At 32.4% G+C, this 141,719-nt stretch overlaps 15 protein-coding genes, 1 long non-coding RNA gene and 1 pseudogene across 36 annotated transcripts in view; 5 read left to right on the forward strand and 12 right to left on the reverse strand.

Annotated features, from left to right (window-relative positions):
- Nucleotides 1-6,484: 6,484 nt before the first annotated feature.
- Nucleotides 6,485-9,045, forward strand: LOC107644042 (xyloglucan endotransglucosylase protein 1-like). Its single transcript, XM_016347821.3, has 3 exons — nucleotides 6,485-7,072; nucleotides 7,807-8,000; nucleotides 8,278-9,045. Exons 1-3 carry the CDS (start codon nucleotides 6,797-6,799, stop codon nucleotides 8,681-8,683), a joined length of 876 nt encoding a protein of 291 aa, XP_016203307.1. The 5' UTR covers nucleotides 6,485-6,796; the 3' UTR covers nucleotides 8,684-9,045.
- A 260-nt stretch (nucleotides 9,046-9,305) lies between these two features.
- On the reverse strand, nucleotides 9,306-10,409 carry LOC107644050 (peroxisomal and mitochondrial division factor 2-like). Its single transcript, XM_016347834.2, has one exon. The coding sequence runs from the start codon at nucleotides 10,201-10,203 to the stop codon at nucleotides 9,520-9,522; it is 684 nt and encodes a 227-aa protein (XP_016203320.2). The 5' UTR covers nucleotides 10,204-10,409; the 3' UTR covers nucleotides 9,306-9,519.
- Nucleotides 10,410-12,051: 1,642 nt separating this feature from the next.
- Nucleotides 12,052-13,093, reverse strand: LOC107633902 (SKP1-like protein 1B pseudogene; annotated as a pseudogene). Its single transcript, XR_015902153.1, has one exon. The product of XR_015902153.1 is annotated as an SKP1-like protein 1B pseudogene (transcript).
- Nucleotides 13,094-13,701: 608 nt separating this feature from the next.
- Nucleotides 13,702-18,866, reverse strand: LOC107633758 (mitogen-activated protein kinase 20). 2 transcript variants are annotated; one of them, XM_016337388.3, is made up of 10 exons: nucleotides 18,200-18,866; nucleotides 16,864-17,272; nucleotides 16,563-16,690; nucleotides 16,364-16,423; nucleotides 15,890-16,039; nucleotides 15,629-15,784; nucleotides 15,320-15,531; nucleotides 15,136-15,234; nucleotides 14,713-14,870; nucleotides 13,702-14,621 (listed from the first exon to the last, which is right to left on the reverse strand). In XM_016337388.3, exons 1-10 carry the CDS (start codon nucleotides 18,221-18,223, stop codon nucleotides 14,179-14,181), a joined length of 1,839 nt encoding a protein of 612 aa, XP_016192874.1. In that variant the 5' UTR covers nucleotides 18,224-18,866; the 3' UTR covers nucleotides 13,702-14,178. The 2 variants fall into 2 exon arrangements, with proteins under 2 accessions (XP_016192874.1, XP_016192923.1); XM_016337437.3 differs by having other exon boundaries at nucleotides 18,150-18,819.
- An 11,381-nt stretch (nucleotides 18,867-30,247) lies between these two features.
- On the forward strand, nucleotides 30,248-37,219 carry LOC107633989 (protein MEI2-like 2). Of its 3 annotated transcripts, none has more exons than XM_016337597.3 (13): nucleotides 30,248-30,662; nucleotides 31,980-32,038; nucleotides 32,260-32,403; nucleotides 32,502-32,968; nucleotides 33,461-33,619; nucleotides 33,704-33,820; nucleotides 33,928-34,079; nucleotides 34,514-34,605; nucleotides 34,714-35,638; nucleotides 35,738-35,822; nucleotides 35,905-35,973; nucleotides 36,231-36,410; nucleotides 36,614-37,219. In XM_016337597.3, exons 2-13 carry the CDS (start codon nucleotides 31,993-31,995, stop codon nucleotides 36,728-36,730), a joined length of 2,553 nt encoding a protein of 850 aa, XP_016193083.1. In that variant the 5' UTR covers nucleotides 30,248-30,662; nucleotides 31,980-31,992; the 3' UTR covers nucleotides 36,731-37,219. The 3 variants fall into 3 exon arrangements, with proteins under 3 accessions (XP_016193083.1, XP_088356915.1, XP_020963753.1); XM_088500789.1 differs by having other exon boundaries at nucleotides 30,289-30,662; nucleotides 31,984-32,038; XM_021108094.2 differs by lacking the exon at nucleotides 30,248-30,662 and adding an exon at nucleotides 31,565-31,890.
- On the reverse strand, nucleotides 37,186-38,747 carry LOC148575534 (uncharacterized). The gene is made up of 2 exons (XM_088500790.1): nucleotides 37,629-38,747; nucleotides 37,186-37,525 (listed from the first exon to the last, which is right to left on the reverse strand). Exon 1 carries the CDS (start codon nucleotides 38,610-38,612, stop codon nucleotides 37,629-37,631), a length of 984 nt encoding a protein of 327 aa, XP_088356916.1. The 5' UTR covers nucleotides 38,613-38,747; the 3' UTR covers nucleotides 37,186-37,525.
- Nucleotides 38,748-40,711: 1,964 nt separating this feature from the next.
- Nucleotides 40,712-43,884, reverse strand: LOC107634076 (ribose-phosphate pyrophosphokinase 4). The gene is made up of 7 exons (XM_016337687.3): nucleotides 43,580-43,884; nucleotides 42,349-42,664; nucleotides 41,850-41,945; nucleotides 41,692-41,760; nucleotides 41,483-41,611; nucleotides 41,173-41,269; nucleotides 40,712-41,067 (listed from the first exon to the last, which is right to left on the reverse strand). Exons 1-7 carry the CDS (start codon nucleotides 43,714-43,716, stop codon nucleotides 40,934-40,936), a joined length of 978 nt encoding a protein of 325 aa, XP_016193173.1. The 5' UTR covers nucleotides 43,717-43,884; the 3' UTR covers nucleotides 40,712-40,933.
- Nucleotides 43,885-46,681: 2,797 nt separating this feature from the next.
- LOC107644066 (FAD-binding protein) lies at nucleotides 46,682-52,282 on the reverse strand. 3 transcript variants are annotated; one of them, XM_088500796.1, is made up of 9 exons: nucleotides 52,200-52,282; nucleotides 52,039-52,093; nucleotides 49,891-49,968; nucleotides 49,042-49,109; nucleotides 48,793-48,933; nucleotides 48,223-48,264; nucleotides 47,880-48,019; nucleotides 47,379-47,516; nucleotides 46,682-47,011 (listed from the first exon to the last, which is right to left on the reverse strand). In XM_088500796.1, the coding sequence occupies exons 3-9, from the start codon at nucleotides 49,965-49,967 to the stop codon at nucleotides 46,883-46,885; spliced, it is 735 nt and encodes a 244-aa protein (XP_088356922.1). In that variant the 5' UTR covers nucleotide 49,968; nucleotides 52,039-52,093; nucleotides 52,200-52,282; the 3' UTR covers nucleotides 46,682-46,882. The 3 variants fall into 3 exon arrangements, with proteins under 3 accessions (XP_088356922.1, XP_088356920.1, XP_088356921.1); XM_088500794.1 differs by having other exon boundaries at nucleotides 47,379-47,531; XM_088500795.1 differs by lacking the exons at nucleotides 52,039-52,093; nucleotides 52,200-52,282 and adding an exon at nucleotides 51,228-51,365 and having other exon boundaries at nucleotides 47,379-47,531.
- LOC148575535 (Nucleic acid-binding, OB-fold-like protein) lies at nucleotides 50,933-52,285 on the reverse strand. 2 transcript variants are annotated; one of them, XM_088500798.1, is made up of 3 exons: nucleotides 52,200-52,285; nucleotides 52,039-52,093; nucleotides 50,933-51,547 (listed from the first exon to the last, which is right to left on the reverse strand). In XM_088500798.1, exon 3 carries the CDS (start codon nucleotides 51,496-51,498, stop codon nucleotides 51,073-51,075), a length of 426 nt encoding a protein of 141 aa, XP_088356924.1. In that variant the 5' UTR covers nucleotides 51,499-51,547; nucleotides 52,039-52,093; nucleotides 52,200-52,285; the 3' UTR covers nucleotides 50,933-51,072. The 2 variants fall into 2 exon arrangements, with proteins under 2 accessions (XP_088356924.1, XP_088356923.1); XM_088500797.1 differs by having other exon boundaries at nucleotides 50,933-51,538; nucleotides 52,200-52,283.
- Nucleotides 52,286-52,437: 152 nt separating this feature from the next.
- Nucleotides 52,438-56,088, forward strand: LOC107634370 (uncharacterized). Of its 2 annotated transcripts, XM_021107739.2 has the most exons (10): nucleotides 52,438-52,500; nucleotides 52,884-52,994; nucleotides 53,158-53,399; nucleotides 53,732-53,849; nucleotides 54,114-54,194; nucleotides 54,282-54,405; nucleotides 54,504-54,880; nucleotides 55,000-55,130; nucleotides 55,493-55,579; nucleotides 55,750-56,088. In XM_021107739.2, exons 2-10 carry the CDS (start codon nucleotides 52,959-52,961, stop codon nucleotides 55,862-55,864), a joined length of 1,311 nt encoding a protein of 436 aa, XP_020963398.1. In that variant the 5' UTR covers nucleotides 52,438-52,500; nucleotides 52,884-52,958; the 3' UTR covers nucleotides 55,865-56,088. The 2 variants fall into 2 exon arrangements, with proteins under 2 accessions (XP_020963398.1, XP_088356917.1); XM_088500791.1 differs by lacking the exon at nucleotides 52,438-52,500 and having other exon boundaries at nucleotides 52,823-52,994.
- Nucleotides 56,089-56,536: 448 nt separating this feature from the next.
- Nucleotides 56,537-59,418, reverse strand: EMB93 (Mitochondrial transcription termination factor family protein). 9 transcript variants are annotated; one of them, XR_015902155.1, is made up of 5 exons: nucleotides 59,087-59,346; nucleotides 58,339-58,451; nucleotides 58,221-58,254; nucleotides 56,985-58,141; nucleotides 56,537-56,905 (listed from the first exon to the last, which is right to left on the reverse strand). XR_015902155.1 is itself a non-coding variant. In XM_088500792.1 (4 exons), the coding sequence occupies exon 4, from the start codon at nucleotides 57,973-57,975 to the stop codon at nucleotides 57,052-57,054; it is 924 nt and encodes a 307-aa protein (XP_088356918.1). In that variant the 5' UTR covers nucleotides 57,976-58,141; nucleotides 58,221-58,254; nucleotides 58,339-58,451; nucleotides 59,087-59,346; the 3' UTR covers nucleotides 56,537-57,051. The 9 variants fall into 9 exon arrangements, 5 of the variants coding, with proteins under 5 accessions (XP_088356918.1, XP_016193461.1, XP_020963452.1 ...); XR_001619025.3 differs by lacking the exon at nucleotides 58,221-58,254 and having other exon boundaries at nucleotides 59,087-59,418; XR_015902154.1 differs by having other exon boundaries at nucleotides 58,221-58,451.
- A 1,438-nt stretch (nucleotides 59,419-60,856) lies between these two features.
- LOC107634691 (DNA topoisomerase 6 subunit B) lies at nucleotides 60,857-66,423 on the reverse strand. Of its 2 annotated transcripts, XM_016338149.3 has the most exons (19): nucleotides 65,877-66,423; nucleotides 65,720-65,772; nucleotides 65,516-65,613; nucleotides 65,339-65,444; nucleotides 65,009-65,146; nucleotides 64,755-64,806; nucleotides 64,577-64,641; nucleotides 64,316-64,422; nucleotides 64,141-64,243; nucleotides 63,882-63,967; nucleotides 63,603-63,799; nucleotides 63,402-63,517; nucleotides 63,202-63,287; nucleotides 62,849-62,921; nucleotides 62,350-62,441; nucleotides 62,072-62,210; nucleotides 61,900-61,994; nucleotides 61,609-61,789; nucleotides 60,857-61,169 (listed from the first exon to the last, which is right to left on the reverse strand). In XM_016338149.3, the coding sequence occupies exons 1-19, from the start codon at nucleotides 65,959-65,961 to the stop codon at nucleotides 61,023-61,025; spliced, it is 2,019 nt and encodes a 672-aa protein (XP_016193635.1). In that variant the 5' UTR covers nucleotides 65,962-66,423; the 3' UTR covers nucleotides 60,857-61,022. The 2 variants fall into 2 exon arrangements, with proteins under 2 accessions (XP_016193635.1, XP_088356925.1); XM_088500799.1 differs by lacking the exon at nucleotides 65,516-65,613 and having other exon boundaries at nucleotides 65,877-66,350.
- Nucleotides 66,424-67,436: 1,013 nt separating this feature from the next.
- On the reverse strand, nucleotides 67,437-74,508 carry LOC107634798 (uncharacterized). The gene is made up of 11 exons (XM_016338248.3): nucleotides 74,097-74,508; nucleotides 73,544-73,587; nucleotides 73,335-73,458; nucleotides 73,135-73,228; nucleotides 71,636-72,180; nucleotides 70,376-70,649; nucleotides 70,031-70,292; nucleotides 69,678-69,797; nucleotides 69,364-69,480; nucleotides 68,337-68,765; nucleotides 67,437-67,891 (listed from the first exon to the last, which is right to left on the reverse strand). The coding sequence occupies exons 1-11, from the start codon at nucleotides 74,281-74,283 to the stop codon at nucleotides 67,640-67,642; spliced, it is 2,448 nt and encodes an 815-aa protein (XP_016193734.1). The 5' UTR covers nucleotides 74,284-74,508; the 3' UTR covers nucleotides 67,437-67,639.
- Nucleotides 74,509-79,677: 5,169 nt separating this feature from the next.
- Nucleotides 79,678-83,890, reverse strand: LOC107634921 (putative receptor-like protein kinase At2g42960). Of its 4 annotated transcripts, none has more exons than XR_015902158.1 (9): nucleotides 83,381-83,890; nucleotides 82,213-82,942; nucleotides 82,016-82,120; nucleotides 81,787-81,909; nucleotides 81,214-81,384; nucleotides 81,014-81,143; nucleotides 80,710-80,919; nucleotides 80,013-80,210; nucleotides 79,678-79,903 (listed from the first exon to the last, which is right to left on the reverse strand). XR_015902158.1 is itself a non-coding variant. In XM_016338292.3 (8 exons), exons 2-8 carry the CDS (start codon nucleotides 82,869-82,871, stop codon nucleotides 80,082-80,084), a joined length of 1,527 nt encoding a protein of 508 aa, XP_016193778.1. In that variant the 5' UTR covers nucleotides 82,872-82,942; nucleotides 83,381-83,785; the 3' UTR covers nucleotides 79,678-80,081. The 4 variants fall into 4 exon arrangements, 2 of the variants coding, with proteins under 2 accessions (XP_016193778.1, XP_016193852.1); XR_015902157.1 differs by having other exon boundaries at nucleotides 79,678-79,922; nucleotides 79,996-80,210; nucleotides 83,381-83,790; XM_016338292.3 differs by having other exon boundaries at nucleotides 79,678-80,210; nucleotides 83,381-83,785.
- Nucleotides 83,891-87,995: 4,105 nt separating this feature from the next.
- Nucleotides 87,996-90,464, reverse strand: LOC107635062 (uncharacterized). Its single transcript, XM_088500800.1, has 3 exons — nucleotides 90,311-90,464; nucleotides 89,734-89,809; nucleotides 87,996-88,745 (listed from the first exon to the last, which is right to left on the reverse strand). The coding sequence occupies exons 2-3, from the start codon at nucleotides 89,760-89,762 to the stop codon at nucleotides 88,235-88,237; spliced, it is 540 nt and encodes a 179-aa protein (XP_088356926.1). The 5' UTR covers nucleotides 89,763-89,809; nucleotides 90,311-90,464; the 3' UTR covers nucleotides 87,996-88,234.
- A 24,773-nt stretch (nucleotides 90,465-115,237) lies between these two features.
- On the forward strand, nucleotides 115,238-127,454 carry LOC148575536 (uncharacterized). Its single transcript, XR_015902672.1, has 2 exons — nucleotides 115,238-115,564; nucleotides 127,200-127,454. It is a non-coding gene; the product is annotated as an uncharacterized LOC148575536 (long non-coding RNA).
- Nucleotides 127,455-140,560: 13,106 nt separating this feature from the next.
- Nucleotides 140,561-141,719, forward strand: part of LOC148575537 (uncharacterized) — a 1,851-nt gene continuing 692 nt past the window's right edge. Inside the window, exons 1-2 of the mRNA XM_088502337.1 lie at nucleotides 140,561-141,328; nucleotides 141,695-141,719. The exon at nucleotides 141,695-141,719 is cut by the window's right edge and continues 692 nt beyond it. Coding sequence (XP_088358463.1) covers nucleotides 140,561-141,328; nucleotides 141,695-141,719 — 793 coding nt within the window. The remainder of the gene's footprint in view (nucleotides 141,329-141,694) is intronic.

Consider the following 141,719-nt stretch of genomic DNA (forward strand, 5'->3'; position numbering starts at 1 on the left):
TATATTACGTTCATAGACACCCTTAAAAAAAAGTCTTTATTGATATTAAACAGTATAAAGACAGTTTTATCTTCTTCCATGTCTCAATATTATTTTGTATGTATTTAGCATTCAATAAAATTAGACATCTAAATATATTTTGAATCAACTATGATGTGAGCTTCATTTAAGGGTTTATTGTTGGTCAATGGGTTGCTTTATGCATAAGACGGGATTCGAACCCCGACACTTAATTAAGCGGACGAGTGAACTGACCACTCGATCAACTCAAGTTGATTCTTTTTCTTCCTCTTTTATTATCTTCTTTTTTGCGCTTTTTTTTTCAATGTCGTGGTCGTAGTTGCTGCCACCTTTTTTTTTCTTCTTCTCTTTTTTTTCTCATTTTTCTTTATTATTGTCTTTTTCTTATTTTTTATCCTTTTCCTTTTCTATATATTTTTAGTAAAAATATTGAGGATATAAATTTTAATATACAATATAAAAATTTTAGTGCATAAAAAAATTAGTGCACAATATAAATAAATTTATATATTATATTAAATAAATTTTTATGCTAAAGAAGTCTAGAAATTAAATAAAAAATTACATAATAGACATGCATTTTTGTTTTTGTTGAATTATACCAATCTAGTTGAATTTTAGTTAAAAAATGTTTGTACATATAAGGTCAAAGTAAGTATTTATGTCTTAGACTTTCACATGATTTAAAATCTATAACAGATTTAGCTTGCCAATAGAATACCACCCAACCCCACCGAAATAAATAAATAAATAAATAATTAAATAAATAAATAAATAAAAACAAACAAGTTAAACAAAACCAGATTGGCTTTCCTATATATAGCTAGCCAGTTCCAAACTTCCTATAAATTATGTTGATGCATGCATGGGCTGTCACTAATAATTGTCTTCTCTGTGAGAAGCAACAAACCAGCTCACACCCAATCTTTTTTCTATCAAACCAAACTTATCCATCATTTTAAATTCCTCATATTTAAACTTTATAATCATCCAAATAAAGTGGTAAAAAAAATCACCCATATATTTTAAGAAAACAAAAAGTACTCTATGTTCATGTATATATATTAAAATATATTTTTTATCCGTAAAATTTATTAAAAATTTTAAAAATATTTTTAGATTTTATTTTATTTTAATTTTATTTTAAAAATTTTTTATTTATATCAAATATTTTTATTGGCTAATTTTTTTAAAAAAATTTAAAATCAATTCAGCAACAATTTTATAAGAACAACCATTAATACAAATAAACCAAAAATAATTATCATATATTATTGTTGGATTAGTTTTAATTTTTTTTTTTAAATTTCCTGTATGTCAGTCATATATTTAATGTAAATTAAAAATTTTTAAGATAAAATTAAAATAAAATAAAAATTAAGAATATTTATAAAATTTTTGTCAAATTTTAAAAAGAATAATATATATATTGAAAAATATAAAAAAATAATAATAATTGAGTCCAACGGATGCCTAGCTAATAAAAGATGAGTCAATGGAAGGTTTGAATTTGATAGGGATTGAATAGATTACTAAGAGTGGCACCAAAGTTCCAACTCGTATTTACTTCTCACCCCAACATTTTTGTGCAATCTCACCTAATATCTGCAATTCTCATTTATTTCCGAATAACAACTCAATCACTTCTTATTTGTGATTTCTGAAGACAAATTCATTCTTCTGTGTCAAGTATTCACACTAGATCACACCCCTTCTTTCATTACGTAAAAGGAAAGAAAAAATTTCTAAATTAGCTTGAAAGACAACGAAAACTTTGATAAAAAATTTATTTTTTTTATTCTTAATTTTTACTTCTGTAAAATTAATTAGTCCTTAATATTTTTTTGTATTAATAATAGAATAAAATTATATAGTATATTAAACTTTTGATTTATTCGGTAAAAATCAATTAGAATTGATATTTTTTTTGAATCTCATTTTTTAGGGATAATGGTTAGGGTTGATTAGTTTTTTTATTTTACTTTTTCGTTGTTTTCTTTTTCAAATACATTGATTGAATTTATTGTGTAAAACTAAAAAATATTAATAATTTTTAAATTATTTTTATTTATAAAAATTAAATAAAGGATATATTAGTAATTAACGATCACATAAGCATATTCTAAAGAGAGATTATTGACAAAAAGACTAATTAGTCTTATAAAATTAAATATCAAGGACTGAAATAAATATTTTTTTTATTGGAAGCCTCATAGAGTTATAGTCTTTCAAAAAAATTATCAAAAAAATTATCAGAGAGACTGAAATAGATATTCACTCTTAAATTTATATGAAGGTTTTGCTAAAAAAAATCAATTAAAGTTCTAAATTATCATCTTTATTCTAAATAAAATTGATTTTTTTATTGTTTTGATATTTTCAAAAATTAAATATACATTTAAATTCTTACTTTTTTAAGAACTAAGAGGATAATTACAAAAATAACTTAGGACTCCTAATTTACTAATAATTGTCTTAATGATATTCTCAAAATTATTACCAAATTTAAAAACATCGGTTAAGAGAGTAAACTAAAAAAGAAAAGTTTTATTTTTTTCTTGTTTACCAAATATATAAAAAATACTTAAAAATTAACTTTTTTTTTTCCATTTACATTTTCTATTAAGAGTACTTGTTAGAAAAGTAAAAGCTTTTGAAACTTCACTACATTACTAATACTATTATTCCATCCATTCTCGAATACTAATTATCTAGTTTTGAGTTTTTACACAAATAACAAAATAGTTAAATGTGCTGGAAATCTTGAATTATATTATAAAAATTAATTAAAAAGTAAATTACATAATTGCTCTTAATATCATCAATAATTATTCTGTTTAATTATTTTACTGTTTTTTTTCTCTTTCATCCTATCCCTTAATTTAGAGCTATGACTATAAAATACAAATAACAATGCTAGATTGGTTTTCTAATTAATGGACCTTTATTTGTGGAAGAAAAAAATTCTAGAAAGTAGACACTTATTTAAGAAAGGAGGAAACAGCATTTTAGTTTCATTTGGACATAAATATATAGATAAAAATAATTATAAAACAATTGTGAATATAATGTGTTAATAATATTCTATATTGCGTATATATTTAAATGATAATATATTTATTTATATAGTGCATAAATAAATAAAATAAAAAATTTACATATAAATTAAAGATTTTTAAAGTGTTTTTATTTTATAAATTTTTATATGTACAATTTTTATGTAATATATTGTATAATTTATTTAATTGATTTCGTTAAAAATTAAGAGGAGGAAACAGAAGTTCTTAAAGTTTTATAATAAGCACCAACTATTAGTAATTTAATATAATCGAGTATTGAAACTAATTCATTCCAAATTGAAAATAATAGTAAGTAATCCATTTGGCACTTGAATAGCTAATAATAAGCATACAATGCCTCCTTAATAGTTAATATATATTTAATTATCTCTTGCAGCTTAATATCTATCATAATAGAAACTTAACATATATATACACTTTGATTAATTCCTTTTTGATAGAAGAAGTTTTAATGGTACTCTTGAGAGAAATATGAGAAGTTTTAGTTGCTAGAGTTACCAAATCTCATTTATTATTTTATTAAATATTTATTGCCAAAAGACAACACCCATCTATAATTATCGTTTTAAAATGTTATTCCCACACCATCTATAGTCCTTAATAAAATTTGAAGCAATTTGATAATTCAATATTATATTTAATGGTTTATTCAAAATCATCTTTAATAATAATAAACGCATGTCCGTGTGTGAAAATTTTTTTTAACGGTATCTCTCAATCCGACAGGTTAAGAACGAATAGAAAATTTATGGATTTATTTAGGAGTGACACACAGAAAAACCTGTTCCGCTTTATCCCACCCTGCCAAAAGTCTGCCATCTGATGGGCTATCCCGCCCTACCTAGTAAGGCGGTCCTGAATTCCTCTCTCGCTCCTCCTAACGGCGGGACAGCGGGTGGCCCGCTAAATCTTTTTTTTTAAATAAATTATTAATATTAAACAATATATATAATTTCATAACCATTTCAATAAATTTATAATTTCTAAAGACATAAAAAAGTTATAATTTCTAATTTCACAATCATTAAAGTCTTTATAACCATAAATATGTAATAAATATAACTATAAATCAAATTTTTTGAAACAAAATAATAAAACCAACATTGTCCAAAGCAAAACAAAACATGGTGCAAAATATATGATTACGGAAATGTTTGGTAACCAAAGAAAATCAGCCAAAAATAGACATGTTTTAATTAAACATCTTCATGTTTGTAATCAATCAAACATAAAACATGAACATATTTAATTATCATCTTCATCCTCTTGTTGATCAATAACATCATAAAAATTTTTAAAAAAAGTCATGACAAAAAAAAAAAAATTTGCCCCGCCCCGCTGAAGCCCACGAGATTAGGCGGTTCGTGTTAGACGGACTTTTTAAGTTTGATGGTCTCAAATTTTTAGTGCAGTTCGCCTTTTCTTGGCGGGTTACGCGAGCCGACCCTGCGAGTTTTGATTCGTTTGCCATCCCTAGATTTGTCGCTAACCAATGGATTGTTAGATACATAAGACAGAATTCGAATTTTAACACTTTTTTTTTTGGACATAATCTCAACACTTATTTAAACATATTAATGAACTAACCACTAAAGTAATCTAACTAATTGGTTCATGTTTCTGTGTGTATAATTGTGTATCTATATAGAAATATTTATTGGGCCCAACATGCAAAAGCTAAAGTTTGAGATCCAAACATGGCAACTCTACTACAATCCATAGGCCTACGAGAACAGCAAAATGTTTCACTGTCTCTTAATTTTGGAGACAAATTGGACAAATAGGGTCTTTATTTACTCTTTACTCTTTACTGAGCCAATTATACTCTCTAGCTCTATAGCTAAATTTTCAATTTCAACAATTTTAAACTTTATGTTCCTTATTAGATAACAGAACCATTAATAAATTTAAGGTAAGTTCTATAATGCCTTTGTTATGGTACTTAAATTGCTTAACTTTTTAAAAAAAAATAAAATAAAATATTTAAAATAAAAAGTAAATCATGTAAAATTTATTAAATATTATTTGTTTATTTTTTTTAGTAACTTAGATACAAAGTGATAAATACCATAGCATTTACCTAAGTTTAATATGTACATATTTAACAAAAAGTACGGAGTCAACATCACTCCATCGAACTAATTTGAAAATCAACCAATAATTAGAAAAAAAAATTTAATAAAAAATTCAAAACTCAGATAAAAAGAACATTATTTGAAAATTAAACAAAATAAATTAATTTAAGATATAAAATTTTAGATTTAAAATTGAAAGTTTAGAATTTAAAATTTAAAATTTAGGTTAGCAAAAATAAAAAGTAATTGGTCAACTCAGAGAGTATAATAAAAACTTTGCAGTTGACCAGGATAGTATTAATTTAAGGTATAAAATTTTAGATTTAAAATAAAAAATTTAAAAGTTTAAAATTTAAAATTTAGGTTAGCAAAAATAAAAAGTAATTGGTCAACTCAGAGAGTATAATAAATACTTTGCAGTTGACTAGGATAGTGGTGGCTGAAATTATAATGTTTGGAGGTAGGAAAAAGAAATTAAAAAATAATTAAAAATAAAATTAAATGAGTGTGTTTGTTTAGTTGTGGCCCAATAATTATTTTTCAGCTGAAGTCAACTTCTTAATGGGTTTAATTACTAAAATAAAAAAATGTTTTATCTATTTTTATATGGTAATTTTATGCTAAGTTGACATGTCACAGACAGTTTGATGCATCTATCAACCTATATAGGATTCTCACACACCACACTTTGGCTAATTGTTGTCACTTTAATATTGTTACCAATGGTGATTTTGAAAAATAAATAAAAAAATGAACTAAATTAAATGTTAATACGGAATATTTGTAAAATAAAAAAATGGTGAAAATTCAGGTACAGTCGACGTTGATAGTTGAGAGCCGTTAGATGAAAATTTAGTCAAATTAGTCAAATCATCTAACGACTCTCAATTATCAACTTCACGTGAAGTTGACTGCACTTGAGTTTTCAACTAAAAAAATAATGTATTCTCGTTGAAACAGCAAGCTCATGTTTTTCCAGTGGTACAACTATTAGGAAAAATTTCAAGTGTACTAGAAACACCGGTGTTCCAGTTATTTAAACAGTTGATTTTAATTAATATATATTATATATTTTTTATAATTCAGATCAACGGTTAAAATAATTAGAACATCGGTGTTTCTGATGCACCTAAAATTTTTCCCAACTATTAAACGGTTTCTTAACATAGAATTTCTCTTAATATATGCATGTGCATGTATACCTAATTATTAGGTATAAGGAAGACAAAATTATTCTTATTTATTACAAAAAAATATAATCATAGTTTAGCATTTTTCTATTTAAGGAAGTACCTAATTTTGAGGTTTGACTCTTTGTCCAACGTCAAAATGTCAAGAGACACCACCAACTATCTTCATATCCCTCTCATCATCTTTCTCAAACAAAACAAAAAGAACCAACATTTTTTTTCAATTTTTCAAATTGTTGTTTGCAACTGCAATTGCAACAGCAACATTGCGGTTGTATTCGACAGATTAGACACCTTCATTTGCAACAATTTGTCACACCCAAATGTTTTAATTTCGTACAAACTTTTTATATAAATTAATCATTAATAATTCCCCTAATAATCAATTTCCCAAAAACAAAAAGGAAAAATTGAATTAATAATTAAAAAAATGGCTCCTTCATGGGGTGGTTCATATTTTCTCCTTCTTTGTATGTTGTTAGGGTTCAGCACAATTGCATATGGTGGGAATTTCAACACTGATTTTGACCTTCTATTTGGAGATGATAGGGTTAAGATTTCTGATGGTGGACAAAGCATGTCTCTCTCAATGGATAAATATTCTGGTTCTGGGGTTGCTACCAAGGATCAATTCTTGTTTGGAAGATTTGACATGAAGATCAAGCTTGTTGGAGGAAACTCTGCAGGAACTGTTACTGCATTTTATGTATGTATTTCTTTCTTTTCATTAACTCCTAATTTAATTACCTTCATATTTATATAAAGGTTTAACTAATTAAAGTGATGGTTTCTGTAGTTTTATCAATTTTGTAAATAAATTCATATATTTTAAAAATTTATAATTAAGCTTTCATATTTTACAAAAATTTGTGATTAGGTTCTTGTCCCATACAAAAATATTTATTTTTAAGCATAATTTTGTAAGAATTTGATTGAAAAAGTTATACAAAATAAGGATATACTCACAAATAAAAGTAATTTACAATTATATATAATTAGTGGCGAAAGGAAATTGAAAAATCAGTGTACGAAAAAAAGGATGAATGTTTCCTTAGAAGAGATCATATGGTGATTTTTTTTTTCTAATGGACAAGTTTGATACAAAATTTTACATATGAAATTTACACTACTCTATTTTTATCCCTAACTAATATAAATGGATATGTTACGTTTATATTAAAATCAATAACTAGTATAAAATATATGTTAGAATATAAAATACACATAGAAAATTAACTAAATAATACATGTATTTATATATAAATATATGGTAACTGATTTTAGGGTATAAATATAATTTTTGAATATAAATATACTCGAAGCGTGTAGCACATCAACATATATAGCCTCAAGATTCTTGATGAATTATGTGTAGCATTACTATATGTTAGTTTTGATTATTTGACATGTAATGTCGATGTTGATGGTGCGTGCATGCAGCTAAGCTCTCAAGGAGATCACCATGATGAGGTTGATCTTGAGTTCTTGGGGAACTTAACCGGAGATCCATATATGCTATCAACAAATGTGTTTGCAAATGGTGTTGGGGGTCGTGAGGTTCAATACTATCTTTGGTTTGATCCAACAGCAGATTATCACACCTATTCCATTGATTGGAGCCCTACCCGCATAATGTAAGCTAATTACACGGTGAAAACTCAAGTACAGTTAACTTTATGTGAAGTTAATAGCTAAAAGCCGTTTGATGCTAATTTAATCAAACCTGTCAAATCATTTAACTATTCTCAACTATCAACTTCATATTAAATTAAGTGCATATGAGTTTATACCTAACTAAACACTATACATTAATTTCCATTCATGCAACTTCATCTTCTAATAATATAAACATTTGTGGATTAGTTCATACAATAATATATATCTTGTTTTGTGGTGTATTTGGGATTGCAGAATCTGGGTGGACGACACTCCAATCAGAGTGATAAACAACAAAGAAATAATCGGTGTTCCATTCCCAACAAAGCAACCAATGAGACTGTACACAACACTCTGGAATGGGGATGCATGGGCAACAAGGTGGGGCCAAGTGAAGATTGACTTGTCACAAGCACCATTTATAGCAAGGTTCAAGAACTACAATGGCACTGCTTGTGTTCCAAAGAAAGGTATAGCAGATTGCAAGGGTTTTGGTGCTTCAATGAAGAAAGGTATTGACAATGAAAACAAGAAAAAGTTGAAGCAAGTTAACTCAAAGTGGGTTGTTTATCACTATTGCCGTGATTTGAGGCGTTATGCTCATGGATTACCCTTTGAATGCCGTAGGGACAACATGGCACACAGTGATAATAATCAATAAATAATAAGGGAAATGGGATTTTTGGGGAATCAATTTATTACTTTCTTAGCCTACTAAATCCTTTATTTGGTGTTTGAGGGATATATATATACGGTGGATACTCCCATGATGACATCTTCACATGAAGATAGCATTGTGAATCATTAGATGATTTGATAAAGTTGACTAAATATTTTTGATTAATCATCTAAGGATTCACAATATCATCTTCATATAAAGATGTCATTATGTGAGTATTCCCCTATATATATTATACTTATATCATTAAAAGAGGATCATATTCGATTTTACTCTTTTAAATTGTATTGTTGTACCATGTTTTATACTTAAAATATAGTATATTTAGTTCCAAAAATTATAATATTTTTCAATCATGTTACGTATATACAAAAAATCAACTACCAATCGTACTCTATCAGGTACTTCAAGAAGAAAATTGTATGTTCTATAATTCTATTACCACTTCAGTAATCATACTATATAAATGTATGTAGTACAAGAAGTTAAAAAGCTCACTCCATTATCACTTGACACTAATTGCAAGAAGATGACCAAAAAGGAAAAATAACAACTAATACTACAAAATTGAAGTGTGGAATGCTACATGAAACAAAACCAGCACTTTTCTCTTTTATGTATAAGCACATCTAAGCACTTTTCTTTAACACTAGTTGAGTTCTACAATTCATTTTGAAGAGTAAATCAGTTCACTATGTAATAAAAGAATGAATATAAGAATGTTTCTCATTTTTCAAAGGATTGAACGTAAACATTTTCTTACTTTGAGAGCTCGTTGAAATTCTTGAATTTGATCAAATCACATGCAACCATGCATTTCATCTTCTAGATTTGTGTCTTCCAAACCAAAAATAGATCATAGCAGCCACAGCAGCACTAATAGCTCCTGCTAACCCTAATCCCTTCACCACCACCGGCCACGGCGGCAACTCCAACTCCTCCTCTTCGCCGCCACATCGAGAACCTCTGCGGCCATCGAGCCCTGCCACTCCTATCACTCTCTCTGCCTCCCTAACCCTCTCTCTCAAACCAATCGCAACCCACTCCATGCACCTTGCTCTCTCCTCGCAATTCCTCAACGCCTTCTCCAATTTCTCGATCTTCTCCGTTAGGATCCCAATTTCCCCCAATTTCTCATCGATTTTCTCCATCAGCGATTGTTCAACCCTAAATCTCTTGCTTCTCTCTTTGATCTCATTTATCTCTGTGACTATGAGCTTCCGCTCCAGCTCCCTCGCCTTCATCTCACTCCGCGCGTTCTCTTGCTTCAACGCCTTCCTTTCTCTCTCTAGAACCTCAGCCAGAGTTTTTCTCTCTTCTAGAAGCTTCCGCAGCTCCGCTATGGCTTCCGACTCCGCCTCATCCTGAACCTCGTCCTCTATAATCTCCGCCACCTCCGGCACCGATTCCAAGGTCAAGTCCGACATGGAATGGTGGCGGCGAAGCGTCATTGCCCTCGCCACCTTCGCCACCGCCGCAATCTCCGGCTCCGCCTCCATCATCTTAGCATCGTCGATCTCGTCCTATCTTATTGATGCGTTTTTCTCGATCGATCACGATTTTCCCGAATTCTTCAACTGATGCAAACGAACGGATTCTGCTGCGGCGGCGCGAAGGAGCGCTCTTACGATCGAAAAGTGATATATCAGAGATCGGAAAAAAAAAACGCGGCGTTTGGTTGCCGAGAAAATCAAAAAGAAAAAAAAATGACGGAGGAAACTGTAATGTTTAAGTTCTTGACTTTTTATTTTTTCGAGTATTAAAAATTGCGAATTTTTTATTTTCGATACATAAAAAGATAACAATTCACAAAAAAAAAAGAGGAAAATATATATATATATATATTTTTTGATATGCTACTCTCTGTATATTTTGATAAGCATGAAAAAGAAACAATTGTAAGTTGTTGTATCTTCAATTTCTTTTTAATCAGACATATTATTTATATTTTTTTATTTAACTATCATATACTTTAATAATATATTTTAAGAGTATAATAAAAAAATACTTTTTGTTTTTTATAAGTTCAATACATTGAAAATATAAAAATAATTTTTAATAAACTATTTCTTTTTTATATACGTTAACAAAATATTTGTATTCATTTTTTAAAAAATTTTAGTGCAGTCAACTTTACGTGAAATTGATAATTAAAAATCGTTAAATGATTTAATTGATTTGATTAAATTTTTATCTAACGCCTCTTAGTTAAAATTGACTGCACTTAAATTTCTGTCTTTATTTTTTGTCTATACGAAACACACAGCATTTCAATATAAATTAAAGCTAAATTAAAATGAGACCCGCGATACGCAGGGCGATAAATTAATAATAGTATATAATAAATATTAAAAATTATTATATTTTGTAGAATTAAATTAAATATGTGTAAATTATAGTTAAATTTAAAAGATATTTTATTTACAATAATTTGTAGTACAACAGATTTGGATGTTGAAGTCGTATAAAATGACATTTTTATTTAGTGGTTTGATTTTGGTATTTGTTTTATTTTGGATATTAAACTTCTAGATGTGTCTTGAATTTGTATGGTTTTCTTTCTCCTTAATCTCTTCATAGGTATGAAATCTTCGTCTGATGTTATTAATATTGGTGAAATTGGTTTATAATCAATGAATAATTTAAATTAGAAATAAAAAAATATCTTAAATAAGTAATTTTTTTAGAGTATTACCTGTTTTATTTATTGTAATGAGTGTTGAGATTCAATATTTTTTGTTAGAACAGATCTTCTGGCAATAGTGTATTGTTAATTTTTTTTTTTAAAATTAAAATCATTTACTTTGACTTTAAATATAAATGTGAGATTGTACAAATTTTTCAATTAAGATAGTATTTCAATGTTATTACTTTTTTGGAGTGTTATTAGATTTGAAGTAGTTGTGTTCAAAATTTTTTTTGTTTACATTTATTAAAAATAATATAAAAATTGTTGTAGCATTTTAATTACATTTATTAAAAATAGAACAATAAATAGTATATTAAAAAAAATATAATTTTAACGATATTAAAATACATTTATATATAAAATATTATAAAATAATACAAAAGTATAAAAAAACAAAAATAATTAAAGTATTCTTTCGTAAATTTAATTTATGATAAAAATAAAATTATTAAAAAATAAGAAAAGAAAAGAAGAAGAATATTATATTTTGTAATTTTTTTTTTAAACATTAAAATATGGTAACCAGAAACAAATCATTCCTCCACCATAATCAAATACTTACAATTTCAAGATCCAAATAAGAGGGAAAATAAGATAAACCGTAAAAGTAAAACTAGCAACTATAGCATAAATGGAACCACAGGGCACCCAATCTCAGAAGCTATGCATGCAGCAGGAGAAGCAGCAGATCATCATCATTCAAACGCCCACTGGTTTTCGCGGCGGACCTCCTCCTCCTCCTCCGGCGTGAAGTCATTCTTGATATTGAATGTCTTGCGAATCTCCTCCGGAGTCTTGCCCTTGATCATGTCTGCCACTGTCTGGCAAGTAAGGTCCAAGAGGCTCTTGATGTTCAAGTAGTTTGCAGCCAGAATGAGATCGAAGAGCGTGGCCTGATCGACCTTAACGAATTCAGCATCCCACATCTTGAGATCCTCCTCGGATGGCTTCTCCTCGGAAGCAGCAGCATCGACGTGCTTCTTGCAATACTCAATCACCTTCGCAAGGATCTTGCTGGTGACGTTTGGAAGAGGAATTCCACTGTCAGCGCAATCGTCTTCGATCATGTGCTTGATCGTCTGCGATTCGAGAGCCACTGCCTCGTCAACCTCAAACGCCTCGCCATCGGAACTTTTCAAAGTGATCTTCTTCGTTGACGCCATTTATTATCGATTGAAGAAGAAAAGAGAGATTCTTTGCTGAATTAGATATACACGAAGAAGAAAGAGGGCTAAAATCCTAACCCTAATTTCGTTGTCCTTTTTCCCCTTCCTTTTTTTCTTCTAATTGAATTGTATATCGCAAGTAAAATTAAATATATATAGAGCATTAATTTAATAAAGATAAAAGTAAAAAAAATAAGATAAGAATAATTAAAAATAAGATAAGATAAAATAATAAAGACTAAAATTGTAACTAAATTTATGTATTCTGTTGGGTTGAATTTGTGGGCCACGAGATTTTTTTATTATTGTCATGGACTAAGGTAGAAGAATAGTTTAAAAATACAATAAATATGTTTGTTTTGTATTTTTTCATCTAATATAATCATTTCTAAGCAAATAAATTTTTCTTCATTTGTGGGAGTTAATGTTTTTCATAGACAAACTATGTGAACTTTGATAAACTAATTGTCTATTTTTTGGTGATATTGTCCAAAGAATAATGCTCAAATTTGAGATGTGTAGTTCGAAAATAAATTTCTTGTACTAAATTTAATGTTATCTAAAGGAATAGTGACAAGAGACTTATATAAATAATTCATATAATATGAAATTTAAATATTTATAACGTAAAATTTATTATGATTAATAATATTATTATAACATTTGTAATAATGAGTTATTTATATAAATTAATAAATTAATTATTGTGATTATAAATTTATTATATTGTTTATAACGGTAAGATATAATAAATATAAGAATATGAATTTAATGTCTTTTTTAATTTCTTTTGTATTTTTTTTTGTTGATTTGACAAAAACTTATTGATTGATTCTAAAATTTTGTCAAATAAACAATGTTAGTGACATAACATTACTAAAAGGAGCATAATATCTTAAAAATAATATGGATAAACTTATCTATCTATTTTTATATATTAATTTTTATATATTAAGAATAGATAGATTCTGTTTAGAACATTGGTTTGAAATTCCAAATGTATTCATAATTTACCAATACAAGTTACTTTGACAATGAATCAATTTGATGTGTTAAGTTCATAGAACTTCATTAATCTTCCGGAGATCGACACATCCAAGAGATTTAAGTATCACTTGAAATCAACAGCACTCCAAGGAGGCAAATAAGAAGAAAGGGAAATAGAATGGTATGGATTAACTTGCAAGATTAGGATTCTGTTTCATGGTTACAGTTTGTTGACAATTGTAACCAAAGTTTACAACTTTTAACCACAGAATGCTGGCTCTTCATAGGGAAAGCATTGCCTCATTATGGCCCTTACCTTCCCTCATATTATACAAACCACAAGAGACCAAGCATTTTTTTCCGCGGATGCGAATACGATTCCTTTAAAGACTGTATAGTTTCTCCCTAAGGACGTATTTCTGAGTTGGATTTCTGAAGCAAAAGAATGGAACGGTTCCATTTCTTTCTCTCTAGAACCCCAACTCAGAAACACCCTTAAAGTGAGAAAATAAGAATATATCCACCTTAAAGTTAAGTCTTCTCACTTCAGAGATTCAGTTCAGTTTAGAGGGGGAACTTTTCTTTTTGCTCTACAAGGGATTGCTCTTGCCATATTTTGAAATCTTACTTAGAAGTTAGAACATTCTTGTCATACCATACTGAACAGGTCCAACTTTTCTATGAGCAGTGGCTCCAGCTGCAGCACTAATCCCACCATATTGAGCCTTAGATTGCAGCAAATTTGTTTCTATAGCTATTTGATCATCTTGTTCTAGCTTGTTCACTCCCACACGCGTCATGAAAAATGGGTTCTTGTCGATATTGATTGCTATATCCGGCGCTATCTTGGCATTAACTCCACATTGTTGACCATGTGTTGTTGCCTGCAAAGGAACGCCCTTATCGGCTTCTGTTGCCGGTCGATTACTGGTGCTAGAACTATGGTAATAGTATGCTGTGGGAACAGGTTGAGAAGGAACCACAGAACCTCTTACTAATGTTCTTGGATCATAAGAATCCTTGACAACACTCGCATACTCGTACGGTCCAACCGGCCCAACAACTTTACCAGGTTTTGCTGAAAATATAAATGCAGGTATAACTTATTACAAATCATGCATGTAAAACTATAAACTTACTTAAGAGGAACAATGATAACAAATCTATACCTAGTGGAATTCTTTGGGCACCTGGCATCGGCCGTGGCACTGTAATTTCTGTATCTCTTGAGCTCTTGTTATAGTCTTCAGCTGTTTGCCGGTTTTTTGAGGAAGCAATACTCGTCTGCTCTTTGGTGGGTGCAATGTTTGAATGTATAATTGTTGACCTGTCAATAATATCAGAGCATGATGAAGTGAAAATCTGACTATGCCTCCTTGTTGATGTTAAACATTCATAATCATAACATGTATGCAAACAAAGACAATGCTGCGGTGAACCGAAGACAATGTTGGTTTATGATGCACTAGGTTAGTTAGTGATTATAATTCTGCAAGATTCAATTTTATATATGGTTACCACAACTACAATGGCAATGCATAAAATGCCTAACAAACGCAAATGAGAAATTTGCAACTATAGATTAGAATTACCTTGGAAGAGAAACATGCTTTCTATCAAGTGGCACTGCTGGTCCATTTTTACCATTTTCCTCTAAATGAGCAAACTGCTTCCGGAATTGATCAACGGCACTGTACAGAAATTGTAAAAACTATCAAGAGAGGAAAAGAGAAAAGATGGCGAAAACAGTTGAAATGCTATGAAGAAACTAGAAACCTTGGATAAAGAAAATTAGTTCTCTCTGTTCCATTCATGTAGTCTTTCAATAATTGTGGATGATACTCTAGAATCTCACGGAAAATTAGCTCACGAATTTCCTCCTTCGTGACTCTTCGCCTTTCGAATTCGAACTCCATTTTCGTGATTGGCTGGCAGGACGGTTCTCTCTCAACTTTAGCCAGTCCCTTGAAGTAAGGATCAGCCAATGCCTGAAGACACCAAAAACCATTATATATCTCAAGAAAGAAGGTCAAGATTGCTATACAGATTGCTATACATGATCTACAATGTCACAATGTCACAAACCTCTGCAGCAGTAGGTCGGTCTTTCGGATCAAAAGCCAGCAATCTCTCTAGTAGTCGTAGCGCTAAAGGGTCTGCATTAGGAAACTTATGTGCAAATGGCACAGGCTGTTTTTTCCTCATGCTAGTAAGGTATCTCCGTGCCTTCTCATTGCGTACCTGCATCCAACTCAAAAAATTTGATGCAAACCTGTAAGCTTTGGTTCAGAATTGTGCTTATAGTGCAATAGATGGTTTCATGCACAACTGCGAGGAAGAAGTTACCCGTGATATGGTATCCAGTGAGGGTGTCCCAAGCAGATCTGTCATCAGATCCAACTGGTGGACAACATTTTTTCCAGGAAAAAGTGGCTTTCCTGTGAGCACTTCGGCAAAGATGCACCCGATGCTCCATATATCAATTGCTGGTGTATACTGCACCAAGAATTACAAAAGGAGAAAAAAGAAAAAATATGTTACAGCTGCAGAAATCTCAAAATCCAAGGCCAACCAGAAAAATATCAAAATGAACACAAAAGTGATAGTTCAACATAAGAAGCAAAGAAAACAAATGCATATATGGCTACAATATTAGTAAGACAAAACATAATGATAACAGTCTTCAATCTTAAGTGATAACCAAATAAATGTATCATTGGCGTAACGCAATTTAAATTAAGGTGTGGTAAGTAGACTAGAGGCATTTTTATACCATCACCAGTTTCTACAGATGTCCAAAAGAATCTAGAAATGCCATACCTTAGAATAAAATGATCCACAAAGCTCCGGAGCTCTATACCACCTTGTTGCAACATAATCCTACATAACATGCAATAAGCAAAGCTCGAAACATCAGTCCCTACTTTCCAAATCAAGTGATAAGTTTAGATAAATAAATGAATTAAAAGCAAAGCTGGTAGCGAAAAAAAGGTATAAAGGAGATGTATTAAAGGCGTACCGTCCAAAAAATAGTAGTTGGTGTGTCATTGAAGGCAACTCTAGCTAACCCGAAATCACAAATTTTAAGTTTACAGTTTGCATTTGCTAGTATGTTCTTTGGCTTCAAATCTCTATGATAAACGTTTGCTGTATTGTGTAGCAAATTATTAGTTAGAATAGGCAATATTGGAATCAATATCAACAAAATCGCTAAGAAACTTACACGACAATATATATATATATATTCAAAGGTACTTTTTTCATAAAATAAGCACAAAAACACCCAAAATCAGTAAGCACGGCTACATATGGATAATTACCTGTGTGAATATACTTCAATGCTCGAAGTAATTGGTAAAGGAAAAACTGATAGTGCTCTTTTGTTAAGTCATCATTGGCTTTGATGACTTGATGAAGATCAGACTCCATAAGCTCAAAAACAACATAAATATCTTTGAAGTCCTTCCTAGAAGGTGGCAGCATGATGTGTTTGATTTCAACTATATCGGGATGTCGTAGAAGCCTAAGAAGCTTTATTTCACGGAGGATACGCGCGGCATCAGATATATGCTCGAAGATGTCATGAATCTTCTTAATCGCCACTTTTTCGCCTGTATGAGTGTCAATGGCCGAACAGACAACACCATAACTTCCTTTCCCAATGACTTCTTGAATTTTGTACCGGTTGGCATCACCATATTCGGAGAAAAAATCCATCTCTGCTGAATTCTGTAGCAAAATCAGGAAAGTTAGCTTTTATGGTGTAAAACAAGTTACAAATTGGCCCCGAAGCATCAAATAAATGCAAAAAGGAAATTAGATCACAGGTAGAAATACAAATTAGAAACAAACTTGAATTTTCTTTGTTGTCTTAAAAAGATAAATTTACATTAGACATATTTCAGAACTCATCAATAAAATTAACAGGCATAATACAAATTCCTATGTTAACATAAAAGTCAAATCATGGAATTATCATAGTACCAGAGATTCAAAAACTCAACAAAAAGATGAGTTCAATTATATTTATAGGACTATGATTATTAGTATGACACAGATTGAAATAAAACAATCAAACACACAGATAATAAACATGAAGTGACATATTGCCTCCATAAGAAGGAATTATATTAGAAGACAAAATTTGATTTGTTAACAGAGGACAAAGGAAACTAAAATACCAATAATATCACACAATCACAAAAAGTCTGATCTGATACTGTATGCATTTAGATTAGGAGTTCAATCTTGAACTGAGACAAATTGCATAAATCACAAATCAAGAGGGGCAGAAAAGATTATTTAAAAAAGAAAAAAAAAATATCTTGCCAAACCATGCCGTTATGCTCTCATTAGTAACAGATGCATACAGAAACCAAACCACATGAAGGACTAAAACTGAAAAAATATGAGTCTCAAGTTAACAGAGTTAAGAACAAAATCAACACATTAATAACTCTCAGTAACCACCATTCTCCAACATAATCTTAGGGTGGTGCCTTCATCATAACTCTCACCAATCATCACAACCACAAAGATCAATAAATAAGCCTGATAGATTCATTGATGACATAATAAGTTATGAACTAAATCATGATTACTTTACCAATCTCAATTGCACAATTTTCAGAAATGATGAGCTGAAAAAAAATCCACCTTTTTCCTGTGATCTTGCTGCATTTTCTGCTGAGCCCAACAAAATTATTGACACCTCTTGAAGATCAAGCACAAACTGAACAAAACAAAGACCTTAGAATTTTCAAAAAAATTCAAACTTTGACCATTCAAATCAGCCACATTTATCCCCACCTACCCTCTCTCCTTATCACAAATCCACAACAACAATCCCAGCTTATTATTATTATTATTATCCTTCTCTTCACCAAACATAGAAGAAAAATGGAATCACTGATAAACAATTAAACACACACACACACTCGCTCACTCTTCTCCAAATCCCACAAACACCAACCTCACCAAGTTTTTGGAAGAACCAAGATTTCTAAAGCCACAAATTTCCAATTTGGCAACAAAAAAGTCCTTATTTTTTTGAATTTCCTCACAACCCCACCAAAGATCCCGAGCTCGGAGAAACACACCGCTATAGCTTTGTTGATTGAACTTAAAAACTAAGTGATACCCACGATTTGTTGCAGCTGAATAAGCCGAAATGAGAAGAATAGTGACACAAAAAGAAGAAGAAGAACGTTGGAAGTGCGCAAGATCTGTGTACACCGACAGGGAGAGGAGAGAGGAGAGAGAAAATAGAGATACGTGAAAAATAAAATATTGAGAGAGGCTTAAGCCTTAAATCTAGGTTGGTGCCTTTTTTGTGTATCTTCTTCTTATCCTTAACGTATATTTAGTGCTGCATGTATACTCTCTACGGATACGTATTTTTATACGAAATTTGCGTATGAATTTCTTTTTTCCTACAATATTCTCCAATTCTATACGTCGAGGTTTATTGTTGGCCAATAAATTATTACATACATAAAATAAAATTTGAATTTTTAATATTTATTTAAATAAAAGAAGTCACTCAGATAAAGACACTTAAAATATTTTATTTTAAAAATTTTTTTTAGTAATTAAAATTTAATATATATAATCAATTAAATTATGTTATTTTTGTTAAAATTAGGCTAGACAAATTAATTTAATCGAAAAAATGGTTAATCAAATCTTGAATTGATCTAAATTAATATTTTTTTTTATAAAAAGTAACTACAATACTCTTATTATAGAGAATGATTAAAATACTCTTATTATTATATATATATATATATAGCCCAAACCCTACGATAGAAAAATAAATGACTAAAATTTAGGATTCTCAAAATTAATATATATAATAGAAGTATTTTAGTAATTTTTTATAATAGGATATTGTAGTTATTTTCTATAAAAAAATGATATTAATTTAGACCAATTCAATATTTGATTCACTATTTTTCGGTCAAATCAATTTGTCTAGCTTAATTTTTACAAAAATAACACGATTTAATTGATTATATATGTTAAATTTTAATTATTAAAAAATATCTTTATAAAAAATCGTTTTTAGCGTCTTTATCTAAGTGGCTCCCTTAAATAAATTAATTATTTGACCAATTTAAATGAATTGCATATAAATTATTTTAAAAAATATATAAGAGTATATTTTACATTTTTCCTTGAATGTTTTTTATTTTAAAGAGCATATATGACTCCTCTTGATGAGTTGTTTCAAATAAATTGATGAAATTTAGAAGGTTAAATTGCATAATTAAGATGAAAAGAGTTGTACATTTGTAAAAAAAGGAATGCAGACGAAAATTAAAATGCAAAAATTAAATTAAACTTTTAAATATTCAGGTCCATTTAATTTGGAGTTTTGCACTCCATTTTCCTCATGTTATTATCAGTGTGTCTGGGAATTTGTGTGTGTTATATAATTAAGTGGAAATAATTGTAGTTTTACTTTTAATAATAAAGAACATATTCAATTATGATACATTGTTAATTGATCATTTAAGTTAATTTATTAAATATTAAATAAACTTTTGGAGTAAAATTCATTTGTTTAATTAATATTCAATGTGCTTTATTATCATAAGCATAATCAAAGTTTAAGACTAAAGTGTTGAGTTGAATTTAAACATATACTCATTGTGGGAATTGACTTAGTTTTGTTGTCTATTAATTAATTTAGAATCATAAAGAATATCATTAACATAAAAATATTTTAAATATTTTTTGTAAAAGTTTTAAAACCAACCTTTGTAAAAGAGAAATATATTAACAATACCTTACTAGCATTTTTTTTTTTTTGGTTTGGAATTTCCTGTCCCATCTGTGAATTACAAATTTGTGAACAAAAAAATTTTAGTGTGACGTGGGACCGGGATTGTACAACACGTGGCAAGTTTATAGAGGTTAACCGTGATAGTTAGGTGGCCCACGTGGCAGTGCCAAAATGTTTGGAGTAATTGTACCTTGTTTCAGTGTAATGTTATCACCTTATTGTGTTATTCACTTATCATGATCTTATCATTTCATTTTTGTCTATATGTAAAAGTTTGTGGTACCACCGGAGATTCTACCTCTTTTTTAATTAATATTATCATATAATTAATTAAAAAAATTCACGTTAAATTTTTTATATATAAAAGTAATAATTAAAAATTGTTACATAATTTAATATATTTAATTAAATTATTATTTAATAATTTTTAATTATTAACTATTTCACATAAAAATAACTGTATTTAAATTTTTATTTTAATTAAAAGAAAAATGATGTTTATGTAATTTTTTATATATTTTTTTATGATATAAAAAAATATTTTTATTTTGTATTAATTATTTTAAGATAAAAATCACAATATATATATATATATATATATATATATATATATATATATATATATATATATATATATTTTAGTTAAAAGTGGGGGAAATTAATAAATTATGGTTTGATGAGTAGCAAGCTAAAGCTACTGGCTACTGCCTACTGCCTACTGCCTACTGCCTATTGGCATTGATTAATAATAATAATAATAATAATAATAATAATAATAATAATAATAATAATAATAATAATAATAATAATGTACAAATATCATTAAAAATAAGGATGAAACTATTACGTGTACCACATTTCACTTTCAAAATATCTTTTCAGTCCCCATATGGTGTGGCTAAGCGCTTTTTGAGTTATTTTGTTGGCCCTCCATTCAATCCAAACCTTGTATCTATATCTATCTATCTATCTATATATACATATACCATATATCTATGCTTTATGTCAAAAAAAAAAAAAAAAGTAAAAACTATGCTAAGATTTGGGCATTTGCAAATTGGTAGATCCTAATATCTAAAGCTATATACATGGAACTATGGAAGGGGAACAAAAATGATACCAAACTATTTTATATATAGAATTGAGAATTACAAATCACCAAACTCATTTAGTTTTAAAAGTGTTTAAAAAAAAAAAAATTTCATGCTACCGCTATAAAGTAATGGTGCAACTTGATAGAGTAAGCTGAAAAAGTAAAATTTAGTTAGCTAGCTCAATTTAGTTAGCTTAATTAACTCACAACTCACATAATTAGTTAACTTAGTTAGTCCAATTAATTAGATTTTTGTTAGTTCAGTCAGTTAAACACATGTGGTTCACAATATGTGATAGCTTTGCTATAAGTACTCTTGTTGAATTTACTAGAAACTCAATTTTATCATTTTCACAATTCCAATTACAAATAATAAAATTATTCTGCTCTCACTCCTTTTTTACTCTTCAATTCTCCTCTCTTTAATCTTATTCTTTAAGTCTGATATCTTTACATGGTATCAGAGTTTGCATTCAACTTCAATGGCGGATAGCTCATCAACAACAGAGTCTACGGTGAATCAAGTGACTGCAGTGCCAAGCTTCACCTTGTCGTCGATTTCTATGAAGCTTGATGATGATAACTTCCTACAGTGGAAAGATCAAGTGGAGTCCACAATCGAATGTCACAATCTGCTTCATCACATCACAGGAGAAGAAATTCCTCAACGGCTTGATGGATCTGGACGAATAACATCAGAATTTACAATTTGGAAAAGACAAGATGCATTGTTAAAGTCTTGGCTTCTTGCTTCGATGACTAAACCCTTCACAAATCGGATGGTTGGCTGTGTCTACTCACATGAGGTCTGAAAAAGGTTAGATGACCACTTTTCTTCACAAATTAGAGCAAAGATAATTCAATTAAAGAATAAATTGAGCACGATCAAGATAGGCAACTCAGTAAATGAGTATGTGTTAGCTTTAAAAGGGACAATTGATGTCTTAGCTTTGGTAGGAGAACCAATGCGGGAGAGTGATCATGTTAATGCGATCTTGAATGGCTTACTGAGGAATATGGCACGGTAATCACTTCTGTGGTTGCAAGACCAGTAAGCATCACTGTTGGAGAGTTGGAATCGCTCTTATTAACTCATGAAAGCATGTTGGAGAGGTTTAGAAAATCAGATTCATTTATACAGGCAAATATAGCACATAACACACAAGGATACTCACAGAATGTCAATACAAGAGGTGGATTTAGAGGTTGTTTTTGAGGTGGTGGCAAAAACATGAGAGGTGGCAGAGGCTTCTATAATGAAAGTGGACAGTTTGGTCCAAATAGCTACAATTCAAGAACTGATGGTAGCAACAATTTTAGCAATGAAAATGGTGGACAATTCGATGCACAATATTACAATTCAAGATCTCAAGGAGGGAACAATTTCAGTGGCAGCAGCTCAAGCAACAACTCAAGATATGATGCTCAGTCCTATTATGACTCAAGGTTCAACAATAACAGTGGAGGCTCAAGAATGTTCAATAATGCAAGACTTGTTTGCCAAGTGTGTGATAAGCTTGGACACACTGCCAAGACATGTTGGTACAGGTATGAGAGGAATGATGATTCAAGAACACAGTACAACAAATCGAGTGCACAACCACTGCAAGAAGTACAAGCCAATCTGAGCAATGTGTTAGCCACACCAGCAACCTTGCAAGATCAAAACTGGTATCCAAATTCGGGTGCTACACATCACATGACCTCAGACCATCAAAATTTGATTGAGAAAGAAAACTATGAAGGCACGGATCAAGTGATCGTAGGGAATGGATCAGGTTTGCACATTAACCTTGTTGGAAACTCTTATTTTAAAACTGATTTGAGTAACAAAAACTTCTTGCTACACAAACTACTTCATGTTCCTGATATCACAAAGAATTTGGTAATTGTGTACAAATTCTATTGTGACAATGATGTTTACTTTGAATTTTATTCTAATAGCTACTGTGTAAAATCTCAGGCAACTAAACAGATTGTCATACATGGAGAGGTTAAAAGAGAATGTACAAGTTCCTTAACTTCACTCCATCAAGTAACTCAACTGCGTATCAACTGTGTCCATAGCAGATAACCAATTTCTCCTTTGGCACAATAGACTAGGCCACCCTTTTAATAATGTTGTTACTTCTGTTCTAAAGTCATGTAACACTGTTGCTTCTTCTAATAAAAACCCTTGTGAGTCATGCTGTATTGGAAAATCTTACTGTCTTCCTTATCCTCCCTCTAATTCTGTCTATACTGCTCCTCTACAACTAGTCTACACAAATGTCTGGGGCGCTACTCCTATTTCTGATTTGAATGGCAACTATTACTTTGTGAGCTTCATTGATGCTTATAGTAAATATACCTGGTTGTATCTCATTAAAACTCGGTCTCAAGTAAAATCAGTTTTTAAATATTCCAACATATAGTTGAATTGCAATTTAACACTAGAATTAAGATGCTTCAATCTAACAATGCTGCTGAATATGTAAGTTTAGCCAAGGATCTGCAGGCACAAGGAATAATTCACAGGTTTTTCTGCAAACATGAACACCAACAGAACGATAGTGCTGAGAGAAAGCACAGACATGTGGTGGAGAAGGGCCTTGCAATGCTTGCAGGGGCTGGAATGCCAACAAAATATTGGGGAGAAGCCTTTCTAGCTGCTGTATACTTAATAAAAAGGCTGCCAACTCAAGTGCTACAAGATCAATCTCCTTTTGAAAAGCTGTTTGCAAAGCAATTTGACTACACAGGCCTCAAGGTGTTTGTCTGTCAGTGTTTTCCACATTTGAGGCCTTACAATAGGCACAAATTGGAGTTCAGATCAGCTCTCCGTGTCTTCTTGGGCTACAACACACTCCACAAAGGCTTCAAGTGCCTTACTGAACAAGGAAAAGTGGTGATCTCAAGTAATGTGGTGTTTGATGAGCACCAGTTCCCTTTCAAAAATGGCAAGTTTAAACTCTCACAGTCACAAGAAGGAAGTTCTCTACCCCAATCTCAATCAGCACCAACCATTCCACTTCTAAGAATTCCTACAGTTCCAACATTAGCCTCAAACAACAATTTCCCAAACAGCTCTAATAATCCCTCCCATACACCATTTTCTATTCAGCCTAGAGTAAGCAACCCCACTTCCCCACCAGTACCAACCTCACCTCACCACACTCTCAACTCTAGTCCTAGTCCTTCATTCACTACAAATACACAGATACCTAATCCCACCTCTTCTTTCCCTGTGCCATCAGCACCATCAGCTACACCAATCCCAATCCCTATTTCAGATCTTGAAATTTTCCTTCCCCTAGAAAATGAACCCCTGTCTGCACCTTTGAATATTCATCCTATGGTCACGAGGAGTAAAAATGGAGTGTTTATGCCCAAGGTCTTCTCTGCTCATGTTGAACCAAGGTCAATAAAAAATGCTCTAACAAGTCCAGCCTGGAAGGCTGCCATGGATACAGAGTACAATGCTCTAATCCAAAATTATACTTGGAAGCTAGTTCCCTTACCACAAGGGAGAGAAGTAGTAGGCAACAGGTGGGTGTTCCGAGTAAGTATAACTCTGATGGCAGCCTCTAGAAATACAAAGCCCGTTTGGTGGCCTAGGGCTTTTCACAAAGGCCAGGCTTTGACTTCACTGAGACATACAGCCCTGTTGTCAAATCCACCTCGATTCGAATTGTGCTTACCTTGGCTTTGTGCAAAAATTGGGAGGTCAGACAGCTTGACGTGAATAATGCATTCTTGCATGGTGATCTAACCGAAGATGTATACATGAGGCAACCAAGAGGCTATGAACTAAGAGATGGTCATTTAGTTTGCAAACTCACGAAGGCACTCTATAGCTTGAAGTAGGCACCAAGGGCCTGGTATCACAAGCTTTCTACAGTGTTGGATTCAGTGCTACAAAATCTGATGTGTTTGTCTTTGTCAGGTTCAAACAAAACTCTACACTATTTGTGTTTGTGTATGTCAATGATATAATAATCATAGGGGACTTTAAAGAAGCAATTGGCCAAGTGATTCAGCAGCTAAATCACAAATTTGCACTTAAGGATTTAGGTGATTTGCACTACTTCCTTGGGATTCAGGTAACTAAGACTAATGCTGGTGGTCTAGTCCTGTCTCAAGAAAAGTATGTTAAAGACTTACTTAAAAAGACAGAAATGAAAAACTGTAAACCCTGCCATACACTGCTCCCATCCTCAATTAAATTTTCTGCCTTTGGTGGTTCATCCTTTCACAACCCGAAGCTTTACAGGTCAGTTGTGGGGAGCTTGTAGTACCTCACAGTCACTTGTCCAGAGCTGTCTTATTGTGTAGGCAGACTGTCACAGTTTATGCACACACCCCTAGATGACCATTGGAAGTTGGTAAAGAGGGTGTTGAGATATGTCAGTGGCACATCAAGTTTCGGATTGCATCTACACAGAACAAGCATTCACAACATTGCAGCATATAGTGACTTGAATTGGGGAGGTGATCCAGATGATAGAAAATCAACTGGAGGGTTTTGTGTCTTTCTTGAAAGAAATTTGGTGTCGTGGAGCTCAAAGAAGCAAAGTGCTGTTGCAAGGTCCAGCACCGAAGCTGAGTATAGAGCTATGGCAGACCTGGTTGTTAAGCTGATCTGGATAAAGAATCTCATGGTTGAACTAAAAATTCCACTTTAAACATCTCCTTCAATATACTGTGACAATCTCAGTTCAGTGTTGCTGGCAGCAAACCCAATCTTGCACTCAAAATAAAAACATTTTGAAACTGACTTGCATTTTGTTCGAGACTATGTCACCAAAAAGGTTATTCAAGTCACTCATGTCCCTGAAACTGTGCAATTGGCTGATGTGTTGACAAAACCATTGCCAAGTGCTGCCTTTTTGGAATCAAGAACAAAATTGATGGTAGAAGACTTGGAGCAGTACAAACCTCTTTCTGTCAGACTTAAAGAAGAAGGTTCAAAGGGAGAAATGAATTCATACCAGTGTGAGAAAGCACAGAACAAAGACAGCAACAGTAATAGCAGGAGTCATGACAGCAAGCTAACTAATGAGCTTAATAAGTCTGGCAAGCCCAAAGCATCAGAAGGAAAGTTGATTAGCAGGGGTCATAATAGAGTAAGCTGAGAAAGTAAAAGTCAGTTAGCTACCTCAGTTTAGTTAGCTTAGTTAGCTCACAACTCACATAGTTAGTTAGCTTAGTTAGCCCAGTTGGTTAGATTTCTGTTAGCTCAATCAGTTAAGCACGTGTGGTTCACAATATGTGATAGCTGTGCTATAAGTACTCTTGTTGAACTTACCAGAAACTCAACTTTATCATTCTCACAATTCCAATTACAAATAACAGAACTACTCTACTCTCACTTCTTCTTTACTCTCCAATTCTTCTCTCCTTAATCTTCTTCTTTAAGTCTGACACCTTTACACAACTAATAAGTTAGTAAATTAAATTTAATTTATTTAAAATTCATTAAAATTTTAGTAATTCTTTGTAATTGTAGCCATGCTAAATTAATTATATTCTCCAACAAAATCAATAGCCGGATACACAAAAAATTCAAAGCTCATATGTCATTTGAAAAAAATATCCTATACATCCGAATTTTCTTTAATTGAATCCAAATAAATAAAGGGCCCATAATATATCATGATACCAATCAATATCACCTTAAGGTTTATATTTTATTAGTGCATATTAAAGAAAAATTAAAGCTTTCATTGTGTGAAAAAGATATTTGAAATAAACAAGTCTATATCATTCATAAATCATAACTCCTAAAAGGTATATACATATATATCACCAAAGTTTGTGGCTTACACACATTGCTAGAAGTTCAATGAATAATAAATAAAAAAAAAAAACACATCACCAAAATAAATGCTCCATTTTTCGATAATATGAGTGGATGAATTAGGTTCCATAATATATATCTAGCAATTTCTAGCTCATAGTACAAGTTTCATTATCCACGGGATATACATAACTTTATTATTTATGATGTTACCTTTTTCTATATCATAACGTGCATAATATAACTAGTTTGATAAATTCATAATTGGCCATTTGCCATAATAATAATAATAATGATATGTATACTTTAACCTACCTTTACAATTACGATGCTTGCACAAGAATACATGATAACGTTCCAACCCCAACATATATATGTGCCAATAATATGAGACAATCAAGGAAAGTGAATCACACTTTCAAAAGTGAAATGGTACCCACTTCTTTTAGATTATTGGTAGATGATGAGGATTTTAACTAGTAAACTATATTATATAATAATCTTGTGGGGAAATAAAGATGTTGAGTTCAATTCCTTCACTAATTCAATAAAAAAAAAGTTCACTTAGGTAGCGTGTTTAGTGGAGAGACAGAGACGTAAAAACTGAGACTGAGAGATAGAGAATAAGAGACAAAAATCAAAATAAATTTCAATATTCTGTTTAGTGTAAAATGGGAGACAGAAATTGAAACAAGAATGAAATTCTAATTTAATTTGTACAAAGGATAAAATTGGAATTAATTAATTGAAATGAAAGTATTTTATGTATAAAATATTATTAAAGTTTCAGTCTCCATCTCTAAAAATTTCAGTCTCCTGTATCCCCATTTCTTGGAGGTACTGAAATACTAAAATTTTGGAGACAGAGACAGAAATTTTAGTACCAATCTCTGAACCAACAAATATAATACTGAATTTCAGTCTCTCAGTCTTCAGTACCTCAAAACAAACGCTATCTTAGAACACTTCTTTTTTATATATTAGAGTAGTAAAAATAAGGAAAATTGGTTAAACTTTTTTTGAGATACTTAATTATTAAGAATAACACTTTTTTTTTTAATTAAAAATAGGTATGTTATGTCATAGAGAATTCGACTAGCAACCAATTATTTTACTACTAATATCAGCAAATTTTTTTAAAATGATAATTTTATCTCAAATTATTAACTATAGATATATTAAATTCTCTAAAAAGTGAGGGTTAAAAATAATTTTATAATTCATAAATTGTTAAATCTTGTATAAAGTGATAAATTGATTATTCACACATAGATTACAAATAAATAGTTTATTTACAGTACTAAAACCTAACTAATTAAAATGACCATTTAATGAGCCTAAGCCTAATAGAATAATTTGGTACTTACCCTTTCAAATCAACTTTATCCTCAATGTAGGAAAAGGAAAAGAAAATTACATAATTATGTGATTGTTATTAAAGTGACAACTAGTTATGAATCCAGCTTTTTCATTATTTAATGTCAATGATATTATGTATGGAATTGTGAAGATGATAGAGTATAATAAGAGTTGCAAACTACTAAATTGAATTTCCTATTGCAATTTTTTTTTCAAGTGTTTCCTTGTCTGGTAAGTCAATGATTAATTTGTCACAAATCTAAATTTAATTTAAAAGTTTATCATTTACCAATGAGTTATTACATATACAAGATGAAATTTAAATTCTAACACTTATTTAAGTGAACGAATGAACTAATTAACTACCGACCAACTTAAGTTGTTTTTTTTTTTTTGATGATAGGTTACAATGTTTTTTTACCTCATAGGTAAAGATAAAACTGCCAGGATCCAAAAGTATGAAGGTCCCGTTGTTTAAGTCCAAGACTATACACTTGTCTATTCTTTTTTGGTCAGAAGACTATACACTTATCTATTATCCCATCTTCTTTTTGGGCCTTGCGCTGATGTTAAAATGGGCTTCTCTGTTGTTGATTTTAGGCAATGCACATAACAATTTAATTGGGCCATCACTAATCCAATCTGGTTGTTACTATAAAAAAAGGAATGCAAAAAAATTGAAAACAGTTGCAAAGCACTCAAACCACTAATAATATTGCCAATGAGCCATAGCTCATACGGCATTTCGCTCCCTTTTCATTTCAAAGCTGCAAGAAGAAAAAATTGGTAAGTATGTGAGAAATGTATGAGTGTGTATTGTGTACCTAAGATTGGGGGTTGTGTCCAATCCACTGACAAAAAAAAAAAAAAAAACTACTAATAATATTACTCAGTAACAAATTCTTAAACAAAGCTAAGACAAAAAAACCTTTTAAATAGAATTTTGATTTACAATGGATTAACTTTTATTCTATTGAACTGAGATATAATGTGAAAAAAAAAAAATCAACATGGATAAAATCCTTAAATATTATATATGTGAGTATGTTGTGAGTGAATTTATAATATTTAAAATTAAAGACTGAAAATTCTATTCAACCCAAAAAAAAGAGTATCATTCCTGTATTAGAATTTGTCAGAAGTCAATATAATTTTCAAACAAAAACAAAACACTGAAGAAAATAAAAAATATTAATGAGTAGTGATTATCAATAATAAGTAATCGTTTAGTATAAGTAACCTTTATATTTTTTTAAGTAGTCTATATATTTTTTTTTCAAAAATCTCTTCCAATAATAAGTAGTCTATATATATATATATATATATATATATATATATATATATATATATATATATAAGTCACAAAAAAAAACCTTTATATTTTTTTTTCAAAAATCTCTTCCAATTCACCCTATAACTTTATTGTTAGCGATTTAATGGTGAATAATAAATTAATAATATAATATAGATTAGATAATAATGTAGGTGTAATTTGATGGCCAATAACTTAATTAAAAGGTCAGAAATTGAAATTCTAAAAATGCATCAAATTTAATAAGGGTGGAAAAAAAACATTTTTGCTTGGCACCATGGTTTCTTAAAATTATAAAATTATCCGAATTCCGAAATATATTATATTTTACAAAGATTTTTATTTATTTATTATCTCATTAAATTAAATATATTAAGAACTGCTTACTTTGTTAATTTTGTCTTTTCTTACCTCCAATCATTTTCCTTTCTGTTTATTTCTTTTCCTTTTCCTTTTTCTTTTTCTTTCTTCTCTTTTTCTTTTCTTTTTCGTTCCTTTTTCTCACTGATTTTCCGGGAAAATTTTCTCTCACTGCTGATTTCCTTCGCTCTCTACTTTCCCGGCGATAGAGGAGGAAGTAGAAGAGTATAAGGATGAAATTTCTCTGCTTCTACGGAAACTCTTTCTCTTCACTTCACTTCACTTCTCTTCCCTTCAATCTTCCGTGATCAACACGAACTCTTTCTTCTTCATTCAAACAACAAGCACCACTCTCAATAACATTCCTAATCCAAAAAAACCTTCTAGCACAACAATATTCTCTCTTTTTTCTTCTTTTTCAACAAAAAGGTACTTTCTTTCTTCTTTTATTAATTTTTTTTTTTAATTTTTCCTTAGTTCTCATGTACCTTCACCTTTTTTCTTTTTTTAACGAATAGTAAAAAGACAAAATTTCTCTGTTTTTATGATTTTTAAGTATATAGTTGACTCAAATTTTGCGCCTTTTTTTTCTTCCCCTTTTTGAAGTTGTTTTTGTGTTTGATCGGTTAGCTTTGGTGCATAAGCTTTTTCTGATGATGACGAACTGTGTTACTATAGTTTGGGGCTTAGTGGTGGTGGGGGCATAATTTGAGAGTAACTGTAGTTTTTTTATTATTTATTTTTAATTTTTTTGGGGTCAAGTTGAAGAATTTTGACTGTGCAATTTTTGTTTTTTGACCATAAGTTGACTATGTAGATTGTAGGGTGTAGTCTTAACTTGGTTTTGCAATGCATGATCTGCTGAATATTTATTTCTAATATCTGTTATTTGTTTATCTTTACTGGTATTTAATGTTGTGCGTTTATGGCTACTATGCTGGTGATCTTGTGATTAAGGTTGATGGTAGACTGTGTTTGGATTTTGGAACTAATTTGATTGTATGGTCCTTTGTCAATTTGGGAATAATTTGGCTGCTAAATTTTCAAAGCATCTTTTCTGTGATCTCTGTTGTGTTTGTTACCTTCCTATATGTGCTAATAGATATAGAATCTGTTGCTTTGTGTTCTGGTTAGTCTAAAAGTTTTACCTAGGCACAATTATTGAGAGCTTGTTTGAAATGATTTGGATAACATGAATGGGATTGGAACTAGAAAAAGGTTAGTGGTGTACTGGTGTGGGCGTCTTTATTTGATGATTCTTTTATAGGGAAAGATAAAAGGGTACGAGTTTTATTGTTTGAAAGCTTAAAGGACAGAAAGAATATTTTAACGGGTAGGAGGAAAGTGTTACAATTGACTTGCTATTGTGTTCTGTTTTTCGTAACATGTGACTGATCCAACCAAGGAATAATCTTTGCTTGGCTAATAATAATTATTCCTTCTGTGTTATGCATTCCAAAGTAGGACTATTTTGTCCAACAGAATGCTTGAATATGATTGCTGGTTAATTCAACTTGGTAGATATAATAGTGATTATATGGTATCCAAATTATTGCTTCTTACCTTTCCCTTGGGGCTCTTAAGGAAAACCAAAATTATGTAAGATAGATTAGAACTACGAAAAGACCTCTGCCTGTATTTGAAAGACTAAATTATGGTACACACTTACATGGTTGTGGCAACTTTTATCAAAACATTGATATTAAGAAGTCTACTCCTTTTCATTCATCTCACTATGTTTTCTAGGCAGTAGCTGAAAATGGAGACACATTATAGGGATTCTTTGTCCTCCCATGGTGTTGCAGGTACTTCCTCTTCATATTTTGTACTTTATAGTTAGGGTGAGTTTGTTATATCGGGTAAAAATAAATGTGAAAACTTCTTTGGTTAGGTTATTTGTGAATCTAATATATGGAGTTTTTTACCTCTGTATTAACTAATTACAGTACCAAATTGACCCTCTAGTTATACATACACTCATCTGTAGAGAATGATTATGAAATAAGTTTTCTTGCTGATTTTGTAGGCTCATTTAAGACTTCTTCACTTAATGTTCCGAAAAAGGTGGAAAGCAGTGCTTGGGGAATACCGCACAAGAGTAATGTATTTCATGCTTCTAATGATGTTAGCTTGTTTTCCAGCTCACTACCTGTTCTTCCACATGAGAAGTGTAAGCTTGAGATTATGATTTTGGTATCATAAATTGGAACAATTTGGAGCAATTATTGAGAACATTTTTCTTCGTCCTATTTTGTTGTTGATATGCAGTAAATTTGACTGATTCTGAACGTTATGGCCAACCTATTGATGATAACTTGCTAACAATAGATAAAGTGGACAAAGAGAACGAGGAAAATGATCCTTTTGAAGATTTTGAAGCCAATATAGTCGGAAACATACTTCCTGATGAAGAGGAGCTTTTAGCTGGGATAATGGACGATTTCGACCTTAGTAGGTTGCCAAGCCAAGTGGAGGATTTGGATGATAATGATCTGTTTGGCAGTGGAGGGGGGTTCGAAATGGACTTTGAACCCCAAGAGAGTCTTAATGTTGGCATGTCAAAGCTAAGCATTTCAGATGGAGTTGCTTCAAATGGTATTGGTCATTATTCAATCCCAAATGGTATGGGAACGGTGGCTGGTGAGCATCCTTATGGAGAGCATCCATCAAGGACATTATTTGTTCGAAACATCAATAGTAATGTTGAGGACTCTGAATTACGGACCTTATTTGAGGTATTGTACATTTACCTAATGCTTCAGTATAATTGTTTATGTAATTCAGCCCATGCTTCTTTAGCTGCATATATATACTCAATCTATGACTTAAGATAACTAATTGAGTTGTTGAGCATTAAGCCAATCATTATACTTTTTCTTTAGTAATACATGAGCCAATTGTCTCATTTTAATCTTTGTCCTCAACTGCTTCCTTCATCTCCTACCAAAATTATACTTGTGCAAAATGGGAGGCAGATTAGCAGAAGTTTCTGACTTAGAAACAGAGAGGTGCGGGTTTATTTGGAGAGGCTTGATTTACTTCTTTTTTTTTTTTTAGTGACCTTTTGAGCATGTACCTGTTAGAATTGTTATGAGAAAATTCTGATTAGAGTTTGAATAGTTTATGTTTTAACTATTAATTTTTTATTTACATACAACGTCAGAAGATCTTGTATTTCTTTGTTTTATTTTGTGATAATTCTTTATTCTTTCTTTCTTATTTGATAGCAATATGGGGATATCAGAACTTTGTACACTGCATGCAAGCATAGAGGCTTTGTGATGATATCTTACTATGACATTCGAGATGCTCGCATTGCAATGCGTGCCTTACAAAACAAGCCCTTGAGAAGAAGAAAACTTGATATTCATTTTTCAATTCCCAAGGTTTGATTTTAGAGCATAAATCTTAAGGTATGATTATCCTTGACATTACAGTTGTGTAACACGTGTTTCGTCTGCTGATTTCAGGATAATCCCTCAGAGAAAGATATTAATCAAGGAACCCTTGTAGCATTCAATTTGGATCCTTCAGTGTCAAATGAGGACCTTCGATTAATCTTTGGTGCTTATGGAGAGGTCAAGGAGGTAAAAGCTTAATTGCTTATATGTTTACCTGTTCATTTGTGCATTTACTTGGTCTTTACCTAAAGTTTGTCCAGTGCTGGTAGTAATTTTCTGTGATGAAATTTCAGATTAGGGAAACACCGCATAAGAGGCACCATAAATTTATTGAGTTTTATGATGTTAGAGCGGCAGAAGCAGCTCTTAAAGCATTAAATCGAAGGGATATTGCTGGGAAACGCATAAAACTTGAACCCAGTCGCCCTGGCGGAGCACGTAGAAAGTAAGTTGTAATTTATCTTTCGCTGTTCAGAACTTCTTCTTTTTCCGACATAAGTTTGTTCGTTAACCGTTTCATTTATTCTCATGTATGCGGTAGAAAAGTAATCATATGGTTGAAAGATTGAACAAAAGTGGTAGACCCATGCATATTACGTTATATTACTATTTTTCCCTTGAGATGTTAGCTAGTTGCTTGCAAGCAGCTTGATTGGTTAATTGAAGTTGTTTTCATGGAGAAAAACTTTGGATAATTAACTGACTACAAAATAAAATGTGATAATATGTTTGAAATAATCTACTCTACTCTTAAATTAACTGCTCAGATAAGCTGGCTTTAACTCGTTAGCAATTTGTTATATCTTTTGTGAATGGAAATTTTATTATTTACATAGTATAAATTATTAAAGACTAACATAATGATGCATTTCTTGCTAGCTTGATGCAACAACTGAGTCAAGAGTTGGAGCAAGATGAAGCTCGAACTTTTCGACATCAAGTAGGTTCACCTGTGGCCAATTCTCCTCCCGGTAAACAACTCTTACTGCAGTCTTATTAATCAAATGCCATTGTAGCTATATCGTTTTAGAAAAGCACCTTCAATTACAAGCTAAAATATCTCGCAATTGTCTTGCTAGGTAACTGGGCACATTTTGGTAGTCCAGTTGAGCATAATCAACTAGGTTCGTTTAGCAAGTCGCCTGGTTTGGGCCATACCAGCCCTATCAATACTAACCATTTTTCTGGATTGGCTGCAATTCTTTCCCCACATGCATCTAACAAGATTGCGCCGATTGGTAAGGACCCCGGAAGGGCTGCAAATCAGATATTTGTGAACTCTGGATCAATGCAAGGAACAGCTTTCCAGCATTCCATGTCTTTCCCTGAGCAAAAAGTGAATGCAAGTCCTAGGCCTATATCTTCCTTTGGCGAATCAAGTTCAAGCTCATCCAGTATTGGAACATTGTCTGGCCCTCAATTTCTTTGGGGGAGCCCAACTCCTTATACTGAGCATTCAACCACATCTGGTTGGTCTTCGTCTTCTTTGGGGCATCCATTTACTTCTAGTGGCCAAAGGCAGGGTTTTCCATATTCAAGTCATCGCAGTTCTTTTCTTGGTTCCCAGCCCCATCATCATATAGGATCTGCTCCATCTGGCCTTCATTTTGATAGGCATTTTAACTACTTCCCAGAATCACCCGATGCTTCTTTAATGAGCCCAGTTGGATTTGGGAATTTAAATCTCAGTGACAGGAGTTTTATGATGAACAGGAGCAGTCATGCATCTTTAGGTGGTTCTGCTGGCCTTTCAGGAAATACTGCTGAAAATGGTTCACCTAATTTCGGGATGCTGTCACTGCCTAGGCATGGTTCTTTGCTTCTCGGAAGCAGTTCTTATTCTGGACCCGGAGCAACTAACACTGAAGGCTTGTCTCGAAGTAGGCGACCCGAGAATAGTGGAAACCCAATTGATTCAAAGAAGCTGTACCAACTTGATCTTGATAAAATCCTCAGTGGTGAAGATACAAGGACGACTTTAATGATTAAAAATATTCCTAACAAGTGAGAACAATTAAAGAAGTATCCTAGTCAAGTGTTTGCTATTGTAGCAATTTGATACGAACAGTTATTAATGAGTTTTGCTCATTGTGATTGTTTAAGGTACACATCAAAGATGCTGCTTGCTGCAATTGATGAGAATCACCGGGGTGCTTATGACTTTCTCTACTTGCCAATTGATTTTAAGGTATATGAATCCAATAATTTTTTTAATCAACGATAATGGAGTCTTTTGGCCAGGTTGACTTATTGTCTATTTCTTCTTGCAGAACAAGTGTAATGTGGGTTATGCCTTTATCAATATGGTGTCTCCTTCACACATCATTCCATTCTATGAGGTTTAAAATCTATGCCATGACCTTCTATTTGTCTGTTAAATAATTAACTTTCTTCTGCATTGTTTGTGATGCAAGGATTTGTTAACGTGACGTGCATTGTTTAACACATGCCTATATGAAATATTTGATTTCTTTTCTTTTTAACAACGAAAATATAAATACAAGGTTAAAAGTTTTTTAATTGGTAATCTCTTGTAATTTGCAAGTATTTTAACTTGTCATGGTCTAGAGAAAAATTAATATGAAAGTCTATGTAGGCATTTAATGGGAAGAAGTGGGAGAAGTTTAATAGCGAAAAATTTGCCTCACTGGCATATGCAAGGATACAAGGAAAGTCTGCACTTGTGACACATTTTCAGAATTCAAGCTTAATGAATGAGGATAAGCGGTGTCGGCCAATTCTCTTCCATTCAGAGGGCCAAGAGACGAATGATCAGGTAACTTCTGACGACAATAGAGTTGTTAATAGAGCCGAGCCGACCGGACACTTTGATCCTGATCTTATACTTATACATACGTCTTGCAAACTTGATTGTGAAAAGTCATTAAGACTTTAGAACTGGAAATGATTTAATTTATATATTGATCAATTATTGCTTTTTTCAAGTGTTTTTCTGATTGTTTCTCTCTTACCATCCAGGAGAATTTTCTGTCCAGCAATTTGAATATATGTATTCGTCAACCAGACGGGTCTTACTCAGGTGATTTATTGGAGAGTCCAAAGGGCGATTGGGACGAGAAACTAGAAAAAGATTAACCATTTGCTAGCTATTTATATGTTCCTAGCCACAATAATAAATGGGGGTTGGGAATGCTAACAACTGCATAGGGCAATCTTAAGGTGTACAAAGCTAATTGATTTAAAAGAACAAAAAAGTTGGTGTACAATGGTGAGGAAGCAGCATAGCTTTCAGCTGCTGGGGACTCTGAATATGTCAATATTTCATAATAATCATCAATGAAGGAAGCAGCAAGGAACAGTTTCTTGTGTGTAGAGAAATCAATTGTCATTAGAAGTGGAAGAGAATAAGATGGCATTTCTTTGTCAGCTTGCATGGCAGAGTTTGCAGATTTGACTAATATATTAGGTTTGTCAATGTTGTCATGAAACCTAAATAACTTGTGCATGTATGTATATATGTGAACCAGTTTCTTTGCCTTATTCTTATGTTAGATCCGCCATCTAGAATATTGTTACTGGATACACTGAAATGTTGGAATATCCTTGAAGAACCTCTTATTTTTCTCTGGAGTTTATCCTTAGTTTATCAATATCGTGAAATTTGATAAAATAAGTGTAGATATCATATGATACGAACATCTTAAAACCATGTTCATCAGAATAAGCACCTACAACTACCTACATCTGGCATGTATGTGATGTAGTTTAATCCTAGAAAGAGGCTTAGTAAGTAGTAACATGGTAAGCCCAATTAATTGCATTCATAATTACTATAATCTGCTGTGAGTGAATGTAAGGTCTATTTAAGAGTTTGTTGCTGGCTAAAGAGTTGTTGAATGCACAGAGCGACATTCGAACTTCAGACATTTGCTTAATCGGATTAGTAAGTTAACTGCTAGAATAACTCAGAGTTGGATAACAACACATGCATTTATTTACATGAAAAAAGAGACATGCTCTCTAAAAGCTGCACTCACTGAAGCTTCTCTTCTTCATCTTCCTCCTCCTCCTCCTCTTCGTCATCGTCATCATCGGATGAGTTCAGAAGGGGTTGTACAGCTTCACTGGCTGCTCTGAAACGATGCGCATTCCTAATTGCTTCTGCATGATTTCGAATCTTTCTCATTACTTGCTTCCTTTCCTCTTCTTTCTTCAAGTCCAAGGTGTAAGCAAATCTGCGAGAAGCATTTAGCGCAAGTGCCGCTTGCCTCCACTGCTTGAGCCGATCAATCGAGGCATTTTTGGTGGCCGTGATGTCGAATGGAGAAGCTTCATCCTCATCGGTCGCCACCGGTCGTTGTTGAACCGTTGAAGGAGCAGCAGCAGTGTTAGTGATTGCGTGGTTTTCTACATCAATGGCCACTTGAGGATGCGGATCTTGGATCCCAACACGTTCTATTGGATCATGAGCATCTACATGAGAATGGAGAATCACAAAGCAAAAGCTAATAACTGTTCCAACTGAAAATCCCAACAGCAACTTAATCTTCATCATTTGAGCTATGAAAATTCCAATGAAGAAGTACATGAGTTCTTCGAACACAAAGGGGACATTCCTCGATAAGCTAAGTGACATGGTGGAAAAAGCAACTGAAGAAACCACACTATATGCATCTGGCTTTGCAACCATAGCGGTGGCTCTATCGGAGAAGAAGGAGAAGACGGTGGTCCATAGCATAACCAAGAACGTAGTCACAGATCTGAACCGAAGAATTCTCAAGCGCTGCCACTTTCGTGCTAAGAATCTAAGAATTCTTGACTTTTTCCAATCCTTTGCAAGAAGAGCGACGAGGAAAGTGATGAAACTGAAGAGAGCGTAGAAAATGATCTTCCATGGTTTCCAGTTGCCGAAGAGATGGTTGAAGGAGGAGCTGAGAGCATAACAGATTAATCCAATTACAGCTGAAACAACGGTTACCAATCTCCATAACCTTTCTTGCTTGTTCAATTGCACCATATTTTTCTTGCCTCGTAAATTTTGGAATCTTTGAATTTATTGAGTTCAAAACTTCAAATAGCTTGTTTCATGGTTGTTTGGAAGAAATTTCCAAGAAATGTATAGGGTGTTTCTAATTCTGCCTTTACCAATATTATTATAATGAACTTATGTTGTGCTTTTTAGATGTGTGGGAGTAATTGGAAGGGAAAAAGAGAATAGTTTTTGGCTTTGACTCAAAACAATTACTCATAAGTAATAAACCACTTCTGAATTACCTTCATTGGTTGGGGCTGATCTTGGATACCAAGCTGTTCTGGTGTAACATTTGTGCATTGTCTGATTCCATAAAAATAAAATTCAAATTTAGCATCAACATTGGATAGTTAATGCTCAATATAAATATAGGAGGAGTGTTAGGGACAGTAGATTTTGTAATTTATAGTCATTAATTAGCCATTATTAATAGAAAAAGTTTGAGGAGCCAATGGAATATTTGTACAATATGCACAATGGAGGTTTAGGGAGTATTAGAGATATAATTATTAGTGTTATATTTTTTCATCAGCTGAAGTTTTTGAGATGAGTGGTTTTATGACATGGAATTAGAGCTCTAGATCCGAAAGGTCTAGAGTTCAATCCTTGGTAAAACCGAAAATCAGTTTTAAGTTTTTGGGAGGATGTTATACTAACTCTCTAGACCCTTTTTCAATATATTTATCCATCTAGTAAAGCTACCTCAACAACCTCTTGTAACGAAATCGATAACGTTCTTGAATGTAAGAATCCATGATGTAACGATAACGATATCTATTGAGCATTAAGTATCAAATGTTGATGCTAAATTTTCTCCTGAAATCTCTCACTATTTTCCAAAAGAAGGGAAGAGATAGAGAATGAAGTAAAACATAAGAAGCTTACCCAATGTTAAATATTTTGCCCAATACTCATATACATTTTTTAAGCATACATATCGAAGGCTATTTCATGATTACGATTTTTTTTTTTTTGGTTTAAAAAAAAGTGGTGGAACCCACATGATTCCTCGTTCATTTGATCATTTCCACTCCTTGCAAAGGTGAGTTTTGACCATGTTTTGTGGTGGCTAAGACGGACTATAGTTAATTGGCCAACAAGATTAAGACACAAAATAGAAAAGTTAACTAGTATACGATTAGTTTCAAGGAAAATGGTCAAGAAATATTATCACAATAGCAGAATAATAATTACAGGTCCCAAAACCATTTTTTGATGGACTGTAATTATTATTCTACTATTGTAGTAATGTTTTTTGAATTACCGCATTTTTTAAGTTAATTATATATCAGTTATTTTTTTCATCCATGTGTCCTAATTTTATTGGTCAGTTAACTATAGTTAATTTTTGCCACTACAAAACATGATTACCACAGAAGTCACCCTTTATATATGTACTATATATGTGTTGAATATGGACGTAAGTATTGACCAAATATTTTATTCACTCTTTTTATTATGGTTGCAACAAATGGGTTTATAACACACTAGTTATACAATTAGAAGATGAAAAATACTATAGGGTTATCAAAATTTATTATTTTTTGTCATTAGTATTTAGTAGAATGTAAATAATTAGGAGAATGTTCTACCTCAATGACCAACACTTGGCGGCGGTTGATCTTCATCAGTAGAATGTTCTGAAGCTTCTTCAACAATAAAACCAAGCTGCATGCATTCCCGTGCTTTATATCAATTGTGTTGTTATGTACAGATTTATATTTAACTTGTGTTGTTACATAGAATAATGTAAAAAAAAACGGCTTGATTTCATGTCATATATCAACTTAAGCTTTAGAATCTGTCAATCAATTGATCAATTACATCACTTTAAACAAATACTACCTTGTGTAAGTACATCACCAGATTAATGTTAGTTCTTTGCATGAAGATGTTGAAATACATTGTGACAAAATATTTTTCCTTTTTTAACATTAGAGTATTACATTTGTTTCCAATTTGTTTAGCCAAATAGTGTTTATGAATCATACATTTTTTGCAGTCACTTACATATTTATTATTATTTTTTAACCCACAAAGGAACAAAGAAATTAGTGCCTGTTGATGAGTAATACAGAGCAAGATTTGGATGATTTAATTTGCATCATGCATAGGTCTTGCTTTTATGCTAGAGAACAATCATAATAGAAACTATATTCACAGGTTTCACCATGCTAAGGTTACAGCAGAGATGAAAAGGATGTTATTGTAATGTAAAAACAGGAAAAAAAATTGAAGTTGAGGATCTCCTTTATCACCAACTTGAATATTCTATCCAATATTATTATTAGTTCCCTAATTTGCCTTCATATTTGTAGGGCATTAGCAATAGATCCTGCTAGACTCAATACTTCAAAAGGAGCTTTGTTTGCAATAGCTTTCACAGTTAAAGGGCAAGAATCTGTGATCCAAAAGTGTGCAAAAGCATTATCCGAGGCTCCTGCAAAATTCAAAATCGAATGGTGGCAATACCATCAAAACATGTATTCAAGTGTGAGAAATGTAGAAGTATGTGAAAATATTATGCTTGGGAGTTGGGACTAACCGTCTTTATGAGTGAATCGCTCCCACGATTGCTTGGGGAATACGCCATGTGTGACATAGGCGCTCACCTTTGCTGCACCTTTGGATGCTAAAACTTTCTGAGTAAAACCAGCAAGATAAAAAGGAGATACATGTTAATTGCTAAGTTGCAAATAGATGCAGACACATGCATTCATGTTTAAGATTCTAATATAGACATCAAGTTTTGCTTATGGTGTTGCTAAGCTAGAATCATAAGAAAAATGAGAACATACGAAAAGAAAAAAAAAATTGACATAAGCATCTTCAATTCGCAAATTGAAATAACTTGCCTGACACTCAACCAGGGTGCTTCCAGATTGAACCAAATCATCAACAATTACTACATGATGACCGGTGACGTTGCCTTCCTTGAGTTGAACTATCCGCTTGTCACCGTCACGAACTTTTGTACATACTACCTGCCACCTCAAATTTCAGGTAATCTATTTGGGAAAAAAATTACAGAATAGATTAAATGGATAGATACTAAGAGACTCACCACTTGGAAACTTTCAAACTGCTTGTGAAACCTCTTCCAAGCACCATCATCTGGAAATGCTATAACTACCTGGAAATTACAACTGTTTTAACATCGTAATTTGATCGCTAGACAAAGGCAGTAAGATTTTGAAGTAATGTAGATTACAAAATACTCACATTTTTGGCATCCGGAAGCCGTTGCAAGCGTTGCTTTAAGAGAGGAATACCGGTCTCAAACAACGGCAAAACCTCATCTCCAAAATAAAACCTCTCCTGCATATTTAAATCATAAATAAAATTTAAAGAAAATTCATGGTATTTGAATTGAATGAGAAGTTTAACAGAACATCATAAGAAACAAATGAGAGCAATGTTGCCTCTTCTTCAAAAGTATATAAGAAATTAAGTGAAGAACATAAACATAGTATTATGATAGAATATCCATGATCATCTGAAGTGAACAAGTAGTTTTGGGCAAAAACACTACTCTTAAATTGTACTTTTGATTCCATCTAGGCCATGTATTCTATTGGATGGTGTCGACGTGTCATCACTCATTCTTTGGATAGTGTATTTAACAGTAAACATAACTTTAATAACAATCCATAAGTACCATAATTAAAGGACCACAAAAGTGAAGCTAATGAATTCCTTTTAATGCATTATGTACACAAACCTGCAAAGCATGAATGTCATATATGACTAAACTAGTTGGGCCACCTCTTGAAATCGGAATATTCGTCAACATCCTTGCAAGGGTGAAGGCAGTTGCTACATCTCCTTCTTCCTCCATTCGCTCGAAGGATCCAGTTGGAAAGAAAGGCAATACCAATGTGAACGAAGCGACAAATAGACGAGGGAGTGCATACACAACAGAAAGTTGCTCAAAGATATGTGCTGGGGAGCTGAAAGATGCCAGAAAAGCAACGTGTTGACCTCGGAGCTCTTCTGCATTTTCTATAAAAATATTTGGAAATCCATCAGCAAAAGACCTGGAGAACCATAAAATTAGTCAGCTTTTGAATTTTCTTTTCCTAAACGATGCATGAAGAAACATCAAAACATAATAACGTATGTTAAAAGGGGAAGACAAGTAAAGACTAATACACATTGTTAATAAGCCAAAATCGGAAATAAAATGAATGTTCATTCTGTTAAGTTCAGAGCATAGTCAAATGAGAACTGGGATGAAGTGATGAACATAGATGAGAAAATGAGAGGGAATAATACACAGGTAGTTCATTGTTTTGCAAGAATTCAGAGAAATTGGGAATGAATTTGTTTTGAACCAGAGACTCTTGAGTTTATGGCTTTATGCAGATCAATATATCATTTATTTTATTTTCTACTTTTTATTGTTCATATAAGAGGTAATTTCCACTATCACATCAGTGAAACTCAATTCCAATCAGAACCATTCACTGTTTCAATATATAAATGGTTGATTTCATGTAATGTAAGTTTTAATGCTGGATTTGCTTGCTCTTCTCGGATCAAAGATGCCGAAAAGAGTTAATTAAAAAATAAATAAACATGATTCTTCTAATATGCTAAAGTAAGCTATAGAATTTAGATAGCTTAAAGAACTCCTACAATCAGTTCCTTTTTTTCTTTTTTTAATCAAAGTTTCTTTTCATCATATCAGTTAATTAAAAAACATGATTCTTTTTTCCTTTCCTTTTTTTTTTCTTTTTTCTTTTCAAGAAAGCAAAATAAGCTCATCCAAATATTCAGTTACCACTGAAATCACTGGAATAGGAGCCAATACACAATCCATTAATAGTTTCAACTTTCAAGCAAGAAAATAAAATTGAAAAATAAATAAATAAAAAGATTCATACGAATAATAATAATAATAATAAAGCATTGAATGGAAACAAAGAGAATATAGTAATTGTTAGAGTTACCTCCATTTGATACTCTGAAGAGTGACGTGGTCAAATGAATGAGAAGCAACATTGTGAGCGAGTTCCTCACAGTCAACGGAGTAGAACAAGTTCACGTGCTTCTTCGGGCAATTCACCATTGCCTTCTTGTTCTTCATGTTCTTCTTCTTCTTCTTCTTGTTCTTCTTCTTCTTCTTCTTCTTCTTGTTCTGTTTTTCTCAGCTTCAACAAACAACAAAGCCAAGCGTGAAGACAAAGCAGGAAGAGAATTTAGCGAGGGGTTTTAAAAGAAAAAGCAGCAAAACAACAAAATAAGTTTTTTTTTTTATTAAAGAAAAAAAAGAAAAAGGGTTTTCTGGTTGGTAGGATAGTCAATTAGTCAACTCCGAAAGACACGGAATCAAATGAAAGAAACGGGTGGGTCGGGTCCCTCTTTCAGTCTTTTCTTACATGACTCTGTTTTGGACTTTTGGTAAAGAAAATTTTTTTAAAAAAATATTACGAAAAAATAACAAATAGTTCCACATTTTCATCCATAAATATTTAAGCCATCGAAAATTTAAAAATACATTTAAGTTTTTAACTTTTTTTAAATATGGACATATTGATCCTTTATGTTTACTTTGGTCTGTCATGATAAACTCAATAAAAAAAATCAATCGTGATTCTTGTTGAATTGACCTGGTTGATACGGATATACATGTAATTTTTTTTTTTAAATTCGACAAATTAGATTCAGGGATTGTGTTCTAAATTCTAAAAAGGTCATAAACTTAAATATATTTTTAAATTATCAGAAATTTAAATGTTTGCAGACCAAAAAATTAAGTATTAATTTGTCCTTTTCTCTAATATATTATGTAATCAATAGTTTTTATATTTGTCTTATATTTGATTTAATAAGTTAAATTTTTATTTCTGTTTCTATTAAAAGAATACTAAGTCTCTTAATATTTTTCGTATTAGGTTGAACTTGAACATATTTTAATTAAATTGGAATAGAAAGTATCTGTGAATATTATATTGTTATTCTTAAAATAATTTTAAAAAAAATTATTTTTAATAAATAATTCACTAATAAAATAATAAAATAATAAATTAAAAAATTAAAAAATATTAACTTATCAATAAAAAAAAAGTTGAATCATAATATTTTCACTTTTTAAACTAGGATTACGCGGTGCAAAATATTATCCAAAATTAGTGATTAAGTAAATTTTCTTCACTTATTTACATATGGACAACCGGTCAATCAATCCAACTAAACAACAAACAAACTCGAGCATTAAAATAGGGCCGATAAATACAATAAAAATAAGGACTAATTCATGTCCAATAATGATATGTAAATACTAAAATATCTTTAGAAAATTTAAGGTGGGTTTGTTTTTAGAATTTAATTTTGACGTAAAAATCATTTTATACGTGTATCTAATCATATAACGTCGTATTAATAAAAATAATTATTTTTTATATTGACTGCATGAATAGTTATTCAAGAGAACGATTGTGATTGCACAATTATGTAAAACGTTTTATGCTGTAAATGATAAGTGACTTGACCAACTTGAATTGATCGAGTGGTCAGTTCACTCTTCTACTTAAAGTGTCGTAGTTCGAATTCCACCTTGTGCATATAGCAATCTATTGGCCAACGACAGACTCTTAAATAGAACTAAGATTTACGACGGATTAATAAAAAAAAATGATAAGTGACTTTTTTTCTGGTAGACAACAAAAATACAAAAAACTAATACAAATGAGTAAAATCTTTTATCATTAGATAAATTAAATATATGAATTATAACAACTCGTGGGCAATTTATTATAAAAATATATGGTACTTTTTGTTTGTTAAGGTTTTTTTCATTGAATTTTTTTTAATAAAATTTTAACAAAACATATCCAATTATCCGTAATAGACATATAAAGAGGAATATTAAATATATGTATTATAACATAAATTTAATTTTCATGCACTAACAATGTAAAACGTTTTACACAATCGTATAATTATATCCGTTTTTTTGGATAACCATTCATGCAGTCAATGTGAAAAGTAGTTACTTTTATTGATGTAATGTTACGTAAATGCACGTATAAAACTATTTTACACTGACAATGTATCAAACTTAAATTCTAATATATATATATATATATATATATATATATATATATATATATATATATTCAACAAATTTCAATCATGATGGTTTTTATTTTTTTAACATTGGTGGATTGAATTTTATATTGTTAAGTTTTGAATTTGAAAATGTATTTTAGTTGTTGGCATAGTGTCATTTTATCTATCTATAAATATGCCTTAGTTATTAAGATTTATGATTTATCACACACAAAAATACCAAAATACAAAGAGAATACAAGTAGAGATGTCACAATGAAGGTTTTCTAGCAAACCTATTTACAATATAGTTCTTAGATACTAATTCTTTTCAAAACACATAATTTAAAGCTGCATCTATTATATAGCACAAATACGAATTTATACAAATATATAATGCTATCAAACATGAAAGATATCCTGCTTGTTATATAAGAAGCATTTACTAAAAAATTCAAAAGTGCAGTATAAATTACATGGTCTTTAGAAGATAAGGACTCACCAAAAACTCAAATTTTTTTGTATCTATCATTGTGAAGAAAAAAGAGTACATTCTTGAATCAATGTCACAATAACATTATAACATTGGAGATTTTGTTCAACTGCAGTGATGCATACCAAGGAACACTGTTGAAGCTGGCTGGATTGTTCAAGAATAATTTTGAAACCTTCACAAATTACAAGATTGGAACTAATGATGAGCTTACACAAGAGATTCTTTCAGCTGGCCCAATCTTCTTTTTACTTTATTAATTTTAGCATAAATTCAAATTCTTCAATAAAATGCATTCTCATTATCAGATTTTTCTTTTCTAAAGAATGGTATTGAAGAGTGTATATAATATGACACTATCTAGATAGAGTAGGACACTAAATCACTAAACTATGGACTTAATTGCCAATTTGCCATCATCCATCATATTTACTTAATGTTATTTCAGCAGTATTTTTGGGGAAAGTGAAAAAAATATAAATGAAAATAAAACAAACTAATCATAACATTTGGATAAAAAAAATACTTGAAAATATTTTAACTAATACATTGATAATTTTTTAATCACAATAGCCCATTCAAAAATCACATGTTAAACTAAAATGTGACAAAAGTTGAAAAGACATAACATCAACAACAAATCATTACAAGTGTATCTAGCCTAATGACAAAGTATTCTAAGGAAGAATAATACGAGACAAAACATTAATCATGGAATAAGTTTCCAAGCTTGATGCATAATGTCATCATCTATGAAGGGACGCCAAGACCACATCTCACAGAAGCTTTGCAGCTCTTCCGATGGCACCTTGAGATCTAATGCAGAAACTATCTTTTCCTACATCAATATAATTAAACAAATAGAGAGTTTATAAGATGTTAAATATGTACTTCCCCTTATCAGCTTAATCTTTTAAGATAAATAGATTCATAATATGGTATCAGCTTTTATAACCTAAAAGTCTAAAGTTCGATCTTTGTTGATCCTAAAACAAAACAAATTTCAGCACAAGACAAATAAAAGAAAGACTATGCAAAATTCACACAAATAAAAGAAAAAAACTCGTGTATAAAAGGACATGTATATAATCATCATTTATGTATATTTTCCTATTAGCTTAAACTTTTGGAACAAGTGGTTCATAACATAAAGGTTTTCCATAATTTAAATATGAATTGTTAAGGTCACAATAGAGATCATTTACCTGCATCAAATAGTCTTGCTTGACCATACCATATAAGATAGCCATTAGAGAAGCAAAATGTGTGACATCACTACTGTTCTTTTCTTCAGTATTTGTGCAATCAGTATTTTGAGAATGTGAGAAGCCAACGTTTTCTTCCTGAGAAAAACGTAACTGTCATTCTTAAATGAGCTACATCCCCATAGTTTCCATTGTATAAGTTGTATCAGTAACATGTAAATGATGCATGAATTTTAGTGAAGATGCATATCTTCCTGGCAAAGCAGAGAAAGAGGAAAATTGCCTTATGCTATATGATTGTTAATGCGAACACCCCACAGTTATTATGCATGATTGTTAATGGTGAAAGATCATGCACAACTGAATCATGCGAAAACATCAGATGAGAGGATCCGTTATTGAAATTTTACTATCAAGTCTTAAAATTTGAAGTTATGTGGGTAAAAAGCTAAACCCAGAAAGATAGTGAATCAATAGTCACCCCCAAACAAAAAGTATTACCAAATCATCAGAAGCTGCCTGATTATTCAATTCAACACCAAACTCAATATCCGAGAAGACAGATAATTTCCCGTGTGTCCTTTGTATGGCACTCGTTACGTCTCTCAATAAACCTTCAAGCTCATTAATTATTACCTTGGCTGCAAGACAGAGAAGACAATGAATAGCAGCAGCATCCATTTGTACCAAGGACAAATGCTGAACATAAGCTAAGGTGAAGATTGAAAAGACGGGATAAACAAAAACAAAAGGCCTAATAGGCCAAATTGTTAAATAGAAGTAACAGTTATAACAAGACAAATGATCAATCACATAACAAAAATAAGCCTTAGTAGTGCCACACCTTTGCTTATATGGTTAAGAAGTCCACGTTTGCATGAGCACACTTCCATATTCAATTTTGCCATGTCAAAACCAATGTATCAGCACAAATAATAGCAATAGCACTAAAGTGGATAGAAATTGAAACGAGAATCGATAACCAAAAATAAAATTGATGTTCCAAACAGATGACTACTATCGAATGAACAAAATTCATAAGATATGTCCAATTCTAGTTATAATAATCAAAATTTACAAGGACTATAGTAGCAATTTCTTGAATTGACTAAAAAATGTGAATAAACAAATTAGATGGAAACCAAAAAGGAATGAGAATGGAGAAGTATAGAACCAAGAATTACAAGTAAGAAATGCCAGCACAACTGAGCTAATCATGCGAAGCAAGATCATTTAATGGGAACAAAACTTGTGAATGGAATTTAGAATACTTCTTTTTCAGAACTTGCACAGATTCTTGAATAACTAAGAAATAATACTTGCATACATTTGCAAAATGTATGATCAGCCTATAAGTGCACACAAGAAGAAATCCTCTGATCGTCATTCAAGGGTAAGCAAGAGCCATACTTACAATTGGTTACATTATTGACACTGTCATTGGGTTTCTTGCAACCAGAGTTGACATAGGATTTAACTCTATCTGTTCCATTAGCTTCCATTATCTTGCCAACTAATATAGAATTGGTATCTATAGGAGGTCTCCGGATAAACTCTACATGTCGATAAAGAAAATTCAAAACAACCATGAAGCATACGTAAGTAAAATTATTATTTCACACTACCTAACTAACAGATGGTAAACATAATTGTGTAAAACTACCAAGTGCTTGTTGAAATCCACACAGCTGCTTGCTTCCTACATTTCCCAACTCATCAATCTTTGTAATCCTATCATTGGGTAGCTGTTGAGAAACATAACATTGCATAGATATATTTTCTGATGGTGAAAGAAAGAAACCACAAAATAGCACCAATTCCTAAAGAACAGGGGGAAAAGAAGATATATGTTTGTGTATTAGGTAGAGCACTGTCTCAAATCATAAGAAATACCGACATGGAAAGTTTTTCTATGATGCACTCTTTCTATTTCCCACTACCTCCGCCATTTGACAGTTATTGCCACCTCTAGCAGCCCTTGGGACTAAGAATCATTATAGTTATTGCATGTCCGAAAATGATTATCTTGAAGTGGCTACTAGTTAGGAAATCTGTAGTTTGTAGAGGTGGAGAATTACAACACAAATTAGGATGACAAGACAAAAATTTATGGCAACTACAATGAACTATGTGGGAAACCTCCCTCAAACTTGTTGATCCTCTTGGTTATTCAAGCAATTAAAACAACTGCAAAGCAACAATAACATATGCTTTGTATTGCATCCAAATGAAATTCTTCTTTCAATTAGTTTACATATCTAGACATGGATTTCATTTATTCATTTGAAACTGCTAAAGGAAACATAAGGAAAATACTATTGTTCTTGTAAGATTGCATTCATGAAATGGGAAATATTATTCCCAATATTTGTTCCAAGTAACTTTTCAATCCTTTAAGGGTCAACCATGGCAAGCAGGCTTTATTTTTATATACAAGCATATAAAACTACCAGATACTTACCAATAGACCAATATCAAAGAAACAAAGAAGCTATAAAGAGTGAAAAATTACCCTGTCATGAAATCCCTAAATTTGTGGAAAATTTCTTGATCGAGGTGAGAAACTGGATTATCTTCTGTGCTTCCCATTCTGAATTCCAGACACAAAATGTGTTTTAAGTTAAAACTAAAAAACAGTTTCATATTTTCATAATATGTAAACCAAACCCACATCAGTTTAGAGAAGAGTTCATTCTGTGCATAAATTTGTTTGTCAACTGAAAACATTTCCAAGCCGAAGCAGGAGTGTCAAACGGGTCAGGCCTAGGCTAACAAATAAACGTTCGTAAACGAAACAGCACGTTTAACACGTCTGGCTCATATAAGTCAGTCTGCAGGCTTAAATGGCCTGCCCGTTTAACTTTTTATGAGCTTAAAAAATTATTATAATTCCTAAATTCACCCCCCCCCCCCCAAAAAAAAAAAAAAAAAAAACTAAACAGGGTCAAACATATTTATTGAATGGGTTGAGTTCGAATTGTGTTGCGCTTGACTAAATTTATTTACCAGGTCATATATCACATTGATGGTTGGTAATATCATGTCATGAGAAGTGATCTAATCAGTATAGTATAAATTAAATATTTTAAAGCTACCATATGCTAAAATCAAAATAATCTAAATAAAGCCATGAAATTAAACTAAAGTTTCTTACTTAACCATTGTATAATAGATTTGCGAACATCTCTTTATAAAAACGTTTGAGTCGAGAAATTAAACCCAATAAAAATGAAGAGAAATATAATTTACTTGGATGGGTGTAAATAAATCAAAATTGACTTCTAAATATATAAAATCAAATTAACAGAAAGAAATTAAAAACACATCTTCAATAATGATTCCTTTTCACCAACAAATTCCATAAGTATGGAAAAATAGTTTATTCAATAAATATTTTACTCCTTAATAATATTCCGAAACATGTATTCCTCTTTGATACATGGCTTACGTTCTAACTCTAAATCATACTAAACCTGGTGTTTGACTAGCAGCAGTAACAAAAAGGTAAGAACAAAATGATGATAATGGCACTTCTTATAGACATTGTGCTTCTAGCTCAGAACAACAGTGAGACCAAATTTACACCTATTTATAGTGCAGTAGATAGATATTAAAGAAGGGAGTTATTAGAGCATTGATTCACCATCACACTCTAATCCATTACACCTATGCTTCCTCTTATAGCACATTAGTCTCAGGCAATGGGAGGAAACATGCGAGAGTGGACAGATATAACTTGATGCTGTATATACTTGCTAGTATTCATTGGATCAGGAATCCAATGAATCTCACTCATATTTGGTGTCTCAACATACGCCATGGTAAACTCTCCTACCTTCTCCATCTTACCTCTCTTGCCTGACCTTAGCACAAGGTGGTTGCGTTGGTAGGAGAAGATGCCATTGGTCAGCTGAATTATGTCGCCACCCTCGAAAGCATTGCACTCATCTCCCCAAAGCTGAACATGAACGGCTGCAGTCTCGTCGGCCACAAGAGCCATGCATAACTTGTTCTGGCCCTCCAGTGTTGCATTGCCTTTCTCCAAAACTATGAATTTGGTGTTAATGTTGTTCTGAGCTGAAGGAACAATGTCTTTCAAAAGTGTCATCGTCGTTGTCATTTTATTCTTGCTTTTTGTTAATGCTGCTGCTCCTCAAACACTAGGTTGGCTTGTTAATTAGTATGATTTGGAATTAGAACCAAAACCATGTATCAAAATTCAAAAAGGAATGAATATAAATAATACAATACATATATCAAAGAACAAACACTAGGCACTTGAGAATATATATCTCACTCAAGTAAACATCCAAATTGGTCCAACGAATTTCAGAACACTTTGGTCCCAACAAATTTTTATTACTGTGGAAATTCTCGAGAAAGATTGGTCCCTCCGCTTTCAATCATATTATTAATATTAGTGTTGAACAAATAAGTCACTAACACAATTAAGTCCCAAAAAATTATTATCATAAGACAATCTGACAAGTTCTAGAGAATGAAAATTTGTTGAGAAACAAAGTGTCCGATCTAGAATTTCTCGGGGACCTATTTAAGTGTATACTTTATATATTTTCATACAAGATTTGGGAATTAACATGAAGTAACAGAGAAAAAGCAGCAGCAAAGTGAAAAGGCTATGAAAAGAGTGGAAAGTTACCGTTAAAACTGTTAAGAATTTCTTGCTCCGAGTGAGAAAATGCTTGATTTCTATCCTGAAATTCACACACAAAATGGAATAGAATTCAATTCAATTATTAATGAAAGTGGAAGAAATTTAAAAACAAAATAAAATAAATAAACAAAAAATGGAGAAGATACAGATGTTGCCGCGGCAGCGCCGGAGAGAGATGAAGACGGTGGTCAGTGGTGGTGGCGGTGGCGGTAGTTGAGGGATGAGAGAAGAGCAGAAGAAGTGAACGCTGCGGAGAAGAAAAGAAGGGAATTGGGGTTTTTGAAGGTAGGGATATATTTGGTATTTTATTTAAAAAATTGTTACCGTAATTAAAAATAATTAAAATTAAAATAAATAAATAAAATAGAACTGTGAATTCAATAAACGGAGCTTCCTTTGTAATCAGATCCCTTTCTTTTTCGCTTCATCGATCAATCATCATACAATGTAAGCTCTTTTCATAATCTCCCATTTTCCCTTCCACTTTCGTTTTTTTTTTTCAGTTCCTTCTCGTTTTTAATCTTTTTTAATTTTTTTAAATTGTTGCTACTTTACTACCATGAATTTTGATATGAATTATTCACCATGCGGATCATTTGATTTTCTGAAATGATTGAAATTTCGGTGAAAATCAATCACCAATACATATTTTCTGGTTTGTGGTATTTAATTTTTCGAGTTTCTAACGAGATTATGAACCCAATAATCCTGGTTCTATTGTTTTTCATATTAAAAGGGATTTTTTTTTTTTTTGTTCACAAGGGTATTGGATTATGTCTAACGTAAAAAAGTTTAATTTTTGAATTGCTTTGTGTGATTGGTGCAAACAGAGAGCATGCAACCACTCTTCCATCAATTACTGTTGCATTGTTGATTAATTGGTTGATTTTGTACTTCAAGCGGCAATGCGGGGCTATGATGATGATGATGATGATAGAGATGTAAGATCCATAATTTATGGGTTTCAAGATTCCCCTTCTTTAAAAAAAAATTATATTGTGATTATTTTTTCTGTGACCTTCTGATTATTTGGCTTGTGTTCGTTTAAGCACTTTTTTCCGGCTGCATTTTTGGCTCATGAGCTATGATCATCCCTAATTGCAGGAACTACAGGATTATGATGATTACTATGACGAGGGTGAGGGTGCGGAAGAGTATGAAGAGGAAGAAGAAGAAGAAAAGCCTCGGAAGCCGACGAAGGAGGAGCTTGAGTACCTTGAGTTGAGGCAGAAATTGAAAGAATCAATTCGGAAGCAGATGAAGAGGGAGGGTACTGGTACTGGTAGTAGTGCTTCTCGCACGGATTCGACCGATCATAGAAAGAGTAACAAACTGCCTTATGATAAGTGAGTCTTGCAATGCACAGTCCCTTTAGGAATTACATAATTGATTTTGATGAAGTATCTAAGTATCTTGGTTGTTCAATAGATTTGCATGATAAAATTTGGCTGTTTAAGGGACATAATCTCATTATCTTTGTTGATAAGTAGTTTTTTTTTCCCTCCTTATTATCTTGTTTTTGAACTACATTAAAGTATTACACCATTTGGTTGTGGCCCCTTCCCGGATCCTGTGTAATGTGAGATTCTTGAACCACACGTTGTATTGAAAGTGCTATCTATCTATGATGTGACAAAATCCCTGATCTTTCACTGTTTTTATCCATCTTTTATTGCAGTTATGGCTCCTTTTTTGGCCCTGCCCAACCTGTTATTGCACAGAGGGTAATCCAAGAGAGCAAGTCATTATTAGAAAACCAGCATTTGGCACCTAGGGTTTCCAACCCCAATCACATTGTATGTATTCACAAAATCACAATCTATGTTTTGGTTTCTTTACCATCTTTCCTATAAAATTATGCATGATGTTAATAATTTCAATTCAAGCTACTATAATTCCTTTTTAATATGTTTTGGAATCTTTTTATTGGGCACAGTCATATGCTTTTTAACTAGAATGAGTTCATGTATGATAAGCCTAAAAACTTTAATTTTCTGTCTAAACATTCTGAGTTGTGGTTTAGCTAAGTACATTGTTTTTCATAATGATCTTGTTTGCAGAAGAAGAACCCAAATAAAGTATCAAACAGAGGCTCAAAGCCTATATCTAAGAATCCGCCTCGGCCTTCCAAACACGCCGAGGTCTTGTTGATATCTGTTTAAAGCTTTTTGTATAAGTTTGTAACTTTGCTTCTTTGCTCTAAATGATTCTTTTTCATGTCCATGCAGACAATGGTAAACGCCCAAAAACTAAAAAATACAAGAGACTATTCCTTTCTTTTATCCGATGATGCAGAGCTTCCAGCTCCTTCAAAAGCAACTCAACCTCAGAAAGTCTCTGTACGAAATTCGGGTATATTGGCTATTTGTTAATGTGGGGTTGCATTGTGGGCACTAAAATATATTATTGTAGTTGAGGAAACTTATACAGGATTTTTGCTGATGTTAAAGAGGGACGGCCGGCTCAGGTTCCGGGGAGGAGTAAACAACCTTTGAGTGAACTGAGACCGGGTTCTATGACTAGCCATTTGCCACCTAAACCAGGACCGAATAATAAGTTAAGTTCCAGCAGCAAACCTAGTACATCATCAGAACATTCTAGAAGACAGCTTGGTAACAACAGCGCGAATGGACCAGGCCGGCCGATTGGGCCGAAAGTGCCTTCAAAGATGTCTGTTGGTACAACAAATGGTTTCCGGAAACCACTTCCTCCAAAGGCCACTCATTCATCAATTCTTGGGCATAGTGTGGAAGCAAGGAAAGACGCGCTAGAACCAAATAAGCCTAAAATGATACCAAAACAATCAGTAGCATCATCAAAACCACAGGTGGTGTTATATACTTGTGAACACTGACACATATCAATGTTATGGGATTTTGCTTTGATCTTGTTCATATAATTTCTCTTTAAATTCTTAATGGAATTAGACATTTACTTGGTTTACAGAATAATAAACCAGTTAAACAAAATCCAATTGCTTCACAAGATCATCGTCCTAAGAAAAAGGTCGCAACACGGCATCCTGATGATGTTGAGGACGACATGGATATCAGTAGAATGATCAGATCAATGTTCAAGTAAGGTTTATTTGTTTTGTGAAGATAATCTTGAATTTTATACAATGTTTTAGTTTTGTTTTCAGTTCAAGAAAAAAGCATTTGAAGTTTTATAGTAGCTGAATGTTCTTATTTCTTGATTCCTCTTCTGTGAATAAGGGGGGACAGGGGCTTTGATATTCTTACTTTGCTGATGCAGGAAGCCATACTCAAATGTTTATATGAATCTTGATTGTTGTAATACCTAATCAATGTATTTCTTTTATGGTGCTTATAAACTGGGATTAGGGAAGGAGAATTAACCAAATTTTATTGTTTGTCTTTATTTCTCGCATTACTACTAATTTGAAATTGTTGATAATTGTTTGGTGGATCGTTTGCAGCTACAACCCCAACAAATTTGCCGACCAAGACGATGATGATAATATGGAGGCGGGCTTCGATGAAATCTTAAAGGAAGAAAGGAGGAGGTATGTTTTTCCAGATTGAACATTTTTATTTAGTACTTTATTCAGTATTGCTTTAGTTTGTTGCTTGGTAAATGTGTGTATATTATTCAGTATATATTTCCAAATGTCACTTCTTTATGTTAAAGTAATTTTCTTTTTATGGTTGTTGATTTTGTGCTATACACATGCAGTTCCTTAATTGCTAAACAAGAGGACGATGAACAACTGAAGTTAATCGAGGAGGAAGAGGAAAGAGACCGGAGAAGAAGGTTGGCCAAGTTAAAGAAAAGAAAGCTTGGGGAGTAGTACCAGTAACATTCAACACCACCCTTTGGCTTCCATTCAAATCATTGGTTCAAATGGAACTTCCCTTCTATTTTTATCTGGGGCAGTTCTTTGATTACGGGATTTAATTAAGCAATTTATCATTGATGGTAGAATTAGAAATTCATTTGTCCACATTACTTTGAAAAAGGTACTGTTGTGTAAAGACAGGTCCTTCTTTAACAAAAATGTGTTTCAAGCTGCACTATTTTTTGCCTTTATGAATATGCAAGAATTTCTCATGGCAGAATTGGTGGCAAAAGCTTGATTCCTTATGGCCAAGTTAGGAACATACAACCTGTATCCTCCAACTTAGGGGGGGTACCAAATATAGCTTGTAATAGTTAGTAGTATAACTTAACAAACTAGTTAGAGCCTTAAGTTAGTTAGGCTACCATTCATCAGAGCTCAATTCTCTCCATTTCTCTATTATTCAACACTAAGATACAACTTGATCAAGTATGAACACCACTGATTCAATCTAGTGTCTAATAATGGGCAAGGACTTGAGTCACTGTTTACATCATCTCAAAGATGCAGCCAAGAAAATCATGCTTAATATATTGGAAAAATATTAGTATCATCTACTAAGTACACAAAAATGGCCGCTGAAATATTCCACAAACATCCTTCAACATAGTTTCGGACAGTGAATGCCGGAGAAAATTAAGCAGGTATTATTAACAAAAAGATTATCTCTTTGGTTTCATAATCACAAAGACAATCAAAATTGCACATATTATAAAGTACTACACACTATATTCTGAGCAAAACTATTGAAAGATACTTTTGTTATCCTCTTTTTCTTTTGGCTACAGAGTGGAGGAAGTGGAAGGAATCCATCGATCATGGCTCTTCTGATCAAATAACATGCAGTCCTCTTATCTGTATAACACAAACCAAACAAGTATGGATTTAAATGGCCAAGCTTTTGTTGCATTTCCAACATTTTTTCGAAAATTATGTCCGATGAAGCCATGCCGATCCACTCTCCATCCACCACCATTTTGATGAGAAACCATGCTGTGAACAATTCAAAAATCTTTATGCAAACAGGTAAAACACGATTGATTTATATCAAATATGCACATACATTTTATACCTTCATACTGTCAATTCATAGAAGAATGATACTTCTTCCATTCTCACCAAGAACCAATTTACAACAACTACCTTCCATCAAGCTTTCTTAACCTGGTATTAATCAGTGTCTCATAGAAAACACCATCATCACCCTTCAACATAAGATGCAAAGGTAGTTTCACCCTATTCTCAACCAACACCTTATGCCTTGGCTTAATCCTCCCTTCCAAGCTAAATGAAAAATACTGCGGAAACCGATTCAACTCTGAAACGTTTCCATTCATCTCATTCAAAAAGTACTCAACTTTAGGCTTCAAATTCTTCTCTACACTGTAGGTTAACAAAGCAGGGGACCTCACAACCATGCAATTAACCTCTGATTCCGAAAGCCCCAAGCTTTTCAAGAACTCGATCTTCGGAATGAGCGTTCCCTCCACGCTCGAAACAAGTAGCACAGTGTTCTGGCACGTTAGGGAATTCGAACCGGTGAACCCTAATTTCATCAGGAATTTTAGGGTTGGCTTCAATTGCTCCTCCACGCTGCAGATCAAGAGCCTAGGGCACCGCGAGATCGATTTGTGAACGTCGGGGTAAGGGATTCCGACGTCGTTGAGGAGGAAATCGAGGATCGGATAGAGGTCCGTGGCGGGGTCTCGGTTGAGAAGCTCCGGGAGCATATCGAGGATTCTTCCCATGGCGGAGCGGTGGATTCCCATGGAAGAGAGGCATTGCTCGACGGATTTGACGGTGGAAAGTGGTGTGGATCGGAGGTTAGGGTTTACTTGGAAGGCTTTCTGTGGGTTCACTTTGAGATTCTTGAGGTACTGAACTTTTTCCTGGAAAATGAGTCCGCGGTCGGTGGGGGAAGGAGGGGTGTTTGTTTCCCGGGAAAATTGGGGTCTGAAATTAAAAGGGGCGTAGTGGGTTTTCAGGATAAAATTAGGGATTTGGAAGGGTTTTGGGTTCTGAGGGAGCAAGAAGTGAAGGGAGGGTACAATTGTCATCGTCATCGTGTTGTTGGAGGACGATGGAGCCAACGGTGCGTTTGTTTCTATAATCCAATTCCAAGGAATCTGATTACACGACGTGACGTTTTAACTTGTCCCCCTGCATGCTGGGTTTCTCGGTAATCAGCTAAAGAAAAACCGACTTATACTTGTTTAATTGCACAAGTTTCTACAACAAAAGAAAGAAATCAATATTAAATTATAAAGCATAAACTACGAAAGGAACTTCAAATTTCTTTTTTGCATACATAATTCAAGTTTCTCAAACTCCTCGATAATCTCCTCAAAACAAATGAGCAACAAGATACAACAAATAATATATGTGTACATGTATCTGTGAATAGTTGTGTAACTGTGTCAACTTACACGACCAGCATAATCACTTTATCAGCACAGAAAGTGAACCTTCTCTTTTTCTTTTCCATCATTGCATTTACCATCGTTGAGACTTTCTGTCTCTAACTTCATTCTCCGCTCCCCTTGAATTCATCAATAGCAATGCACAGACATTAGAAGAACACAGTGCTGGTAAAAATGAAAATCTAAGATGGTATTCAGCAACAAATCACCAATAATTAACCATTGCCATGTTTTAATTAAAATCAGAACCAAACAAGGAGAACAAAGCAACAATAATCAGAACATATTTTAATTAAATTCAGAACAAATCAGGCCCAAACATGGAGAACAAATCAACATTATCCGTAATTAAAATCAAAATAGATCAGAACCAAACAAAGAGAACAAATCAACAATAATCAGAAGTTCAGAACAACAAATCAACCTTATAAATTATAATAACAAGTTCAGAGCAACTCCAACATTATAAAGTATAATAATAATAATCATCATAAAAATCAACAATAACCGCATCAATTAAAATAAGAACAAATAAGAAAAAAAACAGGTAATAATCAGAGCAAATAATCAGTTTCCTGGTGGTAATCAGAACAAGAATCAGAACCGAAAACTGAATTTCAGAAGCTCAACCTTAATTATATTTTTCCAGGAAAAAAAAAATACTAGTTCACTTGTAATCACTAATCAGAACTCTAATCAGAAGTTTAGAATATCAACATTAATTATTTTTTTTCAAATAAAAAAGAAGGTTTACCTGAGCTTGGGAACAGGGGAAGGGGCAGTTGAGCAGAGGCGGTGGCTGACTGATGGTGGTAGAACTGAGAACCAGAGGAGCGCCGAAGAAGAAGTCACTGAGAAGCCAGCTATGGTGTCGTCGTCAACAGAGGAAGAAGAAGAAGAAGAAGGCACTGTGAAGAATCTTCGACACTCAACAGTTCGATTGGACCAGAGGAGCGCCGAGAAGCAGTCGAACAGAGGAGCTCTGAGGCTGGTGAGGGTGGTGTTTGGACAAGGCTTGAGGTTCTTCACTCCAGTTTCTTCCCTATTCCAGCGTAGTATTCGATGTCCCATAAAGTTTGAACCATTAAATAGTTTCATAACAAAATTACAAAATATATCTGAATACTATTTGATATATGACGAGAGCAATCGACTTTTAGGTCATTGTTATTGTTTTTATCTTTTAAATAAATAAACATATGTGATTATATAAATTTGGTGTTGTTACGAATAAATTATGTTTTGATAATATAAAATAAGTTAGTTGATAAGTTATTAATATTTATTAGGTGTTGAATATATTTTTAATAAATATTAATTTATTAATTAATTAATTTAATTTATTCATTAACTGTTTATTACGATATCTTATCTTTTTAGTCAAATGTTATATTTTTAATTTTAATTTTAAATATGCTAAAAAATTTAATTTAAAATTTAAAATTTTATAATTGAAATAAATTTGTTATTAAAATGTTTTATTTTTTAATAAAAATACTACTATTTAAATGGGTAAACCACACTCTTGTACCACTGAACACTATTGTCCCTTAATTTAAGGAGACTGGATTTGACCACATTATGCAGTAACCAATGAGTGAGTGCTTGTGTGATTTTCAAACATAATATAGTGTCCGACATAAGAGTAGTAGAAAAGCTTCTAAGTAATGTCAGTCCTCTTCATGCTCAACAATAAAATGTCCAAAAAAAAAATCATTTAGTATCAAGATGACATGGTTTTGAAACTGAGTCCGACACATGCCAGCGGATGCAGACATAGGGAGGCCAAAGTGAACATGCGTAAAATCAATCCACCAATTTTGAAAAACAAAAGCCATCCAAGATTGAAATTTGAATGGTTAAAAACCATGGACATTCATATATGTATATCATAACATTTACAAATTACATTGCTTAATTACCTACACAACTGATGTGACATACTTCAAACTTAGCACAAACATTAACTACTACTGACACAATTGAAAACCAGTCTCCCATCCATATCACAATTTCCATTCGTCTAAAACAAACAACTTCATGAACATAGACATCATCGTAAAACTCATTCAAATAAGTACCCATCAAGTGAACAAAAACAAAGTATCCATCAAATCCTCCATTTCCATTTTTGTTTTACGCGCTCCATCAAATCCTCCATTTCCATTGCGTACTGTGACTAATGTCTATGCCCTAATTTGAGCTTATATCATTAACTAGTCTTCAACGATAAAATATAATCATAAAACATACTATTTCAGTTATATAATGAGCGTGTGCATGTTATTATTTTGAAGGATGCCTTTCAGATTCTCAGACATTCTAGTGTACGCTTACAAAATTTTCATGTTAATCAGTTGCATAAACGAAAATATTGTAAGCATAAACACTGAAAAAGGTTTTTGAGTATGTTATTAGTGGTATTATTAACATTAGTTGGGGAAAGAAAAGACTTGTGAGCCCAAAAATTACAAAGTAACAACAGATTAGGATGGTTAAAAAAATTGAGATAGGCCCTCCTATATTTCCAGAAATGTCATATTATAGACATTAATGTAACCATAATTTAGAATCCACTGTATTATGATTCTTATTACTCTTTCTTACAAGTTACAAGTTACAAGTTACAAATGAAAACAATAGATACAACAATTTTTTCTTCGTGTAATATGTCTAATGATTTTCTAGATCTAATGAAACATTCTAAAAACAAAGAATGGAGAATGTAAATCAATAATCTTATTTTCAGTTTCCAATGGTTTTATATATATTGTTTCTCTTGGTTCCTCGCTCACTCCACTCTGCGTGGCATACTCCAACGCCATTTCATAATCCACCTGTATCACACATCATATAGCAAAGCTGATCAATAAATCCGAAATTCAATTTTTTCTATTGTTCATATAAAGGATAGAAAACAATCCTATTGCTGAATCAGAAAGATGGCTTCAGAAAACCTACGATCACTTGAGCAGAGTCCTTATCGGAAAGGAAAATTTTGCCAAACGGGCACAAAGTTTATGATAGTCATAAAAAATCTTTCAAATAGAAAGATCTATGAAGTCCATTTTCATAGTTGTGACGCTAAATATATCTAGATCCTAACTTAGGACAGTCAAGTTCATATCACAAACAAGCAAAAAGTGTTACTCTATATCAATTCAACTGCCACTCAAACAATTTTTTAATGTTTTCAGGTTGACAGAAAATTTGGCTAACATAGCAGTAGAACTACAAACTACAAAGTTTCGATAAAATGTTAGCCAGACAACATACCTGTTCAACATGTTTAGCAAGTTTTTCACTGAGCGTTTCTTTAGTAATCAAATTCTCATATACTTTTCTTAATAGTTCTCCATCATCATCTCCATAGCGGAACTTCTTTGATGCATGTAACTGTGTCTCTGCCATGTCTTTCAAAACATTGTATACTGCCCCAGTAGCATCAGGAATGTACCTGACAACCACCAGTTGGTACGAATCACATTTTATTTCATGCAATAAAAACAAAAAAGCAAGCAGAGCATCAGGCAATTCTTGGATTTGAGAAGTAAGACATAGACATACTTGCTTAAATTCCGTTTCCTCTCCTGCTGCTCACGTGCCTGCATCTTTTTCACAATCTTGGATTTCAATTGAACGCAACACTGCTGAATGGAATACTGGAGAAACAGTACTTTTATGTTATTTACCTTTACTATAATGTGAAATTGGTAAAGTAAAAAAAATCAATTTCAACCTTTACAGCAGAAGCAATCTCAGTTATGTCATCTCCAATGTATTCTTTTCCAGTCCCTTTGAAGGGAATTTTTGTGCTCACAATGCTAACAAAGATGCCAATCTTGTCTTGTAGCTGGTTGATTTTGTAACTACTCCAACTGAAAAGGCATTTAGTCAGATTTCATATTCTTTACTGCAATTACCAGAGAATTTTGCAAAGCAATTATTGACCCTTATCCTGCCAATGCAGGTCAAAAATCGGAAAGGCAAGAGGAAACCATCTGCTTATGTGCATACTTGATTCGCTTCAGTGCAGTCCTGGTGACAACATCAGCTCCTTGCTCAAAAAGTAGTGGAATTCTATTTGCAAATCGAAATATATTCAAACCCTGAGACAAGTGTTATACCGTTATATGCTTTGTCATTGACAGACCATCAATTATTTTAGAACAGAATAAAGATCACAATCATTAGCTCTTTAATATTGCCTAATTGATCAGCTGCTTGATCAGGAGTCTCCTACACCTAATATACAACTCTGGTGAGAGGAGTCAAACTAAGCATTAAAGTATCCTGAGAAGAGTAAGAAGTAGGGTGCAGCATATACTATTTAACATTTATCATGGTTCATCAAAAAGTAATCAACTAAATCACATTTTCCTTTTGCTAATTTATAGGTCCATTGTAATTGGTTGAAACGTCAGCTATTTTCACATAAAATGATGTATTTTACTCCCATGGATTTCAACTATTATCTAATATATAAAATAAAACACTAATAGATCTGAAACTTTACTTGCTTGACATTTTTTCCACCGATACTGACTCCAGCTTCAACTATGAATGGGTGGCCTTCAAAAACCTGAGCACTGTGCAGCAATGACAGAAGAAATTAACTTAGGAACCAAGAGTTATCTATTGCCAGAAAAGTGAAGTGCAAAGCAACATAACTAAATATCTCGTGGATGTTGGCAGGGTGACACCTTTAGAACCCCAACAAAAAGAGTATCATAGGAACTAAGCCAAATACCCATGATCTACTCAACCACAACCACAAGGATTAAAAACGATATTTAAACAGAATATATAGAAGTTTCCACAAGCAATAACTTGAATAGGAAGATCTAGAAATTTTCATATTCAAACAACCTGCCTGAATAAGTTGCAACCATGTCTGGGTGTAGCTCTTTTATTATTCCTAGCCGGAGATTGTACTCACCAGCAGGGCTAAGACACTGAAAATAGTATTAAAGACCCACCAAATGACAAGAGTAAGGAATTTATTTATAATAATAATAATAAATGAAACTAAAAAGAAAAGGGGCCCATAATAAAGACTAGTAACTAACATGGCCGTTAGGATCATCAAACTTGGCTTGACGAAATAACTGATGAATGCGTACTAGTTGCTGTGGAGTTAGAGACTTAAGAGCCATTTTTGGGCTGAAGTCTGGACCCATTTCACCTGAAAAAGGTCAAAAGTGCAGTAAATAACTAGAATGTTTATGGTTTGAACAACATTCATCGAACCATATGAACTATTTTTATACCTATCAATCTTTCAGCATGAGATTTACTAATATTTACAAATTCATGTTGAAGAAATTGCAAAAGGTTCTGCTTCGAAGTTTCAGCAATAAGGCGTTTAATTAGCAGCAAATCAACTGACGATGGATGATGCTTTGTCTCCAGGGGAACAGGAGGCATCACATCTGTTCTTCGAGAAAACCTTATAGTGACATTCTTTCTGCCAAAGAGAATAGCTAGTATGAGATGATTATGCATTGCCATAGTTTAGGGGGGTTACGAATAGATATATGTATACATACTCAGGAGCATCTGAAACAAATTTAAATAGAAATTGTGCATAAGGGGTGATGACAGCCATTTGTCTCATGTAATGTAATATTTTTGACTGCAAATGTAAACAAGGGAGCTTATATTAGTGAAACATAGTCAACTTCAGTCTTTAGAAACAATCAATAAGCATGAAAAAAGTGTACTTTGGAAAGTGGAAAAGCTCCATATCCATTATATCTGGGGTTTGCAATGAAATCATTAAGGTAGCACCAAATAAGTGTTACATACACGGTATGTTGTCCAGTTCCCCTCAATGACAACTTGAATTTCAGCCCCATGCCAGCGCTCCTTGTTCTCTCGTTTTTCATTTACATGTACATGTGGAATATTCCTGAAAATTAAGGCATTTGTTTATCTGGAGAAGGGATTAAAAGACAATTCATTTAATAACTTGAAATCATACTTATGAATGTCAATATCCAGCCTGCAAAATGACATATAACTTTGGTTTCTCATTGATGAAGAGATCTCAATTGGAAGCCCAGTGCTCATTTTGGACCATATTAATGCCTGCACATATGAAGAATATAGTTCATAAGGCCAGCTGAAACTACTATATGCATGTACTTCAACTTCAAGAAAGGAAAAAAAAAATTGGCATTCGTTCAACTAGTTGATTATAAAAAGAGTGACCCTCTATCTAAATAATGCATGTTGCCAATACCATCTTTGCTCCAAGACCAAACTTCCCCCGTGTCTGTTTCAAGCCATATTTTGTCCCAGAGAGAACTGCGTGAATGGATAAGCTTAAACAAATCAGGTCTAGCTCGTACCGATAAAAGATATGTCAGAACAAAAAGTGTATATTCATGGATAATTAAGGTATCGAGTAATTGAATGACCTCGGCCAAACATATTCGGGATGTCATCATGTGGCATTCCTTTTCCATTGTCCTGCAATCAATCATGAGATAATTTGAGCTTCACTTCAAAGATGAGATTAGTAAACAGAAAATGAAAAAAGGACTTTCAAATTGAATTCAAAATCGAATAAAACAGCTTTGATGAATGTTGACTTGAATAAAACTAACATATAAGGTAACCCGCATCAATACAATACAGTATGAGAATGCTTGAGAGCAGAAACAATGCATACCTTGCATATAACTCTGTAAAATGAAGCCTCGCCTCGGCCCCTGATACCCTTTGAAGCTGGAGTCTCTTTCACTTTCTTTCCAAGGGCAGCATTCTTTGCTTGTATTTCTTGAGCACGGGCCTCTTTCGCCAACCGTTTCTGCATAGGAACAAATTTAGAATCTTACACAAGGACCTCATATGCTTTTCTCTATTTAATTGCATTTGCAAAATATTGATTCAAGTTTATTGCTATAATTAGAAATTGATACCACACAACAATACAGTTCGACACAGTCTAGTATTTCGCATTATGGCACAACTAACTCAACAATAATGTAATCAAGCACACCTCACGGGCCTTCTCAGTTTCATAATCATCGTACAACTCCGCATCAACACGCTCGCAGTCAATGAGACCGATCATAGAATTAAATTTGCTTTTCTTTATCTCCTCACTGCAACAACCATGTCAGCGTGGAACAATCAATCATTTACTAGTTCATTGTACTTTCAAATGCAAACTCACATGGTTATCTCAACCACCGGAAGCTCCGATATGGATTCCGCTGAGTCAAGCGAATTCTCCACAAGCTCTCTAACAGTAGTATAAAGAGATTTTCCCGGCTGATGTGAAATCCACATAATATAAATACAAACAAATCACAAAATCAATAGATACATAAAAATCAGACACGCCACTCCTTATAATTGATTACAAGATCAAGCTTACATTATCAAATCCTGCAATGTTCTTGTTCTCAGCAAAGAACTCCGCGGGAGATTCTGCAAATTTAATAAGTAAAGAAATAAAATAAATAAAATATCAGTTGGAGGATAAAGTTTATGAATGTCGAGAATGCTTGAACGAGAGATCGAGAGAGAAGTACTTTGCTTGAGAACGGTTTCTTTGTTTTTTCGAGGTGTCTTGGACTTGGTTTTCTTTGTTTCGGTTGGGCTTTCGCTACTATCCATGTGAATTTCACTCTAAATTGAAGCAGCTTTGCTTACGGCGGTGAGGGAGGAAGAGAAGTGACGGCGAAGGAGGAAGGAAAGTGAGCTCGGGCAGAGGCGGCGACGCCAACAGCAGCTCCGAGCAGACCTGGAGACGCGAGGTGAAGGGATCCAGGAGAAGAGAATCGGCGACGGCGGGGCTGGACGCTGGCTGAGGAGAAGAGTTCGTCGGCGACCAGCACTAAGGGAAAAGTTGATTCACCTAGCACCCACCAGCACCAGCACCAGCACCAGGTTGCTTACTGCTACAGATGCTTTTAGGGCTTCAGTATATTTTGCTTTCGCGCTGTTTCTCATCCAAATCGCAAATCATGTGCCACTTCCCAAAATCAAGTGTCGCGGGTTCTTGTGATCAACGGCTGCCATTCTTTTCCTTGTATTATACAATTAAGAAAGTTAATAAAACAAGGGCTTAGTTAATATTTGTCCCGGCATAGTTAAATTGATTGTGTAACAATTCCAGTCAATTAAATTTTGAGAAAGTTATATTCTCGTCCAATATTTAATCAATTGTGTTGTAGGTCTAATCGATTGAACTACCAAAAAACACGATTTTATAAGTATTTAGTTAGTTTGTTTTTTTTGAGATTTCTAGATGAGAATAAAGAGATTATGTCATTTGAGTTATAGTTCGTTGGCCTATTGCTTTGGTTTGTTGCTTGGTGAATGTGTATATATTATATGTATTTGTAAATGTCATTTTTTTTTCTTTTTTGTGTTATACACATGCAGTTCCTTTGGAGGTAGAAAATCATGTTAATCGAGGAGGAAGAGGAAAGAGAACAGACAAAGAAACCAAAGCTTGGGGAGTAGTAACCGTAACATTCAACACCATCCTTTGGTGGTAGAAACTCATTCATCCACATTACTTTGGAAAAGGTACTGTTGTGTAAAGACAGGTCCCTGTTTCACAAAAATGTGCTTCAAGTTTCACTATTTTTGCCCATTTTGAATATGCAAGAATTTCTCATGGATCCTATCGTTTTCTCTATCGGCACTCATCTCTTTATTTGTTGTAATAATCCCTCAACAATGTATTTTGTAGTTCTTCCTCTGTTATGATGTTGGCAATTTTTGTATATATAAGCCAAATAGATGATCTTCGTGTCAGCGAACATTTTAACTCTAGTTTAATAGTTCACAAAGGTTGACATCACAACTGATACAATAGAAGTCACCCTCACCAAAGTCGACATTTTCTTATCAACTCTAGATAGATCACTACATCTCATCTTCCCCCTAAATGTTATCCTCTAATGTTGTCTGGTCAGTTAGCAACAAATTAGAGCTCACTACATCGGAACGTGTCGTGGCGCATTCCCGATCAATGGTGACGATCATCGCCGATTTGTCATTTTTTATGCTGGGTGTTAAATCGGCACATTATATTAACAAAAAGAAAAAGAAAAGAATGAACATCTCACACCGAAGCAAAGTGATACCAAAACTCACCACAAAGCCAAACTCAAGGAATACCCCTTTAGAATGTGACAACTTCGGTTCTCTTTAGAAGCATGTACAACTGTATTAAAGCCGAGCATCTGAATGAAAATTTTGAAACCCTAATTCATCTAAACCTGCTACAATAATTCCTCAAAAAACAAAAAAGGGGGAGGAAAAAGGAGCAGGTTGTATACAGTTAGTGAATGTATCTCCATAGTTGCTGCAACTGCTGGGGTGACAAACCTTGTAAACCACCTGCCTGCTGAAGTTCTTCCGCAACCTGTTTCTGAGAATGATAAGGGTCAGAATATCCGGGATTTACATATTGAGACACTGGCGCCAAATTTTGTTGCTGCTGCTGCTGCCTCATGAAGTTATACTCGGTCCTCTCAGTTCGAAATGAAGCTCTTGGCGCGGCCCCATAATCCTGTTGAGATAAGCTACCGTTCTATGTAGAAGAATGAAAACAATTGTTAAGCCAAGTGATAATATTATCTAAGAGTGGGCTTCATAATAGTATGGGTTATGGAACATACAAGGATAATGGATATAATCATTAATTCATGTGAAACCATAAACACCTAATTAACAATAATTGGATGCTCAACCATAGCCAACTATGAAGATCTTCACAAATAGAAACTACAGCAAATAGCATTCAATCATGTAAAAACCATTAGTTGAGTATAGCTTTCATGCACTAGTATAAACTTAAACTGTCAACCAACTTCAAGGAAATTACTGAAAGGGTGATGCACAATTAGTGAAAATAACTATTTCAAAAACAATTACACTAATATTGTATATGAACACATTGATATTAACAAAAACAGCTTTCTAGATAAGATCATTCATCATCCATACACAAAAAGAAAACAAAGTATGAAACCAACCTGTTGAATAGAGCTAATGTTACGCCCACCGTTGCCATATTGAGAAGGTAAAATATCATCTAAGTTACTCTGAGGCATTGTATAACCAAGAGATGAATTTGGCAAAACATTTCTAGGACCATAAAAGGAAGAGCCATGATTTCCATAACCATAGGTTTCTCTGGCAGCGGCAGGAGGCAATCTATTCATTAGTAGTTCATTTCTGTCTTGATGAAGGTTGTACTTCATGTCCAAAGCAGATTGGTTATATCGAGGATTGCCTGAAAATGGTTGCTGTGAATTGATGGCTGTTATGTATGATTGATCACGGGGCAATGAAGAATATCCTTCCATGTTGGGGAATTGCTGGAACTGTACTGAGGATTGCACCGTAGGATCGTGGGAAAGTGCAGATCTTTTAGGTAGATCGAACATGCCAGGTTCCATGACCTATATGATTCAACATCTGTCAAGACTCAATATTAAAAAACATCAACAATGATAGTTATTAGGCCCGATTCATCAATACCTTAGTTGAGGGCCCTAATCCCTTGGAACCTTTTAAGCCCCAAATAACTAACAATGCAATATCTTTCAACATCAACTAGAATGCAACTAGTACTCAAATCTGTTGTTTCATGCAGATGTTAATATTTATTAACTTAGACCCGGATTATGGTTAAAAACATTGTCAAATGATGGTTTTAATGTTGTGCCAAAAAGCCCAAATCATAGTAGTATCACGATTCAGATGACATATCCATTCCTTATTAATTCCTCATTCTCACAACCCACCAAGGCATCAGTGCTGTACTTCAAATCAAAAGAAATATTGAAATCAAAACTAATGGGAATTGTAACCTTCTAGTCTTCTACCTTCAAATAACATCTGCTTCTACCAACAATTTTCTAGTTATTTAAGCATTGCAAAGTTGATTATTTCTAGCAGAACAACTTATGTTGTATCAAGTTATTAGCCTAGGCAAGATTACAATAAAATCAAAGAAACAACTAATGAGCAAAATAAGCATAGAAGAATATTCCCTACATCAGATATGGAGTTGGGAGTATTGCTTAGGGACAACACTGAGCTGTTGTATCGTACAGGTTGTTCAGATCTTAGTAATGCCAACATATCACCAGGAATCAAATTTGATTCATTAAGCTGTGTCAAGATAAATAAAAGCAAATCTCATTAATAAACTTCTACCACCAATCTTCTAGTGATTCAAGCATCAGGAAGTTGAATATCTAAGCAGAAGAGTTTCTGTTGTATAAAGTTATCAGCGCAGGCAAAATAACAATAAAATCACAGAAACAACTAATGAACATAATAAGCATAGAAAAATATTTCCTACATACCCCAGATATGGAATTGCCATTATTGCTTGTGGACAACAGTGAACTATTGTATCCTCCAGGTTGTGATTGTGACCCGATGAATGTGAACATATCACCAGGACTCGAATTTGATTCATCAAGCTACATCAAGATAAATAGAAGCGAATCTCATTAATACAGGATAGAAGCGCAGAAAACAAACAAACAACTAGGTTTTATCCCACTAGATTGAGAGAGCAGCATAGAACAGATGACATGATGTCAATGACATCAGTGTTCTACTGTAACCTTATATCATTATGCCAATATCAACAGTAAAACCATTAGTTTCTGAAAGCTTAAAACAACTCAAATTTGAAGGACTATTATATCACCATTTCTCTTGGAAAATTATAATGACTTCCACTCTGCAAGCCTGGCTGCTTCAAAGGCAAGGAAGGAGTCACCCAGCGAGAATTTTGCCAATTGGGATCTGATACAGATGCCACCACGTTGTATTCATGCCCAAAAGTTTCCTCTGGAATAATATGCTTCAGAAGCTCTTGCTGAGGAGATGAAAGGAAGTTATCATTCTTATCACCTGTTGATCCTCTAACAGCCTCAAATTCAAGTTGCTTACCACCATGTTGTACAGAACTAATACAGAGAAAAAACAATATAAAGATGCGTTGGAATAGACAAAGCAGGGTATATCAAGTTGGTAATGGAAAAGGAAATGCCTGGCGTCTGAGAACTGAACCAAGGAACTATCAATAGCTGCAGACTTCTCTTCCAATCCATTTCTAGGAAGATTAGGTGTAGGAATCACAGAAGATGCAGTATTACTGCTGGCATTAAATTTTCCAAAACTCAAATGTGAGCATGTATCAGCCAAAGCTTGTAAATGTACATCATTTGGAAGAACCACTGTAGGATTATCTCCAGATAATGGCATTTCCACTTTAGATTCTCTTATGCTTAGCCCCTTGAAATCTGAAGCTGCCAATAACACATCTGCAAAGGCATTACTAGCCAATTTATTAGAGTGAAGATATAAATAGAATATTGGCAATCATAACATGGTCTTGAGCAAAAAAAGAGGATGAAAGCAGAGTAGATAATGCATGGGAGCTATATTTTCAATGCATTAAGAATGCTGAAAAAATAGCACATCTTAGCATTGCCTTTCACATTGATTTCTACATATAACAATTTGTAAATCAGACACTCCTACAAAACTCGAGTATAAAAGTTAGAAACTAAAACCAAAATCATGGAAACTACCCATACTTCACATTTCAAACTCAACATTTCAGCTAATGGTCTTATTCACGTTTACACAGATAACAGAAAAATGTTCTAAACTTACCCAGTTAAATACCTAAACAGTTAGAAAATATCACTTCCAATCCTCCACAACAACAGAAAAAGGTTTCGAGAAGTCCAAGTCCATGTAAACTCAGCATCAGTACCTAATACATGGATCCTAAACTAGATGAAATATAGGTCATCAAAAGCATTTAGGCACATTTCCAGCTTCTAAAAGAATAGAAAATCCAATAACAAGTTCCAACAACAATGACAACAATCAATCCTTAGGTCAATAGTGGGGTCAATTACATGAATCATATTATGTAAACAAAGTATTAATCAATACATTAAGAACAAGGGTTTTTTCAAGTTCAGTTTAAATATATATTTATTTCTTTTATGAGGTCTAAACATAGATATTTTAGTTACATCTGACTTTTCATGAATAAGTCCACATATAGTTTGTGGCTTCATAAAGCATCATAGTATTGAATCTTAAGAACTAACTAAAAGCATCATTCACCAAGATGACTTAACATCATGTTGCAATATAGTTTATGCTTACTAGCAAATTAGAGAAGTAGGTTATCCTAAATCTCATTTCAGCATAACTCCACCACAAAGAAGACTTCATAGCACAATAGAGAAGTTGCTTATTCTAAAGCTGAAACAACAGTTAGAATAGTAACCTTCATGCCCCTGAGAATGATGTAAATCAGAGGAACAAGTATCCTTTGAGTTAGAGTTTGAATGAGATTCTAGTTTAGTTTTGCTGCACATAACATCATCACTAGCACAATCCCCCCATGCACCTTGGGATGAATCTAATTCAGAGTTCCCGCACACACTAACTACTGTATCACACAAGCTACTCTGCTTAGAAGGCCCATTAGCATTTAAAGAGGCAAATACGGTTGGTGCTTGAGAACTGCTGGTAGTTGGCTGTTCATTTACATGCCACTTGTCATGAAAAGGTTGCTGCTCAGAATGACTTTGACTGTCCAGATTTAGCATTGTCTCTGAATTTCCAGATGCAGAAACTCCTGAGGCAGTACAATCGTCATGTGAAACATTTTGGGATGTTCTACCCATTCTTACAATGTCTGCCATAGTAAGATGTGCTTTGCTCACTCCTAGCAGTGAGGTTTGAAGTCCTGAAGAAACTTGGGCAAAAACTGATATGGAGTCGCTTGTTCCCAATGACGAACTTCCAGTATCAGCACTAAAAGAATCGCTGCAACAATTTCTCAACAAATAAGAGAGGTGAATAGTTAGACTGTTAGAGACATTGTTATATATATTGTTAAATTTTCTAATAGCAGTAATTTCAGTATGATATGCCAATATAAGACACAGAAATCAGAAGAACGAAAATGTTCACCTCACGAGTACTACAGAAATATTAGTATTCATGGATTATATAAATTATCTAGATAAAACAAATGCATACAAAAGCAACAACAACGCCGCCTTATCCCAACGGAATCACTTACATCTAACCACCAGTAGATATAAGCAGGACACAGACATGGTAATATAATTAAAAATTTAAAGAAGTCATTATATATATATACTTAAACTTTGTCCTGCCTTAAGCTCTATTTTACTTATTTTAATCACTTAAGCTCTATTTATTATTTTTTTCAAATCCATAATGCTGTTGTCAATGTGGTGTCCTGCCACGTTGGAGTAAATACAAAAATAATTGAATACAGATGCATGAAATCAGTATGTAATTCGTGTAAAAAAAAAATTATAGCAGCAGCAGTTAGCAGGACCCATAATTAGGGGGAATATATAAATTAAGGAAAAACATGCAAAACAATCCCTTAATGCTTCAGTTATTTCCAATTGCCAATAATCTAATCCGCTGATGCTTTTTAATTGGAGCATTGACCTTCGATGACCAAAACATTAATGGACTTTTGGATGTCAACAATTGTCCTTTCCAAGTCAGTGCACGCGTGCACACACAGGGGGATCAGTTTGGCTCCAACCCTCCCCCCCAAAAAAAAGGGAAAAAAAACATCAAGGTCATTTGGTAAAACATTCTTGTATCTGTATAAATACAAAGCGATAACTGTCTTATTAAATATACCAAATACCAAGCCATGCTCCATAAGTCAGCTATATTTTAAATTCATACAAAACACCAGAAACTATATTGCATACAGAAAAATAAGCTAACCTTCTAGAACCTCTTCCCACGACATGATTTGTGGATGACGTAACTGACGTACCAATAGACCCAACATCTTCCTTGTTAACAGGTTTGACGTGTCCTGAGAGAAATTACACATTCCACAAGGTAAGACAATGCAATACTAAATGTGTATAATATCTGCATCTAGCAGAAATGGAAGATCATGCCGCAATCAGACAACAGACCATTATAATTCAAATGTGTCAACTCATTATTGGTAACACTACGATCACTGCCATTGCCGGTTTTGCCTGCCCGACCCAGCCCACCATTACTACCCCTTGTCCTTGAATCCAATGCCTCCTTCCCCTGAAGTTAAATAAGCAAATTGATTACACACCCTATAAGAAGGCCATCCTCAACACATTTATGAATAATGTCATACGAGGAATACCTCTTTTCTTCTTTCACGTTTGCTTCTAACCTCATGAAAAGTATCTACAATTAAATATCCGGGAAAAAAAAAATAGAAACTTAAAAACAATTAAGATAACAAAACAAATCATAAAAAATCATTCTTATTCAAGATACACAACAACTAAACAGATCGCCAAATTCCATCATTCATATAAATAAACCATAATATAGAACTAATGAACTTAGAATTTCGTTCCTTTTCCCTGTCTCTGAACCTTTAAGTTCACTCAACCAGAATAAACAGTTAAAAGAACAACTAAAAACAAAGTAAAAAACTTCCACAGTCACCAATTTCCTCAGCAACTAAACATCAAACAGAAGATAGAAAAGAAAACAGAGAGAAAAGCTGGAAAATTTAAACACAGTAAACAACATGCACATTGTCACCAATTTTCTCAGCTACCAAACACCACACACAAAATAATAATATAAATAATATTCATCGTTTTTTCACTTCAAACCCGAAAGAATAACAGAGTAGTAACAAGAACGAAGAAAAAGAATTTAAAAAAGAAAAAAGAAGAAAAAACCTTGAGCAAGAAGCCTTTCGACGGCGCGGTTAGGGTCCATGTCACATTCCCTAAGCACAGCGTAGATCTCTTGCTCGGAGCAAAAGTTCAAAATCTCCTTCACACTCTGAACAACCTTCTTTACCGCCGCCGGCAGCGCCGCCTCTCCACCGCCGTAACCGTCACCGTTCCTGCTCTCGCTCCCCATTGCACGAAAGAACAAAACGAAACGCAAAAAGGAAGACACAGGTTTTCTCTCTCTCTATTTATTTTCCAACCAACCAAACAGAGAATAACACACGAAACTCAAAAGAAAACAACGAACCCTTTCTTCTTCTTCTTTCTTCTCTATATATCACTTTTTAAAAGCATAATCTCTTTTTATTTTTTATTTTTTATTTTTTAATTCTCGCGCTTTCTTTTTCGGTCCTTTGGTTTTTTTTTTTTTTTTTTCCGTTTCAGTTTATAGTAATCACTAGTCACTGAGATTAGATTATTCTCACTGGCTGTGACTGTTTGGTTCTGTCACAGCCCCACGCATCTCTTGCCACGTATGTAGGAGAGTTGGGTGCGATGTGGGTCATTTTGTAATTTTAGTTTCTTTTAACTTTCCTTATGGACAGAACAGTTGTCACAGGCACGTTAGATTAGTGTGGTTCCCTAAAAGAATCGAATTTGTAAGGGGTTGGCCTTTATTTTATTTTATTTTTTTATTTTAATGTGTCTTTAAAAAGTCAGAGGATCAGTTCTTTATTTGAGTAAACATAATAAAATATAATATTTTAGTTTTCTAAATTTGTCTACAAATTTAACTAATTTTTTTTAAATATATAAAAAAATATTATTTATACGCTAAAATTAATTGTTAAAATCAGTCATTAGTATATTTATGTATTAATTTATTTTTAATATATATTTATATTTTAATATATTTAGTTACTAATTTTAATATACACATAATATAATTGAAATATATATATGGTTTAGATATTGATAAGTTAAATTTTGAAATTTATAAATTAGGTATGATTCATATAACAAATATATTATTAAAATTTTAAATTCGTAAATGGAAATCGGTTATTTATTTATTTAGTAATTAAAAGAATGTGTGACAAGAATTAACAAAAGAATAAATATTTGCTTTTGTGAATAACAGTTGATATAAGTGACAAAAAATTGAAATACATCTCAAAAAATGTTGTTTCAAATTGTTCTTGCTTTTATGAGGGCTCGTTTGTTAGACAATTTACAAATACTTTTTTAAGTATTTGTTAAATTTGGAAAAATACCTGAAAAATAAGCCTGAGATAAAAATTAATTTTTATAGAGCTAATTTTTTACAATTTTACATAATTATCCAAATCGAATCAATCACAGACAAACTAAAAAAATCTCAACAAATAGAGTTAATTTTATAACATTCATATGTTTTTTCTCTTTTTTAAACTTTGGTTGAATTAGATTTTTAAATTTGAGTTAAAGATTGGAGTTAAAATTTTTATAAATTACAAAACAAAATTTATCACATAAAATAAGATCATTAACAAAAAAAACTTCATTTTGATTAAAATTTTAATATTAATATAAATAAATCAAACTATAATTATTTATTAGATTAAATATAAATCAATCACACACTGTTAGTAAAAAAAATATTACCCTTATACAAGAAATTCCAGAACAATTACCTACCATAAGTGTAACATTATATATCTGAAATATTTTTTTCAAAAAAAAAAATTATATCTGAAATATTGAAAAGGTATACGTGGCAATGGGACTATGGCACACCATACAGTTGGGATTTGACTTTCATTTCTTGTGTGATTTTATAACTTGTGACCCAACATAGGAATCATTTTAGAAAGATTTGTAAGTGTACCGTAATATAGATATATCAATAATTTTTAATTATTGATATTAATTATATATATTATATATATATTTTATAATTAAAATCAACGGTTAAAAATAACTGAAACACCGATATATATAATAGTATACTTAAAAAATTTCCATCATCTTATGTTGATTAAAATAATCAAGTTGGTCTTCATTTCAATTATTGAAGGATGTGATGTGATATGAAAGATTCATCTAATTAAAATGTCAATTTCCTAACACACATATTTGACTTACAAGTTGTATAGCTATGAACTTTTAAATGTAACTAAAATATTTGTATTCAAATACTTTTAATCATTGATGTTATTTATAAAAGAAATATATAATATATTAATTAAAGTTAATAGTTAAAATTATTAAAATATTAAGATTTTAGATATATTTAAAAAAATTATTTTTTTATCAGCAAATAAAATAATAAAATACTAGTAGCCAAATGTTCTTGCTACTAAGTAATTATTATGGATCAAAATGAATAAATAACTACTCTTTAATTACAATTTACAATCATATGGTAGTGGATGAAATAATTACTCTTTCGTCACAAACTATAATGCCAAAACTGCCCTTATATAAATTATGCAATATTAATTTCATCTTCTGAAAAAAGATAAACTACTTAAAATATTTTTAAGAGGTTGATGTGGATAGAATTATTCCTAAAAGATTAGTATAGGAAAATGTCTCAAAAAATTATAAAAAACGTAACAAAAATAAATAAAAATATCATTTTTTATAAATAGAAAATAGTTATTACACTTAATAAATGACTTGTATTTTGATTCGAACTTTTGTAGAAATATTTTGAATGATTATTTAGAAAAAGCAAACAAAATTTAGTAAAAAATTTAATCTATAATTTTTTAATTTTTTTTTAATTTTTTTTACCATTAAAAAAAATAAAAAGCGAAAAAAATTCACTTAATATAAAACCACAAAATTTTAAAGATAATGACTCTCTTTTTCTAATCATGTTTATAAAAATCGAAACGCTATATGCACACAAAAAATCAGTAACTAAGTATTTATATATAAATACATGTGTTGTTAAAGTTATTTTTAATATGTATTTTATATTTTAATATGTATTCTATTTGAGTGACTAATTTTGTGCTATTTTGTATGTACACTTAACATAATTATTATATAAAAAATTACATTAAAATTCGATCACTAAAATCCTAATATGTATGTAATATTTAGTTATATTTGTCATGCTTTTAAATTTTTTTTTTTACCAAAGATATGAGACTCGAACCCGTAACCTCTTAATTGAGTATAGGGAGACTATGTCATTTGAGCTATTACTCATTGGCTCATGCTTTTAAATCTTAAGAGTATTGTTATTGATTTTGATATTGATATTTTTGTTTGCATATAAATATTTCGAAAAGTATTTCTGATAGGTTATCTTAAAAATAGGGGTGTACATTGTTAAAGTTAACTAAAAATAATTTAATTTTAGTTAACTAAAAATTTGGTTTAGATTAATAAACTAAACGGTTTTAAACAAAAAAATCGGTTATAAGCTAATGAGTTATAGCTCAAATAGTATAGTCTCCCCATACTTATTTAAGAGTTCGCGGGTTCGAGTTTCCCTATTTTTGGTAAAAAAAATCGATTATAAAAATAATAAACTAATTTAAAAATAAAAATTGGTTTTAAAAAATAACTAGTTTTTTGTTTAAAGGCCGAATTTTTTTTCATCTAAAACCCGATTTTTCATTTAAACACCGATTTTTCTCCATTTAAAAACCAATTTTATAAAAATATATTTTAACTTATAAACCGATTTTTGACACTTTAAAGAAAACCAATGTATTCTTTTTTTGCTTATTATAAAACCGATTTAAATTTATAGCATATTTATATTAGAAAAGTTAACTTTAAAATTTCAAACCATCAAATCGATTTTGATTTGGTTAATCAGTTTGTAAATCAATTTTTACCAATTCGGTTAACCATTTCTTTAAACTGGTTATAATTTATAAACCATTTGAAAAAAAAAAAACAAATTATTTAAAATTTGGTTAAGATTTTTTAACTGATTAACCAGTTATTGGTTTTTGATAAACAACGCTTAAAAGCAATTAAAAAGAAGCTTTGTTGAGCTTAATTTGATTTTGGGCAAAGAAATGATGATAAACATTTATTGGATTAAAAGCCCAATATTATTTAATGTATTTTATTGTTGCAGGCCCATTACTCATCCCACAACCAAACAATGCAGCTTGTTTATTCCATAATTTTCATTAATGTTTCAAGTAAATGCACAAGCCTAATGCACTTTAACATAGCACCTTTCAGTAAATAGAAGGCTATGTACTCGGAGGACAGCGAGAACAAAAAGAAAGCAACACAGCAAGAACAGTGTGGTTTTGGCAAAGCAATAAGGACACAAAGACATCTATAATCCCCAAACATCAGCCAAAGCAAATTTCCGAATTTGGGAGAGCAAAACACAAACTTGCAAAGGAGAAGAGGTAGTGGTACAACTCCTCGGACAGCAGGGGTAATGGAGCAGAGGGAAAAAGGAAATACATGCCAAAGAAAAAAGCAAATCAAAAGGATACCAGAGGTGGTGGACGAATTCCTCAATCAGCAGAGTTAGTGGTGCAAGGTGAAGAAGGACTGCATGCCAACAGAGACATCTCCAACGGACAGCTGGGACAAGAAATGAAAGAGGCTAATTGGAAAGCAAGTTGAAGATATATAAGAAGTCTCACTTCTACATTTGAAGACAAGAAAAAGAGAGCAAATTTAGAGCACTATCTCAACTTTGAGCTGCATTCTTTTTCTTCTATTGGAGCTTCATTTCTTATTTTATTTGTTATGGCTATCTTGAGTCATCTTTTGTATTAAGAAAAAGGCTGAAAAAGTGAGTAAAAAAATCATGAGAGAAAAGACAAAAAAATGCATAAAAGAACCATTGATCTTCTGTGTTTTGGGTTATTGAACTATGACTAGTTCCCTTTGCCAAGTTGGATTAGCACTTGGTGAGTTTGAATCTGTTTAGATTCTCCTTCCAAGTTGAGATAGCATTGTGGATTACTGAGTTTTGGTGAAAAAAGCTTAGTGGTAGATACTAGTTGAATTAGGTTGTAATTCAGTATTGGTGATTATAATAAGTGGATTATAGTGAAAATTTCACCATAATTTGTGGTGGATACTGGACGTAGAATTCATTGCACTTAAAATCCAAACCAAAATACATGCTGACCTCTTTCTCTTCTTTCATTTTCTGTTTCTGCACATGAGACTAAACGAAAACATCTTCTGCATTTTCTGCTTCTACAAAAATAGAGCTTGAAAAATAAATTTTAAGCAAACCTGATTCAACCCCTTCTCAAGTTAAATCAGAACCATCAAACTTCAATAAGCCACTAGAACTTATGGAGCATATATACAATTTATAATAATTAATCTTAAATCAAAGTGTCAAGGATAGTAAAGCCAAATATAAGAATTTTCCCTATCTCCACAATCCATAACCATAGAGGGATTATAAAGAGGTACAAAATAAACAATCTTGTAATAAGAAGGTCTGAAGGTAGGCTCCTTGCATATATATTTTTATTTAATAATTAATTAAACCAGTTAAATTTCGGTCAGACCATTAAACCAGTAAATTAGTCACCTTATCAGTTCATTGACAAGTTCAATTCTCGCAACCTTGATATATACACAGCATTACTAGCATTTCACTCACTCACTCACCCACATTCCTTTCAAATTTTTGTGCAATTGCATTGAATTTGTTCACATTGAATTAGAATATGCTTCATTATCTAGATAAGCTAACCTTTCATCTGATTCTCTTCTCAGATGCAGAAAAAAAAAATCTTAACACAAACTTGGATGTGTGTATATATATATATTGTTTGGTTGGTTACTGTAAGGTGGAAACTCAGTGCAGTCAACTTCACGTGAAGCTGATAACTGAGAGTCGTTAGATAAAAATTTAGTCAAATCATTCAAATTATTTAACGGCTCTCAGCTATCAACTTCACACTGCAACTGAGTTTTCACCTTACTATAATCAGTACAAAGTTAATTGTACATGCAGGTTATGTATGTCATATGGTTGTAACTGAAATCCTATTGTTGGGATGTCTCAAGCACATTGCTTTCAGGACCCTTCACCATTTCGGCATCCGATGGACCGGAATTATCCTTCACAGATTCGATTTCCATGCTGCCGGTGCGGCTCTTTCTAGTTCTTCGATCCTGAATACAGTTTCAATTACACACGATTAGCTCGAATTTCAGTGTTCAACAGGTATCAATGGTTGGCAGCCTAATTAAGACTGAAGAGAACTTGTAGAAGATCAAAGTTTGAAGAAAACTAAGCATAAATTTGTCCAAAGTAAAAATGCACATAAAATGCAAAAATGTGAAGCTCCCTTTATGCCCCTATCTTCATTGCCAAGGCAACCCATGAATTGACTATATGCACTAATGATTTAATAATGTCAAGGGTTAAACTAGTCCAAACAGTAAATATTTTCTTAGTTAGTTATTTCTTGATACAGTGGTAGTATAAAATATTTTACACAATCGTCCTATCACGTTCGTTCTTTTAAATGACCATTCATACGGTCAATGTAAAAGGTAGTTATTTTTACTGCTGTTGCATTACGTGATTGGATGGTTCTGTCAAAATTGACATATATAGATAGAAGGAGGGACTAATAAACATAGGATAGGATGAGATATTGAAGGAAACCTGTCGGAACGGATACTCGTCTGCTTCAAGCATCCTCACAACCTGACTCATTTTAGGTCTCTTGTCGGCATCAGGATCGACACACCTAAGCGCGACCAGAAGGGCACGCTTTAGGACACGCATCGATGGTTTCACTTCGAGGCTAGAATCCACAACTTCCTCGGCCCTCCTTGTTCCCACCATGATCTTGAGCCACTCAACAAGATTCACCTGTCATGAGGATAACCATAATAACATCTGTCAGCATTGTACCGAAACACACCGAATAAGGAAGGCAAATTATCATTTGTAAGGATTAAGACACCTCATTCGCGGAACGGGAATAGTCAACCGGGTCCCTTCCGGTAACCACTTCTAGCAAGACAACACCGAAGCTGTAAATGTCGCTTCTTTCATTTAACATGCCGGTGTTAGCATATTCTGGTGCCACATAACTGAAATTGTGAAGATGAGTTAGTTTCTACTTATGAAATAAAATTTAAGACAACAAAAAATTCAACATACCCGAATGTTCCCATTACTCTAGTAGTTATGTGACTTTCCCCTGAGTCCAAAAGTTTGGCCAAACCAAAATCAGAAACCTTCGCATTGAACTCACTATCAATCAATATGTTGCTAGACTTTATATCCCGGTGAACAACTTTTGGTTCGATTGCTTCGTGTAAATAAGCAAGCCTGCAAACAATCATAAGTCCAATAACAATAAATTTGAAAACCAATGCCACAAGTGAAAGCTTAAACCACCGAAAAATATAGAAAATCTCAAGAGTCTAGATTAGTTCCAATGCTTGCTAAGCTTACAATATCATGTTATCCACAATTCTAATCGACTCAAATAAATCTCAAAATATGTGTACATGTAAATGTTATATTTAACAATATCAACATGATTACATGAATAAACTCTCAATACCAAGCATTTTGATGATATATTAATTTATGGTAACAAAACAAGGGATAAAATGAGTTATTCACAACCATGGCCACAAGATGAGGAATTTTAGATAGTCACAAAATCCAAGATTCATGCCGATTGATTTAACTTGAGAAAAACAACGAATGTGAAGTTTAACTTACGCTTTGGCTGTGCCGAGTATAACCTTCATACGAGCTTCCCAGGTAAGTATTCCATGTTGACTCATAGCTCCATGTAACCATTGTTCTAAATTACCATTGTTCACATATTCATACACTAGCAACCTATAAATGAAGTGTAAAGATACACCATTATTGATAAGAAAAAACATACAAAAAAAAAAAAGATTTTTTAACAAAATGAATGCAACTTGTTCAGAAAAAGTTTTACCTATGTACTCCTTCTATGCAATATCCAAGCAACCGCACAAGATTTTTATGTCTAACATGGCCTATAGCTTCCACTTCAACCCTGAATTCTTTCTCTGCTTGTCCCCTGTGAACTCAACAACCAATTCAATTACGGATGGAAAGCTATATGTGAAAATTAAGGAGGGAAGTACCAAAAATGTCATAAAGTATGCTTACAAGTTGTTAAGAAGTCTCTTCACTGCCACCTCAGACCCATTGATTAGCCTTCCCCTGTAAACAACTCCATATCCACCCTCACCAATCACATTCTCAGCCGAGAAACGATTGGTTGCAAGTTCGAGATCTCTAAGGGTGAACCAGTGGCCCCATCCAAGATGAGAAACCTCGGGCAAACCAATTAGAGGTGATGCAGTTACCATCCCCAATGCAGACTGCTTCTTAAATGTGCTGGAGCTTCCTTCTTCACCGGACATCGAACTAAACCCTCTCTCGTGATGAAAAATCGAGCTGCATTGGCTGATATTATCTGCATCACTGGATTTGCTCATTCCCAAATGAACTAACAACTTTTCTGAATTATTATTATCACTTGCCTTGTCATGAACAGGAATATATACACTTTCAGCTTGATCATGACAATTCAGCACCCCAACCTTGTCAACCTTGATATCTTTCGAGACATTTGGAATTTGAGACATGGGGATCTTGTCCAGAGATCTCCTCGACTTTCTCCGAAATGTCACCCATACAGGTAATATACAAAGAATTAGAACTATGAATGCACCAACACCTATCCCAATCAAAACCCACAGCCTCAAACCCAATAATGCCGTCGTCTTCGACAATTCAACCTTTAAAGAATGGTTGCCAGACATAATTGGAGGCAACAAGTCAATCAATTCTTGCCCTCCAAATTCTTCAGCCCATAAAATCAAGGCATTCCTACCTGCATGCAAGAATCCAATTATGCACACCCTTAACAATTAATTTCAAATTCCAAATATTCAGCAACTCTAGAATCAGCAATCACACATTTTCATCAAAATTCAAGATAATTTACCAGTAACATGAACTGAAATTGTAGGATTCAGGCATCCTCAAAGCAAAAAAAATACAATTGCATATGCTTCAACTTCAAACATTCAGAAAATCAACAACCCATTTTCATTTTGTGTCACACCAATCAGAGAAAAGTCACACTTAGAAAACTTAATGGAATAATTCTAATCACACACATAAAAATCTAACAACAAAAAAGGAAAGAAAAGAAAAGAAAAGAAATTAACATGTGATGTAAAGCATCACTTATGATCCAAGCAAACAAAAGATAGAAAAGCAAAATGTGAATTTAATCCAGATTCCAAAAAAAGCATTTTCTCTTTACCTTTGTGTTGATCCAATATCACCTCTTCCTTGATCTTCTTCTACCTCCCAAAGAAACACAATGAGGCATATAAACAAACACAAAGCCTACAAAACCCAGATTCTACAAAGAGTTGCAGCTACACAAATAGTTACCTACTAGTGAGTGTTGTGAACTCAAATGAGGAGGAAAAAAATAGAAAGAAACTCAGAACAATGAAAAAGGTGTTAACAACAATGGCAGGGAATCAATGCTAACACCCCAAAAATAAAAAATTAATTTTTAATGCCAAAAAATGGATTTTGGAGAAGAGAAAATGCAAAGGTGAGGAAAATGGTTGGTGGGGTACTGAAAGTTGAAGGATTTGAGGGCAGGACCAAAACAAGCTGGAAAGGAAGCTTGAAAGAGAAAGAGTAAAGTGAAAGCAACAAGAATGAGATGAACAGTGTTATAAGCATTTATAGCTATTAGCTTTCAAAGAGTGTGTTGAATAAGCTAAACAAAAAGTGAAAAAAAGAAAAGTGGAGTTTGGAAGAGAGAGAAAGAAGCTAAGTGGTTTTAAGAGAGAGAAGGGTCAACCTCAATGGAACAGAGAGAAACTGCTGATTGCTGAAGCCAAATCTAGGATTGTTCTAAGGTATGCTTACCAAACCAAAATTGTCCTATTTGTGTGAAATAAGGAAAATAAATAAATAAATAAATAAATAATCTTATTGCATAAAAAATTATAATCTATAAAAAATACTTTAAATTTTTCTTATTTTTGAAACTTGAATCCAAGATTTCTTATTGTTTATTAATGCCTTAGTATATTGTCAATGTCAAGTAATGAAATTGTTAAGGAAATAATCGGGTGAAGAAAAAAAAAGTATTTTTTAATATTTTTGTTCTTTAGAATTTTGTGAATAAAAAATAAAAAATTCTATTTTTTTATTTTTATCTTTTTTATAAAACTTTTAAAGAAAAATAAAAATACCAAATAAAATCGTATTTTTAAAGTGTAAATTTATATTATGAATCTTAGATTAAAGGTTTAATTACTATGTTCGTCTCTATAGTTTCGTAAAATTTTCAATTATGTCTCTATACTTTTTTTCTTTTTAATTGGGTCCCTGCACCAACTTTTTTTTCAATTAAGTCCTTCTTAGTAGTAATTAGCTTAATTTTATAGGGACCTAACTAAAAAAAAAATTGGTACAGGGACCTAAATAAAAGGAAAAAAAAAAGTGTAGGGACCCAATTAAAAAAAAATTTGGTGTAAAGACTCAATTAAAAGAAAAAAAATATAAAGACCTAATTGAAAATTTTACAAAATTATAGGGATTAGCAGAGTAATTAAACCTAGATTAAAAGGTGTATATATTCATAATTATCTCTCATATTTAATTAGTTATCAAACATTATTTTATGTTTTAAAAAAAGAAGCTCATGGTGATAGGGTTCTTAAGTCTTAACTTTTCTATAATATGAAATTATATTAAGTGTTTCACAAGAATATGATATTAAATGAAATAGTTATAGCTACATAAGTTTATGTTTAATTAATCCTCATCTATTATATATTGACATCTAATTAATTTTTAACATAGCTATACAACATTACCAAATCAAAGTGGAGGAAGAACTACATAAACAAAAGCTTTGATTTGAAGCATAACTTTTTATTAAAGTATGAGCCAAAAACAACCTTGCAACTTTTTTTTTCTCTTGATGATTATCATAAATTGTGGACTTTATCTTCTTGATTAACTTTGTAATTAGAGGGATAAAGCAATGTCTATGTACACAAAAATTTGTCATAGCCCACATTTTTCTTAAATATAATATATTAATATGTAACTCAACCTTTTAATTAAGTAGGACCTGAAAAAAAAAAACTTTTAATCAAGTGATTAGTTCTTAACTTTAGGGATTTGCATATTTCCCTTTCTATTTTATAGGAAAAGAGTACTTTATTTATTAAATTTTATAAAAAAGATCCTATAAAAAATAAGATAAAATAACACAAAAAAAAAACATTTCTTTTAATCATCAAGAGATTTTCAGTAATCTAATTTAGGTTATTATTTTTACTTCATATGTAAAAATCTTAATTCATTAGAAGTTGCTTCATTAATTCATTGATTGTTTGGTATTAATTTTTTTTTTAATGTCAAATGAGTAATATTTTACTCAAAAGCTCTGAAAAGTAATTTCAAATAAAATTAGTAATGAGATCCAAAAACCATGAAACAAACAATGACATAAGAACAATTATTCTCATTGTCACAGAGTACTAATGTTAAGAGATGCTGTATTCTATATAGGAGTATTTTATTTCATTGCTACTTATTAGTGGTACTATTAAATTATAGAATTCATTGATAAAAGCTTTATCTATGACTACATTAATTCTACTATTGTTTTGTTAATTGATTATTTAATTCTTTAATATTTTATATATTATATTCTTTAATTCTCTAATGAGAATTGAGATGTGCATTTTATAAGTTTACAACTCTTCACATGCATCATGTGCACCTCACGTGGTTGACCAACTTTTTCTCCTAAGGCTTGTTATTTGTAGGGATGTCCACGGATCGGATCGGATCAGATATAGCCGAAAATTCGATCCAATCCGCATAATTTTTATCGGATATGATATCCGCACTTTTTAGTGCCGGATCGGATATCGGATATATCCGCATAATTAAACCTTCTCTTTTTAATCATATTTCTATGTAAAAGAATTCGATAAAAATATTTCTTTTATACTTTTAAACTTATTTATTCCTAAAATATTTTAATCAAACTCTCTCTAAATAACAAAATAAAATAATACAATATATGAATAATAATTACTAACTAAAACATACAAACAAGTAAATATAATACCAAACATATATATTTATTTATTTATTAATTATTATAGTGCGGATCTGCAGATCCACGGATCGGATACGCGGATGTAGAGCAGATATCCGTGATCCGATCCGCATCAATTTGCGGATCTATCCGCAATTTTCGAATCGGATGCGGATATTTACCGTGGATCTGCGGATACGATCCAATTCATGAACAGCCCTAGTTATTTGGGTCTATATCCTAAAATTAATAATACCAAGGTTTATGCTAACAAAATTAAATGTAATTATTGACTATAAAATAATTGATTAATTGTATTACACATTATATTAGTGTATGAATGTCCCCTCCCTTCCCACAAGTCAGAAAAAAGAATGTGAGAGTATTAAAAAACTTGGTATAAATTTCATATTTCTTTTTTCTTTTGTTTCTCTAAAAAAAATATCACATGGTGCCACAATAAATTACAATAAAAATGTTTGGCTAATGGCTATACATCAACATCTTCATTTTCTTTTAATTTATCTCAAAAACAGATAACATGTTAATTATTATAAGCACATGAACATGCCTTTACCATTTTATGAAATACAACATTAGATTTTTCTTTTAAGATCAATATTATACATTAGGTGTGGATGTGCTTATTATTATTATTATCTAGATTTTTGTTTTTACAGAATAAAAATATTTATTTATTTTAGACACTAATAGACCTCATCTCATTACACAGACCAAAAAAGAAGGAAAGAATTATGCACAAACGTGTTGATGTAAGATTTCAGAATGAAAAAAAAGTAAATAAATAAAAAAGATGATATACTATATCTATTAAATAATACTCTTCTCACTAATATTCGATAAAGAGTAAATATCCAACCCGATGCTGATAATTTTTTCGAAGGATTACGAGGTCTTTAAACAAAAAAAAAAATACCATTTTTGATTCTTGATATTTAATTTTGTGAGACTGGTTAGTCCTTCTTTTAATGATTTCTTTTTAAAACATATTTATGTGACATATTAATCACTAATATATTCTCTATTTAACTTTTATAAGTAAAAACAATTTAAAAATTACTAATATTTCTTAGTTTTACACAATAAATTTAACTAATGTATTTGAAAAAGGTAATAAAAAATAAAAATAAAAACTAAACGGCCTTGATGTTAATCCTAGTTCATTCTTAATGGATAAATTAACAGTTTAACATGTTAGTTTAACATATCATGTAGGTTTATCCGTTAATATAGATAGAAAATATTGACAAAGAAACTAATCAGTCTCATAAAAATAAAGATTAGGAATCAAAAATGATATTTTTTTATTGAGAGTCTCGTTGTCTTTCGAAATAATTGTCAGTGTCGTTTAGAGTTTTTTCTCTTCAATAAACTAAGCACATGGAAACCATGAGTTTAGGTGTCTACCATACATTTACAATAGAATACATATCTACAAATTTCTTTAAACCCAAACCCAACTTTCTTTTTTGGTTAGCCTAAGCTTAGAACCCCATTTTGGTGCTCTCTAAAATCTTCTTCCCACAAATATGATTCACTTTAGAATACACTTGAAAAATGTCTATTGAACTAATTTTCATATTAAAATTATATTTATACCCTCACTCTTTGAAAGATTTTGCATTTATAATTTAGATTTAAGAGTTTAGAATTTAGAATTTAAGATATTCGACGGCAACAAATGGTGTTGGGACAAACTTATAAAAAAAGAAAGAGATGAGAAGGGAAATTGTAAATGAACTTAGAAAAAAAAATTTTCACTAACACAATATTGTCTAAATTTTTCCTTTACCATTAAACATTTTAATTTCCATTAAGAAAGGGAAAAAAATCTGTGTCCATAGTTAATAACTCAAAGCTGTAACTAATTTTGATCAAATCTTATCTAATTGGTTCTCATATTCTCTCATTAGTCACTACAATCTCAGCAACCTCAGCACCAGAGTATTACACTTACACATATCATGTCATTAGCTCCAAACACCAGAATTCGAATTCTGGCACACCAAATTACAAATCAGGTATCCAAGAACTTGGCAATGAAGATCTGAATATTCGGCGAAGCAGCGTTTTCTCCCTTTTTCCTAGCTTGTTTACACCATAGCGTTGGAAAACGCCTAACTTGAGCGCTTCTCTTCCTTCTTCTGCAGCTCTTTTGCGCACGGTCATCAGCAAAGCCGCTCCTTGAGGAATTTCGCTGCTTCCAGCATTTCCAGTTTCAGATGCCACCTTTTCTGCTTCCCCGGCGGCACTTTCTTCAATTTTACACTCGGCTCGGCTTCCACTGGTGCCTGCACTGTCATCATGATCACTACTTCCCCACCATTTATTTGAAGTAGTTGACAAGCCTTGTGATGGAAACCCATATTTGAATTCATCCATTATTGTCATTCCTTTATTCATGCTTGTGTCGAACGAACTCTGCATTCGGCCACCATCAGTGCTCTTGTTTCCTTGCGAATTGTGAATCGCTGTAACGCCTTGTGCTTTGGATCTCTCATCATTGGTTTGTTGCGAAACACTGCACTTAAACATCAGGTAAACATAAACCGGTTATGAAGACAAATAATACAGGTTACAAATACGGCAATGATGTTTCCACCGAATACACACACTGCTAAGTTCTTAGATAGCATTTGAATCTTGTCGCTAGGTAGGAAACGACGGAGACAATGCGATAGTAGAGACACGTCCCATCCCCATGACACGTTTCTTACGTCCCTCTATTTTGAAATTGCACAAGTCATCTTGAAAATTTGTCCCGAGGCAGGACAACTGGACAAGTATGCGCCTCTATCTCTATTTTCAAACATGTTTTTGTCGCCAACATCTCATTTCTTTGTTTCACCATATTCGCAATACTTCGAAGAAACAAAAGAAGAGAAATCCCAAAAACTACTTTGATATCAAATATCAAAGATTAAGCATACTTCTAAGGGATTAGTGTCAAGGCAACCTCTCCATATCCTAAGATTATGAATGAAATCCGAGCAGCTAAAGGCATCTCATATTTTAAACATTTTACATTTCGATCACACCAGAAGATAAACAGAAAATGCTGAACATAATGGCATAACATAATGTTAGCACTGCAACAGATTATTACTGTTTGTTGACGAATTACAACTTACAAGATAGATAGGGTATTTGACATCCCGCTTAGACTCTCCTAACACTCACAATTACTCGAATGATGGGAACCCTTTTCTTTACCCTATTTTATTCACAATAATCACCAACTAACTAACTAACTACAAAAATCCATCTTAGGTTGGTCGAGTGGTGAACTCACTCATCTACTTAAGCAATTGTTAGAGTTCGAATCCAGCTTGTTCATGCAACAATCCATTGGTTAGCGATAAACCTTAATTGGCTATGATAAGAATAAGATTAATACTTAATATAGTCAACTAAAGCAATAGGACTTCTACAAATAAGAACAATCATGGCTTCAACTAAACATTAGAAAACCTAAAATCAGATTAACTCTAGGTGATTTTAAAGATTACCTTTTGTTATTGCCACTTAGCAAGACCATTGTCAGCAACTCCAAATTATTAAATACAACACCTTAAAGATTCAAACCTGCGAAACAAAAACACTTTTATTGTGCCATAAAGTTTCTCTTACAGCATTATATGTTGCTAATGCTAATCACAATTCTGCTACAAATCCAAACTTGCTTTCTTCCCTCTTAGGAGCAAATAATCTAGCTGAATTCTTGAAGACAAAGATTAAAGAAAAAAAAAAACTCTCCTTTTTTATTTTATTTCAAAAAAGAAAATGCTTCAATGAGGTAAACTATTCTGGGTTGTTCTTCCTATCAAGTTTGATGATTGTTGATGCTGAGAAAAATAATACAAAAAAGAGCGAAGAAAAAAAAAACACTCTCATTAATGGGAAGAGACGTAATTAAAATAAAAAAGGGTAAAAGATAAAACTTTTCAATGACCCAAAAGCATAAAACATGATTAAAATCGAATACACACAATCCCTAATCCCCAATCACGAATGCAAAGAAAAATAATAATAAAAAAAGGAAAAAGAACACTTTTTTTAACCAAATAGTGGGAAAAGAGAAATTACCTGAGAGTGAGAGTGGTTGAATCGGAAGTCAAAAACTTTGTTTCCAGAAAACTGTGGTTTTGTTAGGATTTGGTTTTTGTTTTGGGAATCAGATCACTTTCAGTTTCAATTTCAAGTTTCAAGTTTCAAGCTTCAAGTTTTGTGTTCGAACTTCGAAGAGAAGGTACTTCAAGTTTTGTGAAAGTACGATATTACCCTTCAAGTTTTGTTTTAGGTTAAACTTTTAAAAATTGAAACGAGGCATATGAAAGAATTAATGAATTATAGGAAAAATAATTAAAAATTTATAATTTAATATTAAAAATTTTATTTGTTATTTTTTTTTATCTAAAAATATCTTCAATTTTTAATATTTTTAAATTATTTTTTAACTATGAAAAAGTTGAGAAAAAAAATAAGAGGATAAGATAATAACAAAATCATAAAAATTAGTAACCGAAACATAATGATAACTCATTTAAAATTTTCTAACCAATTCACACTATAGTATATAATCAACGTGTACTATTTGTTTTAATAGTTTTTAATATATTAAAAATTGACTAGAAGTTTTTAATGGGCATTATTATATCTTTTAGTAGTCTTTGTAAAAATAATATTACAAGAAAATGAAGTAACTTGTTATTAAAAAATATCGCAAATTATAATTATAATACATTTTTTAAGTTTGTTATTTTTTGTAATATTATTTATTATACTTTATTGATATATAACATGTAACACTTTACTATTCTAAGATTTATGCTTAAGTCGTAAAACAGAGGTGGTGTGGTATTACGACCTCTAAAATAAAATGAATACATATAATAGCAGAAGAATTATAATATGCTAGGAGCCTTGAAGAATAGAGGAAACAAAAATCACGAAATAAAAACGCAACGCTCAAGGAACGAGTTAACTCGCGTGCTAAGGAAACCATAACTATTAAACATATGATAACAGAAGTAGGAATAGAGTGTCAAAGATACAAAATAACAAGCTCCTAACTCAGCCTGCGAAGTCAAGACTGGCCGGATAATATTTACACACATATACATACATATCCAAAACTCGAAAGTACATATACACCATCCTACCTCTCCATAAACCTCTAAGAGGATCAAAAAGAACAAGTTATACGAAGAGAAAGCTAAGTACATATATATACATTACAGCATAACAAAATAACCCAGTAACCACTCCGCTTCAAGAGTCCAGACGCCTAACGAGAAGCCTCTCGACCTGCATATGAAAAACAACAACATAGTATGGAATGAGAACCGAAGGTTCTCAGTATGATAAAAGTGCTACACACATAATATATAAGGTCCTAGGAATGCCAGAGGCAATTCTAGAACGCCGACACTCAGATTATAGACCTTAAAGTATTAAACAGGAGCCACAAAAGGTGGTTTTCTAAGAATACTTAAACCTAACTTAACTTAACATTAAATCTAAGTCTCATACTGCCATTCCTCCATACCTCCAACTCCATCATACATTTTCACAGACAAATAGACAGATAAAGACAAGCACAAGAAGGTTACAAATATTGCAGGTAACAAATACACATTTAACATGGCAAGTACATAAAGGCACACCCAATTAAAGCACAAGCAAGTAATTCAAGTAATATGCATATGATGCATGCCTATCCTATGGCTGATGAGGCTCATCTGTCGGTTATCCAGCCAACCCAACAAGTCTGATTTGTACTTAGACTGTCCCCCGACGTGCATCCCCAAGAGTCTATGCATAGCTTTATCTCAAATAATCAATATTACTCAATAGGGGGTAACATTTACGGGAATTTATATAGTGTCCGGTCACACTTACGTCGTAGGGTCAACAGAGTGTCGAGTTTTCAACCTGGTACACGTGGTGGCAAGCCACGGCACTTAATCCAGGGAATCTCGTATCTCAGATTATTTAAATTCATAAGTCATATAAATAATTCAATTATAATTCATCAACATCCACATCATTCTCAATCGCATCTCATTCATCATCATACATCAATCATATTCAATCCTTATCTTTCATTATCACACCTCTCATTCCGTCCATCAATAGTTCTAATTCAAAACATAATTCATTCTTTTTTAAATGAATCAAACTTAAAACATACTCATTTTCTTAATAACTCAAAATCAAACTATATAACCTTTGAATCCAAATCTTTTTAAATAATCATCTAAACAAAATCTCTAATTTTTATAAAATTTGGCAGTATCTCCTCTAAAACTCGGACTTTGCCACCCTTTTCGGATCCAAAACTGCATTCTTTTCAATTCAACATACCCTTCCTCATCATCATAACAATCACTACAATAAATCTACCTCAAATCAACAATTATACTCATACAATATTCAAATCCAACAACCAAAATTTAACTAAGGATCATAGATCACAAATCCTAGGCTTTTAATACAAAATACCTCGTTATCACAACAACCTCCACAATAGTTATACCTCAAATCAATAATTCACCAAATCACCAGTTTATCAACAAGTACCAAACCAACCATGTTCATCAACAGGATACTAAGTATTAAATATACACATGCAATCCAACTTATCCTATGGTCATCTAGCCTAAGTTTTCACAAAACATTATATATTAAATGCAAGAAACCTAAACCATACCTTGGCCGATTTCCACGTAATGACCAAAGCTATTTATTTAAAACCAAGGTAGCCCCTCAAAATTCAACTAATTAGCTTCCTCCAAGTTCCAGTATTCACAATTTTAAACTCCAATTATTTATTTACAACCTAATATACATTCATAACACATATATATCCAATTTAATACTCAAAGCTTGAATTTAATAAAATTAAAATAGAATTATCATATCCTCACCTTACCTAAGCTTCACATAAGCAAGAGTGAACGTTTTCCTCAAGCTAATTGGATCCTAAAACATCAGAAATCAAAGAAATTCAACTTTCTATTCAATAGTTCAAGAATTGGGGGAAGAGGAGGCTGAGAGTGAAATAATAAGTTACCTATAAAATTGTTCCAGTAGAAATGTAGAGCTCGACGCGGTGAACGCGTGGCTGCAAACGGTGCGGCAATCGGAGCTCGGACGGAGAAGTTACGGGAGTTGGAAATTTGCCGTAAGGTTACGGGGGTGTTTCGCTCTTCTTCTTCCTGGGAAGATTTCAGCTTCGTGTTGCTGAAATGAGGGAGAAGGCAATGCTGGTTCATTTAACAGGTCGGTCCGGTTTGGCTCGGTTCAACCGGTTCGGTCTATGCGGTCCAAGATTTGACCGTTTTCTTCGAAATTAGTGTCAAAATTCTCGTTTCGATGAGCTCTATTCCAATTTGATATAATATTCACATTTCTAATATTATTTATTAAAAACTAATTTATTGACTAATTATCTACTAGTTTATCGGGGTTTACATCCTACCCACCTAACAAAGAATTTTGCCCTCAAAATTCAAATTCAATTACCTAAAAAGAGATGTGGGTAATCCTTCTGCATATCTGATTAGAGTTTCCAAGTATGTTCCTTGATACCAGCTCGACTTCAAGGTACTTTTACCAATGATACTTTCTTTCCGCGTAATCGTTTAATATTAGTATCATCAAATCTTACTGGAATTATTGAAAGTGTTAGATCTTCTCTTACTTGGATTGGTTCTGGTTCTAGAACATGACTTGCATCAGGAGTATACTTCCGAAGCTGTGACACATGAAACACGTCGTGCAAATTCGAAAGATACGGTGGTAAGGCAATTCTATAAGCCACTGGTCCAATTTTCTTCAGGATCTCAAACGGTCCAATATAGCGGGGATTCAGTTTCTTAGTCTTAATAGCTCTTCCCACTCCAGTGGTTGGTGTAACTTTCAGAAAGACATGTTCTCCTTCTTCGAACTCCAAAGGCTTTCGCCTCTGATCAGCATAGCTCTTTTGACGGCTCTGGGCTATAAGCATTCGGCTACGAATCTTCTTTATCTGTTCAGTAGTTTCAGCTATCATCTCAGGCCCTAACAAACTTCTTTCTCCAGTTTCATACCAACATAGCAGAGATTGACATTTTCTGCCATACAGAGCTTCATGTGGAGCCATTCCAATGCTCGCATGATAGCTATTATTATAAGCAAACTCTATTAATGGCATATACCAATCCCAGCTCGCTGGCTAGTCCAATACACAAGCCCTTAGCATATCTTCTAAGGTCTGAATAGTTCTCTCTTACTGACCATCTGTCTGAGGGTGATACGCAGTACTCAAACTTAACTGAGTCCCAAATACACGCTGAAAAGCTCCCCAGAACCTTAATGTAAAACGGGGATCTTTGGCAGATATAATAGTAGAATGCACGCCATGTAACCTGACAATCTCTTTGATATACATTCAAGCCAATTCCTCCATTGTACAACTTATTCGGATAGGAAGAAAGTGAGCTGATTTTGTCAATCGATCCACAACCACCCAAATAGCGTCACAACCAGATCGGGTTCTAGGCAAACCTATCACAAAATCCATTGCGATACTCTCCCATTTTCATTGTGGAATCTCTAAAGGCTGAAGAGTTCCTGATGGTCTCTTATGCTCAATCTTAACCTTCTGACACGTTAAACATTTAGATACATGCAATGCCACATCATTCTTCATACCTGGCCACCAGAGCATCGCTTTCAGATCTTGATACATTTTAGTGCTCCTTGGATGGATTGAAAACCCACACTTATGAGCTTCCTTCAAGATACTCTGTCGCAGGTCTCCAATATCTGGCACAATAATCTGGTTCTTGAACCTCCACAAACCATCCTGTCCTTCTGACATTCTCCACTATTTTTCCTGTCCAACTGCTGGTAATACCTTACGTAATGCTTCACTGTCTCGATGAGCTTTCATAAATTCTGATTTAAATTCACTTGAAATTTGCAACTGACTCAGACATAGAATTCCAGATTCTTCTCTAACTCCCAAATTCAAACCTTGAAATGCCTTTAGTAACTCTTCTTCCCGTAGCATCATCCAAGCTGCATATAAAGACTTCCGACTCAAGGCGTCCGCCACAACGTTCGCTTTTCCTGGATGATAATTCAATTCAAAATCATAATCTTTTAGAAGCTCCATCCACCTCCTCTGACGCATATTCAACTTTTTTTGCTAAAAAAGATACTTCAAACTCTTATGGTCTGAGAAAACATGAAACTTAACACCATAGAGGTAGTGCCTCCAGATCTTTAAAGCAAACACAACAGCAGCAAGTTCCAAATTATGTGTCGGATAATTCATCTCATGCGGCCTTAATTGCCGTGAGGCGTATGCTACAACATTCTGGTACTGCATCAGAATGCACCCCAAACCCTTCAGAGATGCATCACAATACACTTCAAATGGTTCACTTGGTTCAGGTAATACTAATACGGGTGCAGTAATCAACCTGTGCTTCAATGCTTGGAAACTCTCTTCACACTCCGGAGTCCAAACAAAAGGCGTATCCTTCCTAGTCAACTTAGTTAAAGGTAAAGCAAGCTGTGAAAATTCCTTAATGAATCTGTGATAATACCCCGCCAAACCTAGGAAACTCCTGATCTCTATCATTGAAGTTGGTCGCTCTCAATTCATCACTGCTTCCACCTTAGCAGGATCCACAGCTATTCCCTGCTTACTCACCACGTGACCAAGAAACTTTACTTCACTCTTCCAAAACTCACATTTAGATAACTTAGCATATAAATTCCTGTCTCTCATAATTTGCAACACAGTTCGCAAATAATAAGCATGCTCCTCTTCAATCTTAGAGTAAACAAGAATATCATCAATCAAGACAATGACAAACTTGTCCAGATACGGCCGAAAAATTCTGTTCATATAATTCATAAATACTGCTGGAGCATTAGTTAACCTAAAAGACATCACTGTATACTCATAATGACCATAACATGTTCTGAAAGCAGTTTTTGGAATATCTTCATCTCTAACCCTTATCTGATGATAACCGGATCGCAGATCAATCTTAGAAAACACACCGGCACCCTGTAACTGATCCATTAGATCATCGATTCTAGGCAACGGATATTTATTCTTCACAGTGATCTTATTCAACTGCCGATAGTCAACACACGACTGCATACTCCCATTCTTCTTCTTTACCAGTAACAATGGCGCTCCCCACGGAGAAACACTTGGTCGGATAAAATGCTTACCCAACAGATCTTCCAGCTGAGCTTTCAGTTCAGCCATTTCTAAAGGTGACATCCTGTAAGGAGTAATTGAAATCGGACCGGCTCCAGGCACTAATTCAATTGCAAACTCAACCTCTCGGTTAGGTAGAAATTCATTAATATCATCCGAAAACACATCTGAAAATTCACATACAACCGAAATCTGCTCTAAACTTTGATCATCACCTGATACTCCCGCAGTTAATAACATAATACCCTGAAATTCAGTTCCAGAACAGTTTACTATCATAGAGTTCAAATAGTAACTATTCACCACAACCGGTGCTTCTGACCTTTCCGGCATAAACTGTACTGACTTCTCAGAACAATCAAGCAAAACATGATTCTTGGATAACCAATCCAATCCCAAGATGAGATCAAGATCAGTCATAGGCAAACAAATCAAATCATGCACAAATTCACGCTGTTGTACTTGAAAGGGAACTTGTGGACATCCTATCCTGTCACCATAGCTTCATGAGTAGCATTATATACTTTCAAATTATAACCTAAAACAACCATTCTCAATCCTAACTCATTGTCCTTTTCAAATGCAATAAATGAATGACTTGCTCCTGAATCAAATAAAGCATTTAAGATTTTACCAGCCATTTCACAAATACCTCTAATCAGTGTCTCAGATCCCTCAGCACCTATTGTAGAAGTGGTATACACTCTTCCTGGCTGCTGTACCCTACCAGTCTCATACTTCTTTCTCTCCGGACAATTAATGGCCATATGCCAGGGCTGTCCACAGGAATAGTATACTCCAAGTCCTAATCTGCATGGAACTCCAAGATGATACTTTCTGCACTTCTGACAGTTCAGATCCTGCTGTAGCTGCTTCCCAAACCTTCTTCCATGACTAACATTAGTATTTGGCCATCTGTAATTACCTTGACCCTGAGTCTGCTACGGAACAAAGCCTCCAAGCTTGAAATTCCTACCTCTCGGAGCAAAGTTCCTCCCTGAAGGCCTCTGAAAAGGCACCTCAAGCTTCCTTTCTCTGCTGCCGCCTTCCGCACACAATCCTCAGCCACCCTACTCTTATTCGCCAATTCAGAAAACACCATGATCTCCATTGGGGCAACAAAGCTCAGAATATCACTCCGAAGACCTTCTTCATATTTAATACACTTCCACTCAGCAAAATCTTCAGGCGTACCTTGACAGATACGAGAAAAGCGACATAACTCTTCAAATTTTCTAGTATACTCAGCAACTGTCATATGTCCCTGCTTTAACTGCATTAATTCAAGTTCCTTGGCATTTCTAGATGAATTAGGAAAGTATTTCTTATAGAATTCTGTCCGGAAAACCTCCCAAGGAATCGCAGCACCATCAGGCTGCAGGATACGTCGTGTTCCCTGCCACCAATACTGAGCTTCACCTTGTAACTGATAAGTTCCAAATTCAACCCATTGCTCTTCAGGAACCTGTTGGGCCTGCAATGTGATGCGTGAGCATCTTTCCTATATTTTCCTAGTGAATTTGCATGTAATTTGTTGAGTTTAATTAAGAATTAATTATATTTTAGCCACTATGGATGCTATTTTGAGTTTTGTGCAATACTATTTATTTTAGGTAGCATTCGGCAAGATTTAATGGAGTTTCTGCAGTACAAGAATCAAAGGAGATGGCAGCGAGGAGTGACGCGCACGCGTGATTTGGAAGTATCCATGGCGACGCGTGCGCGTGACTGACGCGTACGCGTGACTCGCGGAAAAAGACCATTGACGCATGCGCGTGACCGACGCGTACGCGTGACATGCGCAACGTGCAAAAAAATGGAGAAAGACGCTGGGGGCAATTTCTGGGCTGTTTTGACCCAGTTTCCAGCCCAAAAAACACATATTAGAAGCTGCAGAATGGACAAATCAAGTGGTCTCCACCCATCAGCTGAAGACTTGTTAATTAATTCAAATTTAAATTCAAATTTGATTTTTAAATTATTAGGATTAGTTATAAAAGGGGATTCAGATCCATCAGATTGGAACTCAGTACATTTTACTGAATCCTTATTTTCTACTCTGAACCATGAGCAACTAATCCTCCATTGTTAAGGTTAGGAGCTCTGTCTATTTCTATGGATTGATTTTATTGCTTTATCTATTTTAATTTATGTATGGATTTATAATTTAAGAATTGTTTTCACTCTTTATTTTATGAATTTGGGTGGAACGGAAGTATGACCCTCTTTCTATTTGAGTTCCTGTAAAACTTGGAAAAGCTTTTTACTTGACCAACAGCTTGAAAACATATTCTCCTAAATTTTAATTATCTGGATTTAACGGGATACGTGACATATAATCCTTTTATTTTTGGGTAATTGGAGTTTTTGTGGCACACAAACTGGAATTTGACCATCACCCTCTAATTGGAATTAATTGACCAAGGAATTGGCTACTGATGAATTTTAGAGGAGACTAGGAAGGTCTAAGGAATTAGGGTCTAGTCACATATAGTTTGTCATAAATTAAATCCTACATAATTAAAATAGTTAGTAAGAAAAGTTAATCCGGAAGAATAGATAACTCTGAAGCCTTAACTATCTTCTCCATATTTTCTTCCCAAAGTATTTACTTGCCTTTCTTCAATATTCTTTATATTGTTTAATGTCTTTTATATTGCATCTCAACACTATTTTCTGTTTGTCTAACTAATCCTATCAAACACTATTGTTGCTTAATCCATCAATCATCGTGGGATCGACCCTTACTCACGTAACAGCAGGGGAAACACGAGGATTGATGGATTAAGCAACAATAGTGTTTGATAGGCTTAGTTAGACAAACAGAAAAGAGTATTGAGATGCAATATAAAAGACATTAAACAATATAAAGAATATTGAAGAAAGGCAAGTAAATACTTTGGAAAAAATATAGAGAAGATAGTTAAGGTTTCAGAGTTATCTATTTTTCGGATCGACTTTTCTTATTAACTATTTTAATCATGCAAGATTTAATTCATGGCAAACTACATGTGACTAGACCCTAATTCCTTAGACCTTTCTAGTCTCCTCTAAAATTCATCAACAGCCAATTCCTTAGTCAATTAATTCCAATTAGAGGGTGATGATCAAATTCCAGTTTATATGCCACAAAAACTCTAATTACTTAAAAAATAAAAGGATTATATGTCATCCCGTTAAATCCAGATAATTAAAATTTAAGAGAATTTATTTTCAAGCTGTTGTTCAAGTAAAGAGCTTTTCCAAGTTATACAAGAACTCAAATAGAAAGAGGGTCATACTTCCGTTCCACCCAAATTCATAAAATAAAGAACGAAAATAATTCTTAAATATAAATCAAGACATGAATTAAAATAGAGAAACAATAAAATCAATCCATACAATAGATAGAGCTCCTAACCTTAACAATGGAGGTTTAGTTGCTCATGGAAAAGAGAAAATAAGGATTCAGGTAAAATGTACTGAGTTCCAATCTGATGGATCTGAATCCCCTTTTATAACTAATCCTAATAATTTAAAAATCAAATTTCTAAAATTAAAATTAAAATAATATCTTTTCCTATTTAAAAATCAAATTTGAATTTAAATTCGAATTAATTAACAAGTCTTCAGCTGATGGGTGGGGACCACTTGATTTGTCCATTCTGCAGCTTCTAATATGTGTTTTCTGGGCTGGAAACTGGGTCAAAATAGCCCAGAAATCACCCCCAGCGTCTTTCTGCGATTTTTTGCATGTTGCGCATGTCACGCGTACGCGTCGGTCACGCGCACGCGTCAATGGTCTTTTTCGGGAGTCACGCGTACGCGTCAGTCACGCGCACGCGTCGCTGAGCAAATCTTCAAATTACACGTACACGTCAGTCACACGCACACGTCGCCATGGATACTTCCAAATCACGCGCACGCGTCAGGCACGCGTGCGCGTCGCTCCTCGCTGCCATCTCCTTTGATTGTTGTGCTGCAGAAACTCCATCAAATACAGCCGAATGCTACCTAAAATAAACAGTATTGCACAAAAATCAAAATAGCATCCATAGTGGCTAAAATATAATTAATTCTTAATTAAACTCAACAAATTACATGCAAATTCACTAGGAAAAAATTGGAAAAGATGCTCACGCATCACAATGCTCGTTCCAAAGCCTGGATCCAATTATCTGCATCAGTGGGATTTGAGGTCCCCCTAAAAGTTGGAGGGTGAGCTTTCAGAAATGTAGCAAGTGTCATAGGACCGTCTTCATCATTATTGTCCCCATGATTACCCTGGTTTATATGATTATCCAGTGCCTCAGCTGTCGCCTGCATAACTGCAGCCATATTTCCCAGGGCAACCATAAAGTCCACTGGATCAGTCCCTGTGGGGGCAGGAGTAACGGTGCCTATCCTACCTCTACCTCGCCCGCGACTGCATCCGCGAGTCGACATCTGGTCCCTATACACACCAAACAAGTGATATTAAGTTGATCAGTCTCAATATCGCAGGTCTAATGCTTTAAGTTCCAAATGCATGCTCACAAACATTTATGCAATATATATCAGTCAGATATCCTAATAGCATATAAACACATATACAGAGAATGCACAGAAGCACAATCAGTCCGTCTTTCAGGCTCTATAGGAACGAAATGCTCTAATACCATAATGTAACACCCTACCACACTAAGCTTTACGCTTAAGTCGTAAAACAAAGGTGGTGTGGTATTACGATCTCTAAAATAAAATGAATACATATAATAACAGAAGAATTATAATATGCTAGGAGCCTTGAAGAATAGAGGAAACAAAAATCGCGAAATAAAGGCGCAATGCTCAAGGAATGAGTTAACTTGCATGCTAAGGAAACCATAACTATTAAACATATGATAACAGAAGTAGGAATAGAGTGCCAAAGATACAAAATAACAAGCTCCTAACTCAGCCTACGAAGTCAAGACTGGCCGGAGAATATTTACACACATATACATACATATCCAAAACTCGAAAGTACATATACATCATCCTGCCTCTCCATAAACATCTAAGAGGATAAAAAAGAACAAGTTATGCGAAGAGAAAACTAAGTACTTATATATACATCACAGCATAACAAAATAACCCAGTAACCATTCCGCTACAAGAGTCCAGACACCTAACGAGAAGCCTCTCGACCTGCATATGAAAAACAACAACATAGTATGGAATGAGAACCGGAGGTTCTCAATATGGTAAAGGTGCCACACACATAATATATAAGGTCCTGGGAATCCTAGAACGCCAGAGACAATCCTAGAACGCCGACACTCAGATTATAGAGCTTAAAGTATTAAACAGGAGCCATAAAAGGTGGTTTTCTAAGAATATTTAAACCTAACTTAACTTAACCTTAAATCTAAGTCCCATACTGCCATTCTTCCATACCTCCAACTCCATCATGCATTTTCACAAACAAATAGACAGATAAAGACAAGCACAAGAAGGTTACAAATACTGCAGGTAACAAATACACATTTAACATGGCAAGTACATATAGGCACACCTAATTAAAGCACAAGCAAGTAATTCAAGTAATATGCATAAGATACATGTCTGTCCTATGGCTGATGAGGTTCATCTGTCGGTTATCCAGCCAACTCGACAAGTCTTAATTGTACTTAGACTGTCCCCAGACGTGCATCTCCAAGAGTCTATACATAGCTTTATCTCAAATAATCAATATTGCTCAATGGGGGTAATATTCCCGGGAATTTATATAGTGCCCGGTCACACTTACGTCGTAGGGTCAACAGAGTGTCGAGTTTTCAACCTGGTATACGTGGTGGCAAGCCACGGCACTTAATCCAGGAATCTCGTATCTCAGATTATTTAAATTCATAAGCCATATAAATAATTCAATTATAATTAATCAACATCCACATTATTCTCAATCGCATCTCATTCATCATCATACATCAATCATATTCAATCCTTATCTTTCATTATCACACCTCCCATTCCGTCCATAAATAGTTCCAATTCAAAACATAATTCATTCTTTTCTAAATGAATCAAACTTAAAACATACTCATTTTCTTAATAACTCAAAATCAAACCATATAACCTTTGAATCCAAATCTTTTTAAATAATCATCTAAACAAAATATCTAATTTTTATAAAATTCGGCAGTATCTCCTCTAAAACTCGGACTTTGCCACCCTTTTCGGGTCCAAACCTTCATTCTTTTCAATTCAACATACCCTTCCTCATCATCATAACAATCACCACAATAAATCTACCTCAAATCAATAATTATACTCATACAATATTCAAATCCAACAACCAAAATTCAACTAAGGATCATAGATCACAAATCCTAGGCTTTTAACACAAAATACCTCATTATCTCAACAACCTCCACAATAGTTATACCTCAAATCAATAATTCACCAAATCACCAGTTAATCAATAAGTACCAAACCAACCATGTTCATCAACAGGATACTAAGTATTAAATATACACATGCAATCCAACTTATCCTATGGTCATCTAGCCTAAGTTTTCACATAACATTATATATTAAATGCAAGAAATCTAAACCATACCTTGGCCGATTTCCACGTAACGACCAAAGCTGTTTATTTAAAACCAAGGTAGCCCCTCAAAATTCAACTAATCAGCTTCCTCCAAGTTCCAGTATTCACAATTTCAAGCTCCAATTATTTATTTACAACCTAATATACATTCATAACACATATATATCCAATTTAATACTCAAAGCTCGAATTTAATAAAATTAAAATAGAATTATCGTATCCTCACCTTATCCAAACTTCACATAAGCAAGAGTGAACATTTTTCTCAAGCTAATTGGATCATAAAATATCAGAAATCAAAGAAATTCAACTTCCGATTCAATAGTTCAAGAATTGGGGAAAGAGGAGGTTGAGGGTGAAATAAAAAGTTACCTATGAAATTGTTCCGGTAGAAACGTAGAGCTCGACACAGTGAACACGTGGCCGCAAACGGTGCGACAATCGGAGCTCGGATGGAGGAGTTACGGGAGTTGGAAATTTGCCGTAAGGTTACGGGGGTGTTTCGCTCTTCTTCTCCTTGGGAAGCTTTCAGCTTCGTGTTGTTGAAATGAGGGAGAAGGCAATGCTGGGTTCATTTAATAGGTCGGTCCGGTTTTGGGTCCGGTTCAACCGATTCGGTCTATGCGGTCCAATCTTGGACCCTTTTTTTTTTGAAATTAGTGTCGAAATTCTTGTTTCGATGAGCTCTATTCCAATTTGATATAATATTCACATTTCTAATCTTCTTTATTAAAAACTAATTTATTGACTAATTATCTACTAATTTATCGGGGTTTACATAACACATATTGAAACATAACAAATAATATTACAAAAAAATGGCAAATCTAAAAAATAAAATAACTCTAATTTTTTGTTTTACTTATCTTTTAATTTCGTATTAAAATCTACATTGATTAAAGAATTTTAATTTTTATAATATTTTAATATCTAAAGAAAAAATATCTCGAAAAATTTAAATTTTTTTAAAGTCAAATACAAAATAATAAATATTATAATTTTATTTGTTATTTTTTTTATCTAAAAGTATCTTCAATTTTTTAACATTTTTTCTATTATTAAAGAGAATCGTAAATTAAAATTATAATACATTTTTTAGATTTGTAATTTCTTGTAATATTATTTGTTACACTTCATTGACATATAAACATATAATTAGGGGTATTTGCGGTGCAATTTGAATCGGTTTTGAGTCAAAAACTCATCTAATTCGAACAATAATTTTACTTGTGGTGCGGTTTGTATTGGATTATTTAAAAAAAAAAATCGATTCGATCCGATCCAATTTCAAGTGGTTTAGATTGAATTGGATTTGCAGTTTTGTAAATTAAAAAAATTAAATACATATAACAAGTCTCAACATCAAATTTTAAATAATTAACAATGACATAACAAGTCTCAACAATATCTTAAAAAGCTGACAATAACATAACAATAGAAATAAAATTATAAGTTAGTTAAAATAAATGAATAAATAATATTTTGAATATAAAATATTTATTAAATAATAATAATACATGAATAATATAAAAATATATAACAAATTGAACATGTTATAAGTATAATTGTAAATATAATAATAAAATAATAATATTATAGCATATTGTGCGGTTTGGATTGGATTAGATCAGTTATGAAAAGTAGATCCAAAATCCAATCCGATCCAGCAGTTTGTAAAAAATAGAATCCAATCAAATTTGAATTCGTGCGATTTTAATCGAGTTTCAGTTTGGATTGGATTAGATGAGTGGTTTAATTTAGATCGGTTTGGGTTTGAACACCCCTACATATAATAAAATATAACAATTAATATTACAAACAATTACAAATCTAAAAAATAAAACAACTTTAATTTTTTGTTCTACTTATTTTTTAATTTCATGTTAAAATCTACATTGATTAAAGAATTTTAATATTTATAACAATTTAATATCTAAAGAAAAAAATATGTGAGAAATTTCAAGTACTTCAAAGTCAAAAGCAAAATAACAAATATTATAACTTTATTTGTTATTTGTCTTTCATCTAGAAGTATCTTCAAATTTTCAACAATTTTTCTGTTATTTAATAAAATCGCAAATTAAAGTTATAATACATTTTCTAGATTCGCAATTTCTTGTAATATTATTTGTTATACTTCATTGACATATAACACATAATGAAATAAAACAACTAATATTAAAAGAAAATTGCAAATCTAAAAAATGAAACAACTTTAATTTTTTGTTCTACTTGTTTTTTAATTTCATGTTAAAATCTACATTGATTAAAGAATTTTAATATTTAAAATATTTTAAAGTTTAAAGAAAAAAATATGTGAGAAATTTCAAGTACTTTAAAGTCAAAAGCGAAATTACAAATATTATAATTTTATTTGTTATTTATCTTTTATCTAAAAGTATTTTCAAATTTTCAACAATTTTTCTATTATTAAATAAAATCGCAAATTAAAATTATAATACATTTTCTAGATTTGCAATTTTTTGTAATATTATTTATTAGACTTCATTGACATATAACATATAATGAAACAAAACAATTAATATTACAAGAAAATTGCAAATCTAACAAATGAAACAACTTTAATTTGTTGTTCTACTTGTTTTTTAATTTCATGTTAAAATCTATCTTGATTAAAAAAATTTAAGCTTTATAACATTTTAATAACTAAAAAAAAATGTGAGAAATTTCAAGTACTTCAAAATCAAAAGCAAAATCACAAATATTATAACTTTATTTGTTATTTATCTTTTATCTAGAAATATTTTTAAATTTTTAACACTTTTTCTATTATTAAATAGCAAATTAAAGTTATAATATATTTTCTAGGTTTGCAATTTCTTGTAATATTATTTGTTATACTTCATTGACATATAACATATAATGAAATAAAACAACTAATATTACAAGAAAATTGCAAATCTAAAAAATGAAACAATTTTAATTTGTTGTTCAACTTGTTTTTTAATTTCATGTTAAAATCTACATTAATTAAAGAATTTTAATATTTATAATAGTTTAATGTTTAAAGAAAAAATATGTGAGAAATTTCAAATACTTTAAAGTCAAAAGCGAAATTATAAATATTATAATTTTATTTGTTATTTGCCTTTTATCTAGAAGTATCTCCAAATTTTCAACAAATTTTCTATTATTTAATGGAATCGCAAATTAAAGTTATAATACATTTTCTAGGTTTGCAATTTCTTGTAATATTATTTGTTATACTTCATTGACATATAACATATAACGAAATAAAACAATTAATATTACAAGAAAATCACAAATCTAAAAAATGAAGCAACTTTAATTTGTTGTTCTACTTGTTTTTTAATTTCATGTTAAAATCTACATTGATTAAAAAAAATTTAATCTTTATAACATTTTAAAATCTAAAAAAAATGTAAAAAATTTCAAGTACTTCAAAGTCAAAAGCAAAATCACAAATATTAGAACTTTATCTGTTATTTGCATTTTATCTAGAAATATCTTCAAATTTTTAACACTTTTTCTATTATTAAATAAAAACGCAAATTAAAGTTATAATACATTTTATAGGTTTGCAATTTCTTGTAATATTATTTGTTATGCTTCATTGACATATAACATATAATGAAATAAAACAATTAATATTACAAGAAAATTGCAAATCTAAAAAATGAAACAACTTTAATTTGTCGTTCTACTTGTTTTTTAATTTCATGTTGAAATCTATATTGATTAAAAAATTTTAATCTTTAAAACATTTTAATATCTAAAAAAATATGTGAGAAATTTCAAGTACTTCAAAGTCAAAAGCAAAATCACAAATATTATAACTTTATTTGTTATTTGCCTTTCATCTAGAAATATCTTCAAATTTTCACCACTTTTTTTATTATTAAATTAAATAGCAAATTAAAGTTATAATACATTTTCTAGGTTTCCAATTTCTTGTAATATTATTTGTTATACTTCATTGACATATAACATATAATTAAATAAAACAATTTATATTACAAGAAAATTGCAAATCTAAAAAATGAAACAACTTTAATTTGTTGTTCTACTTGTTTTTTAATTTCATGTTGAAATCTATATTGATTAAAAAATTTTAATCTTTAAAACATTTTAATATCTAAAAAAATATGTGAGAAATTTCAAGTATTTCAAAGTCAAAAGCAAAATCATAAATATTATAACTTTATTTGTTATTTGCCTTTCATCTAGAAATATCTTCAAATTTTCAACACTTTTTCTATTTTTAAATAAAATTGTAAATTAAAGTTATAATACATTTTCTATATTTGCAATTTCTTGTAATATTATTTGTTATACTTCATTGGCATATAACATATAATGAAATAAAACAACTAATATTACAAGCAAATTACAAATCTAAAAAATGAAACAATTTTAATTTATTGTTTTACTTATTTTTCAATTTCATGTTAAAATCTATATTGATTAAAAAATTTTAATCTTTATAACATTTTAATTTCTAAATAAAATATATGTGAGAAATTTCAAGTACTTCAAAGTCAAAAGCAAAATCACAAATATTATAACTTTATTTGTTATTTGCTTTCCATCTAGAAATATCTTCAAATTTTCAACACTTTTTCTATTATTAAATAAAATTATAAATTAAAGTTATAATACATTTTCTAGGTTTGCAATTTCTTGTAATATTATTTGTTATACTTCATTGATATATAACATATAATGAAATAAAATAATTAATATTACAAGAAAATTGCAAATCTAAAAAATGAAACAACTTTAATTTGTTGTTCTACTTGTTTTTTAATTTCATGTTGAAATCTATATTGATTAAAAAATTTTAATCCTTAAAACATTTTAATATCTAAAAAAATATGTGAAAAATTTCAAGTACTTCAAAGTCAAAAGCAAAATCACAAATATTAAAACTTTATTTGTTATTTGCCTTTCATCTAGAAATATCTTCAAATTTTCAACACTTTTTTTATTATTAAATAAAATCGCAAATTAAAGTTATAATACATTTTCTAGGTTTGCAATTTCTTGTAATATTATTTGTTATACTTCATTGATATAATGAAATAAAACAATTAATATTACAAGAAAATTGCAAATCTAAAAAATGAAACAACGTTAATTTGTTGTTCTACTTGTTTTTTAATTTCATGTTGAAATCCATATTGATTAAAAAATTTTAATCTTTAAAATATTTTAATATCTAAAAAAATATGTGAGAAATTTCAAGTACTTCAAAGTCTAAAGCAAAATCACAAATATTAAAACTTTATTTGTTATTTGCCTTTCATCTAGAAATATCTTCAAATTTTAAACACTTTTTTTATTATTAAATAAAATCGCAAATTAAAGTTATAATACATTTTCTAGGTTTGCAATTTCTTGTAATATTATTTGTTATACTTCATTGATATAATGAAATAAAACAATTAATATTACAAGAAAATTGCAAATCTAAAAAATGAAACAACTTTAATTTGTTGTTCTACTTGTTTTTTAATTTCATGTTGAAATCCATATTGATTAAAAAATTTTAATCTTTAAAATATTTTAATATCTAAAAAAATATGTGAGAAATTTCAAGCACTTCAAAGTCAAAAGCAAAATCACAAATATTAAAACTTTATTTGTTATTTGCCTTTCATCTAGAAATATCTTCAAATTTTCAACACTTTTTTTATTATTAAATAAAATCGCAAATTAAAGTTATAATACATTTTCTAGGTTTGCAATTTCTTGTAATATTATTTGTTATACTTCATTGATATAATGAAATAAAACAATTAATATTACAAGAAAATTGCAAATCTAAAAAATGAAACAACTTTAATTTGTTGTTCTACTTGTTTTTTAATTTCATGTTGAAATCCATATTGATTAAAAAAATTTAATCTTTAAAATATTTTAATATCTAAAAAAATATGTGAGAAATTTCAAGTACTTCAAAGTCAAAAGCAAAATCACAAATATTAAAACTTTATTTGTTATTTGCCTTTCATCTAGAAATATCTTCAAATTTTCAACACTTTTTTTATTATTAAATAAAATCGCAAATTAAAGTTATAATACATTTTCTAGGTTTGCAATTTCTTGTAATATTATTTGTTATACTTCATTGATATATAACATATAATGAAATAAAACAATTAATATTACAAGAAAATTGCAAATCTAAAAAATGAAACAACTTTAATTTGTTGTTCTACTTGTTTTTTAATTTCATGTTGAAATTCATATTGTTTAAAAAATTTTAATCTTTAAAACATTTTAATATCTAAAAAAATATGTGAGAAATTTCAAGAACTTCAAAGTCAAAAGCAAAATCACAAATATTAAAACTTTATTTATTATTTGCCTTTCATCTAGAAATATCTTCAAATTTTCAACACTTTTTTTATTATTAAATAAAATCGCAAATTAAAGTTATAATACATTTTCTAGGTTTGCAATTTCTTGTAATATTATTTGTTATACTTCATTGATATATAACATATAATGAAATAAAACAATTAATATTACAAAAAAATTGCAAATCTAAAAAATGAAACAACTTTAATTTGTTGTTCTACTTGTTTTTTAATTTCATGTATTGATTAAAAAATTTTAATCTTTAAAACACTTTAATATCTAAAAAAATATGTGAGAAATTTCAAGTACTTCAAAGTCAAAAGCAAAATCATAAATATTATAACTTTATTTGTTATTTGCCTTTCATCTAGAAATATCTTCAAATTTTCAACACTTTTTCTATTTTTAAATGAAATTGTAAATTAAAGTTATAATACATCTTTTACATTTGCAATTTCTTGTAATATTATTTGTTATACTTCATTGGCATATAACATATAATGAAATAAAACAACTAATATTACAAGAAAATTACAAATCTAAAAAATGAAACAATTTTAATTTATTGTTTTACTTATTTTTTAATTTCATGTTAAAATCTATATTGATTAAAAAATTTTAATATTTATAACATTTTAATTTCTAAATAAAATATATGTGAGAAATTTCAAGTACTTCAAAGTCAAAAGCAAAATCACAAATATTATAACTTTATTTGTTATTTGCTTTTCATCTAGAAATATCTTCAAATTTTTAACACTTTTTCTATTATTAAATAAAATTATAAATTAAAGTTATAATACATTTTCTAGGTTTGTAATTTCTTGTAATATTATTTGTTATACTTCATTGATATATAACATATAATGAAATAAAACAATTAATATTACAAGAAAATTGCAAATCTAAAAAATGAAACAACTTTAATTTGTTGTTCTACTTATTTTTTAATTTCATGTTGAAATCTATATTGATTAAAAAATTTTAATCTTTAAAATATTTTAATATCTAAAAAAATATGTGATAAATTTCAAGTACTTCAAAGTCAAAAGCAAAATCACAAATATTAAAACTTTATTTGTTATTTGCCTTTCATCTAGAAATAATTTCAATTTTTCAACACTTTTTTTATTATTAAATAAAATCGCAAATTAAAGTTATAATACATTTTCTAGGTTTGCAATTTCTTGTAATATTATTTGTTATACTTCATTGATATATAACATATAATGAAATAAAACAATTAATATTACAAGAAAATTGCAAATCTAAAAAATGAAACAACTTTAATTTGTTGTTCTACTTGTTTTTTAATTTCATGTTGAAATCTATATTGATTAAAAAATTTTAATCTTTAAAACATTTTAATATCTAAAAAAAATATGTGAAAAATTTCAAGTACTTCAAAGTCAAAAGTAAAATCACAAATATTAAAACTTTATTTGTTATTTTCCTTTCATCTAGAAATATCTTCAAATTTTCAACACTTTTTTTATTATTAAATAAAATCACAAATTAAAGTTATAATACATTTTCTAGGTTTGCAATTTCTTGTAATATTATTTGTTATACTTCATTGGTATAATGAAATAAAACAATTAATATTACAAGAAAATTGCAAATCTAAAAAATGAAACAACTTTAATTTGTTGTTCTACTTGTTTTTTAATTTCATGTTGAAATCCATATTGATTAAAAAATTTTAATCTTTAAAATATTTTAATATCTAAAAAAATATGTGAGAAATTTCAAGTACTTCAAAGTCAAAAGCAAAATCACAAATATTAAAACTTTATTTGTTATTTGCCTTTCATCTAGAAATATCTTCAAATTTTCAACACTTTTTTTATTATTAAATAAAATCGCAAATTAAAGTTATAATACATTTTCTAGGTTTGCAATTTCTTGTAATATTATTTGTTATACTTCATTGATATAATGAAATAAAACAATTAATATTACAAGAAAATTGCAAATCTAAAAAATGAAACAACTTTAATTTGTTGTTCTACTTGTTTTTTAATTTCATGTTGAAATCCATATTGATTAAAAAATTTTAATCTTTAAAATATTTTAATATCTAAAAAAATATGTGAGAAATTTCAAGCACTTCAAAGTCAAAAGCAAAATCACAAATATTAAAACTTTATTTGTTATTTGCCTTTCATCTAGAAATATCTTCAAATTTTCAACACTTTTTTTATTATTAAATAAAATCGCAAATTAAAGTTATAATACATTTTCTAGGTTTGCAATTTCTTGTAATATTATTTGTTATACTTCATTGATATAATGAAATAAAACAATTAATATTACAAGAAAATTGCAAATCTAAAAAATGAAACAACTTTAATTTGTTGTTCTACTTGTTTTTTAATTTCATGTTGAAATCCATATTGATTAAAAAAATTTAATCTTTAAAATATTTTAATATCTAAAAAAATATGTGAGAAATTTCAAGTACTTCAAAGTCAAAAGCAAAATCACAAATATTAAAACTTTATTTGTTATTTGCCTTTCATCTAGAAATATCTTCAAATTTTCAACACTTTTTTTATTATTAAATAAAATCGCAAATTAAAGTTATAATACATTTTCTAGGTTTGCAATTTCTTGTAATATTATTTGTTATACTTCATTGATATATAACATATAATGAAATAAAACAATTAATATTACAAGAAAATTGCAAATCTAAAAAATGAAACAACTTTAATTTGTTGTTCTACTTGTTTTTTAATTTCATGTTGAAATTCATATTGTTTAAAAAATTTTAATCTTTAAAACATTTTAATATCTAAAAAAATATGTGAGAAATTTCAAGAACTTCAAAGTCAAAAGCAAAATCACAAATATTAAAACTTTATTTATTATTTGCCTTTCATCTAGAAATATCTTCAAATTTTCAACACTTTTTTTATTATTAAATAAAATCGCAAATTAAAGTTATAATACATTTTCTAGGTTTGCAATTTCTTGTAATATTATTTGTTATACTTCATTGATATATAACATATAATGAAATAAAACAATTAATATTACAAAAAAATTGCAAATCTAAAAAATGAAACAACTTTAATTTGTTGTTCTACTTGTTTTTTAATTTCATGTATTGATTAAAAAATTTTAATCTTTAAAACACTTTAATATCTAAAAAAATATGTGAGAAATTTCAAGTACTTCAAAGTCAAAAGCAAAATCATAAATATTATAACTTTATTTGTTATTTGCCTTTCATCTAGAAATATCTTCAAATTTTCAACACTTTTTCTATTTTTAAATGAAATTGTAAATTAAAGTTATAATACATCTTTTACATTTGCAATTTCTTGTAATATTATTTGTTATACTTCATTGGCATATAACATATAATGAAATAAAACAACTAATATTACAAGAAAATTACAAATCTAAAAAATGAAACAATTTTAATTTATTGTTTTACTTATTTTTTAATTTCATGTTAAAATCTATATTGATTAAAAAATTTTAATATTTATAACATTTTAATTTCTAAATAAAATATATGTGAGAAATTTCAAGTACTTCAAAGTCAAAAGCAAAATCACAAATATTATAACTTTATTTGTTATTTGCTTTTCATCTAGAAATATCTTCAAATTTTTAACACTTTTTCTATTATTAAATAAAATTATAAATTAAAGTTATAATACATTTTCTAGGTTTGTAATTTCTTGTAATATTATTTGTTATACTTCATTGATATATAACATATAATGAAATAAAACAATTAATATTACAAGAAAATTGCAAATCTAAAAAATGAAACAACTTTAATTTGTTGTTCTACTTATTTTTTAATTTCATGTTGAAATCTATATTGATTAAAAAATTTTAATCTTTAAAATATTTTAATATCTAAAAAAATATGTGATAAATTTCAAGTACTTCAAAGTCAAAAGCAAAATCACAAATATTAAAACTTTATTTGTTATTTGCCTTTCATCTAGAAATAATTTCAATTTTTCAACACTTTTTTTATTATTAAATAAAATCGCAAATTAAAGTTATAATACATTTTCTAGGTTTGCAATTTCTTGTAATATTATTTGTTATACTTCATTGATATATAACATATAATGAAATAAAACAATTAATATTACAAGAAAATTGCAAATCTAAAAAATGAAACAACTTTAATTTGTTGTTCTACTTGTTTTTTAATTTCATGTTGAAATCTATATTGATTAAAAAATTTTAATCTTTAAAACATTTTAATATCTAAAAAAAATATGTGAAAAATTTCAAGTACTTCAAAGTCAAAAGCAAAATCACAAATATTAAAACTTTATTTGTTATTTTCCTTTCATCTAGAAATATCTTCAAATTTTCAACACTTTTTTTATTATTAAATAAAATCACAAATTAAAGTTATAATACATTTTCTAGGTTTGCAATTTCTTGTAATATTATTTGTTATACTTCATTGGTATAATGAAATAAAACAATTAATATTACAAGAAAATTGCAAATCTAAAAAATGAAACAACTTTAATTTGTTGTTCTACTTGTTTTTTAATTTCATGTTGAAATCCATATTGATTAAAAAATTTTAATCTTTAAAATATTTTAATATCTAAAAAAATATGTGAGAAATTTCAAGTACTTCAAAGTCAAAAGCAAAATCACAAATATTAAAACTTTATTTGTTATTTGCCTTTCATCTAGAAATATCTTCAAATTTTCAACACTTTTTTTATTATTAAATAAAATCGCAAATTAAAGTTATAATACATTTTCTAGGTTTGCAATTTCTTGTAATATTATTTGTTATACTTCATTGATATAATGAAATAAAACAATTAATATTACAAGAAAATTGCAAATCTAAAAAATGAAACAACTTTAATTTGTTGTTCTACTTGTTTTTTAATTTCATGTTGAAATCCATATTGATTAAAAAATTTTAATCTTTAAAATATTTTAATATCTAAAAAAATATGTGAGAAATTTCAAGCACTTCAAAGTCAAAAGCAAAATCACAAATATTAAAACTTTATTTGTTATTTGCCTTTCATCTAGAAATATCTTCAAATTTTCAACACTTTTTTTATTATTAAATAAATCGCAAATTAAAGTTATAATACATTTTCTAGGTTTGCAATTTCTTGTAATATTATTTGTTATACTTCATTGATATATAACATATAATGAAATAAAACAATTAATATTACAAGAAAATTGCAAATCTAAAAAATGAAACAACTTTAATTTGTTGTTCTACTTGTTTTTTAATTTCATGTTGAAATTCATATTGATTAAAAAATTTTAATCCTTAAAATATTTTAATATCTAAAAAAATATGTGAGAAATTTCAAGTACTTCAAAGTCAAAAACAAAATGACAAATATTAAAACTTTATTTGTTATTTGCCTTTTATAACACCCGAGTTTTTAAAATTAAATTTTACGCTTTGAATTTAAAAATAAAATTTAATTTAATTATGACTTATTCTATTATTTTAAATTATTTATCAAAAAAAAATTATTTTGATTAGACAAAATTTATTATTATTATTATTATTATTATTATTATTATTATTGGAAGGTACCTAACGTAGCCTTCAAAGGAACCAAAGAAAGGAAATGGAACTTGATTTACTATGCATATGTATATATATAATAATAACACATGCTTTCTTTTATTTATTAACCTTGACACCTAGCCAATATTTATTTTAAACATGGAATGTCATTATATATTCTTCCCATTATCTCATTCACTTGGTCAAGGTTCCAAGTGTACAAAAGAAGAAGTAAACGTGGCTTGTTTGCAATATATATATATAAGATTAGTGACACCTAAATGCCTTAGCCACCACAAACCAATATTCTTTGCCATTTAGCCTTTAGTTAATTTCATTTCATTCTAACCGAAGCAAGAAAAGAAAGAAAGGCCGAGAGAGAGACCGTGGGTGAGGGAGAAACCATGACTTCCTTTGATCTTTCGGCTTCGATTTTTTGAGATCTGTAACTCTAATAAAAAAATCTAATCCGGTAAAAGTGTTCGTATCTTCCTCCTTTATGTATTGGCGTTATTTTTGTCCGGTAGAAGTCTACGGTGACGTAGCTCTCCTACCCCTTGAGCTTGGCCAACTGGAGTTCTACGAGGCACGGAGGATTCCGGACGTTTTTCCTTTCAGCAGCTTGGTCAGAAAGTTTCTCCGAAATTTTGAGTATTTCGATTACGTACGAAGGTAGGGGATTTATTTTTAAAGATAAACGTTTTTAATTTAGAATGCCTACAAGATTAATTGAATAATTGCAAATATATATATATATATATATATATATATATATATATATATATATATATATATATATATATAATAGTAATGTTATTGAGTATGGATTATTGCTGTGAATGTGACTGTTTTCTGATTATTAAGAATTTTGCTGATTTGAGAATTGTTGAGAAAAAGGCTGGTAAATTGTTGAGGAATAGGGAACCCATAAGGGTGGTTTAGACCGAATTTTAGAGAAAATGCCACCGAAATTTTATGAAATCTGAGGTTTTATTTGAAAAGTTATTTTAAAAGATTTGGTTTTGGAAAATTAAATTATTTAAAATATATTTAGTTAAGAAAAGGTTTATTCTATTTTAAAGTTTGACTTATTAAGAAAAATATAATGTTTTAAACACAATCTTTTAAGGAGAGATTTTGTTTTAAGTAAAGATTTGAGCTCGGTTTATTAAGAAAAGAAATCTCTGCCACAGGAGAGCAGAGAACAAGGATTTAAAGAATATATTAATTAATGAAGTGTCTGCCACAAGAGAGCAGATGTGACATTGTTTGGGCCTTAGTGCCAAATGTAAAGTGGGGACGCCCACACACTGAGAACTGTTTTTCAGATGTACGCTTATTGATTTGGAAAGTCACACTGATGCGGCCTAGCCGTACGACTTAAAGTCACACTGATGCGGCCTGGCCGTACGACTTATAAGCACACTGATGCATCTGGAAAGCCATATCTGGGACTTGTGTAACACCCTAAGTTCTTATACTATCGTGGGGGTTTTCAGAATAAGGGGCCACACTTGAATCAAAAAGGAATGACTTAATCGTTATGCAAGGAAGGAAGGAAGTACGCGTGAAGAGGAAAACAAGCAGTACTAAAACGGTAATAAACAATAAACTTATCCATGAGTATGGTTTAAAATAAAATGCTTAGAGGTAATTAAACAAAGGAAAGAAACTAATACGTCCTAACTAATTTCGTTGAAGAGGCTCCCCTACTTGCATCATATCCTATCCTCGGCCAGGAGTCTTTAGTTATTCGTGAATCGAGGTACCAGGGGTCTCCCTCCAACCCCCTTTCGCGCAGTGATGACCCGGTTTCGTTGCGTGGGATGGACCAAAACTCGACGGGGTGCCGAAGTGGGGGAATAGGGTACGTATTCCACCCTTGGACTTCCGCAAGGGTTCAACTCCTCCTCTGGATCCTCCTCCATGGTGTCTTCCTTCTGGCCAGGGTCGTCGGATTTCTCTTCCTCGGCTTCGGAGTCGGACTCGAGGTGTACCACCTTAGGTGACCGCTTTCTAGATGTTGAAGCATTCCTGTCTAGGAAGGTTATGACGGGCAGCTGGGATTCTTCTTCCACGGGATCTCGACCTAAGTAGATAGTCTGGAGCACGGTAGTAGTGGTCGCAACTACCCACGCGTGCTTTGAGGGGTCATACTCAGAAGTTACCCTCGGGGGGCACTGCGTCGTCTCTATCCGCTGTGCCATGTTCCTCTGGAGACAGTATGGGAAAAGAAAGGGAGTGAGAACCTAGCGTCTCAGTAGGAGTGCTATGCAACACCTCCATATCCATCTCCAGCCCACGTGCGGGATTTTAAAAAAAAAAAGCGTATAACATGGCATGTAATATGCATCTTCTTTTTTTTGTAAAACATGTGTTTAAAAGAAAGGGAAAACATATAGGAAAATAGAAGGATAATCATCAACGTAATCATAATTAAATCTAAGGAAAACATGGAACTTAAGCTTTCATTCGTGTCTTCTTTCTTTCTTAATTTATAACTTATCTGGAGGGTATTGAGCTCAAACCGTTATAAGTGGGAGTCCCCTTCCCTTACCGAAGGTTCTTATCCCAAACGTTTTGGCGATCACCTTCCCTTACCGAAGGATCATCTCGATCGATCACCTTCCCTTACCGAAGGATCATATCGATATCTTGTCTTTGGGGGTCACCTTCCCTTACCGAAGGATCATTCCCTCAGTTTAATTTACACTCAAGGTTATTTAGACATACACAAGAAGAGAATCATATAAAAAGATATATTATTATATAAAATTGATGGGATAGTCCCCTTCCCTTACCGAAGGTCCTTATCCCAAATGTTTTTCGATCACCTTCCCTTACCGAAGGATCATATCGATATCTTGTCTTTGGGGGTCACCTTCCCTTACCGAAGGATCATTCCCTCAGTTCAATTTACATTTAGGTTGTTTTAAGCGCACACAAGGAAAAAATCATATAAGTGCACGTAATAGGAATATTAAATATTTTAAAGGAAAACATGTACTCTTGACTTTAAAGGGATAATGATAGAAAAGATCACATAGATGCACTTAGGATTAAATCCTTGAATAAAATATTTGGGAAAACATGTACTCTTGACTTTAAAGGAATAATGATAGAAAAGATTACATAGATGCACATAGGATTAAATCGTTAATTAAAATATTTGGGAAACCATGTACTCTTGACTTTAAAGGAATAATGATAGAAAAGATCACATAGATGCACATGGGATTAAATCTTTAATTAAAATATTTTGGGAAAGCATGTACTCTTGACTTTAAAGGAATAATGATGACATAATGGTATAATAGATTACATGGATGCATACGATGGAATAGGGTAATTTAAATAATTGAATTAAAATATTATAAATAATAATATAACCATGTAATAGATCACACATATACCTATATGTTGAACAAGACATAGAAAGCATATACTCTTGGCCCTAAGGGAATATCAATTTAATAGTATAGGATATTGAATAAGCATCTTAAGAGGGCATGTAATCTCGAAGGGAATATTAACAACGTAATTATATGAAAGAGCACAAAATAGGTAAAGTAAATAACATCATACGGAGACATATAATAACGATTCAAGAAGATGTGAATGGCATGGTGGGGAGACATGATCATCATGAATGAAAGGTGAGTGAGAAGGCATTAATGTCATGATAACATGGAAGAAAATAATAATAAGATAACGGTATCAAAGGTCATATAAGGGCACATAGTAAAATTAGGGAATGTTAAATGATTTAATAAAATATTATAAAGGGGCATGTACTCTCAACCTAAAATGAGTAGTAATTAAAGGGTCATGTAAATACACATAGAAAAGATATGGGATACATATTAATGGATTTCAAGAGGGTATAATTGACAAAATAGATAATCATACTCAATGTAGATGCAAAGAATAATTCATGCCATAAAATACATGAAAGGTGATAGCCATGCATGGATGGAAGAAAACAAAGTAAAACATACTACATGCCAACATAAGTAAGAAAGGCATAATTCCCTACTCTTTTTTCTTAACGCTTCTTCGAGCCTGCCTCTTGTGTTTGCACACAGAATACTATTTCTTTGTAGAGAGAGAGAGAAGGGAGAGGATTGATATTGAGAGGAGTGATTTTCTACCTATGGGTGCTCCCCTATTTATATACGTCTGGGGATGGGGTGGTTGGGATATTTCAAATTTCAAACTAAGGGCGGTTACTAGGTTCCTATCCAAAATTTCAAAATTTTAATCTTATCTCCTAACCGATTTTCAAACTTTGAAATTTAAATTTTGTTTCTAGAAGGGGTGGTTGTTACATTATCACCCCCGTAAGAAAAGAATTTGTCCCCAAATTCCATGTCTGAACTTGGTCGATACGGGTCATCTTAATTAACTTAGGGGCCTTACTGAAATTTTTTATTGTTGGGGAGAAAAGGAAATCCTCACCATGATTGTTACCTGTAAACAAATTTGGGAACTTCTGTCTCATGTCTGCCTCTTTTTCCCATGTGTAGTCTCTGGAATTGCCGCTACCCCATGCCACTTTTACCAGTTGTATCGTCTTGCTCCTTAGTTGCTTCATGCTTCTGTCTACAATCTCCATGGCTGGTAGTTCAAAAGTCAGGTCGTCTTTGAGTGTTACTTCCTCTTGCTGCAACACATGGCTTGGATCGTGCTGGTATTTTCGGAGTTGGGACACGTGGAACACGTTGTGTAGTCTTGATAGATTTGGTGGTAGGGCAAGCTGGTATGCCGACTTTCCTATACGCCGGAGGATTTGGAATGGACCCAGGTACCGGGGGCTTAGTTTTCGTACCTTGAGAGCCCTCCCTACCCCGGTGGTGGGGGTGATTTTTAGGAATACGTGATCGCCTTCCTGAAATTCGAGGGGTTTTCTTCGTTGATCTGCATAACTCTTTTGTCGACTTTGGGCGGTGCGTATTCTTTCTCTTATCCTCTTGATATCTTCTGTGGTCTGTCTTACTAACTCCGGTCCTAAGTAGCCTTTATCTTCTGGTCCGTACCAACATAAAGGAGATTGGCATCTTCGCCCGTACAGTGCCTCATATGGTGCCATCCCGATGCTACCATGGTAACTGTTGTTATAAGCAAACTCGATCAGTGGTAGGTGACTCTCCCACTTTCCTGGTCTGTCCAGGACACAAGCTCGTAACATGTCTTCCAACGTCTGGATGGTTCTCTCCGTTTGTCCATCTGTTTGCGGGTGGTATGATGTGCTCAGGCACAATTTTGTCCCGAATGCCTTCTGCAGTGCGTTCCAAAACCTCGAGGTAAATCTTGGGTCTCTGTCCGAGACTATGGTTGTTGGTACCCCATGTAACCTCACGATCTCTTTGATATATAGCGTGGCTAGTCTTTCCAATGAGTCGGTCGCCTTGACTGGTAGAAAGTGGGCAGTCTTTGTAAGTCGGTCCACGATGACCCATATAGCGTCACGCCCTGTTTGAGTACGAGGTAGTCCCATGACGAAATCCATCGATATGTCCTCCCATTTCCACTCTGGGATGCCAAGGGGTTGCAATACCCCTGATGGTTTCTGATGTTCAATTTTTACCTTCTGACAAACCAGACATTTATTCACGACCGTAGCTAAATCCTTTTTCATCCTTGGCCACCAGAACATCTTTTTCAAATCATGGTACATCTTTGTCATGCCAGGATGAATGGTAAAATCTCCTTTGTGGGCTTCTTCCGCAATCTTGCTTTGAAGATCGCCTTCCTTTGGGACACAGATTCGACCTTGGTATCTCCACACCTTGTCCTCTCCTTCGGTGAAGCCTTTCAATTTTCCTTCTTTGACAAGGCGCAGGGTTTCTTGAAAATCGGGATCGGAACTTTGCGCCTTGGTTATTTGTTCTTTGAATTGACTTGCCACTGTTAGGTGGTTCAGACGTATGCTTTTTGGAGCGAGGGTGACTTGTAGGTTCATGTCTCTGAAATTCTTTATCAACTCTGCCTCTTTTATCATCAGCCATGATGCCTTGAGTACCTTCCGACTCAGAGCATCAGCCACCAAGTTAGCCTTTCCTGGGTGGTAATTTAGAACAAAGTCATAATCTTTAAGAAACTCCATCCACCTCCTTTGTCGCATGTTGAGTTCCTTCTGGTCGAACAGGTACTTTAAGCTCTTATGATCGGAGAATACTTGAAATCCAACTCCGTACAAATGATGCCTCCATGTCTTCAGTGCAAATACTATCGCAGCTAGTTCAAGGTCGTGAGTTGGATAGTTGGCTTCGTGGGTCTTCAGTTGTCTTGACGCATACGCCACTACCTTTTTGCATTGCATTAGTACGCAACCCAATCCTTGTCCTGAGGCGTCACAGTAAACTTCGAAGGCCATGTCGGGGTTAGGTAAGGCTAGTACTGGGGCGGATGTCAAACGACACTTTAACTCTTGGAAGCTTCTTTCGCAGTCTGGCGTCCAAGTGAACGGGGTATCCTTCCTGGTTAAACGGGTTAACGGCAGGGCTAGTTGAGAAAACCCTCTTATGAACCTTCTATAGTAGCCCGCCAATCCTAAAAAACTCCTTATTTCTGTGACTGACGTCGGCCTTTCCCAGTTTAGTACCGAGTCTATCTTACTGGGATCCACTGATATTCCGTTGCCGGAAACCATGTGTCCAAGGAATTGTACCTCCTTCATCCAAAACTCACACTTGGATAGTTTTGCGTACAACTTCTTCTCTCGAAGGGTTCCCAGTATTACACGCAAGTGCTCCCTGTGTTCTTCTTCTGTCTTGGAGAAAATCAAGATATCATCTATGAATACTACCACGAAACTGTCGAGGTAAGGTCGAAAAATCCTATTCATGTAGTCCATAAAGACGGCGGGGGCATTGGTCAACCCAAAAGACATTACTGTGAACTCGTAGTGCCCGTATCTCGTTCGAAATGCTGTCTTTGGAATGTCTTTCTCTCTTACCCTTATTTGATGATACCCTGATCTCAGATCGATTTTTGAGAATACTGTTGCACCTTGTAGTTGGTCCATTAAGTCATCTATTCTTGGGAGGGGATACTTGTTCTTCACCGTGATTTTGTTGAGTTGCCTATAGTCCACGCAGAGACGCATGCTGCCGTCCTTTTTCTTCACAAACAATACCGGAGCTCCCCAGGGAGAGGCACTTGGTCGGATGAATCCTTTTTGCAGCAGCTCCTCTAGTTGGTTCTTCAGTTCAGTGAGTTCCAACGGAGCCATTCGGTAAGGGGCTACGGAGATTGGCCCTGTCCCAGGCATCAGTTCTATGGAGAACTCAACCTCTCGTGTTGGGGGAAGCGAGGGTATATCTTCGGGAAAGACATCTGAAAAGTCTTGTACTACTGGTATCTCACAGAACTCCTGATGGGAATCTATTTTTACCGAATTTAGCAAGGCATATCCTTGCCTCGTACGTGTGTCTTCGGAGGATCTTGGAAGATCACGTGTGTCTCGTGTGGGTTGGGAAGGGAAGATGACTTTTCTCTCAAAACAATCTAACAAGACGCGGTTTTTGTTGAGCCAATCCATTCCTAGGATGATGTCTAATCCTACTAAAGGGAGGCATACTAGGTCAACAAAGTATGATCTATCTGAAATGAGGATGCGAACCCTCTGGCAAACCTGCTGAGTTTCGACACTCTTACCGGCTGGGGTGGTTACTAGTAGGACATATGGTAATTTGGTCATGCATAAACTGATTCTACTAGTAGCAGAGAGAGATATAAATGAATGAGAAGCACCAGTATCGTATAGGATAGTTAAAGGAGCTCCATTAATTATGCACTTACCCTCGATTCGATCTTCTGACTGGTGGGCTTCCTCGCTGCTGAGGGCAAAGACTCGTCCTTGACGTTGGGGTGCATTGGCAGGGGGTGGGGGAACTGCTGGACATTCCCTGGCGATATGTCCTGGCTGGAAGCACCGGAAGCAGACATTTTGTCCGGCCAGGCACCTGCCCCTATGTTGCTTTCCACACGAGGCACATTCCTTGAGTTCGGTGGGAGGTTTCTGGCGGTTTGTGCCCTGTTGAGATTGCCTTCCTGTAGGTCTTCCAAGAAAGGCCTTCTTCTGCGACAGCTGCTGAGAAGATCCTTGATTTAGCTGCCTTTTCTTGAAAGCCTCGCTTCTTTCTGACGCTAGTTTCTTGGTGCATTCTTCGATCACCTGGCACTTGCTAACAAGGGAGGAGAACTCCCGGATTTCCAGTGGGGCTATTGCGGGTAGGATCTCTGCCCTGAGCCCTCCTTGATACTTCATACATTTCCACTTTTCATCTGGATTAGCCTTATACATTGCGGAAAATTTGCAGAGCCTCTCGAACCTCTCTGTGTATTCGGCAATACTCATCCTATCTTGCTTCAGCTGAAGGAACTCCATCTCCTTGGACTCTCGAACAGAAAGGGGGAAGTACTTCTTGTAGAAAGCTTCCTTGAAGGTGGCCCAGCTGATATCTGTTCCCGCATCCTCCAACAATCGTCTTGCTCCTTCCCACCAGAATTCGGCATCAGCTTTGAGCATGAAGGTAGCGTAATTCACTTGCTGCACCTCCGTGCATGGAAAAATTGTGAATACTTTCTCCATTTCTGTCAGCCATTCCTCTGCCTTATCAGGGTCGAGGGCCCCACGAAATTTAGGCGGACCAATCTTCTTGAAGTCAGCAAAAGTCGTACGGGTTTGTCCTTCCTCCAGTCTGGGAGTATTGGGGTCCCTGTCCCCAGTGGACAGTTGTTGAGCCATCAGAGTAGTGGCTTGGGCCTGCTCCTTCATTGCCTTGGCCATCTCCTTCATGTGCTTTGCTAGGGTTGAGGAGCTCGAGCTCGTTCCACGCGGGCGTCCACGACTTGCCATAGGTCCCCTGTTTATGGATAACCATAGGAAGAGGTTTCATTAGTCATACCTCCTAGGATCGACTTTGCTCTGATACCAATAATGTAACACCCTAAGTTCTTATACTATCGTGGGGGTTTTCAGAATAAGGGGCCACACTTGAATCAAAAAGGAATGACTTAATCGTTATGCAAGGAAGGAAGGAAGTACGCGTGAAGAGGAAAACAAGCAGTACTAAAATGGTAATAAACAATAAACTTATCCATGAGTATGGTTTAAAATAAAATGCTTAGAGGTAATTAAACAAAGGAAAGAAACTAATACGTCCTAACTAATTTCGTTGAAGAGGCTCCCCTACTTGCATCATATCCTATCCTCGGCCAGGAGTCTTTAGTTATTCGTGAATCGAGGTACCAGGGGTCTCCCTCCAACCCCCTTTCGCGCAGTGATGACCCGGTTTCGTTGCGTGGGATGGACCAAAACTCGACGGGGTGCCGAAGTGGGGGAATAGGGTACGTATTCCACCCTTGGACTTCCGCAAGGGTTCAACTCCTCCTCTGGATCCTCCTCCATGGTGTCTTCCTTCTGGCCAGGGTCGTCGGATTTCTCTTCCTCGGCTTCGGAGTCGGACTCGAGGTGTACCACCTTAGGTGACCGCTTTCTAGATGTTGAAGCATTCCTGTCTAGGAAGGTTATGACGGGCAGCTGGGATTCTTCTTCCACGGGATCTCGACCTAAGTAGATAGTCTGGAGCACGGTAGTAGTGGTCGCAACTACCCACGCGTGCTTTGAGGGGTCATACTCAGAAGTTACCCTCGGGGGGCACTGCGTCGTCTCTATCCGCTGTGCCATGTTCCTCTGGAGACAGTATGGGAAAAGAAAGGGAGTGAGAACCTAGCGTCTCAGTAGGAGTGCTATGCAACACCTCCATATCCATCTCCAGCCCACGTGCGGGATTTTAAAAAAAAAAAGCGTATAACATGGCATGTAATATGCATCTTCTTTTTTTTGTAAAACATGTGTTTAAAAGAAAGGGAAAACATATAGGAAAATAGAAGGATAATCATCAACGTAATCATAATTAAATCTAAGGAAAACATGGAACTTAAGCTTTCATTCGTGTCTTCTTTCTTTCTTAATTTATAACTTATCTGGAGGGTATTGAGCTCAAACCGTTATAAGTGGGAGTCCCCTTCCCTTACCGAAGGTTCTTATCCCAAACGTTTTGGCGATCACCTTCCCTTACCGAAGGATCATCTCGATCGATCACCTTCCCTTACCGAAGGATCATATCGATATCTTGTCTTTGGGGGTCACCTTCCCTTACCGAAGGATCATTCCCTCAGTTTAATTTACACTCAAGGTTATTTAGACATACACAAGAAGAGAATCATATAAAAAGATATATTATTATATAAAATTGATGGGATAGTCCCCTTCCCTTACCGAAGGTCCTTATCCCAAATGTTTTTCGATCACCTTCCCTTACCGAAGGATCATATCGATATCTTGTCTTTGGGGGTCACCTTCCCTTACCGAAGGATCATTCCCTCAGTTCAATTTACATTTAGGTTGTTTTAAGCGCACACAAGGAAAAAATCATATAAGTGCACGTAATAGGAATATTAAATATTTTAAAGGAAAACATGTACTCTTGACTTTAAAGGGATAATGATAGAAAAGATCACATAGATGCACTTAGGATTAAATCCTTGAATAAAATATTTGGGAAAACATGTACTCTTGACTTTAAAGGAATAATGATAGAAAAGATTACATAGATGCACATAGGATTAAATCGTTAATTAAAATATTTGGGAAACCATGTACTCTTGACTTTAAAGGAATAATGATAGAAAAGATCACATAGATGCACATGGGATTAAATCTTTAATTAAAATATTTTGGGAAAGCATGTACTCTTGACTTTAAAGGAATAATGATGACATAATGGTATAATAGATTACATGGATGCATACGATGGAATAGGGTAATTTAAATAATTGAATTAAAATATTATAAATAATAATATAACCATGTAATAGATCACACATATACCTATATGTTGAACAAGACATAGAAAGCATATACTCTTGGCCCTAAGGGAATATCAATTTAATAGTATAGGATATTGAATAAGCATCTTAAGAGGGCATGTAATCTCGAAGGGAATATTAACAACGTAATTATATGAAAGAGCACAAAATAGGTAAAGTAAATAACATCATACGGAGACATATAATAACGATTCAAGAAGATGTGAATGGCATGGTGGGGAGACATGATCATCATGAATGAAAGGTGAGTGAGAAGGCATTAATGTCATGATAACATGGAAGAAAATAATAATAAGATAACGGTATCAAAGGTCATATAAGGGCACATAGTAAAATTAGGGAATGTTAAATGATTTAATAAAATATTATAAAGGGGCATGTACTCTCAACCTAAAATGAGTAGTAATTAAAGGGTCATGTAAATACACATAGAAAAGATATGGGATACATATTAATGGATTTCAAGAGGGTATAATTGACAAAATAGATAATCATGCTCAATGTAGATGCAAAGAATAATTCATGCCATAAAATACATGAAAGGTGATAGCCATGCATGGATGGAAGAAAACAAAGTAAAACATACTACATGCCAACATAAGTAAGAAAGGCATAATTCCCTACTCTTTTTTCTTAACGCTTCTTCGAGCCTGCCTCTTGTGTTTGCACACAGAATACTATTTCTTTGTAGAGAGAGAGAGAAGGGAGAGGATTGATATTGAGAGGAGTGATTTTCTACCTATGGGTGCTCCCCTATTTATATACGTCTGGGGATGGGGTGGTTGGGATATTTCAAATTTCAAACTAAGGGCGGTTACTAGGTTCCTATCCAAAATTTCAAAATTTTAATCTTATCTCCTAACCGATTTTCAAACTTTGAAATTTAAATTTTGTTTCTAGAAGGGGTGGTTGTTACAACTTGTGCCCGGGTAATGTCGGGTGCGGGTAGGCAACCGACACATGAGCTCATGGCCTGCGTTAGGGATAGACATGCATCATGTTGTTTGCACATTTGCATTTGATTGCGCTTGCTTGTTTTATTACTTTGTGATTGTATTGTTTGTCTTATTGTGACTTGCTTGTACATTGAATTGAATTTCTTGCTTGCATTATTTGTTTGTGAGTGTATTAAAGTGATTACGAGTTGACATTTAACTGAGGATTAACTATGTGGCTGAAAAACAGAAAATGTGACTAGTTTTATATTTAAAATTTGTTTTGAGTTTAGAAATTTAAAGAAAAGTAATTATTTATCTAAAGTAGAAATAAAAGTATTTCCAAAAGGTTTAACAAAATAGTTTTACTAAGTAAGTTAATTATTTGCATTAAATTCATTACTTTTACGGCATTCCCATTCCCTACTGAGAACGTGTGGTTTGTTCTCACCCCAAATCTTCCACCCTTTCAGTGACACAGGTTCGGAGATTCAGTAAGAAGCTGCAGACGATTAGTAGATTTACTTGTGATTCCTGTTGTTTTTATAGAGTTCCCTCGTCCTTGTTGCTTCAGGGTTTTTATTTTATCCAGAGGGATAGGTATTGTATTTGAGTTTTACATTGAATTTAATCGTATAGCATCTATTATTATTAGTAATTATGTGATTATTATTATTTGAAGATTTTTTTGTTATGTGATTTTTAATGACTAAAATCTTTTTCTGAAATTTTCTTATAAACTGAAACGCGATATTGACCTAAAGGCTCAATATTAAATAGTAAATAAGGAGAACAGATTAGTAACTCCTTACTTTTGGTACGATCATGACGTGCTAAAGGTTAGGGTGTTACACCTTTCATCTAGAAATATCTTCAAATTTTCAACACTTTTTTTATTATTAAATAAAATCGCAAATTAAAGTTATAATACATTTTCTAGGTTTGCAATTTCTTGTAATATTATTTGTTATACTTCATTGATATATAACATATAATGAAATAAAACAATTAATATTACAAGAAAATTGCAAATCTAAAAAATGAAACAACTTTAATTTGTTGTTCTACTTGTTTTTTAATTTCATGTATTGATTAAAAAATTTTAATCTTTAAAACATTTTAATATCTAAAAAAATATGTGAGAAATTTCAAGTACTTCAAAGTCAAAAGCAAAATCATAAATATTATAACTTTATTTGTTATTTGCCTTTCATCTAGAAATATCTTCAAATTTTCAACACTTTTTCTATTTTTAAATAAAATTGTAAATTAAAGTTATAATACATTTTTTACATTTGCAATTTCTTGTAATATTATTTGTTATACTTCATTGGCATATAACATATAATGAAATAAAACAACTAATATTACAAGAAAATTACAAATCTAAAAAATGAAACAATTTTAATTTATTGTTTTACTTATTTTTTAATTTCATGTTAAAATCTATATTGATTAAAAAATTTTAATATTTATAACATTTTAATTTCTAAATAAAATATATGTGAGAAATTTCAAGTACTTCAAAGTCAAAAGCAAAATCACAAATATTATAACTTTATTTGTTATTTGCCTTTCATCTAGAAATATCTTCAAATTTTCAACACTTTTTCTATTATTAAATAAAATTATAAATTAAAGTTATAATACATTTTCTAGGTTTGCAATTTCTTGTAATATTATTTGTTATACTTCATTGATATATAACATATAATGAAATAAAACAATTAATATTACAAGAAAATTGCAAATCTAAAAAATGAAACAACTTTAATTTGTTGTTCTACTTGTTTTTTAATTTTATGTTGAAATTCATATTGATTAAAAAATTTTAATCTTTAAAACATTTTAATATCTAAAAAAATATGTGAGAAATTTTAAGTACTTCAAAGTCAAAAGCAAAATCACAAATATTAAAACTTTATTTGTTATTTGCCTTTCATCTAGAAATATCTTCAAATTTTCAACACTTTTTTTTATTATTAAATAAAATCGCAAATTAAAGTTATAATACATTTTCTAGGTTTGCAATTTCTTGTAATATTATTTGTTATACTTCATTGATATATAACATATAATGAAATAAAACAATTAATATTACAAGAAAATTGCAAATCTAAAAAATGAAACAACTTTAATTTGTTGTTCTACTTGTTTTTTAATTTCATGTATTGATTAAAAAATTTTAATCTTTAAAACATTTTAATATCTAAAAAAATATGTGAGAAATTTCAAGTACTTCAAAGTCAAAAGCAAAATCATAAATATTATAACTTTATTTGTTATTTGCCTTTCATCTAGAAATATCTTCAAATTTTCAACACTTTTTCTATTTTTAAATAAAATTGTAAATTAAAGTTATAATACATTTTCTACATTTGCAATTTCTTGTAATATTATTTGTTATACTTCATTGGCATATAACATATAATGAAATAAAACAACTAATATTACAAGAAAATTACAAATCTAAAAAATGAAACAATTTTAATTTATTGTTTTACTTATTTTTTAATTTCATGTTAAAATCTATATTGATTAAAAAATTTTAATATTTATAACATTTTAATTTCGAAATAAAATATATGTGAGAAATTTCAAGTACTTCAAAGTCAAAAGCAAAATCACAAATATTATAACTTTATTTGTTATTTGCTTTACATCTAGAAATATCTTCAAATTTTCAACACTTTTTTTATTATTAAATAAAATTATAAATTAAAGTTATAATACATTTTCTAGGTTTGCAATTTCTTGTAATATTATTTGTTATACTTCATTGATATATAACATATAATGAAATAAAACAATTAATATTACAAGAAAATTGCAAATCTAAAAAATGAAACAACTTTAATTTGTTGTTCTACTTGTTTTTTAATTTCATGTTGAAATTCATATTGATTAAAAAATTTTAATCTTTAAAACATTTTAATATCTAAAAAAATATGTGAGAAATTTTAAGTACTTCAAAGTCAAAAGCAAAATCACAAATATTAAAACTTTATTTGTTATTTGCCTTTCATCTAGAAATATCTTCAAATTTTCAACATTTTTTTTATTATTAAATAAAATCGCAAATTAAAGTTATAATACATTTTCTAGGTTTGCAATTTCTTGTAATATTATTTGTTATACTTCATTGATATATAACATATAATGAAATAAAACAATTAATATAACAAGAAAATTGCAAATCTAAAAAATGAAACAACTTTAATTTGTTGTTCTACTTGTTTTTTAATTTCATGTATTGATTAAAAAATTTTAATCTTTAAAACATTTTAATATCTAAAAAAATATGTGAGAAATTTCAAGTACTTCAAAGTCAAAAGCAAAATCATAAATATTATAACTTTATTTGTTATTTGCCTTTCATCTAGAAATATCTTCAAATTTTCAACACTTTTTCTATTTTTAAATAAAATTGTAAATTAAAGTTATAATACATTTTCTACATTTGCAATTTCTTGTAATATTATTTGTTATACTTCATTGGCATATAACATATAATTAAATAAAACAACTAATATTACAAGAAAATTACAAATCTAAAAAATGAAACAATTTTAATTTATTGTTTTACTTATTTTTTAATTTCATGTTAAAATCTATATTGATTAAAAAATTTTAATATTTATAACATTTTAATTTCGAAATAAAATATATGTGAGAAATTTCAAGTACTTCAAAGTCAAAAGCAAAATCACAAATATTATAACTTTATTTGTTATTTGCTTTTCATCTAGAAATATCTTCAAATTTTCAACACTTTTTCTATTATTAAATAAAATTATAAATTAAAGTTATAATACATTTTCTAGGTTTGCAATTTCTTGTAATATTATTTGTTATACTTCATTGATATATAACATATAATGAAATAAAACAATTAATATTACAAGAAAATTGCAAATCTAAAAAATGAAACAACTTTAATTTGTTGTTCTACTTGTTTTTTAATTTCATGTTGAAATCTATATTGATTAAAAAATTTTAATCTTTAAAATATTTTAATATCCAAAAAAATATGTGAGAAATTTCAAGTACTTCAAAGTCAAAAGCAAAATCACAAATATTAAAACTTTATTTGTTATTTGCCTTTCATCTAGAAATATCTTCAAATTTTCAACACTTTTTTTATTATTAAATAAAATCGCAAATTAAAGTTATAATACATTTTCTAGGTTTGCAATTTCTTGTAATATTATTTGTTATACTTCATTGATATATAACATATAATGAAATAAAACAATTAATATTACAAGAAAATTGCAAATCTAAAAAATGAAACAACTTTAATTTGTTGTTCTACTTGTTTTTTAATTTCATGTTGAAATCTATATTGATTAAAGAATTTTAATCTTTATAACATTTTAATTTCTAAAAAAAAATATGTGAGAAATTTCAAATACTTCAAAGTCAAAAGTAAAATCACAAATATTATAACTTTATTTGTTATTTGCGTTTCATCTAGAAATATTTTCAAATTTTTTAACACTTTTTCTATTATTAAATAAAATCACAAATTAAAGTTATAATACATTTTCTAGATTTGCAAATTTTTATAATATTATTTATTATACTTCATTGACATATAACATATAATAAAATAAAACAATTAATATCATAAAAAAATTGCAAATCTACATTTTTTAGATTTGTAATTTTTTCTAATATTACTTATTATACTTCATTGATACATAATATAAAATGAAATAAAACTCATAATATTATAAAAAAATTACAAATTTTAAAAATAAACAATTTTAATTTTTTATTCTAGTTATTGTTTTAATTTCATGTTAAAATTTACATTGATTAAAGAATCCTAATCTTTATAATGTTTTAATATTTAATGAAAAAATTATGTGAGAAATTTAAAATACTTCAAAATCAAAATCAAAATGACAAATATTATAACTTTATTTGTTATTTATTTTTTATTAAAAAATATTTCAATTTTTCAACACTTTTTCCGTTGTTGTTTAACTATGAGAAAGTTGAGAGAAAAAAAAAAGAGAATAAGACAATAATAAAGTCATAAAAATTACTAACCTAATCGCAATAATAAAGTCTCCGTAAAAAATATCGATCTCAAGTCAACTACTTAATATGTGTATCCATTCACTACTATTAAAGAATCTTAATCTCTTTAATATTTCAATAGGTAAAAAATAAAAATTATGAACGAAATTTAAAATATTTTAAAGCCAAAAGTAAAATAAGAAATGTTAAAGAAGAAGAAAACCAAGAAAAGAGAAAGTTTATGTGTGCATACCTTTGTTGCTTGAGAATTATGATAGATGAGTTGCGGTGGAAAACTCAAATCTTGGATTTTTACTTAAAAATGAATTCAAGAAGTGGAAAAAGTTAATAACAATAATAATAATGAATCCACATTATGGATATTTTATCACGTATTTGGAGATTTTGTAACATGATGCAACTTCAAACAACGATAAATAAATAAATAAATATTTTTTCTTGGAAACATTAATTAGATGACAAAATTTGAAATATTGCAAAACTTTCACTTTGACCGAGGGAAAGAATTAAACATTTTCTTTATATTATATATTTTTTATTTGGTAAATGAGATTAGACAGACAACAGAAAGTAAAAAAAATATATATATATATTAAAGAAGAAGAAAGTCGAAAAAAGAAAAAGTTTGTGTGTACCTTAAAAATGAATTCAAGAAGTGGAAAAAGTTAATAACAATAATAAGAATGAATCCACATGGAAACTGCAAACAAGAATAAATATTTCTTCTAGGAAACATTAATCAGATAACAAAATTTTAAATATTTCAAAACTTTCACTTCATTTTCTTTATTTATTTGGTAAATGAGATCAGACAAAGAAAACAAAAAGCATAATTGAGATACAATTTAGAACATGTGAACCATTATTTTTTGAATGAATAAGCGAAGAGAGTAAAATAAAAAGAAGATTTGGGATTACTACAAAAAAAGAAAACTTTCAAAGATCAAGAAAAGTACCTTAACACTTTTGAGAGAGATGAGAAGGATTAAACAGATGATAAGTGCAATCAAAAAATAAATAAATAATATTTCTTCTAGGAAATATTTTGTTAGATCATTGACGGAGTAGTAAAATAGAAATCATACGTCAAAGTATTACAAAATAATGATGCTTAGTGGTGAATAAGGGAGTAGTAAAATAGAAATCATACGTTATTTGAAAAAAAAATAAAAGAAAAGAAAAAAAGAGAAGAAAGAAAGAAAGAAGAAGAAAAATAAGAAGAAGAAGATAAGAAACCTGATGTTTAACTCAAATCTTGGATGATAAGGATTGAGTAGCGAAAATAAATAAGTAAATAATGAATTCAAGAAGCGGAAAAAGTTAATAACAATAATAATAATGAATCCATATGATGGCAAACAACGATAAATGAATAAATAAATATTTTTCTTGGAAACATTAATTAGATAACAAAATTTGAAATATTGCAAAACTTTCACTTTGACAGAGGGAAAGAATTAAACATTTTCTATCTGGTAAATGAGATTAGACGGAAACAGAAAGTGTAATTGAGATAGAACATGTGAATAATTTTTTTTTGGATGATTAAGAGGGTAAAAGATGGTTATATATATAGATTTATTCTTAATTGTTCTTTTATTAAGTATGAAGTGTTGCATAGGGGTGCAAAGACCCGGCCCGGCCCGAATGTCTGGCCCGGTCCCGAACATTTTAGGGACTAATTTGGTGTGATTTTATCGGGTTTAAGGTCGGGTAAGGGTCTAAAAAATAAACTCGGTTATTATTTCGGGTCAGATCCGGGCCATAGCTCGGGTCACCTGAAGTCGGCCTAGTGGCCCGGTCATCATACACAATTAATATTTTGTATTATTAGTGATGGATCATGACTATTCTTATGTGGAATTTAAGTATTGTAAACCTTAATATTTGTGTTATTAGTCATTATAAGACTATAAGTTAATGTTTTATGTTTAGAATGCATAAGACTTTAGACTAATGCATAATATTGTGTTATTTGTATTGATTTAAAGATTTGGTATTATTAGACAATATTAGTATTGATTGTGGTTTTGCTTTAGTATTGATTGTGGTTATGCTTTAATTTTAAAGAAGGGTTGGTTCTTGTTATATTTTTTAAGTGAATTTTACCATGTTAAATAATGGTTGGAGTCTTGGAAATTTGGATATTTTTACATGTTAGCTTACAAGAAGGTTTCAACGTAATGTAATGTTAACGACCCGGTTTTCACCCGGTATAATTGTGACCCGAAAGTGTATTGGTTTCATCGGGTCTAGGGTCGAATTCGTGTCTAATAAATAGACCCAGTGTATATTTTGGGTCGGGTTTGGGTTACATCAAATCCGGCTTCACCCGACCCATGTGCACCCCTAGTGTTACACACCTTGTTAATTCATTAATTTTGAACTTTTTATTTATTATATTTTATTTAAATAATTTGAATTTAAAAAAGTAACTTGTTAATTAGGTTAACTATTTTTTTATAAATTTTAAATATTTTTGTAACTTTTAAATATTGGGTTAACTATTTTTTTTATAAATTTTAAATATTTTTGTAACTTTTAAATATTGGGCTAAAGTCTAAAACAAAAAAAATAGTATACAAACATTAAAAACAACATGTCTTTACCAAAAAAAAAGTAATTGGACTTTAAAATTAAAATAAATAATACATAAAAAATAAATTAAAAATTCATTCACCAAACCAAAAAAAAAAGATATATTAGAATCTTAAAAAAATAATATTAACTATATATTATGTATATATATTAAAATTTAAATAAATTTTATTTTGTGTAAAACAAAATTATAATATTAAATATGAACACAATGATAAAAGATTTTGTGTTATATAAATTTAATTAAAAAAATATATATACTCACATAAAAAGCAAACAAACATATAACAATTTTATTTTGTGTGAAATAAAATTATAATATTAAATATGAACACAATAATAAAAAAATTTGTATTATATAAATTTAATTTGAGAAAAATATATATTCACGTAAAAAGCAAACAAACGCATAATAATCAGCCACCAAAGAAAAAACGCATAATTATTTTTAATACAATGATAAAAAATTTTGTATTATATAAATTTAATTAAAAAAAGATATACTCACGTAAAAAATAAATAAACATATAATAATTTTATTTTATGTGAAAAAAGTATAACATTAAATATAAACACAATGATAAAAATTTTGTATTATATAAATTTAATTAAAAAATAGGGATAAGTATTGTTTTGATCCCTCACGTTGAGAGTCAGAATCGAACCCGTTCCCGATCTAATTTTCGATTTAGAATCGTCCTTAACGTTTTTTTTCCATATTAAAATCCTCCTTTTTAATAAAATTTTTAATTTTATTCTTAAACTACCCTTACTTTAATGAAATTTAAAAAATTAAAAAAAAAACACGGTTGGGATGGGGGAGGGGAGGGGGAGGCAGGAAGGGGAGACAAGGAGGAGGAGACCGGGGGTGGGGGTGGATGGTGGTGGGAAGGGGAGACCGGAGGGTGGGGGTGGCGGAAAGGGGAGACAGGGAGGGGGAGACCGGGGGTGGGGGTGGGGGTGGCGGGAAGGGGAGACAGGGAGGGGGAGACCGGAGGGTGGGGGAGGGGGGAAGGGGAGACCGGGGGTGGAGGTGGCGGGAAGGGGAGACGGGGAGGGGGAGAGGGGAAGGGGAGGAGGAGGGCGAGGGGAGATCGGGGGTGGGGGAGGGGAGGGGGAGGCGGGAAGGGGAGACCGGGTGGGGGGTGGGGGGAGGGGGAAGGGGGGTATTTTTGTCCAAAAAAATAAAAAAGACAATTTTAATACGAAAAAAACGTTAAGGATGATTCTAAATCGAAAATTAGATCGGGATGGGTTCGATTCCGACCCTCAACATGAGGGACCAAAACAATACTTATCCCTTAAAAAATATATACTTATGTAAAAAGTAAACAAACATATAATAATAATAATAATAATAATAATAATAATAATAATAATAATAATAATAATAATAATAATAATAATAATAATAATCTCATTTGTTATTTATCCAAAACTAAATGTAACTTTTCAAATATAAATGAAATTATTAGGCTGCGTCTTGAGATAGACTAATATTGAGAGAGAGATTGAAAGATAAAACTTGAAAGATGATAGAAACTACATAATTCTTTGTATTGTATTAAGTGTAAAATGTATCAGATTGAGTTATGTCTCAATATCTTTTTTATTTAAGATAAATATAAAAACTAAAACAAACAAAAATAGTTAAATATATATTTTTTTCTATAGAGATATTTTAATATTTTAAAATTATAATATAAAATTTTAAACATAATTAAACAACTTTAATTTTAAAGGAGTATTTTATTATTTTCAAGATGAGTAAAGTATTGATTTTGTCCCCAATGGGGTAAGTCCTATTTGTGTCCCTAACGTTTAAATCGTCCTATTTGTATCCTTAACGTTTATAAAAGTGATTTAATGTTATCATACTATTAATTATACTAACAAATCAGATTATATTTTTCAATTATTCTCACTTGGATGTATTCATTCTCAATTAGGTCTCACTTGGATGTGGTCGATTTTAATATTATACATACTATTTGTGTTTAGATTCAATTATGTCCCTAGAAAAGTGAATTATGTAAATGTTATAGGAATTAGTTTCAACATTTGATGAGCTATTTTTTGGAGTAGATAATCGATTCTATCCCAGACATTTGTATTCTAGCTTCAAGAAGAGATTTTTGAAATGCAAACTAAAGCACTCATGATGTGTAATTGACGGCAGGATAACATTGAATCACTTTTACAAACGTTAGGGATACAAATAGGACGATTTAAATGTTAGGGACACAAATAGAATTTACCCCAAACGTTGGAGACAAAAACGATACTTTACTCTTTCAAGATTAATCCTAAAAGACTATTTTAATATCTTAAAAATTAAATATAAGAGTATTTTAATATTTTTAAAATTATTTTAAATTTTTAATTCCTAATACAATTAAATAATATGAATTGGTTCTTATAAAATTACTTTAGTATTTTTAGTAACATTCAGAAGTTATTGTGTTCTTATAAAAATTAATTACAAGGGTATTTTAGTTTTTATTTAAAGTTTAAATTTATAATTTTTAATATAATTAAAAAATATTTATTTTCAAAGAGTATTTTAATTTTTATTCTAAAAGGGTATTTTAATTTATTTTTAAGATTAATTTTATTTTAATATTAAATTAATATTTTTAATTTTTAATGCACTCAAAGAATTTCAAATAATCATATAAGTGTAATTTAGTATTTTAAAATTAATGCGTAAAATATATTTTAGTACTTTAAAGAGTAAATGATTAAATTAATTCTTAAAAGATCCAAGGTCACCTCCGAGGAACGCAACACAGTCTCACGAGAGACGCTCCTTTGGAGGGACTGGCGACAACCACGCCAGAATAATGCAAGAACTACGACATAGAATGCAAGACTTGGAGCGCCGGCTAGCAGATAGGGAACACAACCAACACACCCCAGAGCAGAGTCACTCCCGCTCTCACTTTAGGAGCCACTCCAGACGCACGCCAAGCCCCCCAGCTGAGTCCGAAAGCGCTGGGGAGAGAGGGCGCGCGAGAAGACGTCATGACCCTGTCATTTATGCCAGACATGAGAGGCGGCATACCGCGATCCGCGGGGCCAAGGATACTCGTCGGGAAAACGACGAGGGAAGAACGACGGGAACACGGGGACCCGTAATAATGGGAGCGACCCCATTCCATCGTTCCATACTCGAAGTCCGGCTGCCAAAATACTTCGACAAGCCAACGGACATGAGATATGATGGAACGCAAGACCCGCTGGAACACCTCACGGCCTTTGAGGCCAGGATGAACCTAGAAGGGGTGGAAGACGAGGTAAGGTGCCGCGCTTTCCCGGTCACTTTGGCGGGACCTGCAATACGGTGGTTCAATAACCTCCTGCAGGGCTCAGTGGCCGGTTTCGCAGACATCAGCCATGCCTTTTTAGCCCAATTCACGACCAGGATCGCCAAAGCAAAACACCCAATCAACCTGCTGGGGGTGACACAGAGACCCGACGAGATGACCAGGAATTACTTGGATCGGTTCAATGATGAATGTTTGGAGATTGACGGACTGACGGACTCAGTAGCAAGTCTGTGCTTGATGAACGGGCTCCTGAACGAGGACTTCAAAAAGCACCTCACCACGAAACCAGTCTGGACAATGCAGGAGATCCAGTGTATTGCGAGAGAGTACATCAATGACGAAGAAGTCAGCCGGGTCGTGGTTGCCGACAAACGGCAACCCCCCCACAACCAAACCCGACATCGAGAGAATGGTGAAAGTTCAAGAGAACACGCCAAAGACGGCGGTGCAAACAAGGCGCCAAGGCCATTCCCCAGAGTCGGGAAGTTCACAAACTACACCCCCTTACGGCACCGATCATGGAGGTCTACCAACAGATAGCCGAGAAAGGAATACTGTCCAAGCCACGACCTCTGAAGGAACGAATAAGGGGAAACAAAAGCCTTTACTGTGAATATCACAAGGGATACGGGCATAAAACCTAAGACTGCTTCGACCTAAAGGATGCATTGGAACAAGCAATAAGAGACGGGAAGCTCGTCGAATTCTCCCACCTCATAAGAGAGCCGAGGAGACGAAATCGCGACAGAGAGGATGAGAACAGGTCTCGAGTGACAAAGCGACGTCAAGAGCCGGAAGGAGACGACCACGGTCTCACGGTGGTGAACGTGGTAATGGCGAGGAATTCGGCCCCAAGGTCGAAATCGGCACAAAAGAAAGATGCCAAAGTCCTAGCCGTCTCCTCCTCATCCACAAGAAGTTCCCGAAGGCTCCCGTCCATCTCCTTCGGTCCCGAGGACCAATGGTTCGACGAGGTACTGGAGAGTCCCCCCATGGTCATCACGGCCAGGGTCAGAATCAGCCTCGTCAAATGGATCCTCGTCGACACAGGGGCGAATTCGAACATCATGTTCCGCAACGTGTTTGACGCCCTGGGATTGCATGACACCGACCTATCGACCCACCAGCACGGCGTGGTAGGGTTGGGTGACCATTTCATCAAATCAGATGGGATCATATCCCTCCTGACCTCGGTGGGACAAGGACAGGGACGGAGGATGGTAATGGCAGAATTCGTGGTCTTGCGAGATTCCACAGCTTACAACATCATTATGGGAAGAAAAACCATCAACGACCTTGGCGCGACGATCAGCACGAAACTGCTTGTATTGAAGTTCATTACTGATGAAGGATCTGTGGGATCCATCAAAGGAGACCTGAAAATGGCAGTCGCCTACGACCACGCCAGCCTCTCCTTGAGGAAAAAGTCTAAAGAAGCATCAGGGGTTTTCCTAGCCGACCTGGATGCCAGAATAGATGACAAACCCAGACCCGAGCCAGAGGGGGACTTGGAAAAATTCAAGGTCGGGGACACGGAGGAGAAGTTCACATTCATAAACAGAAATCTCCCCCATGTAGTGAAGGGACCTTTGATGGAGATGATCAGAGCCAATGCCGACCTGTTCGCTTGGACACCGGCCGACATGCCGGGGATAGATCCCCAACTCATGTCACACTGTCTGGCCGTCAAGCCGGAAGCCCAACCAATGGCCCAAAGGAGGAGGAAGATGTCGCAGGAAAGGGAAGAGGAGGTGGCCAGACAGACGGTCAGCCTCCTCGAAGCGGGATTTATTCGAGAGTTGGACTACTCGACGTGGTTGTCGAACGTGGTCTTAGTGAAAAAGCACAATAAGAGATGGAGAATGTGTGTGGACTATTCCGACTTCAACAAAGCATGCCCAAAGGACAGCTACCCCCTTCCCAACATTGACGCACTCGTCGACGCGGTGGCGGGGTACTGGTATCTGAGCTTCATGGACGCTTACTCTGGGTACAATCAGATACCGAAGCACCAGCCCGACGAAGACAAAACGGCGTTCATAACGCCTGGAGGGATCTATTACTACAAGGTGATGCCGTTTGGCTTGAAAAACGCTGGCGCCACGTATCAGAGGCTGATGAACAAGATATTCAGCGAACTCATAGGCAAGACAGTAGAAGTCTACATAGATGACATCCTTGCGAAGACCACACGACCCGACGATCTCCTAAGTGACCTGGGGGGCGTGTTCGCATCCCTCCGACAAAACGGCATGAGGCTCAACCCGCTCAAATGCGCCTTTGCCATAGAAGCCGGGAAGTTCCTAGGGTTCATGATAACCCAAAGAAGGGTAGAAGCCAACCCTGAGAAATGCCAAGCGATTCTCCAGATGAAGAGCCCGGGTTGTATCAAAGACGTACAACGATTGGTAGGAAGGCTGACGGCGTTATCCCGTTTTCTCGACGCATCGGCAGCGAAAGCCCTGCCCTTTTTCAATCTGATGAAAAAGGGGATAGCGTTCGAATGGACTCCTGTGTGTGAGAAAGCATTCAACCACTTCAAAGAGATCCTAGCATCACCTCCGGTGCTCGGGAAGCCAACGGCCGGAGAACCACTCTACCTCTACCTAGCCGTAACGGAGGAAGCGCTTGCAGCGGTGCTGGTACGAGAGGAAGGGAAGGCTCAGCAACCAATCTACTTTGTAAGCAAGGCGTTACAAGGAGCAGAGCTGAGGTATAGCAAATTGGAGAAACTGGCGCTGGCACTCCTAACCTCCTCCCGAAGGCTGAGGCAATACTTCCAAAGCCATCGCGTTGTCGTGAGAACGGACTAAGTAATTCGCCAAGTACTCCAAAAGCCTGACTTGGCAGGAAGGATGATGACTTGGACCATCGAGCTCTCCCAATATGATTTGCACTACGATCCCCGACATGCAATCAAGGCCCAGGCAATGGCAGATTTCCTAGTGGAGGTAACAGGCGATCCCCCAGAGGAAACGGGCACACGGTGGAGGCTCCATGTGGACGGGGCCTCCAACCAGACGTCCGGGGGCGTCGAGGTCATCTTTGAGAGCCCAGCCGGGGTCATATACGAGCAATCGACCAAGTTCGAATTTCCCGTATCGAACAACCAAGCGGAATATGAAGCCCTCTTGGATGGACTGACCCTAGCCCGGGAAGTCGGAGCAACAAGGCTGGAAGTGTGCAGCGACTCACAGGTCGTCACCTCGCAAGTGAACGGAAGCTATCAAGCAAGAGACCCATTGCTGCAAAGGTATTTGGAAAAGGTTAGAGAATTGACCAGGCAATTCCAGGAAGTCACGGTCCAACACGTTCCAAGGGAGAGGAACACACGGGCGGACCTCCTATCTAAACTAGCAAGCACAAAACCGGGAGCGGGCAACTGGTCCCTCATCCAGGGCATGGTAAAGGAGCCAACGGTTGCCCTCCATTTGACGGAATCAAGCCCCTCCTGGTTGGACCCCATCACAAACTTCCTGGAACATGGCAAACTACCTGATGATGAGAAGACAACCAAAACGTTGAGAAGGGAGGTAGCCAAATATGCAATCATACAAGGACAACTGTTCAGAAAGGGACTCAGCCAACCCCTGTTGAAGTGCTTGCACCCCGACCAGACGGACTACGTACTTAGAGAAGTCCACGAGGGATGCTGCGGCCACCACATCGGGGGCAAAGCCTTAGCGAGGAAGCTCATCCGAGCTGGGTATTACTGGCCATCAATGATGAAAGACTCCAGAGAATTTGTCAAAAGATGCGTCAAGTGTCAAGAAAACGCCAACTTCCACAAAGCGCCGGCTTCCGAGCTAAGCTTACTGACGACTACCCGACCTTTTGCTCAATGGGGAGTCGACCTCTTAGGGCCCTTCCCGGTCGGCCCAGGACAAGTTAAATATATCATAGTCGCCATCGACTACTACACCAAATGGATAGAGGATGAACCACTAGCCAGCATATTCTCATCCAATTGCAGGAAGTTCATGTGGAGACAGGTGATAACCCGTTTCGGCATCCCGG

Source organism: Arachis ipaensis, chromosome B1 (assembly GCF_059453495.1).
Source record: "Arachis ipaensis isolate K30076 ecotype BB chromosome B1, ASM5945349v1, whole genome shotgun sequence".
Taxonomy (NCBI): Eukaryota; Viridiplantae; Streptophyta; class Magnoliopsida; order Fabales; family Fabaceae; genus Arachis; species Arachis ipaensis.

Excerpts from the sequence above, each read along its gene's own strand:
- LOC107644042 (XM_016347821.3), top strand. The coding sequence starts at position 6,797 with ATGGCTCCTTCATGGGGTGGTTCATATTTTCTCCTTCTTTGTATGTTG. Across the intron at positions 7,073-7,806 it reads GAACTGTTACTGCATTTTAT|CTAAGCTCTCAAGGAGATCA; the intron begins GTATGTATTTCT and ends GCGTGCATGCAG. Across the intron at positions 8,001-8,277 it reads TGGAGCCCTACCCGCATAAT|AATCTGGGTGGACGACACTC; the intron begins GTAAGCTAATTA and ends TTGGGATTGCAG.
- LOC107644050 (XM_016347834.2), bottom strand. The coding sequence starts at position 10,203 with ATGATGGAGGCGGAGCCGGAGATTGCGGCGGTGGCGAAGGTGGCGAGG.
- LOC107633758 (XM_016337388.3), bottom strand. The coding sequence starts at position 18,223 with ATGCAGCAAGATCACAGGAAAAAG. Across the intron at positions 16,040-16,363 it reads GTGGATCATTTTATTCTAAG|TATACACCAGCAATTGATAT; the intron begins GTATGGCATTTC and ends TTCTTGGTGCAG. Across the intron at positions 14,622-14,712 it reads TGCCCAAAGAATTCCACTAG|CAAAACCTGGTAAAGTTGTT; the intron begins GTATAGATTTGT and ends TTATATTTTCAG.
- LOC107633989 (XM_016337597.3), top strand. The coding sequence starts at position 31,993 with ATGGAGACACATTATAGGGATTCTTTGTCCTCCCATGGTGTTGCAG. Across the intron at positions 33,620-33,703 it reads TTCATTTTTCAATTCCCAAG|GATAATCCCTCAGAGAAAGA; the intron begins GTTTGATTTTAG and ends TGCTGATTTCAG. Across the intron at positions 36,411-36,613 it reads GCCAAGAGACGAATGATCAG|GAGAATTTTCTGTCCAGCAA; the intron begins GTAACTTCTGAC and ends CTTACCATCCAG.
- LOC148575534 (XM_088500790.1), bottom strand. The coding sequence starts at position 38,612 with ATGGTGCAATTGAACAAGCAAGAAAGGTTATGGAGATTGGTAACCGTT.
- LOC107634076 (XM_016337687.3), bottom strand. The coding sequence starts at position 43,716 with ATGAAGAACAAGAAGGCAATGGTGAATTGCCCGAAGAAGCACGTGAAC. Across the intron at positions 42,665-43,579 it reads CTTCAGAGTATCAAATGGAG|GTCTTTTGCTGATGGATTTC; the intron begins GTAACTCTAACA and ends ATGGTTCTCCAG. Across the intron at positions 41,946-42,348 it reads ATGACATTCATGCTTTGCAG|GAGAGGTTTTATTTTGGAGA; the intron begins GTTTGTGTACAT and ends TTAAATATGCAG.
- LOC107644066 (XM_088500794.1), bottom strand. The coding sequence starts at position 49,967 with ATGGGAAGCACAGAAGATAATCCAGTTTCTCACCTCGATCAAGAAATT. Across the intron at positions 48,934-49,041 it reads TGGATTTCAACAAGCACTTG|AGTTTATCCGGAGACCTCCT; the intron begins GTAGTTTTACAC and ends ATCGACATGTAG. Across the intron at positions 47,532-47,879 it reads AGGCAGCTTCTGATGATTTG|TTACGTTTTTCTCAGGAAGA; the intron begins GTAATACTTTTT and ends TAAGAATGACAG.
- LOC148575535 (XM_088500798.1), bottom strand. The coding sequence starts at position 51,498 with ATGACAACGACGATGACACTTTTGAAAGACATTGTTCCTTCAGCTCAG.
- LOC107634370 (XM_021107739.2), top strand. The coding sequence starts at position 52,959 with ATGCGGGGCTATGATGATGATGATGATGATAGAGAT. Across the intron at positions 54,195-54,281 it reads GGCCTTCCAAACACGCCGAG|ACAATGGTAAACGCCCAAAA; the intron begins GTCTTGTTGATA and ends ATGTCCATGCAG. Across the intron at positions 55,580-55,749 it reads TTAAAGGAAGAAAGGAGGAG|TTCCTTAATTGCTAAACAAG; the intron begins GTATGTTTTTCC and ends ATACACATGCAG.
- EMB93 (XM_016337975.3), bottom strand. The coding sequence starts at position 57,975 with ATGACGATGACAATTGTACCCTCCCTTCACTTCTTGCTCCCTCAGAAC.
- LOC107634691 (XM_016338149.3), bottom strand. The coding sequence starts at position 65,961 with ATGGATAGTAGCGAAAGCCCAACCGAAACAAAGAAAACCAAGTCCAAG. Across the intron at positions 61,790-61,899 it reads AGGAAACGGAATTTAAGCAA|GTACATTCCTGATGCTACTG; the intron begins GTATGTCTATGT and ends GGTGGTTGTCAG. Across the intron at positions 61,170-61,608 it reads TTGCTAAACATGTTGAACAG|GTGGATTATGAAATGGCGTT; the intron begins GTATGTTGTCTG and ends TGTGTGATACAG.
- LOC107634798 (XM_016338248.3), bottom strand. The coding sequence starts at position 74,283 with ATGGGGAGCGAGAGCAGGAACGGTGACGGTTACGGCGGTGGAGAGGCG. Across the intron at positions 73,459-73,543 it reads AACGTGAAAGAAGAAAAGAG|GGGAAGGAGGCATTGGATTC; the intron begins GTATTCCTCGTA and ends ATTTAACTTCAG. Across the intron at positions 70,293-70,375 it reads GTTCAGTTCTCAGACGCCAG|TTCTGTACAACATGGTGGTA; the intron begins GCATTTCCTTTT and ends TCTCTGTATTAG.
- LOC107634921 (XM_016338292.3), bottom strand. The coding sequence starts at position 82,871 with ATGTCTGGCAACCATTCTTTAAAGGTTGAATTGTCGAAGACGACGGCA. Across the intron at positions 81,144-81,213 it reads AGAGTAATGGGAACATTCGG|TTATGTGGCACCAGAATATG; the intron begins GTATGTTGAATT and ends TCACAATTTCAG. Across the intron at positions 80,211-80,709 it reads ACGAGTATCCGTTCCGACAG|GATCGAAGAACTAGAAAGAG; the intron begins GTTTCCTTCAAT and ends AACTGTATTCAG.
- LOC107635062 (XM_088500800.1), bottom strand. The coding sequence starts at position 89,762 with ATGGTCTTGCTAAGTGGCAATAACAAAAG. Across the intron at positions 88,746-89,733 it reads CTAAGTGGCAATAACAAAAG|TGTTTCGCAACAAACCAATG; the intron begins GTAATCTTTAAA and ends GTTTAAGTGCAG.